Source organism: Chelmon rostratus, chromosome 10 (assembly GCF_017976325.1).
Source record: "Chelmon rostratus isolate fCheRos1 chromosome 10, fCheRos1.pri, whole genome shotgun sequence".
NCBI lineage: Eukaryota > Metazoa > Chordata > Actinopteri > Chaetodontiformes > Chaetodontidae > Chelmon > Chelmon rostratus.
The window spans coordinates 24,495,516-24,639,694 of NC_055667.1; the positions used below are offsets into that span (position 1 = coordinate 24,495,516).

Consider the following 144,179-nt stretch of genomic DNA (forward strand, 5'->3'; position numbering starts at 1 on the left):
AACAACACAAACTACAATCAGCAAACACATGATGGTGTTTTATTCTAGGTGAGAGCAGTGGTTGTCAAACTGAGGGGCGGGCCCCCTGCAGGGACATGAAGCCATTTCAGGGGGTCATGGACGACCAGGGGAGTCTGTGGATGCTGTCGTTCTGACCTTCATTTCACTAAAACTCTTTTTTTTTTATTAGCTCGTTCCTCACTTATTGTTAATGACAGATATAATTTTGGGTTTAGGAGACGTTAGCATCTGACGGAAACATTTGAGAACTGCTGGGTCAGAATAAGACAAGTATTTATCGATGGTCACAAGCTACAGCAGAAAATAAAGTCAATTAAACTAACATGAAAATGAGCACATGAATGCACCAATAAAAAATGTTATATTAACAATTCTGAAACGGGCCATTCTGCGTAACGAGTACTTCTACTTATGGTACTTTAAGTATGTCTTGATGCTGATGCTTTTGTACTTTTACTGAAAAGACTTTTTGAATGCAGTATTTCTACACGAGATCTGAGTTCTTCTTCCACTGCTGCTTATTAGTGAAAGAGTTGAACAAATTCGCAGAATTCACAATACATGCACCGTTCTTCAGATCTTTCAAGCAAAAAAATGAACAAAAATACAATAAATCTTTGGTGTCGAAGCTGTTAATTAATGTTGCCTAATGGATAAAGGCTCATACGAATATTGCTATTTTTTTAACATGTATTTATATAAATATATACTATATATTGCCTGACAGTATTTTTACTTTTAAACACGAAACATAATGAACATAATGAACATTTTATAGTTGAGAGAAACAGCTCATCAGCGCTCTCTGGTGGACAAACTACATAACGAACACCATTACCTGTTGATCTCAACTGATCTGACACTGATGAACGTGATGTAACCGAACGCATCAGCCAGGTGATCTGTCAGTGTTAATGAACTTACTGAAATTTATTTACTGAAGTTTATTGCATCAACTAACTACTAACTAATTTAATTTACTCAGGTACTATAATTAAGTTTCATTCATATACATCTAATTTATTAGAGTATTTAGTAACAGTTCATGCTACTTTACACTGCGACTCCACTACATCTCTGAGAGAACTATTGTACTTTGTACAGAACAACATTTATCTGCCAGGTGTAATGACCAGTTTCAGGTTCAGATTTTGAGTAAAACTAAAAACAGGACAAACTTATGAAACACATTGTTCAGACCCTTCACAAAAAAGCGGCTTCGTCATGTTTCAGATGTCTCGAGGTTTAAATATATGTAAATTATACATGACCGGACAGTAATGTTGAGGTCCACCACAGAGTGATTTACCCTCTAAACTTCTCACATGGTTTCATTTTATTAACTGAAGCCCAAAGAGGGAAAATTATGCAATGATTCAAAAAATAAATAAATAAATAAAAAATAGAAACACACAATAAAGAGTTTTTCTTCATTCCTGCCTCGTTTATCATCTCACGTCCCCTCATGTTTGTCTTGTGACACTTTGGAGGGGCCCGACCCTGAGGTTGGCAACCACTGGATTTACTATGGTGCATAGTTATACTATTGATGTTGTTGATTCAAAAAAATAGAAACACACAAAAAATTAATCCAAATTAGAATTTTTCCTCGTTCCTGCTTCGTTTATCATCTCATGTCCCCTCATGTTTATCTTGTGACACCTTGGAGGGGCCCGACCCCGAGGTTGGCAACCACTGGATTTACTATGGTGCATATATATATATACTATTATTATTATGATTTTTATTATTATTATTATTTTTATTGTTGTTATTGTTGTTGTTGTTGTTGTTATTGTTGTTTTTGTTGTTACTGTTGTTATTGATGTTGTTATTGTTGTTGTTGATTCAAAAAAATAGAAACACACAAAAAATTAATCCAAATTAGAGTTTTTCCTCGTTCCTGCTTCGTTTATCATCTCATGTCCCCTCATGTTTATCTTGTGACACCTTGGAGGGGCCCGACCCCGAGGTTGGCAACCACTGGATTTACTATGGTGCATATATATATATATATATATATATATATATATATATATATATATATATATATATATATGTATATGCTATTATTATTGTTGTTGTTGTTGTTATTGTTGTTTTTGTTCTTGTTGTTCTTGTTGTTGTTTTTGTTATTGTTATTATTGTTGTTATGTTATTGTTGTTGTCGTTATTGTTGTCGTTGTTGTTATTGTTGTCGTCGTTGTTGTTATTGTTGTTGTTATTTTTGTTTTTATTGTTGTTGTTATTGTTGTTGTTGTTGTTATTGTTGTTGATTCAAAAAAATAGAAACACACAAAAAAATTTATCCAAATGAGAGTTTTTCTTCGTTCCTGCCTCGTTTATCATCTCATGTCCCCTCATGGGCCCAACCCCGAGGTTGGCAACCACTGGATTTACTATGGTGCATATATATACTATTATTATTATTATTTTTGTTGTTGTTGTTATTGTTGTTATGTTATTATTGTTGTTGTTATGTTATTATTGTTATTGTTGTTGTTATTGTTATGTTATTGTTGTTGTTGTTATTGTTGTTGTCATCGTAGTTATTGTTGTTGTTTTTGTTGTTGTTGTTGTTGTTATTTTTGTTGTTGTTATTTTTGTTGTTAATGTTAGCAGTGTGTTCTAGTATTCTATTATTCTTGTTACTTACGTCGAACGTTGCACAACATATTTCTATATAGACAGTTGTTATTTATTGTAGCATAATACACAGTTTACATATTGACATTAACATATTTCATATTTCGCGTGGACATATTTTTCCATATTTCTAATATATTTCTAAATATTTCTTATTTCCTTTTCTATTCTCTCACTGTTTCCCCTCAGAAATCAATTAAGTATTCTGATCCTGAAACTTCTGATACGTATAACAGATAAACTGGCTCCAGCTGGAGTAACTACAATATTAAAATGTTTCTGATCGATCAGCATCAACAAGCTAATAATGTTAATGATGTATCATTCACAGCTTCTGCAGAATGACTTTTACGGCTTCAGGTAAATTTAGCTGAAAATACTTTAAGAAGGATTTTTACAAGCTCACGTTGGTACTTTTACTCCCTCGCCAGAGGTCTGTTTGGACGCCTCCACAGACTGAATCATGATCTCCACTCACAACACCGTCCGTGGTGGAAAGGTGATAATGTATTGCCAGCTGCTGCCTGGCATAAATTCATTCCACAAAGACGTGGCATATGCTGGCGGATCAAATTTCTTTATCCTCATAAAAGTTGTCTTGTTTTCTAAATTGAAAGAGCATAAGGTCCCACTTTCACGCGACAATACCATAAACTCCCCACCTCAATAATTGTATCAGCTTATAAGAAGCTTACTGTAATTACAATATTGTCTTCTTAGAGCAGCCGCCGAAAACACGAAACACAAATCACCCATTTCTAAATTAAATGGAAACTCGTTCAAAGAGGAGCTGTGCAAGAGGAGGACAGAGGGATTAACACGGAAGGCCCACACATTTAATATTTACAGCACAATCGCACAATTAATCTGACAATGTGTCTAAGACCTGACTGGGCCTCCGCCGCCATCAGTGGTGTCAGGAGGGGTGGAGGAGCAGGAGGGGTGGCTGTTTACAAATGCAAGCCAGCATGCAAAGTCCAGTATGAGCACTTCACCCCAGGTTTGAGCTGCAGTGGCTTTGCCGTGTCACTGTGGTTTATGGATCAAAACGTGGATTATAACACATCAGATCAGGGGCACTGGCTCCTACAACTACAAAAAAAAAAAAGAAAGAAAAACACCTAAAAACTGGGTCACTCTGCTAAATGTTAGCAAACTAGCCAACTGGACAAGACAGGAAGAACTTATGAGGACTTTCTGTCCTCCGTAGCGTCGTCTTCTCGTGGTGGGACAAATAACAGATGTGAAAAAGTGCTGTTAAAGTCACATTTTTCACACACTGTAAAAAGTTCTCACGATAACGATGCTGTTATCCTGTTTAATGATCGCGAGCTACACAGCAGACTTGCACCAGGGCTGCAACTAACGATTATTTCCATTATAAGTGAATCTGCTTATCCTGCCACAGGCTGCATGGGAACAAATGTCCTGTTTCATCCGACCAACAGCCCAAAACCCAAAGATATTCAGCTGATTATAACAAAAGCATAAACTAAAAAGAAAATATTCACATTTGAGATGATGGAACCATTTAGAATTTGCTTCAAAATGACTTGAATGGTTAATTGGATATTAAAATGTGTGAAAATAAGGTTAAACTTTGTTTATCATTAAAATCTGCTACGATCTACAACATTAAAGTAATGCTTTACTTGAATGCATCATTAATTATAATCCAGTGATACAGTTTAATATTCATTGTTCTCAAATAGGTCATTGTGCACAATGACTACTTTCACTTTTTCACTTTCAGTATATTTTGATGTTAATACTTTTACTTGTAGCTAGTTCTGCTACTGAAGACTTTTTGAGAAGAAAATTACATAAAAAGGTGGAAAATATGTGAATATGAGATGTTCATGATCACTTTCAGTAACGAGTATAATAGTGGTGGATGCAGTACATTTACTCATGGACTGTACTTCAGTACAAATTTGCGGTACTTGTACTATACTTAAGTATTTCCATTTAATGCAACTTTATACTTCTACTCAACTACATCTCAGAGGCAAGTATTGTACTTTTTACTCCACTACATTATATGACAGCTTTAGTTACTAGTTACTTTTCAGATTACAGTGCTTCATCCCCCTCCTGTCCAATGAAAGCCACGTATCTCCGGATGTGTTGATGATGAATGCTGGTGTTTTTACTTTATGGCTTGAGGAAATTCTCTTCCTTCTTCAGCTGAACAAAGTCTTTAAAAAGCCTCTTGAATCAGCTGAAAACAGGCTGTTTCTCTGAGCTCATCAAACTTTTTAGAGATACGTGGTTCTCACAGGACAGCCATGCTACAACATATGATTGTCTTATAGGAAATGACGCTGAAATTGCTGTGGATTAAAGCAGTATATAAAGTAGTTCAAATGAGCTTAAACATCTACAGCAGTAACGTGCAACATACACATGAATGCAGCAGTAATATTCATGCACAAACAGGTTGAATGTAGGTGTGTGTGTGTGTGTGTGTGGACGTGTAATACTCGTTTACACAGTCACATAGTGGAGACTCGCCCTCCTTATGGGGACAAAAAGCCAAGTCCCAATAATGTAAATCATTATTTCATTAATTTTAGGGTGAAGACTTGAGTTAAGGTTAGTTTTAGGTAAGTACTGGTTAGGGTTATGGTAGGTCTCCAGGAAATGAATGTAAGTCCATGTAATGTCCCCAAAAATGATGGAAACCCAACTCTGTGTGTGTGTGTGTGTGTGCACATATATGAAAGGTGCTATACAAGTGTGAATGACTGACTGACTGATACTGATAAGTGTTTGCATACTAATATAAGAAATATATCATAAATATCATACAGCATATATATAGTTTATGACATTAACATAAAGTGAAATGTAGTACTATAGTATAACATAATATATGGTATGGCAAAGCACGTTACATAGATTATCTAATCGTGTATAGTATATTATAGTATAGGAAAAATAACAAATACAGCATAATGGAGAGGAAGAGTTGTTTGTGTGTGTGTGTTTGCTATGAATATGATTCTAAGCTCCATCCTGATGGAGGCTGTGTGAGCAGTAAGATGCTGAGCTGTGGTGCGTTTAAAGGGTTAACAGGAGGAGGCGCAGCAGTGGTCAGCTCGTCTGGGTGGAGTGAAGTTTAGACATGTACTATACAACAAATTAGCCCAGAGGAATGCATAATGGCTGAGTGAGAAACATCAACAGAAAAGAAAACCCCATTTATTTTTTATTTTTGTTAGCTGAGTTTAGTCTTGATCCAGGTGGATCCGGAGACGCGGAGATGAGTGATGTGAGTGAGGAGTCGCTGCTGGATTATTTCTGCTCCACCGGAGGCAGCTCAGGCAGAGTCAGAAACGCAGACTTACTGAGGACATTTAAGCCTTTTATTGGCCATAGTGACTTGCAGCTCCGCGGTAAGTAGCGAGTCGTTGTACCGAGGATGAAAATGTTCCGCAGACACGGAGGGAACGCGGTGTGTCGGCGCGGCGCGGCGCCGCTCGCCGCGCGGTAACGCGGGATGCCGTTAATACCCGCTGACCGCGTGTTGAATGACAGCTCTCCGACGGGGTTTAATATGAGTTTATCTGTTAAAACGCAACATCCCGCGGTCCGCCTGAACGCGCGGCCTCACCTCCTCTCATTGTTCTCCGCTGTTAAGCAGACATCTGGTTCACATTATAAGCCCCTCCACAGATCCGCAGCTCCGGCAGGGGTTGTGTCATTTCCTCCTCAGACCAGTTGTAGCTGCCTGGTTTCTGCTCTGAGGACCTGAAGCAGCCATCTCTGAAACATATCACCGTGCGGGGTCACATGAAGGCCCCGCGGCCCCCGCAGAGGAGGAGTTATAATGTCACCGCTTTAGAGATGAGCTCAGTAAAAACTCCAGTATTGGCTGTGAAGATGTTTCACTGTGTGGCTCTCTGCTCTTCCTCTTGTGCAATCCTCCTCTGAATCATAACACCAACATTCCTCATCTTTAGACCCATATTTTTATGGGTGTAGCATTAGTGCTCTTTTGCTAGTAGGTACAGCTAGCTAACGCAGCCAAACAGCCCCCCTTGTTTTTTATTTAACACAAGGTGGTTATACAGAGTGTCAACTGAGAGTGAACCCTGTGATAGATTCTGTCCACCAACTTTAGCTCAACTGTTGCTTTTAGATAAAGAAATAACACAAAGCTCCTGTGAGAGCCTTTTGTACTTCTTGTAGCTAACGTTAACGTTAGCTAATGTTAGCAGGAGCTACGACGAATCAGTTAGCTTGTCAGTCAACATCAAATCAACTGGCAGGTATTGTGATTATTAATAGTTTGATTTTTCAAGCATAAATGTCAACATTTACATGGTTGCATGCTCTCAAATATAAGCATTTGCTGCTTTTCTTGGTCTTGAATTAGCCAAATTGAATATTTTTGGGTTTTGGACTGTTGGTCAAACCAAACTTTTGAAGAGACATCTTTGGAGTGAGAGAAACTTGGATGTGCTATAGACCAAACTATAAATCAGTTAATTGAAAGAATAATCTGCAGATTAATGAAAAAATAGGAATAACTGTTAGGCTAGCTGCAGCGCTAGTGTTAGCAAACTTTAGATATATACTGTTGTGACATTACATTGTCACATTACATTGTCATCTAAAGTTTGCTAACATTAGCTACCAGACGCAATTGAGTGAGTGCTGCGTATATTAGTCAAGCAATGCTGCATTTTATTACTTCTAAATTCAACTTTTTTTTAATTTGTAACAGGAATGTTGTGTAATTTATTCCTCCAAAAGTTTCAGTGGATTTAGATTTAGTGTAGGGCCGTTGTATTAGCCTGTTGTATTAGCCTGCATTAGCTTCAGTTGATACCTAAAACAGATAAATATCCTATTGAAAAACTCTTTAAAAAGATAAAGCACACATCACTGACGAATGACAGAACATCTGCAGTTTAATATTGTGATATATTTGCCCCAGTAGACAAATAATGAGTGTGTAATGATTCATTAACTGTCCAATGAGCAGTGTCTTTACCTTTGGCACTGCCTGAAACACAAACATATTTTAACCTCCCTGAATGATTATCTAAAGTGACCTTGTGTTGCAGTCGCCAGCATGGACTGTCCAGATGCTATGTCAGCACTGCAGGTGTTGACAGAGGTTTAGAGAGCTGCCTTGATACTCTGCCATCTGACACGGCCGTCCAATTAGAGGAGTGCTTCCCACACATTTAAAGTCTGTCGTAGCATGTGGTTGCAGATTTTCATGTCGTAATTGTGATGATAGTGTTTTAATCATAATTAAGTCCACATGCATGACTGGATGTAGACCTCTAATGCTTTTCATCAGATCAGAAAACTGGGGCATGGTGTGTGTGTGTGTGTGTGCATGTGTGTGGGGGGGGTGTGTGCACATGTGTACGTGCGCTGTTTGTGGAGACGTTTGGCTAATAAATAACGAGCAGGTAAACGATGTAACTCGCTGTGGAGGGCGAGGAATTCTTTTGTTGAGACAGATGTAAGTGGCTGCTTCCTTTGGGTTTCCTGTTGTTGTGAGCTCTGCAACTGTCTGTTCTTTCCCTGCACATCAGGAAAAGGAAACAGTTCAATTGTCCTGAGCTGCATACCAGCGTGCACCTAGGCATGAATGGAATACCTACGCCTGGAAAATGTCTTGCTTGTGATAAACAGCTCTTAATAACACAGCCTGCACACGTCTGAATATCTGCCCCCTGGTGTAAACAAAGGCAGAGAGCTTTATCTGATGAGGCCTATCAGCTCGTCAGCTGTAGTTTGTTTGCTTCCCACAGGAAAGATTTACCGTAGGTCTTTAGTGACTCAGGTTTCTGCCTGCAGGGATGCATTGTGATCTGTTTGTATCTGGGGTTTTTTTTTTTCCCCTATTGAAGCAGCTGTGTCTTTGCAATGTGAGCTGCATCAGGCTCGGCCAGTCAGGCTCATACCGCCTTATCTCGCTTCAGATAAAGAAACTGAATCCAGCAGCTCATCCAGCAGGCTGTAGTCCACAAACCACACATCTGTTGGAAACAGACTATTTCGTTCTAGCTGCATCTAGATTTGCAAATTATGTGTTTAATAGTAAATCAAACTTAATTCAAGCTTCTTTATTCCAGTCTGTGTCTGAGCCAAGTTTGTTCAGTTTCTTTTTGCTCTCATTTGACATTTCTGGCGTATTACTGAATGTGAGGCATTCAAAGCTAAATTTAGTTCTCAGTTTTTCTCATAGAATATTTTTCCCCCGCAGCTAAATACAGAGAGGAATTCAAGCTCATCATTGACCGAATTGCTGTGGTGAAGTCAGAGAATGTAAGTAAACTGGGAAAATAGTTTTACCTTTTGTGGAAGAAGCTCTGCTCCACATGTTCTGTTGTCATATTTCAGCTCTGAGGCTTAACGGATCGCTGCCGTTGTTCCAGTCAAACGATCGCGACTTAACGGGGAAATCTGTTTACTTTGTTATTTTACAGAACTGTTTGTACCAGCCAGTTTCCCCCAAAGGGCCAGAAGCTGCGGTTTCACATGTTGACAAAATGCAAGAAGATTTACTCCAAACTGAATCGAGTTGTTATGTAAACACTGGATTTTTTTTTTTAAAGGAGCAGTCTGACATTTTGGGAAATGTACTTTGTCATTCAGAGTTAGATGAGAAGGTCGACACCACTGTCACATCTGTGTGTTAACGGCGCTCTGCAGAGTTTTCCACTAAACAAACGAGTTGTTTACACTCAGCGTTTCTCACTAAAACACATCGTGTGTATCACTGACGTCTGACAGCTGCATTGAATACTTTTTCTTCCTCACAAAAAAGGAAAAGCAGATTTTTTTACATGTTTTAAATTTGCATTCTTTGCATCTTTGTTTACGAGCAGCAGTGTTCTTCACTGCCTGCTATCCGCCTGTAGATCGGTGGAATAGTGTGAAACTATTGGCAGAAAAGTGCATCGCATCACCACATAAATGATACACGTCCGTGAACATTGTAGAGAGTCAGGCTATTTCCTCCTGCTCATACTCCTCATGCTAAGCTAAGCTAATCATTTCCAGGCTGTAGCTGCACTCATAAGTTACAGATATGAGAGTGATCGAACTTCTCATTTGACTCAAGAGAACAAAGCAAGAAAAGACAAAAGAAAGAGGAAAAAACAAGCATTTTTCTAAGAGACTTTACTGAAGTCGAGATCATTTTTCGAGCGACTCTCCAAACTTAATGCCGACAGTTGACTAAATCATATGTAAAAGCTGTCAACCACTAAAAAAACCCTGCAAATTTTACATTTTTAGACACTAACTTATTATTATTACTATTGTTTGAAAATGTAAATGGAGGCAAGAAGGTCAGATCTTTACAGTTTGTTATTCAAACCTGAAACTGGTCCTTCCACAGTTAATGTGCCAAGTAACCTGATCCCTGAATAACTGGATTCAAAGGCTGTTACAGATGTGAGGTTCAACAGCATCTTTATATTTAAAAAAATAAGTTGAGTCTGGTATGTTTTTTTCACAAAAACAAAGTACAATTTCTGAATACGCAAATATTTTTCATTTCAACTGATGTATTTTTACTTCCCTGAAGAGTCCACTCTGAGTGTTTGTGCTCTGGAGGCTTCAGATTTCCACATCAGTTTTACATTTGATTTGACTGTTTTCAAAAAAAAGTCAGAATGCCACAAAATCCTGCTCGTACAAACTCGTCTTGAACTCATCTACACTCACCGGCCACTTTATTAGGTTCACTAGTACAATCTAATGTGATCCAATACAATGGCTCTGACATGAATTCAACCTTTAAAAAGACAATAACGTTCAGTTTTGAGAGGCTTTAATTTGACAACATGTTTATTATCGAGGCTTGAACTTGAACTGCATTGTATTGAAAGGTGCACTCCTTTTACATGCATGAGAAGGACGGAATATTAGGAACACCTTTCAATATAATGCACTCCAGTACAACAACACCACCCACTACGACCTCAGTAATAAACATAAAGAAGATTCGTTGCCTTTCTGAGATTATAAGCTTTCACTGCATGTTGCATGTGCATGTGTGGGTTTCAAGTACAGTGATGGGTGAAATGCAGAGAATAATTTCCCAGTTTGGGATCCCAGTTTGGAATTTGTAAAAGTAGAATTCGTGGCGGAGCTGTTGTGTTGGATCACATTAGACTGTACAAACGTACCTTCAGAAGATGAATGTGAAAACAAGCTGCACATGCAAAATGCTGCACTGTGACGCTCAAACATCCGAGTGACATAACAACAAGCCAAATACATTTTTGTGTGGAGCCGAACTGAAAAATAAGCCTCATAAATAAACAAAATTCCCGTTATTTGATATACTGTGTATTTTACTGTGGAGCCACAGTGTGCTAAATGACTGTGTTTGTCGCAGGGCGAGAAGTATCTCGTCCTAAAGAAGAAATACAGGCAAATGCTGCACGAGCGAGACACCAAGCAGCCCAGGACGGACGGGGACGGACAGAGGCGTTCGAGTCCGGCCAGAGCTCCGGCCGCCACGCAGTGGGACGCGACGGACGCCTCGACTTCTTCTCGCCACCAGGCGGAACAACAGGATGAGCCAATGTCATGCGGAGAACCCGACAGTGCTGCAGAGGTGAGTTTAAATTCTGTTCCACTTGCAAAAACAAACCAAACCGTGGGACAAACTGCGGCGACGCAGCAACAACACTGCAGCTGAAATGCTGAATCTGCTATCGCACCAGCTCACCATGTTTACTCTTCATGTGAATGACGCATTTATTTCTAAACAAGGCCGTCTTTGTTAGTGTACTCTGCCTTTTCTTTTCTCTGCCACCATGTGTCAGCATTTAATGACAGTCGTGTGGTGCACACAGTTACAGAGAGATACTGTGGCGCTGGAAAATGCTTGTTTTACTCATCTTAGTTAGCAGCAATGGGAGGAAAGGGAAGGTCAAAGGGCTTATATCTTCACATAAAGGGTGGAGCTGTTTAAACTAATGTATAGAAGCACTTTACTGTTGTGAAAATAAACACTCTGTGCTGGTTTAATGCACAATAATCCTCTGGAAGTACTTTTACATATTGTTCCTGCAATAAACTTGAGCATTTAATCATAGATTAGAAAGATTAATATATTTTGTGCTGCTGCTTGAATATTCGCAGGCACGATTTGTTGAAAGAGGCACTAAAGCAAACATCACTCGTCCGCACCCAGATGGTGAAGGGAAGTGGAAGCAAAGTGCTCGTGCTGTCTGTTGACCTCAGTCGGCATTTGACACAGCTAAATGTTTGGCCTGTGAACACTCAGATCAGCTCATTTGGTTCAGTTTAAAGCACCTTATGTCTGTACTCCTGCAGGACCTGCAGACTGGAGACGCCCTCATGCAGCGCAGTCTACCACAATGTCCCGCCATCCCAGTCCAGGAACCCATGACGCAAAGCAACGGGGAGGATGAGCTGGACAAAGATTCAGGGTCAAAGGTGACAGATTTGGCTGATTGAATATTGCAGCTCCTACTTAAGTTACAGAGTAACTGCAGTGTTTAAGTAGGAGTTCAATCCACTGTTAGTTTTCTAAGCTAAAATATCAAAAAATTAACTCATTTCACCCTCAAATGTGAATATTTTCTTTTTTTTTTATTTCTTTCTGATAGTAAAGGGAATATGTTTCAGTTTGGGACTAAAACTCAGTTTGAGACATCAGCCTGGGCTCTAGAAAATAGCATTTGAAAGGTTTTATTTTATATTTTCTGACATTTTACAGATTTGCAGCTCAAGTTCAGTTTAGCTGAACAGCTGACAGATTTGAGGTTTTGCTCTTGTTCTAAAAAGTCACACATGACTGGTGGTCTGCCGTCATATTACAGTACAGACATGAAGCCAGTAGGTAGGCTGGCTGCTGCATTAACATGGTTTTCATGGATGTGGCTCATTCAGGGATGAAGTGGAAGGTAACCCGAACTCATCTTATTTGAAAAAAGTAAAAAACAAACAAATAGAGATACAACTGGATTCATCCTGAGGGAAACTGAAGCAGCAGAGTGCAAATATATAGATGCAAATCCAAAATATCAGTTAAAGGGTTATTTCGGATCATAACTAACCGTCTAAAACCTTCAAGTCACAAAATAACACAAACTAACTGATCGAGGCAGCAGCAGTTTGACCACTCCGGCATTCTGTGAGGTAAAATTACTGGTTTTGTCAATGGAGTCTGGTGGATATAGATGTATGTAACAGCTTCAGCTTGCTTCAACTTCAACTAAAAACAACCATTAAAAAATATATTCCAAGTATAGCGTACACTTAAACTGATTTTATTTTGACAAACCCACTTCAAATCCAAAATGTGCATAATGCAAAGCTATAGACATGTTAACTGTAAGGGTGCTGGAGAAATACATACACACAAATAGGATTACAAATAGACTGATCTTTAGAATATATACTGTATACTGTCACAACAACCAATAAACTGCTGTGGATGTGTATGGTTTAAATGTCCAGTCAGTCTCAGTGGAGGCGACATTAATAGAAATTTGATCAAAGCTGTTGAAAAAACAACCCTACACATAGAAACACGGTCAGTTCTAGGATGTTTATGTCTTGGAATGTCTTATATTGAAAGAAATATAGTAGTTTTCTATAATAGTGTTAAATAACGTCCACTTCACATCGCGGGTTGTGACGAGTGGCACTGATGAACGGGTACATTTGACTGCACACTCAGGAAGGACTTTCTTAATTTTTTTAAATTTCATGCAGCATCTGACAGCTTCAGAGAGGGAAAACCACTGACTTCCACTCTAGAGGTTCCTTCTTTACCCACCAGGTGGTGCTAAGTAAATTACCTGGATTTGTAACCTACAGTATGTTGAATTTGAGTGGGAGGAGGACCCAGTGGGGGAGAAGGCGGAGAATCTGCATTTAAATTGAGCTCTCTGTTATTATGTTAAGCAGCAACATGTTGGACCTCATTAGAAAGATAATAATCATTTGTGTCCATTAAAGAGATTGAGATTGAGCCCAGAGAAAGATACGTGGCTGACCTGGCTGACCTGCACGATAGGCAGATGAAATATGTTGAAGTGTGTTAATATGGCTCGGCAATCAGATTAAGTGTGTTTGCTTTAAGTATTAGTCACACCATTGAACTCTGTATTCAGGACGCCCTGTGTCGACAGTTGATTCACTTTACAGAAGATACCTGGCTGGTTCGCTGTCATACGCGGTTCTTAATCACCTGAGGCTGTTGGTTTTGCGGTTATTCTCCAAGCGCTTCATAGGGAATGTAATCATGATATAATAGTGATGTGAGGAACAGATAAATTCAGGCTCCTTAAGGTTAAGATAAGTTTAAAGGTTAAATTTGAATCAGGAAGAGAGCATCCATCGTTTTACCTTGGATCTTTGTAGTCCGTCATGGAGCTGCAGCTGTGATCCTCTTGAATTCCTGTTGATTACAGATTCCAGTTAGACCTCCACCCATAGGCCCATATATCAGTATCAACATAGATGTCGGCACAAGTACAGGAAAATTGCAGTAAATAAATGCCAAAGATAATTTTAGTGAATTTTGAAAAGGTTCTCTCCAGAAATTAAACACTATCTTATTTTTGCTTTTTTTAAAATCGAGGTCTTTCTTTCATTCATCCTGAGGGAAACTGCAGCAGCAGAGTGCAAATATATAGATGCAAATCTGAAATATAAAATATCAGTTAAAGGGTTATTTCGGATCCTAACTAACCCTCTAAAACATCAAAGTCACAAAAACTAACTGATCGAGGCAGCAGCAGTTAAGCCACTCCTGCATTCTGTGAGGTAAAATTACTGGTTTTGTCAATGGAGTCTGGTTGATATAGATGTCTGTAACAGCTTCAACTTCAACAAACATAGAGCAAATACAAAGAGCAATAATAGCAAGAACAAAGACCAAAGAGGGAGAGGTAGAAAAAGAACAAATGGACAATATATATATATATATATATATATATATGTACATTACACACAAAAAGTGTATGAAAATAGAGTTGCCTTTAGATGAATGGCTCAGTTTCTCAATGGAAAATATTTGAATTACACATGGTAGCATATGGATAATAAAATACAGTATCTGTGATGTAGCTCTGCAGGAAATACACAACACAGTAGAAATAATATACAAGCACAGTAAAAACAATATATGTTATATTGCACAGGATATTTGCACGGATGTAATGGATATTAGCTAAATGTGGAAGTCGAGGTGAGCAGAAGGTACAGATGGTAGCTGCAGGAGCCGTCTGACAAGTTTTTATGGATGTTTGGACATTTTATTGCAGCTGTCAAACCTGTTGCCATAGAGATCCAATGAAACTAACATGACTTCAAGCTACAGCTGCAGTTCTCTGTGATCTTTCAGCCTATGACTGATTAGCCTCTGAGATTAATTAATTTTTCCTCTAGCGCCACCATGAGGTTGACATTTATGAGCAAAAAGATATTGGATGGATTACCATGAACACTGATACACACACTCATGTCTCCGTCAAGAGTACCTGTAATAACTGTTATATATTATTTTCTTATGCTGATCTGATGAGTCTGATGAGTCTGGAATAAAGTTGAATTATATTATGGCACTCCCAGATTTTGAGCAAATAGCCGCATGTTAACATGAGCTAATTAGCAAATATTAGCATGGCAAAATGCTAAAACTAAGATTGCGAACATTGCCTATTAAACATCAGCCTGTTAGCATTGTTAGCATACTGGTGTTGAGCATGAGCTGCAAGAGTGGCTGCAGACTTGTGTTTAATTATTCAGCAGTATTGACATCAGTGGTCAGCTGATGGCCTGTTTCACCTTGACGATGCTGTTCAAATTAGTTTTGGTTGTTTAAGGCTCCAATACGGCTCTAATACGAGACAAAGCAACCAGAGGGAAGACCAGACGAATTATTGAAAAATAATCGATAATAAAAATAAAATCTGCAGCCCTAAAAGCAACCAAAATAACAAATTATGAAGAAATAGAAAGAGCTGGAGGAGTATTTGAATTCTCTCAGTCTTTCCCTTCATGCCTGACAATGTTTTTCTCTGCTTGTTATTATTGGTCCCCACTAAGAGTGAGAAAAAGTGCTGGAGTGGACGGGGCTGGGTAAACACCGTCCCTCCACTTTTCATGTTCAGCACGCTGACGTGTGGCAGCTTGTGCGAGAGACATGAAAGGCCCGAGTGTTTTAACATCACGTCTCTGTATGATCTGAGAACAATTTGCAATCGAGTCATCCTGAACCCCCCCCCCCCCCCCATCACATAAATCAGCCTCGGTGACACTTTTATACACCACCAGAAGAGTCGTTCCTCTTCCCCCCTTTACGTTGAAATGGTGCCGGAAACACATGGTCTCACTGCAGGCGTGTTGTTTTTTTGGTTAATTGTTAATTGGATTGTTATTCATTACCTCTTACGTGTGAAAGCAGCACCTCTGTCCCACTCTCTCGTTACCCCTCTATCTGTCTGACACCCTTTGGTCACGTCTCGTCAACTGGAAAACATCACAGCAGTGTGACCAGTGTGTGAAACTGGATGTATGCGTGTGTGTGTGTGTGTGTACCCTGTGATGCTGGATCACGCTGTGCGACTAAAATGACCAATACAGCAGAGATCGGTTGTGTCACAGTTGGGCTTTTTGTCACCGCTGACTAACAGTCGTCTGTTTCTGTCTTTCAGTCCGAGTCGGAGCAAGACGAGGAGTGTTCGGGCAGTATGGGCTCCGCTGCTGTCGCTGTAAGTCCCTCTCATGTCTGCTGTTGTTTTCTTACGGCTTTCTTATTCACAAAAAGCTTAGCGGCGTTTAAGTAAATCATGTCAAGTGTGCAGAGTTTTTTCCCCGAATGATAGATGGCCGTTAGGGTTTGGTCCTGGAAATACACGTCCAGCCACCACTGTCCCTTTAAACCAATAACAGAAGTGAGAGCATGAACTGTGATCATGGGTGTCTCCCATAATGCGTCCGTTGGTCGTGACTCAGTCATTTGTAGGAAATGGATTAGAGGTTTGTGGCTTCAGTATTATCAAAAGAGTCCAGAACAGGATGTGGACAGTCATGTGTGTATGTGTGTGTGTACATCTGAGCTCCACCTCTCCCGCCCTCTGAAATAGCTGGATCCAATAGAGAAGGAGTGGATCTACTCTGCTGCCGGTGCTCGAGTCCCTGACCTCTCTCAGCTGCTCAGACAGGACCCCTCGCTGGCAAACAAGAAGGTAGCACCGCCCTCTGCTCTGCTTCGTAAAGGGTTATTCCACTTTATTGCAAATTTAGTCTGATTTTAATATTTTTTGGACATCTGCCTGTAACAATAACATCTGGGGACGCGGCGATATCACTACTGCAAAGTCTGATGGGGCGAGAAACATGATCGGACAGTTTTAGACAAACACTAAAGCTCAACAGGCGTGTTTAGAAGAAAAGACGAGGACAAACAGTACAATTATACGTATAGTTCAACCACACCGCTATGACCTGCAAGGTGATCGTCATGTGACAGAAACAGCCCGAGTCCTCTGGAGGCTAACTCTCAGAAGTCAGTTGCAGTCTCCTTGAAACTCCCCACAGCATAGAGGAAAGACCTGCTGGTCCAGACCTCTTTGCCCTTTTTGACAAAAAATTACACGATTTAGTTGTGATAAAGCATCAAGCTGTTGCCCTCTTGAGACAGAAGGCAACTTGGATGAATAAAAACTGTGCATCCATTAAAGCATTTTTTAAATAAAAGGTCATAAAGGCAGTGAGGTCTTTAAAATAACATTGGAGTAACAGCTTGCACAGCCAACACTTGTCAGCAGTAAACACACTGGCAGGTTAGCTTGCTAGCAGTAGTGCTAGCTCATCAGTCATGTGACTCGCCTCGTAGCTGGTCCTAAACCTCTGGCTCATCTTTAACCCTCCTGCACTGTCCAGCGTCCGGGTTGCACTCAGATAAACTGTTTTAGATTATCTGGATAAAGCGGTGACTTGTTCACAAGTTGAGAGCGTTTCCACCGCAGGGCCGAGGGACAAAGACTCTTTTGAGCACCTCAGGAACTGCGTGTCGACTGAAGGAACCAGGATTTAAATTTAGTTCCTCGACTATAGCTCCAAGCGCCAAAAAAGCCCCTACTCCAGGGTGGTACTTTCCAACAGTTCATACAAAGAACTGGTGCATGCAGCGTTTTTAAAACTGATAGAATTAATAAGCAAAACCATGCAAATATGACCGAATGATAATAAGGCAGAATTATCCTGTGATGTAACACAAAGTGAACAGACAGACAGTTGGCTGGATGCACGCTTTCTAACGCTTTTGTGTTTTGTGTCTTTTCTGGGGCCGTGAAACCAGGACTTCACCTCAGTGAGTACTTGATGAGACGCTGCAGACTGTGTGCAACGTGTGTTGGATGAATCTTGTCACATGACTTTGGTCTGACTTAAAGCCTCTTATTTTCTCATTTTGGCACACCGCGGCTCCCGGCTGTGACCGTGACCGTCCTTCTCAGGGGGTAAGTTCAATCACTCGTGCTCCCGTCTGCACCCCATGTGTAAAAACTCACTGCTGCAGCCTGTTGCAGTGGAAGTTCATGGACGTGTTTCAGCTCTGTGTTTCTTGATCTTTCATCTGTGATGCCAAACTCCTCGCTCTTACGTTTTGCTTGTATAACTTTCACAAGCTCAGTCTGCCGAGATTTTCCCCTTAATAGTATTCTGAGAACCCCGTGTTAAAACATCCAGATCTTGCATTTCAAAGGTCCACTATCAAAAGGATTATGAAAGATAGCTTTTTAGCTCCTGCGCCCCCCCTGACAACCCAAATCCTTTTATTTGTCTCCCTGTGCGCTTAAGAGATTTGAGCTCATGTTTGTTGTCCCTCCCCTGTGTCACAGTTCTCACACTGTCCTGTGGCCATGGTGGACCACCTTCTAAGAGTGGCCCTAAGCCTCTGCCATCCCCACCCGGACAAGATAGCACGGTCGCCATTGAAGTGTAGGGAGATGGAGGGGGGAGATTAAGGAGAGTCTTAATGCCCCACAAAGACTTCACCCACTTAAAGATAATCTGAAAGTAATAGAGCAGGCTGGGATTAATTGTAGAACAATGCTGGTTGTGTCTCTGGGAAGGTGCTAAGTCCCCCTCAGGCCTCTTTGATGTTCCCTTTAGCCTTCGGCCTGTCCCTGTTCAGCAGAGGTGGATGCCTTTCCAGAGGCGACGCTCAGAGATAGCCAGAATAACAAAAGTCACAAGACTCATGAGTCTTTCAAAGCAGGACCTCTTATATTTAATCTGTGTGTGTCATGTCCTGACTTTGCTCAACAGAAGTTATGTTCGGTGTGCCAAATACCAGGCTGGAAATCACATGTTTGACCAGGACTGAAGGGATTACTCTTCATCCTGGGAGGACTTAAGTGTTTCCTGTTCTGGCCATGTTTGTTGGGATCAGGTGGTTTTATAGATATGCACTTAAAGCAGCAGTTTAAAAGTGAAGATGCAACAGGGGTCATCGCACCCAGATCTCACCTGAGCCAAACCCTTCTCCCTCCTCACGGTCTGTTTCTCTTCCTTCTTCCTCTTCCCTGCTCGTGACGTGGACCTCCGGTCCTGCTGTGACGGACTTCCTCTGCCACACAGTTTGTAAGTACATCATTCGCCCATCACTCCTCTCTGTCTTCCTGCACACCATGCGTCAGGCATTGTGTCCCATGTTGATGCGAGCCCTCTTTAGCCATCACCTCGCCTCACAAGGGAGCGCGTGGCGGCGACAGAGCCGTCCCTGAGTGATTGGACGGGTCGGGGGAGGGGTGGAGGGGCACCCCGTTGGGCAGGAACAGAAACGGGAGGCGCAGGAAGGGAAGACGCTGCATCCTGTTCAGCCTCGTCCATCACCCGTGCCCACCGGGAGAGCCGCCGAGCCGCCTGTCAAACAGCCCTCTGGCCAATCTGTCTTAAGGTGTGACAGGGGACAGACAAAGAGATGGGGACACTTGAGCCGGACAGCATCTATCACAATCTGTCTCCCAGACGCCGGGGTAGAGAGGTGTAGCTACCCATCGTTGCTTATTCCCTCCAGTGGCTACAAACTTCATTTTTCCCCAACCAGCTGCTGGACAGGCTTGTCGAGCTACGATTAGCACAATTAGCGTCACGGCCTCCGAACACAAAAGGACCGCTGTGTCCTGCTGGACGCAGTTTTGTGTATTTTCATGACAGTCGCTTCACACAGCCAAACATCTGTTTAGTGCTCGGCGACGTCGTTTAACTGTTGCACAAGGTGCGACCTCCTCACCCAGGCAGCCAGAAATTAAAATATAAACTCCACTATTTTGATTTAAAATACGTCAAAAGTGACAAGCTGATGGGAAAATGATTAAATTGTGGGTCACTGAAGAAACTAAGCTGCGGGAGGAATGTTGTTTCATCCTTCCTCGTCTTTGAGGAATCTGGAAACACCTTCAGAACATCTGTAAGTTGTATTTAATGACTTTCTGGGCTTTTCAAAGATGAGCCACGCTGGTCGTCACAGGGCTTCTGTCAAAGCTATGATTTCATGCACATTTCACGTTGCGTCTGTGATTCAAAGGAGTTGAAGACATCCACAACAAGGCTGTTTGAGGAAGGTGTGACTCTTTACAAATGTCAAAAGACGTCAGTTGTTATGGATACTAACTGGTTCCATGATGGGTTTTCATGCATCACTTGAGAAATTCCCGGTGCTGCCGATGCACTCGTCCATTTTTTTTCCTTTATTTTTTTAAGCTCCACGTTGTTGCTGTTGGATGCAAACCTCTTAGGGAGCAAACAGTCAAGTCGACTGAAGTGAAGACATAAAATAACAAAAACCGAGGTCACAAGGTTTTCATCCATCCACAGTTATTAGGTAATTCTGAAATGGTTGCCGTTTGATTTGCTGTGTTAAGGGTCAGACTCAGAAGAGGTGCATGTGGTCACTTAGCCGACATCTGCACCAACGCTCTGCTCTCACCTGTTGATGGTCCATAATTACGCAGCTTAAAGCGTGGGGGGAACCGCGGGGATCGCAGTCCTGGTCCGACAGGTGGATGTGGTTTGTGTTTCGAGCGTGTGTTGCTCATGCACACGTCTGTTAATTTCACAGCTACACACAGGTTGGAGTATCTTTGCATGTGGACATGTGTGGGTGTATCTCTTGGAGTTGTGTCGCGGGGGCCCGTGTTTCCCTCCTTGACGTGTGCTGACAGTAGTGCGGTGATGTCTGGGCGGGTCTCCACTCTGCAGGTCACACCAACATCATCAATCTTCCCTCTGGTGACAGGCGGCCGGGCCCCCCGACTGTGGGCACAGGCCTGTGTTGTTTTGTAATTAGGCTCTGTTAGATGGCAGGAAACCATCTCTCCATCCCTCCCTCTCACCATCCCTCCATCCGTCCACTCCCCTCTGAGCGCAGCTGGCCTGCTGCCCTCGCACAGCCAATGAGAAGCTGCCCAGCTCTGCTCAGACAAGTTGTAATGATGCTGCCGCAATTATCCTGCCTGACAATAATCCACAACACTGTGCAACCCAGAAAAGTTGGGACGCTGTTCAAAACATGAATAAAACAGAATGTGATCAGTTTCTAATCTAAAAACAGTACAAAGACAATATATTTAATGTTTTAGCCCATCAGCTTCATTGATTTTTGTAAATATCTGCTTATTCTGAATTTGATGCAGCAACATGTTTAGAACAAGTTGAGCAACTAAAGACTGAGAAAGTTGTGGAACGCTGCAAAAACACCTGTTTGGATCATTCCACAGGTAAACAGGTTGCTTGGTAACAGGTGATAGTATCATGATTGGGTGTGAAAGGAGCGTCCTGGAAAGGCTCAGTGGTTCACAGCGAGGATGGAGCGAGGTTCACCACTTTGTGAACACATGATTGCATAAAGGAGATTAATACATGAGGTCAGGAACACTTCGTCAAACTACTGGTCGTAAACAGTTTGTTCTGTTATCGTATTTACGTTTTACGCAGCGTCCCAACTGCAGGGTTGTAGAAGACAAGTTTTCTGAATAACTCTTCTGTCTTTATTGCACGCAGACGGCTCTGCACTGGGCTGCCAAACATGGCAGCGAGGACATGGCCACTCTGGTGGCTAACGCCGGTGCTGACGTCAACACGAAATCAGTGAGTGTTTTCATTTGTAGACACTGATTTTAAAGGGGCGCCACAGCCGTTTAGTTCTTCACCTCTTAACGCTCCGAGGACTCCGCCCATCTGTGCGCACAATGGCTACGTCCGTACTGAAGCGATACATAGCTGGAAAGCTACAAATCTTATGATTAGACTGATGCAAACCATTTCAAGATGCAATCGCTACACCAGGTACAATCAAAGCCAACAACAAGCAAACAAGCAATTATAGAATTGAGGTAATTAACTATGAAGATTCATAGTACTACAACAATCGATAACACTACAACGGAAACAGTCTTATTACACTGACAAAGGTCCAGGCGATCCAATCCAGTAAAATATTTAGTCCAAAACACTATAATCATCCACAGAAAGCTGTTTGATCATTATAAATTAAAAATAAAATACAAATGTTAGTGGGATTTTGAATGAGATTTTCTTACTTTTGGAACAGAACCTAAATTTCTAGTTTCACTTTGGCTCTTTCCCACCTGATAAACGCCCTCATGTTTTGGTTCATGCCCCCCTGTGAAATACCTGAAGCCTCATCCTAACTCGAGCTCACCCTGATGACATCACCGGGGTTATTTTTTCTCTTACTCTCCCTGATGAGTGAACTGAAGTTTATGTGTGAAACCAGTGAAGTGGCCCTTTAACTGTGCGGTGCAGCTTTTCTGTGTCGTGCACTGGTTTATTCATGGCTTTTCCTCTCTCTTGCAGCATGTGAGTATCCAGCTTTTAACCAGGAAGTGACGGGTATGTGAGCGAGTTGTTTGATGTGAATGGCTGCCGGCTCCTCCTCTCGTGCCCCTCCGTGATGTAATGTTTCTAACCGATCTCTATGAGAATCCAGCTGTGCAAATGTTTCACAGCAGCACGTGTTGTGGGGCTGCAGGAGTACTCCGCTAATAAATCATGTCATGTCATGTTAATTGTTTCCCAAAACAGTGCGTCTATGTGCCAGCATGCACAACTCTACAACTATGCAATTTTCAGCGAATTACCAAGCAATTATGTTTTTGTCATTATCTCGTGTTTCCATAACCTTTGCTAATTTGTATATTTTTTTTCATGCTGTTTTCATTGGCTGCGTTTGGGCCTGGGAAACTCTAGGGGGTAGGTACTGAAGCCTTCACGCTCTTTGCCACAGTTATTACCACAAAGTGAAAAATGCCAGTTTTAAACTCCTTCATGTGTGATTGAAGTGGGGGCTGATGTTGCATCACCTCTGTCACTAAAGCCTTCTGAACTTTTTGCATGTTTTTGGTTTTCTTTATGCACGTTTTCCTTTCGGTTGACTCTTGTTTTTGTTCTGCAGGGATACACGCCTTTACACATTGCAGCGTTACATGGTCATCGGCACATTCTAGACCTGCTCATAGGGACATACGGTAAAAACTCATTTCGTTTCACCTGTTGGCTGCAGGGATAGCGCTGCCTTAAATGATCAAATGCATAATTAAAACATCTTTGTGTGAATATGATTTAGAATATGAGCCTTTTTCTCACTATTGTTTACAGTCAGTACAAGTAAATCAGTCTTTTACCAAATTATAACCCTGATTTAATGTGAGTCAGTCAGTTTGAGAGTGACTGCAGGTTCCACTCTCAGGTGGGTGGATTTGTTCAGCTGTGGATCATGGCTTCAGGTGTAAGGTGTCAGTGAGGTAGCTTCATCTGCTGCCCCCTGACTCGTCTCAGTTTCCACAGATTTCATTTTTCTCTTATCAGGAGCTAAAGAAAACTTAAGGGACTACAGCGGCCATCTTGCCTTCCATTATCTGAACATCAAGGATGCAGAGGGACCGGAGGAAGACTGCGAGCTGCGTGAGTGCCTTGGAGCTGTGCAGCTGAATCAGATTATCTGATGGTTAATAACACAGAGTTTTATTAATGCTACGAGCAAAGTTTGGATTAATTTGTTATAATTTATTGGTCCAGTGGGTTTATGTTGTTCTTTTGTTAATTCCCTGAAATTATTTATTCTCTACTATTGAAACTCACTCTGGAAATAAAGCTTATTACTATAACTTATTATAATGATGCTAGCTTTGTGTTTGGAATATGAGTCATGGGCTCACTTTGATGGTAAAGGCTGGCTATTAAAACTTTGATTTTTTTCTTTTATGTTTTCTTTTATTTCAACACATTTGTAAATAAATTAATTTGCTTTCTTGGCTGAAGTTAGATAAGAAGATCAGTACCACTCACATGTCTGTAAGGCCAAATATGAAGCCACCACCAGCAGCCAGCTAGCTTAGCTTAGCATAAAGACTGGAGGCTGGTGGAAACGGCTAGCCAGGCTCGGTCCAAAGCTAACAAAACGCGTCTACTGGCACCTCTAAAACTCACTAATTAACACATTATATTTAGTTTGATGCATTTTATGTGCCTAATCACTGCAATCAGCCCGTTGTTATGCTAAGCTAACGCTTTTTCTGTCTTTGGCTTCATATTAATCATCAGATATGTGGCTTTTTATTAGTTAACCTCAACTATAGCTGGAAGCGTGAAAAATAACCTCCAGCATTTCAGTGTTGCTATCAGGCCCAAATCAGTAAACGTTTGTTTCTTGTGATCGCAGAGTTTCAAGTCACTCAGGCCAGAGAGCGGAACAGGAACAGGAAGCTGGTCTCGCTGTTTCACTCCAAGAAGAAGTGGGGCTCAGCGGAGGACCTGGCTCCGATCGAGGAGGAGAGGACGGCGTCTCATCAGCTCGTCCTTCCTGCGTTCAGACCCCGAAAATTCTCCCGCTGAGCAAAAACAGGCACTGGGGACGATTCCCTGCACTCATATTTACACACATGCTGAGAACCTGCATGTATATACATATCGGGAGTATTAATACGTGTAAATTTGTTACGCACACACACAGACACTAACGCTTACAGACACGTTCGCTGATGCACCTGAATGCCTCATCAAAGCAGCGAACACAGATGCTTTAACAGCGACGGATGTGCTGCTTTTGTGTTCACGCTTACCAACTAAATGTTTCTACAAGCCTGTAAACCTGAATGAATGTTGCTGAATGTTACTCATGCCTTACAGTTTTCAGATGAGCTCAGGCCACATCGCCAGGACCGAAGACGTGTCCAGATGATCCACATCCGGTGTGAAAACACCAAAAGCAACAACGTGTGAAAACTTTCTCGCCCGTCTGCGGCTCTCAGCCTCGAGGCCCATTCACCCCCACTGAAAACAAGTCACAAATATACACTTTCATCCTTTAAAAGGCTAAATTATTTACTTTTTAGCAAGCATCATGTGTTGCTGTATCTTTAAAATGTCGTTCAGGGGACGAGTGGAGCTCGAGGCTTCAGATCCAAACAGTTCATGTTAGTTGGAGGCAAACATTGTCGGTTTAGCTCTTTGATTTGTTGACAGAAGGAAAACAACCAGATTTGTCGTTGAAAGGGTCCGACAGGTAGTTCTGGCCCAGTTAAAATCTTTCATATCTGTCTGAACATTTTCCAAAACACAAGCTGTTTGGCTGATGTCCTGCCTTTGACGTAGCCATTGATTTACATTCATGCCAGTTTGGCCTTATAAGCAGTGTGCAGAGACTCTGAAGGTGATCCGTTATGGTGAAAATGTTAACTTTGTATTGAACGCATTATTTTTTAATTTACGATGACACTGTCAGCTAAGGGACTGTATGGAAAATATCAGTGTAGGGAGGAGGGTTTAAATTTATTCTTCACTTTAAAAAAAAATCAAGACCCTCCACAGTGATTTCACACTTAATTTGGAAATAACTCCTGCATCCACCCCCCAGAATCTTAAGATAATATTACTTATAATAATATAATATACTTATAACTCGCACAACTCAATTCACTATTAATAAAGAGCTTTGAGGTGGTGCACCCTAAACTTTACATTTAACCATAATATATGAATGGAAAAGTAATTTTCATTATTTTTGCATTTGATCCTTTTTTGAAATCTTTGGTGAGGAAAAATGAAAAGACTCTCTCCCCCAGAAGTAAGAAAAGGATAAATAACACTCCCCCGTCTCTCTAATTAAAGTCCTGCAGTCCTTCATGTTGATGAAAATCTTGATCGTTCAGAGAAACTGAAACGCTTTTATTGAAGTTTTCGCTCACATTTTGTTTTTTGTTTTTTTCTGGGTCTTGGACAGAGTGGCACCCAACACTAACATATCAGTGAGTCTTTAACTTCCTGGTCATAGTGATTAATTGGCTGTTTCGAGGAGGATTCGGTCTCCTGCAAGTTAACTTTCACACTGTTCTGAAGACATTTCGGAAGGAAACGAATGAGACGCTTTGCAGAATGGTGCCGGTAGTGTAAAAAACCATCAGTGTGCCACTTTAAACCTGAGCCACTGCTGAAACTTCGTTCATGCCAGCTGATGTGTTTCCTCCACCACTCTCAGTTTGGACTCTGCACGTCTGTCACGTCCCCGCTGGTCAGTGTCAGCCTGTCATTTGTTATTTTTTTATTGACGTCCCTGCAGATAATCTGACCTCTTTGCAGCTCTGTTACTTGTTTAAACTCTGGTGTCAAAGTGGTGACTGTACTTTAATTTGTCCACCTCCTGTGTATGAAAGTGCTGTGTTAACGTTTGCAAAACGCACGTGCGCGGTCACATTGTGAAGTTTGGTTTAAAGGTTTTGCTTCATTGTAACTATTCGCTTATAATCAGCTGCCATTGTAAAAGCTGCAGTTACGCTTTTAGTTAATTGTGTAATTGAAACTAAAAAACTTGCCTGCATTGAATCTTTTGCACAGTATTTATACAATGAAGATATTTTGGTATTAAACATTATTTTATATCAAACTGAAACCAGCTGTTTTATGCCACAGTCAGTCATTGTGTGTTTACTTCACTGGTACATGGAAATAATCTACATCAAACACCAATCTGTGGACTTGGCAGCACACACACACACATGCACGGCTTCTCTGCATAAAGCAGAGAAGAAGAACAACTTGTGATAATGCTTTTTCTTCCTTTCATTCATTCATTCGCTGCGACAACCCTTCAGTTTCTAAGCCGCCTTTGATCTCACTTTAACTACCTGACTTTGTGGGCTACAGATGGAGTAAATATGGGCCCTGCTAACTCGCCATACGGCTTTAGACCTTAATTCCTGATTAGCTGAAAAGGGCAGCACTTGCTTTTGGGTCCTGGATATCAGACGACACGGAGGGGGACAGAGGCAAGTGTTTTTGTGCTTCATTTTTGAAGCGAGGATGTTGGGGGGGGATAAGAGGGAGTTTCTGTAATAGATACTTATCTTACTGCCCTCAAGCCCCTCAAACAAAGTCCCCCTCTGAAGAGATTATAACCCAGGGAGGGCACATTAACTCTAATCCGATGCTTTGAGGCCTCGCACCCCCATACCACCCTCTGCCCCACTTATTTCAGCCCTTCTGTTGTTGGGGGGCTACCTTGTATCTAGTGCATGTATGAGCAGGGCCTGTGGCTACACACGAGGGTTGTGTGCGTGTGCATGTAGCTGTGTGTTTGTGTGCGAGTCGGGGGGGCGGGGGGGTGGAGTGACTGTTTCAATAGCACGCTGACTCTAATGAAAAGCATTGAGGGGTGCATACTGCTGTGTAACTGATTCCTCTCTCTGAAGAGATTAGGCGCTACATTGTTGGTTCAGTTGCTCATTTCCATGAGAGCACAGCCTCCCACCAGCGGCCGCTCGGCTTTGTTATTTTGAGTTGGAAAACACAGAGCCCAATGTCCCCGGCTTCCTTGTTACCATTGTTTCACAAATAGGCCAAAATGTAGATGTCACGTCACAGATGCCCAATAACCTCATTAGCTGCTCGCTGTGAGGCTAAAGAGAGAAAATGATGAATGCATGAACTTCACTTCGTAAAACTGCGGAGTTCCTGCATAAAATTCAGTTAACACCATTCTTAAAACCTTGTTTCACTGAAATCTAACCACGCTTAGAAGGTGAAGGCTTCACATAAAGACTAGATGCAAGAATTTTTCATTTGACTGTTGATGAAAGAAGCTCCTCCACTCCAGTTTGCTTAAAGGCGTTCATAAGCAGTGTTCAAACATCCACTAAAGGGTTTATAACATGTTGTAATGTAGCTGTTAGCAGATGTAACTGCTCCTGTGGGCCCTCATGGATGGAGGCTGGTGTATAAACAGCAACAACTTCTTATGGCTACTTTTTAGTGTTAGAAACCATTTATTAATTGTTTGCATAGTTCTTCTAAATTGTAATTATGGAGACTTTGTGGCCTCTTTCACGCTCTGCACACGTGCAGGGAAACCTGCAGCTGATGTGTGGAAAGCAGGGTGCAGCGAGCTAACAAGCTGATCTGCAACAACGAGCACACCGGGGAGGCCGCTCCGACCGGGCTCCAGCAAACTGGGCCGGGGATCTCTAGCTGAGGGATCCTGTGGGCCCAGCACCCACCCGCCGGGGCCCAGACACAGGGCGGCAGCAGCTGTCACACCGGCCATCACGGCCTACCCAACGCCGCCTGTCACTCACCCAGCGGAGGGCCGTCAATCAGGCTGCACCCAGGAGGGAGCTGGGAGGCGGGCCACCGGCCGGCCCTGAACAAAGACATACTTACATTTGCAAGCGGTTTCAGCGCCACGACTATTTTGAAAGAATGATAGAGTGGTCCTGATAAGAGTAATGACAAAGGACAAAGAGTGGAAGGGGGTCTGGGAAGAGGGGGTCAGATAGTAAAGGGGTGGGAGAGCTTGATAACATTCACACTTTGCTTACATCTCTCCATTTGTGTTGATGCCTCAGGAAAATCTCATTAGGGGAGAAAATTACAGTTCTGGTTGGAGACCATTATATGTTTGTTGTCAGTTGACTCTGAGCTTTTTACTATGGAAATTCTCCTCCTTAAAATGTGGCTTTTCTTTGTTGGGGTTTTGATCAGTGGCTCTCTTGAAAAGCTCTGTCAAAACCCATCATATATACACAATTTCCATCTATCCAATGAGCTTTTTTTTAATGTCTAAACACATTCCAGATTTTCACATGATGGACTTAAAACAAATATACAACTTTCCCTCCTCTGGCTCAGCTTCAGAGTGAACTTTTTCCCCTTTCAGCGTCTGGTGCAGGAAAAATAAACTAACAAGCAATAGGTGTTGAAGACTCTGTGGATTCTCTTTAGGCTTTTGTTGTCTTGTTCACACCTACCTATGAGCTATTCTAATTGCATGTTTAGTCCCTTTGTTAGCTTGCAGGTAGGGGATTGCCTATAATTGAGGTCACACCTAAACCTTTTGTCCTGACCTGCTCGTTGGCCCCTCATTCTGCATTTTTACCCGAACCTTACTTAAATTAACTGTCTGTTTAGTGAGTCATAATGTGGAATATACAGAGGATTTGCCAATAAAGGTGATAGCAGGCATACAGCAGTGTTTCAATGCAGAGGAATGGCTCAGGTGTTATCAGAGATAAAGATAATTTCATCCTCTTTGCTATCTTGTGCTGAATCTCTTCGGGCACTGAGGACAATCATCTTCCATTTGGTCACTTTTCTCTCCTGTAAACGACCGACATCCTAACGGCAAACAGCACAAACTCGACCTGTCAGAGCAAGACCAACACCTGCATTGTGACGGAGCTGCCAAAAGAGGAAGAGAGTGAAAAGAAGTCCTGTGAGAGGGACAAAGGCCGCTGCCCTGAGCTGTTTGTGTTGTGAGATGTAGACTACTGATGCCATAAGCCTCCTTCTCTTTGCACTCCGCTCGGCCCATTGTTGCTCCTGTTCAAATTTGCTTTAGGTTCTGTGGACCCCACCCAAATAAATTCCTTCTTTCCCTCCACCTCTTCCACGTTTTATCCGAGGCCATCCCCGGTATCTCTCTCTCTCTCTGCACATCTGGGCCCATGATTACATTCAGCTGTACGACATAATATTAGAAACACCTCTGAGGATAACAAAATACCACGAGGGTGAAGTTGGAGAAATAAACCAGGAGAGGTTATTGTCTTGAATCTGCTGAATATTTGTTTCATCAATTTTTCTACAAAAGATGTATTTTTTTTATGATCATGAGTATAACCTGAAGTTATTCAGTTTATTCTGCCATTTGAGAAGCTGCAGCCTGACTATAGGTTGAACTGTTTATGCTTTTAAAGTTATTTTAATTCAAAACAGCTGCAGATTAGTTTTCTCTCGATCGACTAATCAATTAATCGACCGATCGATTCAGCTCTGATCAGCAACATTTCCTCCAGAATCGCTCAGTCAGTGTCTGATGTTGCATTTAAGACACTCAACAGGTACAGATAAAAGAACATCACACTCATTCAGCAGACACTCAAAGTGACGGTAATTCAAAACACCTCAAAGGGACAAATTCCCCTCGTGCACTTTGTGCTGGAAGAAGTATTCAGATCTGTTACTTGAGTCAAAGTATCAGTACCACAAAGTAAAATTACTCCATTGCAATCAAAGCTCCTGCCTTCTAAATCTGACCGGAGAATCAGCAGCAAAATGTAATTAGAGTACAAAATTAAAAGAAGTCATGTTGCTGCACAGTGACCGCTGTTAGCGTTATATTATTATGCCTTACAGTAATGGAGTACCATCACTAATGTGTTAACATGTATTACATTTATTATTCATGTTTGTAGATTATATATATATGCTACCACTTAATTTACAGGTGTGTGCATAAGACTGACAGCACACCTGCCGTGAAGGAATCTTAATGAATGTTTCTGACTGTTGTCAATAATGACATTATAATGGGGTGAGGGTTAATTGGCCCAATGACACTTAATGACAACAGTCAGAAACATTCATTAAGATTCCTTCATGTTGGTGACAGTGTCTCACACAAATCAAATAAAGTGCTGCCAGATTTGGACTACTTTGTAAACTGCTGAGTATTTTAATCTTGAATTTTAAATGAAAATACAGTTTGAGTAAATGCACTTATTTACAGTCCACCACTGCGCATTCATTTCCTCATGCTGGTGAATGATGAACTCATGTTTACTTGTAGAAACTGTTGTAATCAGCACGACTCGTTTGTGTGTAAACATCACAGATAAGATTGAGGATTTCTCCACAGACCAAAATGCTGTTTTCCATTACAGGAGGTGCTGCACAGATTTTTCTGTTTGTTTCTGGGGGTATCACTCACTGCAGCTTCCACACGGACGCGTTAAAGCACATTCATGCAACTTGTGTCTTTTTGTTTCAAACAGCAGCAGCACAACAAACTACAGAGTTGAAAAAAAAAAGCTCTTCAATGCAGTTTCAACACAAACTGAACGCTACGGCCTTCACGACGGTTGGATTTATTACAGTTTTGTTGAATTAGCTTGCATTAGTTTTAGCAGGGTGAGCTAATAAACTAACAACTTCCTGCAAATTCTGAACAACAATAAATTTGCTGCAAGAAGGCAATCAACACATGCACTGAACTGTTTTCCTGTTGCAAGTTCTCAGCTGCTTCAAATAATTATTAGAGTCAGATTTATGCACAGGGTCAGACCCCTGAATCAATGTTACAGAACTCACAATTTGGTTTGTGGCAGCTTTAAAAATGGTCACAATTTCATTTGCTTTTGATGAAGCTCATTTAAGAAAAAAAAAAAACTAGCTGAAGCTGAGTGAATGAGAGTTAGAGAGTGGATAAAAGATATTATGATGCATATGGAACGAATTAAAACGAAGACATGTGGGGTCTACATGTTGGGCTTTTACATAAAATACAACCAAACTGAAACATAAGTTCAGATCATCAGTTAAAAACGAGTACATTTTAAATGGAACATCTGAATAAGCATTACAAGTCATCACCCTTGCGCGTTTCGACTCTTCTCCAATACTAATCACCATTACCAATTAATTAATTAATAAAAGCGCCGCGACCATCGCCACCAGCTGCAGACCTCCATACTGTTAATATAATAATCAAAATGATGCAAGATAAGCGAGGTGTGCTGCTCCTTTGAACCCAAACACTGAGCTCGACTGTGGCGCTTTTGAAGGGCATGAGGGGGGACAATAAGAAGTGTAATCTTCTCCTCTTATCTCTGACAACCCCCCGACACACACACACACACACACACACACACACACACACACACACACACACACACACACACACACACACACACACACACATTAGCATCTGTTATCTCACAATTATCATATACATTAGTCAACACCTGTTTCACTTAACCTCGTTTAATTAGGGCCATTGAAACGCTGCGCTTCACCCAGAACAACGAGATCCGACGTTTGCGCGGACAGTTTGTTATGATTCAGTCATTAAATTAACAAATAAAATGGGCACGTGAGGCTGAATGACAACTGTGACAGACTTCAGTCTTTTTTATTCCAAAAACTCCAACAAGTTCATTTCGGGGAATGGCACAAGTCTTTCTTAGCGGCACTTTTACGCGTGCGTAAAGCGTATTTTGTTTGTTTATTAGCGTGATTTAATGCTATTGAGATGGTTAATTCAATTCACAAAACTACAGATCTGTAGGTGATGAAGTGTCAGAAGCGACGGCGGGGGCTGGCGGGACGCTGTTAACTAAATTCAGGTCAGTTTTGAGGCTCTCCGCCGACACGAGGTGTTAAATTCGTCATAAAAACGACATGGAGGTGGTGTGAGCTTCCTTGTCGTGAAAATAAATGTGTAAATAAGAGGCAAAATAAAAACATAATAAACAGGATTAAAAACAGAAAGAAATTAACAGTCTTCTCTTTGTGGCCTGTGCATGTAAAAAGTTATATTTTGCGCTGTTTATCAGAATGACACACACCTAAAGACTGAGTTTTATGATAAAAACAGATGATGTTTGGTTGTTACGCGGCGCTGATGGTTAATTCTGAATCCTAATTCACGTCTTTAAAGAAAAAGTTGCATTTGAATTGAAACTTCTCTCGAGAAATCACTGTGTCGCGATAAGTAGCGCATATTTAGCCTCTCCGCGAAAACGCTAAAAGGAACAGCGGAGGGCTTCTTTGATGGGATTTATCGCCAGTGAAAGCTGTGGGTCTTTTGAACGTAGCTGTCAGTCAATACCAGAGGGACCTCCCCCACCCTCCCCCCGCACACACACGCTGGCAGCTGGGTGTGTATAAATAGATCCAGGAGCTTGGGCTGCCACTCAAACCCGAATAGCTGGGACGCAGGAAAGATGCCCGCATCGCAAACTGGATTTGGCAGCTTCTTCTTGGAGCGGAACATCAGCATGCCGGCTGGATATCAGATTCCGGTGCTGGGATGCCCACCGGGCGTGCAGCAGCAGCAGCAGCAGGCTCAGCATCTGGCAGCAATGGCAGCTGGAGTCCCCATAACATACTCAGGACTACAAGGATACAACTTTATCCCCTATCCGCACCACAGGCACATCACGCACATGGTGAGTTGATGATCAGTCATCGCATGGAAAGCTTCAAACTTAACGAAAGTGTGTCTGAAATCTGATGTTGAGAAGTTTTAGAAGTTATGTCCGCCCTCAAAGCCAACAATATTAATTCAGGAGGATTTCCACCTTAACTGCACTTCTGTCTGCTTGTGCGCTCTGGGTCAACTCCGTGCGTAATTGCTCGCTCTTAAACGTTCCATCTTTCTGTTTTGCAGAACAACGGTTTCGACTTGAAGGCTGCCTCTCCCTACCATCACGCGCTCCTGGCTCGCGGGGGAGCTTTCTACCCGCCCTACCGTCCTGGAGCAGCCGAGGATCCCGGTCGGGTCGCCAAGGTGGCCACCCGAGAGAGCACCGGAGCGCTGAAGGCCTGGCTGAACGAGCACTTGAAGAACCCGTATCCGACCAAGGGCGAGAAAATCATGCTCGCCATCATCACCAAAATGAGCCTCACGCAGGTCTCCACGTGGTTCGCCAACGCAAGGCGACGCCTGAAGAAGGAGAACAGGGTCAGCTGGGCGTCGAAGGGGAAATCTGACGAGGAGGACGAGGAGCAGGAGGGTGAGAGCGACGATGACGACGGCTCCCTGCAGAAATGTCACTTGGATGAGCGGGAGGAAGAAGAGCCTCAAACAGAGCGCGCAGACACGGACGCGCAGGTGGAGAGCGCGTTGGGCGGCTCGGCACCTGTGGATGCGCGCCTGGAGATGCAGCCAATCAGCGAGCGCGAAGATGGGGAGCTCGCGCTTGTCAAGAAAGTTGAGAAGAGCGAGTCCGACACGCCAGCCGCTTTGGAGAGTAAAGAAAACATGTCGAGCCAGAAGCCCAAAATCTGGTCTTTGGCAGAAACGGCCACCTCGGAGACTGTGAAGAAACCTGTGGAGCATATTTACCACCCGGCCGGCAAACTGTGGGCCGAATGGGCCTCCAGAAACGGACTGTTTGTCCCGTCATGTTACACCACCCATGAAATTGTCTAAGCGGGTATTTAGACACAAAAGAGAGACATTGCCCACATCTTTTGCACTTTAAACTTCCAAACCTCAGGGATCTGATCGTTAATTCCTGACGTTTGCAGTGAAATGGAAATGTTTTGAGACCAAAGACTAAACGTGTAAATAAATGTAGATGTATTTTTCCATCAGCGACCTGTAAATTATGCTTCCTTTGTCTAATCATGAAGAAATATTTTTGCTTAAATAAAGTTCAGCTTAGAGCGAAATCCCACTGTGCTTTCCTGCTCTGTATTTGACACATATCATATATTTATGGCTCTTTTAATTTGTTTATAATGGGAAATTAGCCATCCAGCTGCTTTGTTTCCTGCTCACAGTCATGTTACAAAGCTCCTGTTAATAAGGGCCTTGCACAGTAGCATTTTCCTTCATAGTGAAAACTCATATGTGAGATAAAACTTCTTATTTAAGGGAAATCATGTGAATGATCACAAACACTATTGACTACTTTGCATATCAAACCTAAATGTAGCCTCTTAAGTCTTCTAAAGCAAGTTTCTGGTCAGTTTCTTGCAGTAATCCCTGCCTTTAATGTTAGACCTCACATTTCTTAAATTCCTGCGTGGATGCAAATTGATGCTTCTTATTTTCCCTTCAGGTAAAAAGGTTTAAAATTCACTTCAGATTAGTCAGCAGCAGCAGGCCCGCAGGTCTTTTAAGATGTTAGTCGTGTTTAGGGGAAGGCTGAGGGATGCTTCACTATCTATCACCCAGGTTCCCATGTAAATTCAAAGGGCTGTACCTCCATTAATCCGGGGATAATGAGAAACCCCTGGGAGCATGCAGCTGTCTTCTTCTGGCCTCACCTCTTCATGCAAATCCCTACAAACAGAACACAGAGCAGGCAGCTTAGCTCTTATCTGCCCCTTTTCTCACACACAGATAAATACAGTACAACACAACATCGTAACAAAGTTCATATTTACTGATAAAACGTTGTCTCCTTATGATTTTGACTCCTGTAGTGCTGATAAATAACACATTTCTACTCCTTAGAAGAATATCAAGAACATCATTCAGCAGTATGTTCACTATAGAGACACGATGTGATAATCCACGAACCTCTAGCGCCCCTCTGAGGAAATCAAAAGTAACTACAGCACGACTTTACTCCACGAGAGCAGCGTTTTCACCACAGGTGAAAGCAACAGGTAAGTTAATTATTGCAGTTTAACCCAGTTATCAAAACGCATCCTGGAGGCAATTAAGTCATTTTAAACCCCTCAGCGCCCGAAGGCCGTATTGTGCATCAAAAATCAGACTCATTCTTGGAGTGATAACTAAGCAGAACACACATACGTGATACACATATTTTTATATAGGCGTGCCTTACGTTTTCAGAGGATGTCATTATCTCCGATATATCGCGAATAAACATCCTTAAGAAACCACAGACGCTCCGCGTAACTCCAGAACTCGCCTGAGAATTTTCATGTTTTTAAGTTTTCTTCCGTGTCACAGTAATGCAGTGATAGGGTGCATCTCATTTCTCAAAATGTTCGTTTCCTCGCTCCTCGCTCGAACCGGAAGTACTTCTGGTCCAACGTATCCTGCAATAAATGGCTGTAATTCAGATGAGCCCAATTTAACGTTTCATTCTCCAAAGAGCAATAATACTAGAACACGAGGATCCGTCATGTTTCAATCAAGTAAAAGATGATGTATAGTGAGCAGGGACGATAGGAACCTGCTCACTGTTATCCCGCTTAGAGCTCTGCTCACGACTAAAGCATTCTGTTGACATAATGAGTATGACTGATTGTAATCTGCATGATATGCCTATTCCACTCCCCCAGGGGATGTTATCAATAGTTTTATGCTGTTAAATGTAGTTTTATGCTGTTAAATGCTGTGGATGAATATTTAACAGTATTTTACAATTATTATAAAAAACAGTCAGATACTGTTGTAAATTCACTGTAAATTTACAGAAATTTGTTACAGTGTGGCTCTATCATATAAAAAACAGAAACAAAACCTTTTACTATACTGACTTGGACAGGTAAAGAAGCACAAGAAACGTCCCTACATGTCAAAGATTCTATAATGGTGCACTGTAACGGCAAATTATTCTTTTAAACACAACAGACACCTCTGCTGGACACTGAAGAGGCCCAGTGGGGAGCCAAAACTACAGGACAAACAACTTCAGAATCTTCAATATCAGTTACATTCAGAACATTAAAATTACCATATACTCATGGATCACATGTCCATCGTCCTCACCAAGGTAGAGGCAAAGTGCTCTGAGGACTGCTGCCCTTTTTGAATGAACATCACTTGTAGCCTGTGTGAAGAGATTACACTGGTTAAAAAAATATTTTCAACCCCATGGTTATAGTATCAAAAACCTTATTTCTTTGATTACAAAATAATTAATAATATGTGACATGCAAAATTGAACTTCAGTAAAAATACAAAAGTATTGGCATCAAAATATACTCTAAGCAATCAAAGCAAAAGTGCTTGTTTTAACATCCTTTTACCGTGTGTGATAGCAATTTTTTGTACTTTTACTTATGTAGCAAGTAACTAAATGCATCAAATAAATGTAGAGTAGAGTAGGAAGTAACACAAAATGGAACTGCTCAAGTACAAGTACCTCAAAATTGGACTTAATTAGGCCATAGTAGTTAAATGGAATTAAATAAATTCTGCTTGATCATTGTTTATAATGGAAGGCAGGACCGTGTTGTAAACACAAAGCAAGGGTTGTGGAGAGCATTTCAAAATGTGTATTTCATAAGCTTATAGGCATGTATGACACACAATCATCATCAGCCTTCCCCTTGTTAAGGATAAGGCTGATGTTGGCCTCTGTTAGTGATCTGGGAAGGAAGCCATTCCTCAACGAGTCATGAAACAAGGGTTGTATTAGGAAACAACCCAACAGCTGCATTGTTCTCCAGCAGAGCAAAACAGACCTCTCCCTTCACCTGGATCCTGAGCTGGTCTGAAGAAGACCCCTTTGCCTGACCATGACCCTGAGGCCCCCACTAGGTGGAGTCAAGTGACAGAAAATTCCATCACAACACTGAGCATCAGAAAAAAGAAGAAATAAAAAGATGGACAGATGGTAGAAAAACAAAGTTCATTTCTTCTTACTTTTTTAATCAAACTTAGTTACACTGATGATAATTCACACGATTGTAGACTCCAGTAGCCTTTCCTATCCTCAGTATAACTGTTGAATCAATTTACGTAAACCATAAAGCTGAGAACAGCATGGACATCTGCAAAACATGAAACTGAAAGGGCATGAAGCAAGTATGATGTCCACGGATGAGAGTATATTGTTTTTTTTTTCACATATTGTTACAAAAAAAAAAAACAAGAAGAAGCAGCTCAGATGACAAAAGTGTTCATATGTTGTAGTGTGTTCTGTAATCTGCTGACAGGTTGTAGTTTTTGTAGACACAAGTCTGTTGCCTCATATGGGTCTAATTGAAGAACCAGGTGTGATTCTGCCATGATGACGTTGCATATGTCGTACACCTCTTGGTTGCATGGAACACTTGCACATTTGCAGATTCCCATCAGCAGGTGAAACGTAGTCCCTGGTCACTTTCATAGAGCTCTGACAATGCTTGCCATTTGGCACATTGATGTTTTTTGATGGTCTGATCATGCAACACACCTGTGCTGTCTCATCCAAGTCATCCAAGAATGTACATGGATACATGATCATACATTAGTTTTTTTTTTTTGTTGTTGTTTTTTTACAAAGCCTTCCTTCAGTGAGGAAACTGCCTCAAAATTTCAGTCATTTTAGAAAATGCATAATTAGCTAATTAACAACATCCCACAACTGCATGTTCCTCACAAAAGTGACTGTATATAAAAGGGAAATAAACAGTATATGTCATAAATTTATGGAGCAATGTGTTTTGATAGAGCCTTTGAGAAATGTGACCATTTCAAGGTAAAAATGTTTTACTTTTACTTTGGAATATCTCTAAACTGATACAGTGAAAAAGTGTCATTTTCCTCCTGACTCAAATCAGTCACTGTCATACATTATGGAGCAATGTAATTTTCATGCCAGGAGGCCTGCCATGACTGCCCTTCACTGTCAGGCCCATCAGGCGCTAGCGTCTGCAACACATGCACTGGAACCTGAACACGAGAAGGGACGTAATGTTCAGCAATGCACCAATAGCAAAACAAGACACGTCCATGGTGATAAAATGATTAAATGTTATTGTCAATCATTCCTGAACTCTGACCTTGAATAAAAATCAGATCAGACCTTTAAGAAGCAAGTTTGAGAGCTCCAGGTGTAGTAACGGAGTAGATTTGTACCCGTTAAATTATGGCAAAAAAAAAGGCGCAACACTGCCATCAATTGGCGCAGTAATCGCTATTGGCTCCTTTCAAAGAGCCGTTCAAAAAACTGGCTCATTTTTATATTTATGAAGTTTTAAGAAGCCAGTCTGGCCTTAACGTTTTATCCTGGAAGTAATCACTGGGAGGAATGAATATGAGTTTGAATTCTTCTGAAATATTGATTATAACCTTATTTAACATCTGTGGATTAGATTTTAAAGTCTGATCTGGATTAATTGTAAATATTCCACAGGGTGGCGCCATATCACTCTGCTTTGACAGTGACGTGAATTACCCTTTGTACAATTCTATGTATGTGCGTAAACCACGACTTGAACACGTATGAACATGAAACAAAGCAGGCTACAATGGATTTCTGTGCAAAACAGCTTTTAGTGCAAAGATTTCCACACAAGAACATTGTTAATAATACAGAACAACCAAACACACAAACAAACTGTTCAATAGACTGGTGGCATTTTCAGAGACTTCATTGTCACTATTATCTGAGTCATCTGGCTCTCTTCTCACCTCTGCCACTTTTACTGTTGGATGTTGAGTTTTCAGGTGTCTGTGCAAATTATTTGTGGAGCCTGACTGAAAAGATTTTTTTTTTTTTTTTTGATAAATACTGCATTTAGCCCTCCTGTTTGCCACTAGAGAAAAGTGCATCCAAATGCTGCTTCGTTTCCTTAATTGGCTCATTTTGTCGACGACGTCGGACTGACTCTCCTCCTCCTCATTTAGACCACTTGCTGGTGTGGCTCTCCAAGGGAGGAGGCATTCACATGTTTCTGTGTTTTTCTTTTTTTTTTTTTGTTACTGGCACACTCGCGTGAAGGCAGCGTGCACAAAGTGGCGTGATGCTATTTGCATATCTAATAAGCAGCTCCTCCCCATGTAACTGGGGGGAAAAAAAGAACGGTTCCCAGCTGCGACTCAGTTCCCATCGTTCATGTTAAGCTGTTCAAAAGAACCAGTTCGTTCGTGAACGTCACAACACTAGTCTTGTGTCTTTTAAGGCTCTGAGTTAAACAGACACACTGACTGACCAACAGCGGGAAAAACAAACACTCCTCTGGTGTAAATTTAAAGTGGCACACATTTTAATGAAAAATAAAAAGCTTGTTAATGACATGCTAATTCCATGCACAATTATTGTCGTACCTTTGTATCTGGTGCAAATATGCACGGAAGTATTTTGCAAAGAATTCAAATAAAAGTTGATGACTACATCAAAATACAATATATACACACACTGTGAAATGTGAGACTGCAACCTTAGAAATGCTACCAACTGTCAGAGGGTTACCATTTTCTAATATTGTTACAATCGAGCTTTACATGTGTTGTCAACACTTAAGTAAACTACATACGTCTTTAGGTGGAGAATTATGTACAAGTGACATGTGAGGCAACAATACGCAACAGGTTACATTCATAATTACACACTATCAACAAGCAACGTCCGTCTTTCAGCCTGTAATTGTCTGTGTTTGTGATTCCTGTCGGGAGAGGACTTCTGCTTTCCCGTTCTCCTGTGTCACAATTTTTCCATTTTCAGTTAGAAGCACGTCATGCGACATCTCCTGGCTCGGCTCATCCTCGTTTTCCTCCGGTGTCCTCTGAAAACCCTCGTCTTGCGAGGACTCAGGCATGCTGCCTGAGGTGCAGTACTCTTCATCCACAGGTTCAGTGGGGGTTGTTATGAGTCCTGTAGCTTCCTTCAGAGGCTCGTGGGTTTCTCCCAGACAGGATTCAACACAGCCCTTCAAGATAAAAATGGCGTTAAAATGTTGTGGGAATGGGAGAAAAAGTTGAGTAAAATTCTATGAATTCAAGGCCACAGTTTTAGTTTCTTATGGTGTTTAAATGCTCTGTATTAATGAGATCAAGTACTCTAAGTGGGAAACCATTTAAACACAGCTAGATCAATGCTGGAAAACATATAGACCCTACATTAAATGTCATTTAAAGTAACAGTTTTATCTTAGCATAATAGCTGTAAACAGAAGGAAACAGCTAGCCTGTCAAACTTCACGCTTCAGTTTTTGTACAGATTAAATAAATGTTAATTAGTGGGCTTCACAGCCAGATTTCGTGACTTCTGGATAGAGCCAGGCTTGCTGGTTGCCCCTGTTTCCAGTCTACGATAAACTGATTGCCAAGTGTAGCTTCCTGTGCATGCAAGTGTCAAGCTCTTCATCTAACTCAAGAGGGCAAGTAAGCATATTTCCCCACATGGCAAACTATTCCTTAAAGTGAGCACCATCAAACATGATCATTCATAGTAAATTTTGCCTTTGAGAGAAAGTGAACATTAAAGGTTCAGTAGGGAACTTTTATAAAAATAACTTTTTGCCAATTTTGCTGAAACTGTCACCACATCCCGACAGTCATACATGAGACAGATAATCTGGTTTCTCCGGCTCCTCCCTGTACTCCTATTGGCTTTTACAAGAATCAACCACGTCTGAATGAAAACAACCAATCAGCTCGAGAATCGCCTGCTGCACCTTTTACAGAATATTCCTGCTTACTTAAATACAACCCTGATTCCAAAAAAGTTGGCACTCTGTGCAAAACCTATATAAAAACAGAATGTAATCATCTGCAAACAAACTGTGTTCACCAACAACGTAGTGTTCCTGAGTCCATGTATTAATCTCCTTTATACAATCATGTGTTCACAAACTGGTGAACCTCGCTCCATCCTCGCTTGTGAGCGACTGAGCCTTTCCAGGATGATTCATACCCAATCATGATACTATCACCTGTTACCAATCAGCCTGTTTACCTGTGGAATGATCCAAACAGGTGTTTTTGGAGCATTCCACAGCTTTCCCAGTCTTTTGTTGCTCCTGTCCCAACTTGTTTGAAACATGTTACTACATCAGATCAGAATAAGCAGAAATTTACAAAAATCTATGAAGTTGATGAGGTCTTTGGACTATTTTCAGTTGAGCACATGTCAAAAAGAATTAGAAACTGATCACTTTCTGTTTTATTCATGTTTTAAACAGCGTCCTAACGTTTTTTGGAATCGGGGTTGTGTATGAGCTGCATGAAAGACTTATGTAGCAATCAGCAAAGCGAGATAAAAATCACATTTACCTTTACCTTTCCTTTTGCATTGTCTTGTTTATCTAAAAGAAAAGGAAGAAAAGACAGAGAACATGAGAGTATTCACTACATTACTGAATGTGTAACTCATTAGAGACAGCATTGAGAGCACAGCCTACCTTTGCATCGCCAAAACATGAATCCAGCTGTAAATACAACAAAAACTGCAAAAAGCACAGCCAAGATCACAGTTAGGTGTGTCCGAGAGGTTTCTGCAAGACAAGAAGACGAGAGAAAACCATTAACCACAGCATCACAACGACACATTCGCAATCAATCATCTCCCCGTACGGGATAATTCAATCATCTGAGGAGAATACAGGTTTTTATCGAGAATACAGATCTCTTGATAAACACCCTCCAGAACAGGAAGTGGGTTTACAGCGCCTCACTGAAAAAGGTAACTTTCATATCTGCTACACATTTGCATTTCAGCAGAGGAAACATCATTTTCATGGAGTCCATGCTTCATGTTATATTTAAAAAAAAACAGACTGAGCTATTGAAACATGGTGGAGTGTAAACATTGTGTAGGCAAAAGCTGTTAATCCCACACTCAAAACCACAGAAGACAGATTTACACGGCGTACCGTCTCCTGGCCTGCAGTTTCGTTCTGAGTAAGACACCGCTAACCACACAGCTGCACATGTCAGTGAGACACTTTACAGTTTATCCTCCTACACAGAACTTACCGCAGATGGCGTCGGATACGTCCGTTCCAATATGTTGGATGTGCTGTCCTTTCTCGCACCTGCGAAGAATTTCACAGTGTTACAGGATAATGCCTGGTCTCTTATTGTGATCGACAAATTCAGCTGATAATTTGTCCTGAAACGTCCAAAAAGAAGGCAGCTGTTTGCTAATGTTGCTGTCCGACAGAAGGCTGTAAGGCTTTGGGCCACGACGAGCCTCCAGAACAGCTTCAGAGCTCCGTGGTGCAGATTCTCAGAGTCTTTGAAACTCTAATGGAGGGATCAAACTTATTTGGGGTTGTGTCACTCCCAAATGTCCAATAAATGTTCAATTTGGATGCAATCTGTGACTGTGAAAACCATAACATATGATTCATATCATTTTCACACCATTTATTGACATCTTGTGCCCTGTATGGAGGTATTTGTTTTGTCTCTCCTGTCAATGATTCAGGTTTTTCATCCAGTTTTTCAGCAGTTTTTATGTCCAATAAGGATTTGGCTCTCAGATGTTTACATGAAAAGATGAAGAAGTTTCCCGACAAACTTTCAGATGAGGAAGGATGAGCTAAGTGTCAAGCTAGCCACGGCAGACCCGCTATCTCTGACCACCAACCGCTGGACGAAAAACTACGTCACGACTCCCTGTCACTTCCTCTGTGCTGACGGGGAGATTCAGTCAGCTCAAGATAAACTGGTTCGTTAATGGTTGATGGCTGTCGGGTTATGGAAAGAAGAATCAACCAAAACTGGCATCCCTAGTTCCGACATGAAAGTTGGACCACAGTCCGGTTCATCAGCTGATCGTCCTGAGAGTTCTAGCGACGTCAACATATGACGCTACCACGAATGGGCTGATTCAGCTATTCTGCTTAATTTTACGTTCACCTAAAAAAAAGAGCGACCTCCCACCTGTCGCTCTTTATGCTACGTCACATGACTTTCTGACAGCAAGCCCTGAAGGCAAACTTCTCCCATGTGCGATCAAAGACAGCTCAGATTAAGACTGTTGGCTCTTACAAACACCACAGGATTAAAACAATGACACAGGAATATAATTTACAGCTCAATGTACATGAATGCCATAAACGCATCGAGTAATTCTGGACGTCACACATGGAGTGAACGCCACAGCGCCGACGTCTGATCGCAACCAAATAAATCTGCAATCAAATGTTGTCACATCAAAAATAACAAAGGCACATGCATTTCCTTTTCCATAGCAATTAAATGATAAATAGCTCCCGGTTTCCTGAACCATCACTGGTGAAAAAAAGGTCACCGTCTGTCCGTCTGCCTCATGACCACGATGCAGTTTTCGGCGTCCGACCGGGACACGACGCCACCGTCCGAACAGTGTTTGCTGGGTAGCTACCATTTCTTCATACATGACACTGAATGTAAGCCTGTTCAGCCCAGGATCCAGCATCAACATGCTTGACGGATCATCAACAGCACCTGGAATCTCTTCAGCGGTGGAATTCATGGAGCCGCATCCAACAATTTCTGGAACAATCCGACGAGCACGGCGCACTAACCCAAACCCTGAACCTAACCCGGCTTCACACAGTGATCATCCAGGTGTGCAGAGCTAAGCTCAACACAGCTACTTCGATCCCTTTTGGTTTGTCCCGTCGAGTGGAAGATGGTCCAGAAGCCTGCACAGTTGTCCTCACTGGAATCATCATTGTGTCTCGCTCCTCCATGACGGGAAGCTTTTTGCTCCCCTTTTATAAACACTCGTGCTTTCACGTGTGGTTTAACGAGCCGTCGCATCGCAACCTTCGCAAAGTTGGAGGCCCAACTTATAAGAGCAGTTCGACATGATGGAAAATGCGCTTTCTTGCTTGGTGCTCGCTAAGACGGACGACGACACATCAAACGTAAACGTGTTGTCGTTTCCATACTCACTCTGTCCATTTCTTACAGATGCCGTCCAGTGAGTCCTCATCAGAATATGTGCCATCGGGGCAATTCTGACACACCGTGTCATGCGTATGATTGCCTGAAAGACAAGTGCGATACTGCATGTTAGCTGTAGGTCGGCCGTACGTGGACATGCGTGCTGCTACATCGACTGTGTACCTCGAATGCCCAGAACAGATTAAATGCTAATCTAATCTAGATTCAGCACATTCAGTGGATCGGAAAGATGTGTCGCACCTTTGGAGTGAACCCCGTGTCCTGGTCCACAGGTACTGTGCGGCACACAGATCATACATTCCTCACCGGAGCAGTGAAATCCCACTTTACATATGCATGTGGTTCTTTTCTTGGTGTCGTGGTCGGCAGCCTGGAAGTTTGTATCTGGAAGAAGAACGGTCACAAGTTGTACCCTGTGCTGAAACCCCAAACAGACGTCTATCACTCTACATGAGAATAACAGTTTAGCTGAATTTGTCTTACTTCGGTCACAGTATGGCTGAAGCTGACACTTGGATTCTCTGGTGTATTTATCCTGATATTCATTCTCCCTGCATTCTTGGCACTGAGGTTCCAGACAAGTGCCGAGGGACGACATGCTGGTTCCTGAAATGAAAAACACGCCGTTGCTTCGTAAATGCAGTACTGTGCAGTGCTACAGTGTTTGTCTCAGGTGTTTGTCGTAAATGAGGACCTGTAGTCACTTTCTTGCCAAGAGTCAGAGGAAAAGATCGACGCCACTCTCATGTCTGTCTGTTAAATACAAAACTACAGCCAGGACAGTTAGCTTAGCTTAGCATAAAGACTGGAAACAGGGGTAAAGAGCTAGCCTGGCTCTGTCTGAAGGTAACAAACTGTCCACCAGCAGCTCTAAAGCTCCCTGATTAATATTTGCTATTTGTTTATTCCCCCACAGACGGCAAAATGTAAACACAAAAAGTTGCTATTTCCTGTGGGATTATGTGCTGGACTATTTCTTGGGCGGGAGCAGCGATTCAGCCTTTTTGAATAGTTCAGTCAATGAGATGTCAAAAAGAAAAAAAAAAGCCCAAGAGTCCAAGGAGACATCTTAAAATGTAAAAAGAGAGTATTTGTGATGGTCTTCACTCTTTTTGCTTGACTAATGACAGAAATGACTAATCGAGTTGTGTAAAACATGAATAAAAACAGAATGCAGGGCTATCAGGGCGGAAGCTGACAGTTATTTCTCTGATGACTGATAATCAATGAGGAATTAATGTGCACAGCTCCACACTGAGGTAGCTTCACATATAACAGATGTAAGGGTGGTGTCGACCTCCGCCTCTAAGTCTTGGCAGGAAAGCCAATGAGTGAAGTTTTCCTTTGGAGTGCTGTGGATGTTGGGGTGGGGAAGGGTGAAAGGGAAGTGAAAGCAAAAGCAAAAGATTTTAGCCAGTCAGTGTTTGAGTGTTGAGCTTTCTGTTTGCCATCTTTGTCATCATGTTCAATCAATGAAGTGAAGGAATTCGGTGTACATCTAGATTTAAGAGGTTTGCAATTGTTAATGTTTTGTTTTTCAGGGGCCCAGTTCCTACATGTTACATGGTCTGGGGTCTCATTCACGGCGCCTGGACAAAGAGTGCGCATCCCAGCAGCCGTTTTAGAGATAACCTGATAGCTTTAATCATGGAAGTGAGCAGAGGAGCGTCCACGTACCTGGACCACACATTTTGCAGCACTCGCCACCGCGCGCGTACTGAGTCTGGGGGTCACACTGAGCGGCGGCCAGCGACTGCAAAACACAAAGGACACGAATAATGATGTTATACCATGGTTTCTCTGCCGAGCCTTGTGGCTCACTTCCTCACACCGCACTGCAAAGGGCGGGACGGAAAGTCCCAAACATTCAGCAAGCTGTTCACTCCGAAACTCAGAGCCACGCAGGTGCACTTCTCTGGACCTTTTACATGCTTCACTGTTAATAACGTTAGTTTGCGCGTCAGGATCGAGACAAAGTCGCGTGTTCGCACCGCAACCGCCCGTCCCCGTCCAGCTGAAAACGAAAGTGAAAGTACGCGTAAATGGCGCAACATTTCTGCAACGACCACTCTGACCTAAAAACATCATTTAATGACACTTCTGAGTGGAAGATGAATAAAGTAAGTTGAATTTACAGCCGACAACAACGCGACTAGATGGAAGAGTTCAACCTGAGCCAATCAGAATCGATCCTTTTATTATATTATAAGAAACCTGAATAATCTAACTCACCGTAAAAGCCCACATCATCATCATCATCATCACCATCATGGTAATGGTCATCCTCAGCCGCAGTGGACGCATCTTGGTGGAGAGTGAACAGCTTCTCCGCTGACGGGTGTCTCTTTCTGCGATCCGTCTCTGCTTTAACTGCGGGAGGCGCTTCCTCCGTCAGCTGGAGCGGAGGGGATTTCCTGTGGGCGGGTGTGTTTTTTTGCTCTTGACCGTTTCCTGTAAGCTGCTGACTGCACCGGCGTGAACAGCTCGGTCCCTAAAACTGCCCACAAGTCACGCGATTCCCACCCTCAGGCCGGCTTTGAACGCAACAGCCGCGACGTGAAAACCTGGGTGTTTCTTTAGTAGATGTGTGATAATTCAAGTTGAGCTACCAGTGGGAGGAGAAGTACTCAGACAGTAAAAGTAACGTAAAGTATCAGAAGTAGTGCTTATGGGGAGGCGCCTGTCAGGGTGCAGATGGATTATTATTACTGATGCGTGAATATAAGCTGCTGCAGCAGGCTGAGGTGGAGCTAATTTAAATTATTTTAATTTGTTTAACGACAGCAAAGCCCCCCTTTTTAAATAAACTCAGTGCAGATTCTGTAAAGTCTGCAAAGGAACCAGTAACAATTGATCACTGGTTGTGTTGTTCTCGAGCTGCGTGGCTTCTGGGGAAACGTGAGAGAAAAGCTGCGATTGTCCGCATCGCCCTGGACACACCTTTCTGCGGTGGAGGCTGAAATCCCACCAGATGGAGGGATTCCCCAAAAACTTTTCACGATGGGGAGTTTCCACCTGCAGCCCTGTCGTCTCCTCCGCCATTACGCGCGCACTGATCGCTGCGCACGTGCGCTCAGCGTTGAACGCGTCTGAGAGGCGATCAGGTGAGCGCGTTACCTGTCCTGTGTCACTGAAATGGAGTCACAACACCTGCAGTTTTTTTTTTTGTTGCCTGTGTATTCCTGCAGTTACGGCGCTGGTGCCAGGTGCAGCCAAAAAGCACGATTTCTCGTATTCTCTTGGCGGGGAAGTCCAGTTCCTTATAGGAGAATTTTTAGTGGAATATTAACATAATGACACTTCTGAACTGTGTACTTTTCCCTCGCGTTCATGAAAGGTACATTAGAAATAAAGTTATTCTTATCATTCATTTTACTGTATGTTTAATGCAATCTTATAAAAGTTAGGGTACCTTATAATAAAATATCGCTTCAGTGGAATCACTGATTTCACCTTCGTGTTATTTCTGGTTGTCGGATCTCTTGTCATTCCTGAAACCTGAAAAATGTAAATTTAGACTCAGTTAGACACATGATCTGCTTCTTATTGGCCTGCAGATGTAGCTGTGAGATGCTGAATTATAAACTGTGGAAATGTGACCGGACTTGTAGGATTTTTTTTTTTTTTACCTCTAAATTTAGTGTTTTATTTTCTTCCTTTGAGCTGACACTATTTTGTGTGCTTTTTTGTGCCCAACTCATTTTGTCCTGTATTCTTGAAAAACGTCCCTGTATTAAATATGAACTTGTTTAACTTCATTTGACCATTTTTGAGAACTAGATTTTAGGTTAAAATTTAATTTCTCTCACTTCACCAGTTTGGCTGAAATTTCAGTTGGATTAGTCATCATTAATGACAGCGTTAAACTATGATACTGTTGCTCATAATTCACCTTTTATGGCTGGACTCCCTCAGTGTGTCTGCGCTGAATGTGAGGATATTTTATTTTTTCTTACCATTTAAATAAGTTGATACAAACTCAAGTAACTGTGGTGCTCACCAAGCCACACGTAGCAGTCTGCTGTCACTGACAATTAATTCTAATTAATAAATCAGTTTGTAGACACGTTCCAAACTCTATACCAGAACAAAGTTGTTCTCCTTCTTTGCCTCATTTTCACTGTCTTGGGCTGTAAAACAAATCCTTCTTTTTCTTACTAGTTTGTTTGTTTTATTAGTTTATCTGACAAGTGACGCTGTTCATTGATTAACAGGAAACAGGAAAAACTATAATAACCCAGAGTTACCCTAAAAGGCTCATTTTCATCTGTTGTCCTGGCCAGATGTGGAAAAGCCCTAAAAACATAGATTGAAATGACATATTTTGATAAATATGCACAGTAGTGCAGCACTCATCCACCAATAAATCATCACAGTATAGCACATAAGATACAAACTCAACCAAACAGAAAGGACAGACCACAAGAACAAGCAGAAAAGATGCTTAAAATTCAAATATTGTTGATATGTTTCATTATTAATCTATAACTGGAGGGTTTCAGTGCCCTAATTAACCACAGACATAATACCATCAGTACAATCTAATTCATATAATGGGCTCATGTTGTTTATATTGATGTCATTATTATGCTGAGGAATTATAACACCCGGCACACATGAAATGCGTCAGATTTAGCCACATTTCTAATAAAAACATCAAAAAAAGACTTATAATACAAGAAAAAATGGTCAAAAGCAACATATGTTGTTTTTTTAACTGACACATACAAAATAAAACCAGAAACTAATAAGAAAATGAACTGAAAACAAAATAATTAAAATGTGCTAGAAACATGTAACATGCACAAACTATAAAATATTTTTTGTTGCCTCAGTGAAACCTGCCTCACTCTGTAAATGTATAATACTGATTTTAATATAATTAAAAGATTATTAGTATGAACAGACTTAGCAAATCAGACACATTTAAATCCTGTACAGACTGTAAATAGTAGAAATAAAGTTTATTTTCTAAATCCACTTAAAGCACACATTTTATCCTCGGATACTGTTTTTCTCTGTAGAATCAGCATTTTCACGTTTGTGGGTAATAATTTTACCATCACAGCCTTTATATCTGTTACTGAGGCAGTTTGCTGTGAAAACTAATTTAAAATTATTATAGTTAGAAAGTTATTGAGGGAAAACCTGTTATAAGAATATGAGGTGGTGCTTTTCAAGTTTCCAGGTGAGTTTACCTGGATGTTCCTTTTAAATCGTACAGTAAACTTGTGCCATGGCAGATATAAACTGTATTGTAGTGTATTTTTATTTGTACTGGGGGAAAGCCTCTGGTTTCTCAGTGCTCTCTCCTGGATAAAACAAGGTGTGCAGCAGGTAAAGCACATTGTCCTGCAAGTGGAGACATGTAAACTGACTGGAAATGCAGAGAAAGCCTCTGCGTTGCTGTGGGTGTGGCTGACCTGCCTGCCTTACCTGGAAGAGGTGTAACCTGAGCTGAGAGAGGGTGGTGGCACAAACATGACCCAAATCACTGCATTTTTCCCAGCCAGAGAGGCAGATCTCTGCTGGAGTCTTGCATGATATATATTTAAAAAAGAAATCCCCTTTCGTGTCTTTGCCATAAAAGAGGAATAGGTCCGTGGCTGCATGGATTTTTGTGTGCAGTCTAAAAAAACCATCATGCCAAGTTTAGGATCGAAGAAGAAGGAGAGTCAAGCTGAGGACTTCCCGCAGGTAATGATTTCACTTTACATTCAGTGAGAAGTAGGGAAGCATCACGCAGTCAGGTGAAATTCTAAGTTACTGTGTGTGTGAAAGTTTAACGTCAACGCTTCTGCAGGTGTCACTACACCAAAACAGCAGCTTGTTTTCCTGGGAAAACAGCCCTCTCACTTTCATTAACGTCAGGCCTGTGCAGCAAACTCAAAGTTTTGGTTCAGTATGTGGGAGACTCTCGAGAGCTTTTACTTCCTCAAATCGACCCGACTTCCCTGCTGCTTGTAGTTTCCCTGACGGGAACACTTGTTTACTCAGAAATCTGACAGATAATGACTGATTTACTGCATGTGTTCAACAGATGCAGGTGCTGATTGTCCTTTGCAGCGCGATGGTTCCTCTTTATAATTCCACTGAGCTGAGACTGACTCATCTTGTCTCCCTTATCAGCAATCAGGCATATCTGAAAGAACAAAACAAGTATTGTACATGACGACAAAATGGGAGAACATGAGGGTTTCAAATAGTTTTGTACTAATAATATATGAGCTACTTGTCAGTTTGCCACTTTAAAGGGCGTGATTTTGTCACTTTAACATGTATATTTTGGGGAACATGAACCATAATTGTTCAGGTACAGTGCATTCGGTTCACAATAGAAACATTTAACCAAACGACTCCCGTCTATTAACACAGTTTCTGTTTATTTTCTGGGCCGCTGTGCTTTCAGCTGAGCAATGAGATGCAGCTGAGCATCATGAACAGGGTGAAGAGCGGAGAGTTGTCCATCGAGGATGCTCTGAACCAGGCCAGGAAGGACAGGAAGCAGCTGCTCAAAGAGGGGAGCCTGGCTGAAGAGGTACGCTGCAGTTGTCTACGTTCGGGGCCGGGTCATCATCCGCAAAACAGGGCGCAAACTGTAAAAGTGCCCTCAGAGAAGTTACTGCTCCGAGATTTTCCTTTTGCACTGATAAACAAAGTGGAAAGTGATATTTAAAGAGCTTCAGACGTGTAGGTTTTAAGTTTAGCGTGACCAGGGCTAGCTGCTCCCCCAGCCTCTGGTCTCAATGCTAACCTGACCCCATCTCCACACAACACACAGACATGTGGCATGTAATCCCTTTAAAGACATCATTTCCATCCTATCGTGCTTCTTGAGTGAGATTCTGAAATCTGACATGTATGTTTATCGTCTGCTCATCAGACACTGCTGTGTCAATAAGCCGCTCAGCCTGCTGGATCGTTTTTCAAAGAAAACTCCGGCCAGTTTGAGGCTGAGAGGTGTTTTCACTGTGAAATTTTGTGGTTTGTGTTCTACGCCTTAGTAGGAAACAAACAAAGGAGAAGACGTCCTGGTAATGACTAAAAGGTGTTTCCCCATTAGGCATTAATGTCTGACATATTTGTTGCTCGGCTGTGGTTGCAGGCACAGCAGCCCTCGCAGTACAACTTCAGCGTTCACAAGCACAGCCACTACAGGTGGCAGAAACGGGTTCTTCAGGTGAGTTTAAAAAAAACAATGGTCCGCAGTCACGCCTGCGGCTCTGTGAAGCGGCGCTTTGGCGGTCAGCACGGGAGCGCGCCCACAATGCTGGCATGATGAAAAGCGGGTATATTGTTTGCGAGGCCCGCCATCTTAGTTGACGGTGTTAGCATGCAAACATTTGCTAATTAGCACTAAACAAAAAGCACATCGGAGGCTGACTGGAGTGCCATCATGTCATTATGCCAAGTAGTGTTAATTGCTACAGTGTATACAAAACTAATTGGTCGCCAAAGTGATTATAATTCGTCCTGAGGGGGACATGAACGTCCGTCCCAAATTTCTAGCAGTAAAGTGAAGAGTGTCGACAAAATCAGAGGGATTCTTCCTCTGGGAACCATGATTGTCTGTAAATAAGTTCATGGCAATCCATCCAATAGTTGCTGAGGTATTTCCGTCTGGACCAGACGTCCCGATATGATCATTGTCACAGTGTTGTGCTAATTGATTAATTTAAAACCTCTCATTGTGACGACTCAGATCGATTTCAAGACCAAAATGCTGTGCAGCATCGAGAAAGGCATCATCAAGCGCCAGCTAGCTTTCTCCATGGTGAAGAGTTGTGATGATGGAGCGGCCTCCAGGTTCTCCATTTCCTTCAGAGGACATCATGATTATGAACTGGAGGCCACTTCGCTGGAGGACAAGCACAAGGTGAATGTGAACTATAAAAATAAACCTTTGTATTTATAGTCAATACAACTGTACTGGACCTGTCATCTCCAGTCAAATCATTTGTGCTGAGAGAAGGAAAGATGTAATCGTTGCTTTCCTTTGAGGCCACTTGTCACTGATGCCCTCTCTGTTTGAACAGATGATTCAGCTCGTGAATCAGATCATTTATGGGAACATATACAGCGATGCTGAGGAGGGCAGCGCAGAAGCACGTGAGCAGCCTCAAGCATCACAGAGCCTCCGGGAAGGCGTCCTGTTGCTGCACCGAGGCGGCCTGGCATCATTCAAATGGGTGAAGTACGGATGCGTCCTTATTACCGTGACGACACAACAAATGTGCAGCACAGTTAGTGATGAGAAATGATTTGTGGCTGCATGTCCAGACCCACATCCTCAGTTACAAATGTGTGTTTTGTTTTTTTAAATCAGGAATAGATCGAGTTCGTTACTGTGCTCACGCTAGAGAAGTGACACAATTAAAGCTGCCCTGCAGACATAAAGATACTCCGCTTTGAGTAATAACTTGTGTGTTACGTCGACTCCTTCCCCTGTGTTGAAAAATCCCAAATCTCTGAACATCAGCAGCAAATCATTTAAAAGGGGAAAAACTAGAAACAGCTGGAAGACTCAGTTTTCAGTGGATGTGAACTGGAGGCTTCCAGCTTCGTCCACATCGACAGAATCATGCTTGTACGCACCCGTCTTCCAAACAGATCTGAGCTGACCTCAGAGAAACTTTCCCCCCTTCTGAAGAAGAATGTGAAAACTGTCTTCTAGCGTCAAACTCTGCACGAACTGGACATCATTCTGCACAGTGAATCTCAAACCTCCAAGGAAAACACGTTTTTGAGTGGAGGGAGAACTAAATGCTTGCGCACACTATTATGTCACTATTATGAAGCTTAGACCCGGCAGGCAGTTAGCTTAGCTTAGCATAAAGACTGGAAACAGGCAGAAACAGCACGTAGCTTCCCGCAGAGCAAATTCGAGCCAGCCAAACTCACGCTTTTACACATTTTGCAGGATTAAACAAAGACATAACCGTCATCTGATTCTCACATCCTCTTGCTCACCTGTTCCTCGGTTCACCCCTCAGTATTTACACCAGCCCACCTCCCCCCCATGCCGATTGTCTATGTTGCCTTGTGCCTCCCAGCCGCTACCGGTAGCTGTACCTGCTAGTACTGATCCTGTGATTCTTTCGCTCCCTGCTATCTGCTGCTTTGACCTGCTATCCTATACCTGTAAGCCTGTTATCACTCAGCTCCATCAGCTGGAGCCTCTGGAGCCTCTTCCCAGTTTCATCACACATTACCTTTGACAATAACATGTTAATTAATGAGCAATGTGCAAAGAGGCCGGTATTTCTCCTTTAAAACAGAGCAATACTAGCTGCTTCCCTGTTTCTCTCTGTGTTAAGTTGATGGCCATCGGTGCTCTTGTTGCACCACATCAGAGCTAAATCAGATGCAAATATGTCTATGTATTGCAGTACAAGGATGCCAAACTATGTCTGAGGTAACTAACTGAGGAAACCTGTCTCCTTTGCCTAGTTAGTCCTCTAGTAAATGTAAAAACGCTGTACAGACGCAGGTCCTGTTGTCGTGGCCTACACATGACTCTGTTTTGTCCCAGATACGAGGTCCAGCTCCATCCAGGCCAGCTAACACTGGTCCCCGTCAGGCGACGAGGCCCCGCCGACGGCACGGTGACGTCCTCGGTGCCCGCCTCCATCGTGGTTCACCTGTCCGACGGCGACACCAGCGTGCAGAAACCCAACGGCTCCGACACGTTCACTCTGATCACCCACAGAAATGAGTACCAGTGAGTGAGCGTCATTAAGACGTGGAAAGCGGTTAATGGATCCGGTCTATCACACCAGCTGCTTCTTTACGGGTTCATTTACAGCCTTGTTATAGCGTGTAATTTCAGTCAATTCATTTATTTTTACCGTTGCAGTTACGACGCAGCCTCGTTTGAGTGATAATGTCAAACAGATACAGGCCTGGAGTGTTAATTACCACACTCATCTCTGCTGACGAGGGGAGTTGAGTGAATCGTGGATTTGTTGCAGGTTCCGGGTGCCTGTGTCAGACCAGACAGCTGCCCCTGGATCTGTCCAGCAGGACCGAGATGCTTGGGTCCAGGCCATCGACAAACTGTGTTCAGACTGGAAGAGGAAGTCCAGGGGCGAACACGCGTTTGTGGAAACGCAGAGTCTACGAAAGCTCCGCATAGCCGAAGACACAGAGGATGCCGACGCAGACCTTGAGTCAAGTAGTGAATTTGGTGGCGGGAATGTGAGCCTCATTTATCCTCCAGTTGATTATGAAGACCCCACTTCAGGCGGTGGAGATCATTTATCAGCAGGTGACACAGGTCAAAGTTGTCCCTCAGCTGATCAAAGAAAACCCACTCCTAAACCTCGCAGCACCAGGAAGGCCGCTGTTCAGGTTATGGGGCCTGATATTTTGCCTCCAGTCCCATCGCCAACCTCTCCCGGTGTCGAAGCCCTGAATTCACCCGCCTCCCCTCAACCCTCACCCACTCTCACTGCCCTCACATCCTCTTCCACAGTCCCAGAGTCTCTTCCCCAAGAATCAGGCTCATCAGATGTGAAAGAGCCCTCGCCCCCGAGCATCCCAGCGCCTCCACCTTTACTCTTCAACCTGCGGAATTTAAGGAAACCGTGCACCAAGGCTTTCCACTGGGACGTAGTCGGCTCAGAGAAGGTAACGCTACCGTTTGTCAGTTAAAGCGTCAGCCATTCAAGACACTGAATCACCATTTGTTCACAGTTAAGCCTAAAGCTTACAGAGGTACCTATCAGTGTGAATTAGTCATATTTAAATGCAGCCTTTTTATTACTTTGGCAAACACAGAAAGATCAGTTTCACTTCATTATTTCTCATTGCATCATTGTGGGGAATTATTCTTTGTTTAGTCTGTCAGTTTTTGCTTCTGTGTTGCTCTTTTGTAACGTTAACATTGATTTCCTCATAAAATGGGGTTGCCTCAGCACTGAATTAATTTGTTTCATGGCAGATTGCAAAATCATTCTGGATACAGGCGAGCACCGCGAGGATCGAAATCGACACATCACGCCTATATGAGCAATTTGCTGTTAAAGATCTGGGGACGTCTGCCGCGCCTGAGCCGAGTAATACCCATCATATTATGCTCAACCAGAAGATTGCACACAACTTCAGTAAGTAGCTCAACAATGAATATGTTTCTGAGTGTTGAGCTGCTCATGACTATCGTCCACTGCAGTAGATAATTTGCGGCAGTTTAAGACGGAGATTGGATGTTCGCAGCAAAATAAGTATAATTTCCATGTTGTATTGAAAAGGCGTTCTTTTAGATTAAGTCTTATTCCTTCTGTGAATTGGAAGTGGTGCTGTGAATAAATCCACTTTTTCCACAACCACCAGAGGGAGGCACCGCATAGAAAGAGCCTTCAGGATCTCTGCAGAAGCAGCGTTAATGTCAGGCTCTTTAATTTTCATAAATTAGACTTTAAATGGCCAATTAAGAGGGAGCTGACCTGAGAACTCTTTTAGGGAGGGCCTATAAATGCTGCCACTTTGCTCTTTAAACGGCGGCTGAAGCTATAATGATGCCACAGTGGCTGTAAAACAGATGGATGTTCCTCCTATTTGTCTGCAGGGGGCAGTGTGTCACCAGTGCTGCAGTGCCATAACTGCCCATGTAATCTGCAGAGCCACTGTGAAGTGGAACATATTCTATATCTCATCTAATGGCTTTTCACTTTTGATTAACTGAGCGTACGTGGTTTGTGCATCTCGAGACCTGAGCCGGGGGAGGACATTTCAGAAGCTTCCCCCTCGCAGTTCCTCCGAAAGGCACAGACACTGGCAGAGGATACAGATGTGGTGGTGGGCTGCTAAGTGGAATCAGTGCGAGTGTGTGGACTGGCAACATAATTAGAGTTCACATGTTCATGAAAAATGGATAGGGGATCTGAGCGATGGCGACATCCTGTCCTGGTGCAGAATACCTCAGCGATCGGAGTTTGCGCTCATGCCTGACCTGGAAACTTTGCGTCAGGAGCTGAATGATGACAGGCAGCGGGCAGCCTGCAGCCGAGCATCTCTCTGCTGCAAGCTTTAGAAACATGTAGACATTTGAAGAAGAAGGGACTCTTTCTGTTGTGTCAGTGTGCAAAACGGCACAATTAAAAGTACAGTACAAGTATTTACATGTTGGACTTCAGTGCATTACTTGAGTAAATGAAGTAGTTATACTACATCAGTGCATTGAAGCTATTGACCTACAACTATGACCTATAAACAGCTTGTTTGTAGTTAAAACAGAATCAGAGCAAAGGTGATTTCTGCCTGTTTATCCTGAAAAAACACAGGAACTCCTTCAGGATTTAGTTCTCATTAAAGCCATGAAAGAAAGAAAAATAAAGGACCTCTCTCTCTTTCTCCCCCTCTCCCTCTTCTTTGGCATCCCCCACACAGTCACACTTGCGCTCGCCCTCCCTGCTCTTGTTTGCGTGTTTATCCCCACAAACCTGCCTAAATTTGCGCTGTTTATTCAGCTCATATCTCGGCCTTTGCCACACTATTTATTCATCTGATCCCAGTACAGTGGGAGCCAGCGTGCATGAGAAATCTGGCATTGTTTCCCCAAAGATAGCAGCAGCTCGGCAGACAGCCGGACTGCACCTCGATCAGATAATACGTGGTAAAAGTATGACCAATAATTGACGGCTGAGCTGTTAACGAGCGTCCGGTCCAAAGCTGCATTCAGTTCTTCTTTCTGTATCAACTGCGACTTTAAAAACATTATGTTGTTTGCAGCTACACACTGAGGCAGATGGAGTTAGACAGCTTGAGCAGGTGGTTGTATTACTGTTGTTCTGCGGTTCTGAGTGGTTTCCTCTGGTAATCAACATGATCCTTGAGGGCGAGAAGCTGCATCAACAGTCCGTAGGACAACGCTGTAATGATCCATGTGCGTATTTATAGTATTCCAAGTGTTCTACATTAATCCAAAAGACCTCTGACAGCAAGATTGTAGCTCGTATTGATTCCTCTGATTGCATTCTTTGGAGAGAAATACCCACAGAGCAGATGAAAGACGAGGCTACAAGGTTTGTGTGTGGATGTGTGTGTGGTGGGATCATGTAATAGCCAGAACTGGCTCTTCTCTGCAGGGCGTTTAAATCAGCTCCAGTTTTAATAAGTTCTGATCAAGTTAAATGTCTTCATGACCTGCCACTACTCAGAGGCAGAGTAGGGCAGGTCACACTCTCTCTCTCTAGATATGAAGAGTTCATTCTGAGGTAACACAAACACAACGCTTATTATTTTCAGGTGATTATACACTAATGATCATAATTAGGAATATTATATTCCATTTCTGTCAATTTAACAAGCTCAATCCCACATCCTGGTCCTTTAATTGGGAAGTTAAGAGGGGAGGTGACTTTTTAGCTGAACTCATAGACATCTGAGACGTGACCAGAGGTGCCAACAAGCTTTTTATCAGGGGCCATGAGCTAGTGTAGATTAATTTATAAGATCAGCATGTTTTTTTAATGTAAAATCTTAATCTGAAAATAAACATAGTGGTGTAATAAATGTAAACTGAAACTCAAATGTTGTGGAGTGGAAGTATAAAGCAGCGTGTAATGTCAATGTTGAATTCTGAAGTACAGAACTTCTCTCGAGCGCAGGGTCAGATCTGTGGTTTTGTATGATCATGATGCTTTTCTGATTAGAATGTGTGTCCGACTGATGTGGTGATGGTGGAAAATGTTGGACTCCTAATTAAAAGTACACCTGTGGCTTCCTGCGCCCGGTGAGATACGCTCTCCATCGCTATACCCCAATTTACGGAGCGATGCCCAGTTTGTCTGAGTGCCAGTCAACAAAGGCCTTGATTTGCACTCCCGGCTGTTTCTGCCAGAGGCCTCGGCCTCACTCTGGAGAACGCTGGCGGGGCTCAGCATTATTTGGATGTTTGATGTCGTGATTTCTCATTTTGAAAACGTGACACGACAGCCTCCGTCGGTCCCGGTGAGGGAATTACTGTCATTCACGTCAAGGATTTAGAGACACGTTGATCAGCTTTGTACCTTGACAATGCTTCTCATTTAACATGATTATTTTATTTGCTTTGTTGTGAGTAGATTTTCAGTTAGTTTGATGATATGGATTCAGTGACAGAACAAGTTGACTTGTAGTTTGTCTGTGCAGTATGAAATTGGAGTCAGTTTCTGGTTAGTTTAGCTTAGCATGAATACCGCTAGCCTGGCTCTGCCCAAAGGTAGCAACACCTGCTTACTAGCGCCTCGAAAGCTCACGAATGAATACATGATATCTCATTTGTTTTAATTTGTGCAAAAACCAACATGTAAAAACGACACATTTTGATTTTTGAACAGATTAAACAAATGCGTGTTTGTCTTGAAGTTTATCAGCCAGGTCCTGCCAAGCAGTGGTATGATGATGATGTAGGAAGAACTCCGCTGATACAAGCTTGAGTTGAAGAGACCTTTATTAACAGGCAGTATCAGATCAGATGCCGGCCATCCGAGAGAGCTTCAGGGTCAGATCAGAAGACTCTGCCCTTAACATAAAGACAACACAATATATAGCATGGCGCTTTGTACTCCACCCATACCTTTCCTAACTCAACAGCCAGATCATGTTCTGGGCATATGTGCCACTGAGGAATGTTTTCCTTTGCGACAAGCTATATCTATCTCTTTGAGAAGTTTACGTCCTAATAGCCCCTCTATAAATTTTACCACCTCTGGTGTCCCTTTCCCTGCTCTGACCCTATGTGGCCTCACATACTACAACTAAAAGTGGTCTACATTTAAACAAATCAGTTTACCCCGATTATGCTTAATCTAACATATATTTGATATTTGATTGATCTGATCACATACCTCAGTCTCCCACAGCACGATGACGAAATGTGGTGTGAAGAGAGAAGTTCAGGACTTTCACACTGGAGACCAGGTTTTGATTCCCGTGTGAAACCATCTGTGATTGTTTTAAGGAAGGCGTTCGACCGTCATCTGTCCTAAATTTAACCAAGTAGCTTTGGTGCCTAAACCTGCAGCATGAAATCTTTCTCAGCAAGCTTTATTTTGAAAGTCTAACAAAATAAAGCTTCTCACGTATTTGTTGTTGCTATGCAGAGAGAACAACCTGCTGAAACCAGATGAAAAGCATTAGTGGAAAATTCTTTTCCGTGTACTTTAAATCTATAGATTAAATGTCGTGATTATTTCATGATAACATGTTTTTAATTGCCGTTGTACAGAGGCAGCTGTTTTTCCATTTCCAGCCATTATACTGTGCTAAGCTAACGTGGCTGTAGCCTCATTTTAAATATGCACTGGTATTGATCTTCTCATCTGTCGCTCATCAAAACAAATTATCTCAAAAAAGTATTTCTTTAACATGTCCAACACCGCTTTTTCCAGCTCGCAATTAAGGGGAATGAAGTGCTCGCCGTGCCATAACTTGCAGTGCAGAATATAAAACTCCACTTCAGGAAAAGTTTTGCCCACAAGTTGGCTGACAAGCTCGAGAGCTGGATGTGACGCCTCTAAATCAATGCCCGAGCTCGAGCATCTCAACTGCGTTTTGTGAAATTCACTATGTATTTTACATGCATGTCTAAAGTTCCTGGAGCAGGCTCTTAATGAATGCTTCTCACAGCTCCTGAATTATGCAGAGGCATTTTCTGTAAAACCAAAAAGAAATCACATCAGCTTTGACTTGATAGAATGTAAATTTGTGCATTTCCCTTAGGCATTTGGAGGAAAGTAATTAAGCAAAGGACCCTTTGTCTTCAGAATGCTTTTTGAGTCATTTCATCGCAGGATAAGAAGACTATCTGTCAAGAGGAAAGCTTTCATGTACTATTGAGTGTGTTGACTTTTTCTAATCTATTGTTCCTCCAGACATTTTCCTCAAAAGTTTTCCAGTGCAACCGGGAGAGCTGAAGGACAAACTGTTCATCGTTAATGAGGAAGATGGAGGCCTGTCTGATGAGCACATCGCCTCTCTGAGGAGGTATGAATTTGTGCCAGAAACCTCTGATTTGCATTCATTCCTTATAGTGTCGCAACTGAAGCTCAGAGGTGAATGACTTTTCGAGTCCATGGGCGGCTGATGTGTGTTTTCGTTGGCAGAGACAAACCCTTTGGAAACTAGCAGCTTAGCAAGCCATCAGTGGGAGATGTGAGCGTATGGTACCGTCAGACAGCGAGGAACGGGGGGAACCGCGTCCGCTACATGTGACGAGGACACACAGTTCGCAACGCAGTCCTTCACTGCGTTCTAACACTAAAGAGCAGATGCCAGAACCTTTTACCAGAGCAGCTTACTATTAAAGTTTTATCTCTGGTTATTTGTGGAGATGGAAACTATTGACGTGCCCGCAGGAATATAAGACTGAAAGCGGGTAAAATGCTTCCTGATTCCTACCTGCAATTTACTCAGTGGCCTTGGATGCTGACCTCCTGGAAGGCAAGAGTGATGAGAGCACTGTGTGGAGGATTTTATTTATTCTATGAAAACATAATATATATTTTAATGCGTCGCGATGTAGGCCCGAGGAATACAATCTTGAAAGAACCATTCCCAACAGGTGCTGCAATATTAATGCCCGGTGCTACTCCAGTGGCACGTAGCCTGGCTCATGAAAAAGTGAATGCCGTCGGTTTGAGGTCAGAACGCGTGGAATGACAGAAGGAGGAAGTCCAATTTAAGACGAGCGGGGGTCAAATTCAGTGCAAGGGAGAAAATGGCTGTTCCCATCAGCGTCTGTATTTTATAGACGCTGACGAGGACCATCAGGCCATTTGGCTTTTAATCACTCGCCTTTCTGCAGTCCACGGGAGACCCGTGTAATAGCATCAGTTTGAGGGAGAGAGTTAAGCAACATGTGATGGCATGAAGAGGCAAAGGTCAACATAGGAAACATCCACACACATACATTTTTTAAAATGACTGTAAATATGTGCGGGTGTTTTTTCTGTTGGATATATGAGGACTGATGTTTTTCTCATCGACTCATTTATGCTTATTTTTGGACGAGGAACAGAAGCAAAAGTTTATTTCAGCTTATTTGTGGAGATGGAAACTACCGACGTGCCGTCAGGAATATAAAAATGTAAAATGCTTCCTGATTCTTACCTGCAGCTCACTCAGTGGCCTTGGATGCTGACCTCCTGGAAGGCGAGCGTGATGAGAGTACTGTGTGGAGGATTTCATTTACTCTGTGAAAACATAGCAGATTTTTTTAATGCGATGTGATGTCGACTTGAGAAAAAGGAACAGAACCCCGCAGTTTCAATATATTAATTCTTCCGTATTTATAATGTGACGAGTGTGTCCTTGTTTCTGATGCTGACCCTTAAAGCAGCTATAATTAAAATTTTTAGAAATGCAATGGATCAAATGACTGTGAGTAATGTGAAAGGGCTCATTTGTGGTGATGAACTCTGCATGTCCCCCTGTGAGCTCTACAAGTTGACGGTATTTTTAAAACTCACTGCTGCGGTTTGATGGCACACAATGTTTTTGTGCTGGTTCACTCATCGCTCTCGTCAGCGTCGTTTTCAGTGGCAGCAGGCAGTGCACAATGAGTTTATCAAACAGCAGACAGACACAGTTAGCGATTAGCTGGTGAACATAGTGGAACATTTAGCAGCGAAAGAGGCAGATATTTCCCTCAGGAGTTGGTAGAGGCCAAAAACACAGCAAAGAGTGTGAATATTGGACTTCCAGTTATCAGGTGGACACAAACACAACTTGAAATGGATGCTGGTGCTGTGACTGCTGGATGCATAAAAAGCAACTATTTGCTAACAGACTAGCTATATCAACATTAAAGGTGGTAATATGTCAGTGTTGTGATCACAGCTTGTCTTTGCTGCCCCCAAGTGGCCAAAATATGTCACTGCAGGCTTAAAGAGTAAGTAATCATCATGGTTGGAAAGCTGTGTTTTGGTGCCCTATCTAGTGTGTTGCACCTCTAAAACAGGTGACTGACAGAAATGTGCTCTGTTGAACTTGTAACCACACCCACCAGTGATGTCACAGGGTCCTGGAGAGCACCTGTACATCACTGCAGCAAGGTGACAAGTTAAACCACTGGAGGTCAGCAAAGACAAGTCAGGTGGTGTTAAGTTAATCTTTCAAGACCTCTGACACTGTTTTAATGATTAAGTACCGTGCGATAGGGATGCACGATAATTATTGGGCCGATAGTTATCGGGCCGATAACAGGAAATTATGACGTCATTCCGATAAGTCCGATATCATGACGAACAGCCCCGATAACATATGGTGCCTCGCTCCCACTATGAGACCCGAATGGCCTGCAGTGAATGCTGCGTTCAGGTGACGTTGGCATAATCTGAAAAACTCTTTCTCACTGGGAAAAATCAAGATTACCCCCTCATGCCAGAAAACAACTCGTTAACTCGGTCATAATTTTGCTAGTTGCTGACTTGAATTAACATTCAATTTTTCACATGTTACACACACAAAAAAAGAAACATGAACTTAAATAGGCCGAAAGAACGACTGGCAAACGAGGGAACGGGGGAATGTACGTTACACTTTGAATGCAGCATGCGGCACAGCGTGCTTATGAAAACAGAGTTCAGACTTCTTCAAAGTTTCCGAAGGAGACAGTTCGCTAATTATTCGTAACAAATGTTCCAAGCGAGTTCCACGAGGAGCGAGAAATGGCACGAGCTTCTTCAAACCTGGTCAGTCACCTGAAACATAACCACCGCTTTGACAGAGTTTGGAAAGCGTATGAGGACGGCCGGCCTGCTAAAGACGCTCACGTTAGCAAGCCAGCCGCAAAGAAGCCACCGGGACTTACGCGTCGGCGAGGCTTTCGAAAAGTCCAAGAAATTTGCCAAAGATGACCCACGGGCTCAGGTTATTGAAGATTTAATCATGGACGTGATGGTGCTTGACTTACTATGGACTGCCCTTCTTCAGTTTGTTTACATAGATAAGTCTAAGTAAGGGATCATGTATCTTCCTTCAGGATGACACAGAAGCCTGACGCGACGCTTCTCCATAGGAAACTGCTCACTATACGTTATCCCGCTTAGAACACGGCTTACTACTAAAGCATTCAATAGTGTGACACAAAATAGTGATTAAAACATATTTTATTGATTTAATGAGTCTATTCTTGCCTGTCACCGCTCTCACTGCGCAGCGGCTCTGAAAGTAAACACGTAACTCTGCGGCGGTCGGCTAGTTTAGCTGTAGTTTGCGACTGTTATTTTTCACAAAATGGATGAATATTTTTCGGACTTTGAGGTGGTGGACGATGACTTTGTTTACGATGGACGTCCTTACCGTTTTGAGCCAGAGTACACGGACGAGGAGCTCGCTGAAAGGAGGACGCGGAGGCAGAGAGAGGAACAGCTGGCCAAACAACAACAAACGCGTATCTCCTGGCCGCAAGTCCCACTCTGAGCAACACAAGAACACCACCAGTTGCCGTTTACTCGTGGACGCGCAGCCGTTTGTTGTTGTTTTGGCCAGCTGTCACAGTGTGATGTCAGTGTGTGATGTCACCATGTGATGTCAGTTTGTGACGTCACCGTGTGATGTGACGTCACATTGTGACGTCAGCGTGTGATGTGACGTCACAGTGTGACGTCAGCGTGTCATGTCACAGCGCGTCATTTCACAGCGTGATGTCACTGACATGGTGATGTCAGTGTGATGTCACTGTGTGATGTCACTGTGTTATCTCTGATGTCACTGTGATGTCAGTGTGTGATGTCAGTGTGTGATGTCACAGTGTGTGATGTCACAGTGTGTGATGTCACAGTGTGTGATGTCACAGTTTGATGTAAACACGTACGTTGCGTAGCAACCGCCTCTCACTGTGCGCAGGACGGCAGGCAGGAAAACTTATTTCTTTACAGATATTCAGCAAAATCATGTCAAATGTGGAGAAGTGATGGGATATCCCAGACCTGAGAGAGACGGAGCTGGAGTTTGATTGATGGATAAAAGTCATCAGCTGATTTCTGCTTTCAGCGTCAGACATTAAAAAAATCTGTCTCCAGTTTTGTCTCCACTCAGCAGTCTTTTCGCAGACCGATCGTCCATGCTGTGTTTCTCTTGGTGTTTTTTTCGTGTCTGTCGGCTTCAATCTGGTCAATCTCTGCGTCCTCAAGTCTTTTGTGTCTTAATATCGCTCCTCCTGTCGGTCCAGCATTGTTCTTTACTTTTCTCGTCTTTTTTGCTGGGGACATCATTCTCCAGCCAAGTGTTTGGTCCTCTCCAAACAAATTAAAAATAATGTACGGAAAATGCTCCATATTTTGCCTCTCAAATCAGCTGGCGATTTGTTATTGAGCTTGGTACATTAAGGGATTGCCCCTTAAGTCTGACTGTTAGGAACACCGCTGAATTTTCGCGATTGACCAATCAGAATTGAGTATTTAAGAGTGCGTCTTCTAACTTGTGTCAGTACGATATGCACTGTGTATTATTTTGTTGTCATTGAGGAATGCACTTTTTCAGTTTGTTTAAATAGAAATGTTTCAATCTAACTTGTGCCAGTGCATTAATTTTCCATGTAAATGTATTTTTTGTAAACATCTGGAATGCACTTTTTCAGTTTGTAATCCTGATGCTTGTATTTGCATCATTTCAAGGGGCCTTTATTTTTTATATCAGTCAATAATGCACCTTATTTAAATTGATGTGAGATATCAAATAGGTTTGTTTGATAGCTTTAAGAACATGTTTGAGAGGCTTACCAATAGTTTTTCATTGGAAAAATAAACATCTCTTCATCTAAAGAGTCAAAACTGTTTTTGGTTCTGTTCGTGGTATTGATGTCATGATGTTAGGTATATGTGTGTGTTATCCGTTATCGGTATCGGCCTTTAGGAGCTGAAAGTTATCGGTTATCGGTATCGGTTTTAAAAAACAGTTATCGTGCATCCCTACCGTGCGAATTAACTTCTTTACTGTAAGGAAAGTAAGAAAAATGAGAAAAGGCTCATTGGCTACTGACATTTCCTTACTGGTATGATGTGCTCACCTTTATTGACAGATCTAGCTGCTACCTGCTTGTAGTTTTATTTACAAATTTAGATTTCACAAATTTCATGTAGGATCCCAGTAAGAAGGTGATTTAGAAAATGCATTTTCAGACTATTGAAAAAGTTAGTAAGACTTCTAACAGTCATATTATTATACATTATTATGTTTGTTTTTATGTTCAAGGTATGTCCCCACCATGGATGATGTGGAAATGTACAAATCCCACAAAGGACCTGTGACAGAACTGCATATTGTGGACCAATACATGATGGAGGTACAGTTTTTAGTTCTCCATATTAGCTACAATAACTATGACCAGATTTAGGATTGCACTCCCATGCAGGATCTAATGCAGCTCTTGCTCATGTACGGTCTTTAGAAGGGCCTTCATTCGCCTTCCTCCTCATTCAGACACTGTGGGTGTCATGACACGCTCTTAGCATTCAGCTGGTTATCACCTTCCAGCATGCCTGGCAGTCATCTGACCTATGCATGGTTGGCTAAATGCTGCAGGAGGGGTAACGCCGGGATCAGCCTACGATGCCTTTCAGGAGTCTTTGACACCAGATGTAAGGGATTCATGTCAAAGAAATGATTAAACTGCAAACAACCTGAATGCTACTAAATTCACAACATAATCAGTCCTCTTTATTGCTGCCAGCTAAAGCAGGTATTCAAATACTACACTTAATAGAGATTGAAATGGCATCATATGAAACTCCTACGATTAGAGGTGATTGCTCACTCTTCTGAGGGTTTTTTCCAAATCTAATGTGCTGCAATTTTCAGTCATTCCACACATTTCCCCCCTAAAACCCATTAAATTATTAAAGAAAATGAAAGGGCTGACACATTCTTTATGAATCATCACAGTTTCTAGCGTCCTTATTACTTGGAGTCAATCATGTCCTCCACAGGCTGCTGGTCGACCTCAGCTGCTCTCTGTACCACACTGTTTATTCCCTCATATTACCGACATGTGTGGTCTGCCAATGGTTGCTGTAGTGCCTCTGAGTCATGCTAGCAGTGTGGCTCAAGGGATGGCCTGATAGCCAGTCTGATGGTTGGTCAACCACTTAAGATAGATTGCTATGAAAATTTCTACCGATGTCCAAGCTCCAAAGATGATGAATCGTGCTGTTAGTGATCTGCGTCACTTTTTGTGTAGCGCCCCCGTGAGGTTGACATTTTTATTTTGTAGTGAAATGTCTTAACAACCAGGTTGGATGGATTCAACTCTTCATCTGGTGCCATCATCCAATTTTTAGGACTAAATAAATGCTGCTGTGCTTTGTTTTTATTGATAATTAGCAAACGTTAGCATGCAAACACACAAAACTGAGATGATGAACATGGCAAACATTAAACCTGCTTAACATCGGCATGTTAGAACTGTCATTGCGAGCAAGTTAGCATTTAGCTCAAATCAGCGCTGTGCTTAAGAGCAGCCTCACAGAGCTGCTATGCTAGCGTAGCTGTAGACTCTTGAGTCTTGATTTCCTTTCAACAGTTGAAAAATTATCACTTTCCTCTCAGGATGTCTGTGGACGACACAAGCGAAGCATCTGGGAACAGATTTTCTGCCATTAAAGAGAACGGCCGATATATTAGTGTTGAAGCAGTGACCTTTTCCTTCAGATGAAACAAATCTTAATCATGCTTTGCAGGCTATCATTCTGATGCACTACACTGCATATGAGGTCTTTGTGTGTTCGTAAATCAGGCCTGTCATGCTTTCACTGAGAACTTTAATCCTGCGCTGGACCAAAGCAGGAATTGTACGAGAGTATTCCCTCTTTATATCTCAAATTTGATGAACATGAGAGTTTCAGGTTATGCATCTCGGAAAACTCGGCAAAAATACCCCCCCAGTGACTAATGTGTGAGCACAATTTTAGCCCAAGACGGATAAGATTATAACAGTGTTACCTTGGCAATGGAATTAGTGTGATCTGTTAACCTCCCATTAGAAATGTAAAATGTGTCAGCAAATGTGACAAGATGAGAAGAGTGGAGCTCCAGAGCGCGGCAGCTGACAAATCCTGAGACATTTATTTCATAAATAGCTAAATGATTACACGGCCTTGATTCCTAACACTGATCCTAATATCTCTCCTTAACCATCCGTCAGGCCAGGTGCCCTTTGGCTTTTGGGAGATGGTACCTGAGCACGAACAGGACAGTCTGACAATGTGGAGTGATTTATTAGAGGTTAGCACTGACTCAAAGGTCGACTAGGCAGCTCAGCCAATCGTTTCAAGGTGTCAAGCCTTCAGTTTCTCTATTAAATCAGCCTGTCGGCCGGCCCGCGGTGCTCTGCTTTCGCCTGAGGTGATCTCGCCAAAGAGCCTGTGAGAACACGCTGCACGCTGGATCTCATTGCAGCATCTTCCTGCAGCGCTGCTTTTTAAATAATTCTGAATAATCACATTGAAATGGCCTGTGTGATGATGTGATGATTGCACTCTCCTCTGCTCACGCTCACTTCTTACACTCACACTCTGTTTCCCTGCTGCAGATGTGCAACATCCCCCAACTGAGCACACAACTCGACCTGCTGCTGACTCTGAGAGAGCTCCCGATCAGCATCGACGACCTGCAGCCGGTGAGCTTACTCCATCGCCCACGGAGTCAAATCAAAGGCCGAGTCACAGGTTTCAAAGTCCTACAGGCTGAAGCAGGGCAAAACCGCAGCCTCCACAGCGCGTGGTGAAACATGCAGATTTATTCCATAATGCAAATGCTAATGTTCAGATACATCGCTGGCTTTAGACATAAATGAAAAGACCATCTGGGGACAAACCGACATTAATACATGAAAGCTTTTTTCCCTCCAGTTTGAGCTTTACGTTTGAAGTGGTGGGTGAAGTTGTTTCTGTTCTATTTGCAGGATGGTTAAGAGAGGCACTTTAAGACACCTCTCTTCATTTGACGGAGACAAAAAGATGGATCTTAATCAAATCAAGTCCCATTTTTCTGTTGGTGGTGGAAAACACGCAAAGTTTTTTATCTTCATCAGAAACCCAATGAAAGCCCACTTTGACAGCTGCAGCTGTGGAAAAAAGAATGAATCTAACTCCATTCAACAAACCTCTGGACTCTCTTCAAAGACCAACGCTCTTTAATTGATATGGATGAATTAAGGAGGAAAATACACAGTCACAATTTAAATATGGATAATTTATGAGCTGATTTTAGAATTTGCTTAACCCTTACACACACAGCCAAATGTTTTAGGCTTCGTTCGTTAACGCGCCTGTCGAGAATTGCAGTTTATTGGCATTAGGGACTGCAGGATGTGAAGATATTGCAGTCAGACAAGAATACCTCCGGCTCCTCTGTCGTTTTTTCTTTTGTTTTTTATGCGATTCCCTCAAGCTTCTGTTCCTTTCAGCATCAGTGCTTCAGTCCTAATCTCTTGTCTGCTGACTGTCTGAGAACGAAGAGAAACAATGGATAAGAATGATGGCACTGTAATCCATTGACTGTGACAGCAATTTCTCTTTGTCTAAAACGCAGAGACAAACATATCGTGTGCCGGCGAGATGACTCAACAAGGAAGATTAGCGATTTCATTAACTTTCAATTTACTCTCGGCTTTTTTCTTTCTCGTGCTTCTCTTTCTGCTGTGTTGTAGCTTAGATTTTATTTTTAAAAAAAGGTCATTTTTGGATCAAACTTTGGTATTTGCGTGCAGGTGCTCTGTGATGAAAAGCGAGCTGCTTTCTAATCTGCTGCCCACAGCCTTGTGTGTCTCTGTCTCACAATACAATGTGTTCAAACATGGAGAGGTTAGGGTCCTCTCTGTTGCAGAACGCTCTAAATCCTTCGATTCTCTGACATGACAGACTTCTTAAAGCCCGAACATTAAGGAGGATTTGCCCACCACCTGACAGACGGGGCTTGAGGGGAGAAAATTGAGAAGTCATCACCTAAGGGATGTTTCGCACTTACAGTGTGCTTGTTGGTGCTAAGTTTCATTGCCGCTGACAATGACAGGTTTTACTCTGCATTTGAACCCAGCTCTTTTAAACTGTTTGATGTGTTCAGTGTGAAGCCATTTCCCAATATAAATAAGAGAGGCAAAGACTCAGAACCAAAGGCAGTGATGCAGCAGACGGGAGGAAGAGCTCTGGACAGGGAGGCTTCCCCGGAAGCTTTGATGCACTGAGTGGTAAAACCAAGTGTAGGGTTTTCAGCAATTTCGTTAATCGCGCCTGCTTTTTCCAATTATTGTCGCAAAGAAACGGAAGTTAGAGCACCCTCAGCTTCTGTAACGTGGCATATTTCTGAGTGAAACTAAAAAATGTAGCCGGGCTGTAGTCACAAGAGGGATTTTAAATCAAATCCTTCAGATTGGACTGGGTGGTTGATGCAAATCCACATGGAGCTGTGGAGAGAAGCGGTACTGTAGACCTGCTGACCTCCATCTAGTCCCATTTGGGAGTTTCTCATCTACTGCATGGGAAATGGCCCCTGAAGGTCCCGTAGGAAACCTTAGGGCAGCGGCTGTGTGCTGCTCTCTACTGGAAGACATGCATTTGTAAAACCGACCAATCAATCCTCATCCTTTAGTCTCTTATAAAACTGAAAACCACTGTTTAAAAACACCCCTGATAAATCTCATCTTTATGTCCTTGCGTGGATGTTTGAGTGTTGAATGAGCTCAGTGTTGCACCTTGTGACCGGTGGTGGAATAAAAACACCCACTAACTGCAGTTCGCACCAACCGTCAAGTACCAGTGGGTGTGTTCCAGCCTCAGCCATCAGGGGGCGGTAATGAGGCACAGAGAAAACTTACCTGGACAAGCCACACAAATTGACGTGTGACTGACGTATTCAGTATTTTTGGATTGAACTAACTAGCTAACTAACTGCTTAGTTTGGCAAATATAGTTCTGGGGAACTTCCTCACCTCCAGTAAAGAGCAGCACGTAGCTGCTGCCCCGAGCTTCTCAATGGAAATCATCCAGGACCGTCTCCCAACCCCCGAATTGGCTTAGCCTCCACCCGCACCTCCATGACCCACATTGTAAATGATGTATGATATAGCTCCGCTCTCTAAGACCATGCATGGCTCTGACCCATTCAAGTCTTACATGATGGGAGGGGCTAGCTAGTTGCTCCAGATCACATTTGATTGGATAAATTCATGTAATTCAAGATGAGTTGTCCGAAAATATTTTGATATTTTAAAGGAAAAGGGACAATTTTAATATAAAACACTCAAAAATTATCCAACATTTTTATTATATAGCAAGAGATAACAGGAACAATTGACACATGAACATAGAGAACTTGGAAAATGTATTTTTCATGTCTTTAAAGGAATGAACAACACCCAACATTATGCTCACAATTTATTCTGTAATGATGGCACATTTGGTGGTGATATGAAAAGATGGGCTCGAAATAATAGCAGGAAATCTGCTTTCTCTTCTGTGTAACTGAGCCTGTCCCACTCGTAGGTTTTGGGAAGTTATTCTTTAAACAGGAGCATATGGTGGGAGTGTTGCTGCTGGCTGGCACGAACCCTGTTTGGAAAAGCTACCTCTTTGTCAAGGACTACGATTCCCATAGCATCAAATTGTTTTTCCTCCAACACACCATTGGCAAAACCTAAAATCCCACTTTCAGTCCTTTTCAGTATGATTTCTATCCATATTCAACAGGGTCTGTTCAGATCTGAACAGGGAAACTGTGTGATATTCTAGAGGGATATTTGTACTTGACACAATTGCATACCAAATAATAATCTCGCCAAACAGCCAGGCCCTGATTATTCATTTTATGAGGTCAAATGAGGTGTTGTGAGATGGCTGTTTATGTTTATAATGTAAAATACTGGGGCCTTGAGTTATTTTTGTCTACACTTGTCAGCACAGAGAGCCCCAAAACAAGCTTCAGCCTCATTCCGCTTCGATTTCACAGTCGTTGTGTGGAGAAATGAATGCGAGAGCCTGTATGTGGTTGGATTACAGAACGAAATGACTTTGCTCTGTGCCCCTGTGTTTGTCTTCCAGCTGATTAACCAGAAGATCAGAATGTGCACACAGCTGAACAACTGCAGGTCATTTGTTTCCGTGCTGGAGTACCTCCTCGCCATTGGCAATTACCTCAACGAGAACGCCAGGAAGGAAAAGGCCAAGGGATTCCGCCTCTCCTCCTTAACCAAAGTGCGCCTCCGCTGCCGTTGCCTGACCTTTGATTGAGCTGCAGCACAGGGCTAATAAGACTACTCATTGATATACACAGCAGGGCGTCTCTTCCTTCAACACTCTCTCTTGTCATTTCTGTGGCGGTCTGGCAGGTTCACTCGGGTCTTTGGTACAGTCCTTCTGACAGGTGTGACTGTGTCACTACCTGCCGTCGCAGGAGAAATTAAACTTGTGTGGCCACTCGTGGGTGAATCTCTTAGAAGTGAGCCATCCTTAAGTGCAGTCAGTCGGTGGAGCTTTTCAATAAAGATAAATGTATGAGCCTGTTCGCTGGTTTAATGCAAAGCAGTGGTTCTCAAACTTTTTCAGAAGCTGAAAATAGTTCACGGCCCCCAACCCACAATTTTTTACCCACAATCATTAATAACAACTGGGGAAGCAACTAATAAAAAAAGTTGAACTGAAGTTAAATAAAGGCCAGAACAGCATCAGCAAACTCTTGTTTGTTTGTTATCTCAACATAAATCATGTTGATTCAACTTTGTTTCACTCCATATTTTTCCCCCGGTCATCCACAGCCCCCCTGCAGTGGCTCTGTGTCCACCCAGAGGGGCCCGCCCCCCAGTTTGAGAACCACTGATTGAAAGGAATACTTTGACCTTTTGGGAAATTTGCCTTCTTGCTGAGAGGTTGATGCGAGGATGGATACCTTGTTCGGGTTCCGCAATCAAGAAATTGAAGCCAGGAGACAGTTAGCTTATCTTAGCTTAGCATAAAGGCTAGAAAGGGGGGGCTAGCCTGGCTCTGTCTAGGTAGCAAAATCCACTAGTCAGCATTTCTTAAGCTCAGCAGTTAAAAAGTTCTATCTCATTTGTTTAATTTGCACCGAAAACCAAAGTATAACACCAACAACTACTTCCTGCCTGGTAGCGGTGACTTCCTGGAGTCTACATACGTGATGCCCAGCCAAGACACAGTCCAGCACATAATCCAAATAAAAGCATAGCATGTTGTTTTCACATCTCGGAGTAAAAAGTCCTAACATTGCTGATTTTGTTTCTTTTAGGCAGAGCTAGGCTAGCTGTTACACCCTGTTTCCAGTGTTTGTGCTAAGCTAATCTTAGCTCCATATTTATTGTACGAATGTGAGAACGGTCTCAATCTTCTTGTCAAACTCTCAGCAACAAAGCGAATAAGCGCCTTTCCCAAAATGTTGAACTCTTCCTTTTAAAGTTCAGCGGTTGTTGGACGTGTAGTTTTAAGTGTTGTCTGGGGTTTGTGAGAGTCTTTTCTCTGAATTTAGTTTGAACCACTCTTTTGTGTGCGAGTCTCTCTTCTGGGAAGGTTTAAGGGGCAGCGCTTTTGGCACAGAAGTGAAACGTCCTCTGCTCCTTTTAATGAAGCCGAGGCCTCGTCTTGCCTCCGAGGTGTTTCCAGGCCTAATTGAGAATAGTAAACTGTTGCTGCTTGAGACAGACTCTCATCAAACTAATGGCCGACCGCCTGCAAGAAAAATGGATTGAGTTTTTTTCAGACCTTTTTTGATTCTTGCTTCTTACTTGTGAGCATCAATACTTGCATGTCTTGTATATATAGTCCTCAGAGGCTGGCCTCGGCCTTAAATTGGTAAACAACATAACTTAGAAAAAGACTAAGAGTGTCTATCATAGGATTAGAGCGGCCGCTCTTGCATTTCAATTATACAGCAGCATGACGTGCAACATGGCTTGAATGTAGAGTCATAATTAGCATTTTACACAAACACATGAAAGCACAGTTACTGCTGCTGCTGTGACTACTGGTAATTATAAGCAATAATGAAAAATAAATTACAGAAACACAGTTTTGGAAGAAGTACTCAGATGTAAGTGAAAGTACATAAGTATTAGCATCAAAATATACTTTATGTACCGAAAGTAACAGTACTAATTTTGCAGAATGTCAAGTTCTTTATTTATTGCTCGGTATTTTAATCAATAATAATGCATCATTTATTAGTTGATTAATATTTTATATTAATGATCTTAGTATGCAAATGAGTATAGTTACTATAGCAACTTAAGTTATTAAATAAATGTGGTGGCGATAAAAAGTCCAATACTTGCTTCGGAAAGTATAAAGTAATATAAAGTGCCATAAATTGGAAATACTCGCGTAAAGTACTAATTGTTCTTGAGTAAAAGCACGTAATCACACATAATTTACTAACTGTTTTATGATTTAGGAGTTTACATTCATATTAGAACTCACAGCAAGGTGTGAGTGAAGTTATCTCCAATAGAAATTTCAAGATTTAACGCCAGGACTCTACGTCCTTTGTCATCCTGTTCTGTCTCTGGCCTTCAGTGAGGAAGGTGCACACACAGGTGTAGCCATCACAACACACGTCCGTCTCCTTCCTTTATGCTTTAAGTCCTTGACCACCGGTTACTGCACTTTCTTCACTCTGTGTTTTCTCCATCTGCAGCTCTCCCAGCTCCGTGGGAGAGACAGGAAGTTCACCTTGCTCCATGCCCTTGTGGAGCAGATCATGTTGCATGAACCGTGCTTGGCCACTTTTACCCAGGAGTTGGCAGAATTTGAAACTGTCCCGGGAGGTATTTGCTAATCAAGATTTGATCAAAGCTGAAAAAAAAAAAATCTGTGTGGTGCTTTCCAGTTGAGGTCTGTGGAGTAAAATGTGTATTTTCTGTGCGTGTGTTGCTGTTTTTGTCCTCTCTTTTGGACAGCGTCCATCAAAGGCCTGACCGCAGAGGTAGACGGTGAGTAGATCACATTTTACTACTGTGTCCAATGACTGTTCTTCTCCAATTTGCTGAGATCGCTGCAACAGTGACCCTACTTTTTGTGCTAATGTAAGGTATTTGTGAGGAAGTGTGATAGCAACATTTACTAGAGCCTTATGTAGTAGTAGTTTCAGTATACTGTGAAACACCATGCTCTCATTGTCTGGGGAATATATGGGCTCAATCCAATATATTGCCTGTATGACGACTTACAAACAGTCGCCACAAGCACAAATACAGCACATCACCGGATCACACAGGAGACAGCATCTGATTTAAAGCAGCTATTTGCTTCAGTGGTCAAATATGATGGATGATAACCGAGGTGTGTGTGTGTGTGTGTTGCTTCAGTGCTGAAGAATGAACTGCAGAAAGTCATTCAGTACAGCAAAACTTCCAAGAAGAGAAAGGCTGGAACTCAACACCCAAACTTCTCCAAAGACCTGAAGGTGAAGTAGTAAATCTTGTGTTCATTATTTATTTACGCATTCATTTACAGGTACAGAGTGTCTTCTTGTAAAAAGAAAAAAAAACAGTATTGATTGTATTCATTGTTTCTCACACAAATTAATTGTTTGTTTCCATCAGCTAGTGCTCTTCTTCTCTTCTTCTCTTGGCACGTTGCTGCCTCTTGCACAGCATTTCTGCCACGAGGGATGTGAATGAATACGAATGCAATGATTTGGATATGCACAGATGATGCGCTCTCAGCAGAAATGGGCAGCATCCAAATTTTTGCAGTCTTATTTTCACCCCCTCCCTCCACTGACCTGTCAGCTGATTGACATCATTTTCCACAAAGCACTTCCTCTCACACAGACAGACTCACGTCCACTGAGGATAAATATCCATAAATCAGTTTAATTACAGAATAAAGCTGCTTCTTGTGACTTCAGGTATCGGCTCATATTCATCACATTCAGTCTTTTTCTTCAGTATGAAAAGTAATCCAGGTGATTGTACTGCAGAAAAGAGCAGTTAGTAGCTAAAGCAGCCAGACTTTCCATGCAGAATTGCCAAGCTTAAAACAGAGAGCTGTTTGATATTCAGACATTCATCCTGAGCAACGTTTCATCAGTTTTCACCTGATCTGCTGGGCAGAGGCAGGATGTTGCACAGCTGTTATTTTCACCTTATGAGCCCTGAACTGAGGTCTGGTACTTTGGATCATAGATGAAAAACCGAGGAGCTGAAGTTAGGGACCGTCTCTAAAGTGCATGAAAAAATTGCATCTTCCTGCTATTATAAACCTCCAGTTTGCCTCTAGCCCAGTGCAATTCTGATCTGTTTTTTCCACAATATTAAAACCTCCTTTGCATTACACCCCTAATTGTTATTGGTGGAATTGCATGAATTTAAAGGATGCAGCCATTTTTGTGTGCATTTGGTTCACATGGTTAGCTAAGCTAACCTAGCTCTGATTACTGATAACTGATGAATATTTTATATATCGTACGATACTTATTTTATCAAAGTGGAGACAGTGTGGACACAGAAATTAGCAGGCTGCTAAAACTATAGCTATAGCCGAGTGAATGAATGAGATTTACACAACTATACTTAACAAAATATAGAGTAATTATTTTCTTCGTTCAGATGCCATCTACATCCCACCACTCATCAAATTATCATCCTGACTCATCAAACCAGTGCTCTACAGTGCCACTAGTGGTCAAAAACTCCAAAATGTAGCTTAAATGATATAAATGTGGTGCATTGCTACATCAGTTTGTTGGATTTTAAAGGCATAGTTTGACATTTTGGGAAATATTCTTGCACAGTTAGATGAGAAGATCGACACCACTCTCATCTCTGTATGCTATGAAGCCAGAGCCACAAGTTGATTAGCTTAGTTTAGCATAAATACTTGACACAAGGGAAAATAGCCATCTTGGTTCTGCCCAAAGTTCCAGAAGCTGCATTTAAAACTAATATATTAGCACACTGTATCTTATGTTTAATCTGTACACACATGGAAATGTAAAAATGACAGTTTGTGGTTTTACGGGTAGCCAGGCTAGCTGCACCCCCCTGCTTCCAGTCTTTATGCTAAGCTAAGATAATCAACTCCTGGCTCTAGAGTCATTTTTAATGCTCAGTGATGTCGACCTCTTCAGTTAACTCTTAGCAGGGAAGCAAATAAGCATATTTCCCCAAATGTCAAACTATTGCTATAAATTACTGCTAGACTTCACAAAGCAGCTTAAACAGACAAATCACACATGTTAAAACTTTTCATTAAACCATTTCCAGACATCAGCTCTTCAGTTTTTCTAACAAAACATTACTCTTTAATGGTAAATAAATAAAATGTACAGTACCTATGAGCGTGCAAACATTTTGAAATGTGGTTAAGGTTCAGGTTCGGTCGTGTTGGCTGGGCTGAATCGTCAGTGGCAAGCCTCAAATTTTATTATAACTGCTGATGACATTGCATGATGTGAATCTCTGTGTCAATAATCCACCTATATAAAATAATTCACATGGTGCCCACACATCAGGGTACGCAGGCAAGCTGTAACCATAGTAACAGCAGTTGTGTGACAGGGAAACACACACTCAGTTCTTTATTTTATTCTAGTATCTTTATTTTATTTTATTTATTTATTATTATTATTATTATTATTTATTTCTTATCTTTCTTATTGTTTCTAGCATGGGGATTGCAATGCAAATTTCATTGACATGTTATGCTCATTGACAATAAAGACAATCTTGAATCTTGAACGAACTCACCCGCAGTTCCTTGTGCTTTTCTCTGTAATCCAGACGGCGATTGAGAAATACAGCACGGATCTCTCGGCATTGACGAAGACGTGTGAGGAGATGAAGGAACTCTACTCTGTCATACTGGTAATCCTTGAGTTATTATTTCAATATCTCTTTTGTGCAGCCTCAGAGATGGATTGACTCCCATTCCAGCAGCGTGTAGACGGCCCTCTTCAATTATTTGTCATCGTATCTGCCCACCCTGCGCTGGGAGAGTACACACAGTATATATTCAGAGGAAGAAGTCCCCGAGGTTACTCCCTCTTCACTTGGTGTCCTTTATGGCCTAAACAAGGTATATCTGATGCATAGTGTGCAGCCTCTGCCTCCGCATCGTTTAACAGCAAGCATCACTGATTTGCAGTTTTGAAAAATGGCGTCCGTTGGATAATTTTTGAAGGATTATCGAACAATTGCCGCTGTCTCCTGCAGAGAGACGAGTTCATCCTGACCCTTAATGTTTGATTGCACATCGATGGATCGTCGACACGCAATTACAAATGAGAAGCTGTACGAGCGGCGGTGTTTCTGATGTGGGACCACTTGCATTCAGTGGCATCTCTAGCTGAACATACTGGCACCATGCTGCAAAGCATTCAATCATACTCACACTGTTAATGATTGAAGTTCGGCCCCATGTTTGCTGGACTCTCTGAGACCAAAACCGTTGATATTCTTTAAAGAGTTCATCTCTCACACCCGGCTTCAGATCCCTCTGTATTCTTTTATCACATTGTCTATAAAGGAGGACATTTTCTTTGCTCACTAACCTGGTTAGATTAGTTTTATAGAGCTCAGGCCTTCTTCTGACATCTTAACAGGTGTTATGCCTTTTTTTTATAGAGTCCCCACCTAAAACAATCAATACAGAAGTAGGGCCTATTTTCTCACCTTCCCCATATCTCTGTGGACAATCCATCATCGTAGAGAGTCCACTCACCCGTCCTGCTGTGTTTGAGCACTGAGATATTATAGTGTGAGCTGTGAGCTTTAGGCCTGCTCTGGAATTGTGTTATATTAGACCCACAATTAGATTCCTGTCCACTGCAAACGTTTTCCACAGCGGGGGGTGACGAGGGGCTGCTGAGCACAGCCAATGTGCTTTAAAGTGAGTGCACAAAAAATGATAAGTATATCTTTTCACAAGCTACAGCGTCTGTCTGAGGCCAGTTTCACAAGGGAAAGGAATAGTCCGAAAATTAGAAACTACTCTGAAACTAAACTGACTCTCACGTCCGTACGGTAAATATGGAGCTACAGCCATTAGCTGGTTATTTTAGCTTAGCATAAAGACTGGAAACGGGGGGAAACGGTTAGCATGGGCGGAAATCAATGCCCCTGACAAAGCCATAGTTTGGCACATAATCCTGGTTTTAGAAGCTTTAGAAGCCGTGCTAGCTGCTTTCCTCCTCTCTGAATTCTTGATATTCAGCTAAGCTAACTGGCTGTAGCTTTGCATTGCAGCGTGTGAACATGTGAGTGGTCAAAGAAAACAAATGGGGCTGAGATGGGAGGAAAATGTCCAGACTGTCAGACTGCGTCCGAGATCTGTGTGTTACACTGGATAAGAAAAACAAGATTAGTGTAGAATAAACTTTTAAATTCACCTTTTTCAGGCTCTCTTTAAAATGTAAAAACAGTGTCAGAATAATAAAAGTATAAACCTCATTAAAGCAGCCTGTTTAAATTAACTTTAGTCAGTGTAAATGAAAAATCAATAACAAACAAATGCTCTTGATGAGATAGTATTTGTTATGTGAATTACATAATTTGCAGATATGGAAAACCAAAATGACTCCAGGGGGCATCTTTTCCCACACAGGGATTTTTTTGGTATAGCTTAATTCTGGCATAATAACTACATTTAACACTTAAGCCTCAAACTGGGTTTGTTTATGCATACAGCACATATGAAACCACGTATAAACACGTGTCCTCAGGGAGGGCATCGTCTGCCATTGGAGCGAATTTCTGAAAACGTCTAAAGTGAAACATCCGAAGATTTCAGTCTTATTTCTTATTCTAAACATAAATCACTTCTCCAAGTGTTATTGAAAATGTTCCGGCTGTGGCCTTTTAAAATTTAACAAGTTGACCTTTAACTTTAGTGTCCCCTTCAGGCCAGGAGTTGTTTTTAATCACCGGGAATCACCGCTGCATGGCCGCCCCGTTCTAATACTGTGTGAAACCTCCTGCATAGACAATAAAGCCTTTCTGCAGGCAGTGGAGAAAATGATTGAGACTGACTGGGCTGTGGCGTTGTGCAGGGGAGCAGTAGGCTGGGGAAAAGGCGTCATATTTAGTCACATCTTGTCATGGGGGTGGAGAATTCATAATGATGCCCTTGAATAGCCAACATGCAAACATAGAAGGAGCTCATGAAATTTGTTTTGGGTGGTTTTATTGTGGCGAGGTCTTTTTCTGCAGATACTCTGGAGGCATGATTGTTTTTTAAAAGTATCAAATAGAATGAGACATTTTACGTAACACGCTTTGCTGTAACATATCCTCTCTAATGCAGCCTGATACGTCGCATGCCTTGTCATAACTCTGAAAGCTGACAGCTACGTCACATTACCAGTTTCTCTTCACACAATGCACATCTTTAATACACCACGTCGCTACGACACCATAAAACAAAATCGATTTCACCTCGCCGCCTGCAGATAAGGTGCTTTTAATCTTGTGTCTTCAAGCAAAGAGCTCAAACCTGCAGATTAAAGATGATGCAGGATGCTGCTGGGTGTAATGAACATTTCAGTATTCAGTCTAACTTTATTTGTATCTTTAAAGTTTAGTTTGTTAATGCTTTATTTTAACCCTCCCTTTAACGCAAGTGTGTAAGTGTGTTTTTATGGGCACTCGCCGGAGGAGTTAGAGATGTTATACCTGCTTTCTGCTACATAATAGTGTGTTATAAACCATTTATTAAACATTTACATTGTTTAGTGCTTAGAAAAATGCTTAAAACGGGGGGTTAAAGTGTGGTGTTACCTTTGCTTTTTGCACATATGGTTCATTCTAGTGGTGTAATTATAATTAAAACGAACTTCTACTGCTGAAAGAGCTGGACTCAGTGAACCATTTATGCATTTCTGATGGCAGCATGGAGATAAAGACGCTCTCAGTGTTGCTTTTTTTTAAAATTTTGCAGTTTAGCATTTACCACCACGGTACGATACACATGCAACCGAAGCAGCCAGCAGCCAATCTCATTATCCTTCTTATCCTCACTCGTTATAGTGGAAACACATCGATTCATAGAACAGGCACTTCCTTTATTCTCCCAAGGGCCAAAGCACAACACGGGTCTGTAAGAACGCAGGCGAATATTTAACATGCACAGAAAACAACAAGGCTGATCAACTGAAGCAAAGAATGACGTCCACAGATTGAGTAAAGAAAACGTGGCAACACTTTACATTAAAGTGCACATATTCACCATTAAGAGCCAATATGCTACTAATATGCATGTTTATAAGCAGCTAGTTAAATGTGTTCCTGAATATAAAGTGTTACCAAAAACCCTTTTGCCTCAGATGCTGAGAAGAAGTACAAATTATTGGGGGGAAAGTATGCAAACAGGCGTATCTGCACATCTGATGTGAGAGTGTTACATAGAGAGGAGGCGATAATCAGCTCACATCCTCCTCTTGCTCTCAGGGACTTTCTGAGAGCAGGTGTCTTACACCTGCATGAACCTTTTAGGAAGACACATTAATATAAACATGCTCACTGTCAGCAATTACATTTTGGAAGCACTAAGAGACCCAATGTAGACATTTCCCTGCCGGTGTTACAGTTTATAGACTGGTTTGATGATTAATCACTAATGCTGCTTATTTTACGTGACTAATTGCGTTCAGTTTTGAGTAACATCTAAAACCTGTAAGTAATTATGCCAGTTTAATTTTATCATTTTGCCTTTAAGCTTTAAATACTGTTATATTATCATTTCACGAGTCTTTTTTCATATGAACAGAGGCAAAATGAAGTTTTTTCTTTTAATAAAATGATTCTTGGTTGCATTTGTTGATCCAGCAGGAGTGAGGATGCTGCTGGGAGAACTAATCCTCCCTGAATAAATGCACACATGGACATAAACAACAGCAATAACACAAAGCACATCAGGGGGGCGCTGGGGTGTGCCTGTAAAACATGGATGGATCAGATAATATGAGCTCGGCCTCAGTGCCCTGCCTGATGCAATGCTTCAGTCCCAGTGTTAAAAATGGCCGCCTTGCTTTCACCAAGCTAACTGCGGCGGCGTTAAATAAAGCTGTCTTTCTGCTGAATTCCTCCATGCAGGGATGTGTGGCTTTGATTCAGCATCTTGAAACTTGAAACCTTGAAACTGTGACATTATTTCGTACTCCAGAAAACCTCAATCTGCCCAAACCAACCAAAACTAGCTGCTGTGGCCATGAATATTTCATCAAAAAGAAATAATTTGATATTTGGGAACACAGCTTATTCACTTTCTTGCCGTGAGTCAGGTTAAAAGATTTATGCCACTCTTGCATCTGTCTGGTAAATATGAAGCTACAGCCAGGAGCTAGTTAGCTTAGCTTACCATAATGGCTGGAAATGGGGGAAACGGCTAGCCTGGTTCTTTCCAAAGGTAACAAAATCCTCCTACCAGTAGCTTTAAAGCTCAATAATTAACATTTTATATCTGGTTTGTTTAATGTGTACAAAAAACAGACATGGTCATGTGCTGGACTGTTTCTTGGCTGGGGGAAGTGACTTCCTGGGGTCGCTAACGGCTAACAGGCTGCTGGCTCTGTACATACTGAGCAGATGTGAGAGCAGCATCGAGCTTCTCATTTAAATAGCAAAAAGGGCTGAAACGTAAGAAGATGCACACCCACATGTAGCTCAAACTGAGCCCAACAAAATGCAAGTAAAGCTAACATCTACATGCTGCCAACAGAGACACCATTGGTTACTTGGTTCTGTTTTGGAAGTAAATAAGCACATATTCCCAAAATGTGAAACTCGTCCTTTAAAAAGTCTGTAATGACTCTTTTTATGATAAAAGGAAATTCATACCACGTAAAATAAGGTCCAGGTGTGCAGAGGGCTGTTTAATATGGTGAGCACATCCTGTGTATGTTCAAGTAAGCAGCGTGGTAGTTTTAGTTTCTGCAGTAGCACTTCTGCAACACATCAACAGAATAAGGAAATTTAATGGCTAATGGTATTTTTAAATGTCTTAAACATAATAAGAAGTGAAGAAAATGAGGAGTGACAGTGTGAACCTGCACAGTGAACAGCATGCAATAAGCCGGTTAGAACACTTAACCGCTGTGACCCTTTCTGATAAAGTTTGACTTTAAAATTATTAACATTTTTATGCCAGTGACCCTTAACCCCCGAGGTATATGCGCTAATTCGACGGTGCATGTCTGCCTCAGTGTCTAAGTACACTCAAGGAATGGGTTGCATGCGAAGAAAGTATATGAGATGATTATATGAGAGGACCATTGTTGAGCAGAATATGCACGACCCAGACATCAGCTCTCTAATGAGCGAAAGCGGTTGTTAATTGTGAAGCATGTTTTATAAGCTGTAAGGTTGAGGTCAGGCTAAAGTTTTTAATTTCTAAGTCACTCATCATGTTTTTCTCCTGTCAAGGTTAAATTCGGAGAACCGGCGAATCAAGACTCTCAGGAGTTCTTTGGGCTGATCTGTCAGTTCGTCCACGACTTCAAGAGGGCCCATGCTGAAAGTCTATGAGCTCTACTGTACAGAGCACATACCGGCATCCACTGAGGCTGCAGCGCTCAACAAACCAGAACGGGTCTCATGTTTGATGCAGTACTTGAAGATCAGAAGCTGTTTGTGTTTTTCTCTTGTGTTCTTGTACAGATGTCTTATTCTATATTGGAGACCAGATTGATTGAACAGTCCGACAGCATAAAGTGAACAGTGATGCTAATGCACCTGGACGGCGGGATGACAGTGTCGGTGGAAATCGATTTTGTGAATATAAAACTGATCTGGTGTCACATTATTTCATGTCAGAGGGAGTTTTGATTTGGGTCGACTTCAAGTTTACTGAACATTTGTTTTGAGGTGAATCGGTAATGAAGGATTTCAAAGCAGCAGTGTGCTGCTGATACCCGCAGCTCGCTGCTGGCAGAGGAACAGAACAGGCAGCACTTCAGAGGCCAGCTGAGGACGGCGGGTGATTATTTTGAACATGCAATCGTGCTGCGGTCAGGGACGTCTCCTGTCCCAGCTCTCCAGGACGAGCTCCAAGGCCGCCTCTGATTAAGGACCACATCTGCACTGTGGTAATGACATGACGAGAAGCACAAAATTACCCATTGAAAAGGTTGAAAAGTAGTCTTCGCTCTGGTTAGAACTGATTCATGAGTTTCGCAGGTTTTTGTGCGTCTGACATTTTAATCAGTTGACAACAAAAGCGCTATTTGTAGCTGTGGCTGTGGACCACGGTGCTATAATGAAGCAGACCGCACACTGAGCAGGAAAAGTTGCACATTTCCTTGTAAAACCACCGATTTTAATTAAAACCCTACATCTGCAGGAACTTGTGTTTCATTAACAGGAATCATGCAGAACTACTTCATTAAATGTTCCCTTCACAGAGTTTCATCTTATTATTCTTTTTTTACATTTCCAGTTTGTCAAAATTGTAGCTGGATGGATCATTAAGGCTTTTTCAACCCACTTATGTCATATCTTTGTACTGCTTTTGAAATTAAAAAGAGACAAGTAGCCCAACACAAAGCATGTACACAAAATCAACCCGAGAAGTCACTTCAATTATCTGAATTATCATTTCCTGTCTTACTTTGGAATTAGTTTAACTTTTATCGAGATGCAGACAAATATTATAGTTTTGCATTTAATGTCCCCTCGTTTAACGCCACAATCTGAATTGCAACACTTATTTTTATTTATTTCATTTTTCAAACATTATTATTATGAGGATTAACCTTGAGTTTGCACCGGCTCGGCTGTGCACTCCTTTCACTTTTGGCTCTCAGGGTCATCTCTGGGTCTGTGTTAAAAATGTCAGACATTCAATTTCACATTCTCCCAATTTAAAAAAACTCTTCTAACCCATTTTATACTGATGCTTTTGCGTGTATTTACAGCATCAGTGGTGTGAATTCCTGGCCTTTGAGGAAGGCAGTATGTGCAGCTGAAGCAGGAAGCTGCTGGTGTGGATGTGTTGCTATTATTATTATTTCCCCTGTGAAAACCAAATTTGAACAAATGTTTGCAGCAGGAAGCAAAGTGTCATATTATTATGAACTGATGGAATTCATTATACACTAACGTTTAAACCGGTCTAAGATGCTGCTCGCCTGCTCGTTGTTTCTGTGTTTCCTCTTCTTTGTTTATTTAATTTTCATGCTTTTATTTCATGCCAACTCCTGCAGCCTGCCTCCTGGTTTCATGTAGTGAATAAACATCATCATCATCAACGCCACAGTTTTTCATCCCCCTGAGGACTGATACCAATAAAGGCTTTTCTTATCTTATCTTATCTTCAAACCTGGTTTCCCAAAAAGTTAGGACGCTGTGTAAAACTGTGTAAATAAAAACTGAATGTGATCATTTGCAGATCAACTGTGTTTACTGGCTTTGATTAAGTGTTCCTGAGTCCATGTATTAATCTCACTTTTCCAATCATGTGTTCACAAAGTGTTGAACCTCGCTCCATCCTCGCTTGTGAACCACTGAGTCTTTCCAGGATGCTCCTTTAATACCCAATCATGATACTATCACCTGTTACCAATCAGCCTGTTTACCTGTGGAATGTTCCAAACAGGTGTTTTTGGAGCATTCCACATCTTTCCCAGTCTTTAGTTGCTCCTGTCACAACTTGTTAGAAACATGTTGCTGCATTAAATTCAGAATAAGCAGATATTTACAAAAACCAATGAAGCTGATGAGGTCAAACATTAAATATATTGTCATCTGTTGTTTTCAATTGAGGAGATGTCAAAAAGGATCAGCAAATGATCACATTTTGTTATACACTGTGTCCCAACTTCTTTGGAATGAGCGTCGTAGAAGCAGCACAGGTGTTACTAACAACATTAACAATGGCTCCATTCTGTTCAAGTCTCCCAGTAAACTAAGACAGCGTGACAGCGAGCCAGCCCGAACAAAGCAGGACCCTGCAACACCTGTGCTTTTCTTTCTGTGACACGTCAAAAAGTCTGCAGTAAAAAAAAGAGGATTACAGTTACCTCCTTAATTTTTGTGATTGCTGAGCGACGTTGCATTAATGAATTTCAAAAGAAGGCACAGTCACATGCTCTATGCAGATTTGTATGTGGTGCCATGTTGGACGGCATTAGTGGTTTGCTCTGAGTATACTGCCTGCCTAATTGGCAGCAGAGGGAATAAAACAAATTTGCATTTGACCAAAAGTGGTGGCATTACAATGGCGTCAATGTACCTGCCTGCTCATTTAAAGCTGCTCCAATCAGAGGTGCTGACAGTGGGTCCAATGACCACTGTGACGTGAAACGTGCTGCTCAAAGTGAAGAACTGGTCCAAGATCAGGGTAGTTTGTGAAATAGCCATGAGATCAAAAGATTTGTGTACATGGACATGAAGGTCTCCTTTCATGATGCTCAGCATGACTTTAAGACTAACAAGGACGAGTTTAGCACAAGAGCGACAAAGCTGACGTAGCAAGGTGGCTGTTGTGGACGGATGGATCAAACACAGTACACCTTTAACACAGTATGAGAAACCAACAGTCAACTCTGATATAAGTTATTTTAACTCAACTATAACCTTTTCCGAAACCAAATCAAGTTCTGGCGCCTCTCATCTAAACAAAACGTTCCAATAACAAGTAACTTTCTCACAATGTTCTAAGAATGTTATGCACATATTTTTGGTCAAAAATTGGTCCCAAAATGTTCTAATTTTAACAACATTCAGGAATTGTAACAGTAACGCCAGTTTTACCTGAGAAAAACTTGCCAAAAACGTTCAATAAACATTCTCACAACCAAAAAAATAATGTTCCCAGAATGTTTTGGGTGCTAGATGGGCTAAACCTAACCAAACTGCGACTGTCACCTGACATGTTTTTCAGAAAGCTTTATTTTGAAAGTCTAACCAGACGTTTGCATATTTATTATTGCTAACTTGACTGTGGAATAACATGGTGTAGGCATTAAAGATCCTTCCAACTGAAATATATTAGTTTGAAAGTCATGCTGATTGTTATGGAAAAATGCAAAATCTGGTCCATGAACTCAAATCCTATAGATTTTTATAGAGAATTTTGTGACTGCTTGACCAGCAGCCATGAGACTGTGTTGGATGAACCCACAGAGAACGATCTCCCACAGTTCACCTCAGGTCTGCAGAGGACTTCAGCGTTGTTCAGCTCATTGTGTTTGTTGCATGATTCACAATCTTCTCTCATTGCTCTCATTTCATTAAAGAAATAATAAAAAAAAAGGTCAGTTAACCCCTGTACGCTACCTGCTTAGCAGCAAACAACACAATCAGCAGCTAGCAGCTGAACATAGTGGAGCATTTAGTGTCCAGATCTTTTCCCAGGAGTTAGAGGAGACTGAATCGAGCTAAAAGGAGAGCGAATATTAGACTCCAAATCAATGCATCCCAACCATTTGACATATTTTTTAAATACGGATCAACTTTAAGTGCTGCTAATGTGTCAATGTTTTGTTTACAGCTCATTTCTTAGCCACCATGAGGCTTAAAAATCAAGAGAAATATACTAAAATGCTGATTCAGACCCAGAAAATCTCTCCTCAGACATAATGTTAAATATGAAGGATAGCGGCTGCCGCTGCCAGTGACTGACAGCTGGTATCTCTGATTGCCTCTGGCCTATTGCCTGTATTACTGCGTAGAGAAGTGGTACATGCACTAATTTGGATTTATGTTTAATTAGCGTAAAAGTATATACAATGAGCCTGTGTCTTTTTGAAGATTACCAAAGCAGCTCATTACAGTATGTGCGACAGGGCTGTGTGACATGATCAGTGTGTTATATGCAGAGTACATAGCCTCCTTTAGACTACTAATTAAATTCCTGAGAGACTTTTTTCTTTTTATCAAGACCCAGTGATGGGTCTAAATTTTCCTCTTTCTTTTTATTTGTCCTTTTCAGATGATAAAACGACCCGAGTCCCCTATAGACTGCATTTGTTTAAAAGGAAGTAATTGCTGGAGGGAGCAGGTAAAACATTAACGTGATTTGTTTGCTGATAAGCGGTTTGAATATTTTCGTAGACGTCGTCTTACCTGGATGGTGGGTATGGCGGCGGTGCAGATTGCCGCACACACACACACACACACACACACACAAGCTGATGAAAGGATTTTTGCTTTAACCGGTTTTCTGGTCATTGAATTACTGAACCTCAGCACTGTGACACATGAGTGCTTGGGATAATGTTATGCATGTTCCAAGTAGTTTTCAGTACGTGCATCCCAAGGAGCACGGCTGTGATCAGCACTGAGGACAACAAGGTCCTCCTGAAAGACACAGTGCTGCAATATTAAACTACCTGAAATCTCATTTCTCATTTCAATTTGCGCTGCATTTACATCCTGAAATAATTCTTCAGTAGAAATAATAAGTTATAGTGAATGCAAAAAGGCCACGTGTCTCTTGACCTTGGAGGTCCTAGTTTCGCTGCTGCTGCTATTGGCCCTTGAGGTTTTTTCAGTGTGTCCTCTGCAAAAATGAGCAAACATTTATATTCTAACATTTCTTACAAATTTAGGAACCATCCCAGTGAGAAAGGAAACGGATGTAGACAGGTAGAGCGCATACTGTGATGGTTTAACAGCTTGTAAACAGGCAGTAAAATAAGTGAGCCAATGAATGAATAAATACATAAATGCAGTCATGTTTGCATGTATAAACAGGTCGCTGCTTGACAGTTCTGGAGGGCGCTAACCTAGCTTATTAGCCATGTTATATCCACTTCTATATTGTCAGAGTTGCGCTAGCATCAAGGGAGAATAGGTTTGAGCAGTTAGCCAGCTAGCTTGGATGACTTTTTCCCCCTGTTCAATAAAACTCTTTATTAAATTAAATGATGCACGATCCTGTGAAAAAAAAATGCCAGGGGGAGTAAATGACGCAGCACAGAGAAAATAGATAAAGGTTTGGACAGGTGTTGTCGCTGCTATGTGTCCTGATTGGCTAGCATGCGGTTAGCTCGTCTGCTACATGGTTAAGCAGCTAGCCCTGCAAGTAGCTTGCTGCTTAGTTCACTTAGCTTAGGCCGACTTAGTTACTGTCCACTGCTAGCTTATTGAAGCTAATGGCCTTTTAGCCTGCTAGCACATTACTATCTTTAAGCTGAACCTTTGTTTGTATCTGTGACAACAAAACTACATTTTTAAAGTAAAGTTATTTATGTGTCACATACAAAGGTTGAGCAATTCTTCCTTCACATGTTGGCTCACTTCAGGATCATTTTTTGTTTGTAATACTTAGATAATCAGATAACCTGAGCTATCGATGTCTGAGGTTTTGTGTAAAGGGGCCTCGGGTCAGCTAACAGGCAGCCATCATAAAGGTCAGGAAACGATCCCTCCCTGCAACATGGAAGACTTTCTCGGCACGTTAAAAGCCGGCGCCTCTCTGCCCTGATAACTCTATTACTATGGAAACATATCGACATGCATGACATTAGACGCTGAAGCGTTCGTCAGAGCTGGATGATGACACAGATCTCACAAAGTGGCAGCTCTGCCGGTTGTGGTTGTGATAACCTCCGATTGTCTTCCATTTCCAGAGAGACTGAAGCCCAGAACACAGTCTCTGCAGAAGATTAGTACATTTGCATTCAATGATCTAAAAACAGCAACTAAAAATAGCAAATATAAAACACCCTAGTCTTTTTTTTTAGATTTGAAAGGATGTATTGAATATATGCTACAGTTGATAGACAGATCGCCCATGTGATGACTTTATTTTGTGTTTTAAAATCCTGTAGAACTGAACAGGCCGTAACAGGCTGTAAGACCGCTGCCTGAAACTTGACCATACGCTCTCAGTGCGTTCTGCTTTTAATCATTTAGATGTGAAACACTTTTCACCACATATGTGTTGGCACAGGCTGATTTGTGTCAGGGTCACATCCATTTGGTCGCTGGCTGTTTAAAACTCCACCATTTTCTCACTTTCGGCAGTGTAACCTAATGATTTGTTGTTGCCCTGCCGCACGGATCAAAAGGCTCCATTCAAAAGCTCCGATTTAATGAGAAAGCAAATGAATCCCCAATATCGAATGTGGTTTTCAGGATTCAGGCTTATTTTAGTTTAATAGCACAAAGCGCACTTTACAAAGCCAATAATTAAAACGAGGTTTCTGAGGTCTGTTTGTCTATTGATTGATTTCATTTTAAGCCCCTGTTCAGCATTTATTAGCAGTATGTAAACACCTTTGCACTGCCCTGCATGTGTGAACTTGAATCTACAAACTATCATTGTGTATTTGTTTTTTAAATAGCAACATTAAGAATTTTACACGTATTTAAATTTTTTGCTTGAGTTTTTATCCTTTATTTCTTGCATTGACTCTTATTTTTCTAGTCTCTTCGTGCAGCCACGTTGCTTTTCGCTGCTTGTTTATGTGACAAATAAACCTTTGGGTCCTTTAATAAATAGCTTACAACACGCTGTAACTCTTCCTATAATTTATTAATGAAGCGTCTATTAATAAATACTTTACTCTCCACCACAGCTGAGCAAATCTATCCATCTATCCATCTATCTATCATTTGAAGGTGCAGTGTTTGTGTGTGTCCTCATGTTTGGAAGTCAGAGGAAGGACGTTAAAATTGATCTGCTGCTTTGTGGGGAGCCTGTCGTGACACGAGGACGGTCTCTAATCTCTTGTCAATACTCTCACAGGACACTTCGGATTACTTGTTGATTCAGCAGCAGAAGGTGACAGACGGCTGCATCTTACAGGGGTTGAGTGACACATGCATTAAAGCCAAAATCCCATTCCCGACAACATTAAAGGTCAAAACACATTAGATTCTTATTTTTTCCAGATTATGAGGGAAATGTTGATGGATTTGAAGGGAAACTTTTTAACAGAGGTGAGAAAAGTTTTTTTTTGCCACCCAGTGTCAGTGAGGCAAGTGTTGCTGCAGGTGAGACAGCACTGAATCCATGATGTCACCAAGACAACCACATAAAGACTAAAGGTCCCATCGCTGACCTCTGTGGAAGAGAAGCCTGGGAGATTTTCAGCCCACCTGTGCAATGAGATTATGATGAGTCACTACAGAATGGACATGGAGCTCTGGCAGTGCAAGAACAACAGTAAATCTCTTCTTCGAGAGCATTTTCACTTCTATACTTCCCACATTTCAGTCCTCACAGACTGAGAAATCATCAGAAAAGTGTTTGGCGATCATTATTTTATTTGTTCCTAGATCCGCAAAAAGGCCAGAACTTAATATTCATTCATCTTTTCATTGTCATTAACTCAGCCAATTAATTAATGTATATTTAAATTGGAAGCTAATTTATAGAGAATCAGAGAAATATAAGCTTTGGGCAAATTACGCAGGGACAGTTAATTATAAGTTCTACCACATGTGCGTGCGTAAAGTGGATGGCTGGGCGCGCACACAAGCAGCGCATCATTGCGGGGTAGAGCTGCTGTCAGACGCGTTGGTCGGAGTGGGAGTGAGGGCTATGGACGATTTATCGACTGATTGGCCTCTCAGACCGGATCACTCTTCTCTGAAACATTCCACATGGTCTGTTTCTGTCTCATCCGCGAGCTTTTAATGAAGTCTGAAAATGAGACGCATAGACCACGATCGGTGATCTCTGCGTCTCCCGGTTGTTTGCGAAAGGTTCAGCCTTCCTACGGATTCTGTTTTAGTTGATGTCTCACTCGGATATGGCACATTTGTGGATCCAATAAGAGAATATCAGAGCGTCAGACGCGTCTGCGGCGGGGGAGAGCAGTGGAGGGACTCGGAAACTTGTGAGGTGCAGGAGACGGTCTCTCGTTTTCGAATCGGCGCTGCCACAGCTGTCTCAGAGAGAGAGAGAGAGAGAGCCATGGTGAACCCCCTCGTACTGATGCTCAGCTGGACTGTGCTCTCTGAGGTGGCCCGAGCTCAGAATGACACGGAGCCGATTGTCCTGGAGGGAAAATGCCTCGTGGTCTGCGACTCTAACCCGACCACGGACTGGAAGGCTTCGTCCTCTCCGCTCGGCATCTCAGTGCGCGCCGCCAACTCCAAGGTGGCTTTCTCTGCAGTCCGGAGCAACAACCATGAGCCGTCGGAGATGAGCAACAAAACGAGAATAATCTACTTCGACCAGGTTAAGATGATTTTTATCAACTATACTCATGTCAAAAAGTGGCTAAATTCGCGTTATATGGCACTTTGCACATCACCTTTCCCCTGATATTCCTATCTGTCACACCTGAGAGTCTCCTATTCAGTTTGATCCCTTCTCTTTTGTGACAAACCGTCGTCCCTCCGCTCAGTTATGACTTGTGGTGCAGAACATGAGAGTCATTGCAGTGAAGACTTTGCTTTGACTTGCAGCTGCCGCGTGGATTTCACACGCAGGCAGGTCTGAAAGTGCCTGGATCATGTCCGGGAGCGGGCGTCCTGCAGAGCCCGCACACGCACCCCGCACGCACTCCTCACTCCGCCTCGTGCCACCCCACCACGCGCCGGCGCGCGCGCGCACACCCTCACCTGCGCGCAGCCCGCACGCGCAAACGCATCAGACGAACACAAACAAGCGTTGGATTAGTCACGCGGCGGCGGGCAGTGGAAGGTGTTTGCAACAAAAGCGCACAGCTGATCCTCTGCCTGCTCGTTTGAATGACATAACACGATGCTGTGCTGTCATAGCGCGCTGTCACTGATCTGATTGGTGTGGGGCGCGTGCACGCTGTTGCTATGAAAGCCACGTTTGTCAAAGGTCCCGGTTGAGGCTGCGGCGGTCCTTTAACAGGTGGGATCGAAGTGTTTGAGGCTCCGCGTGCTGAGAGGAGCTTCTGCTGCCTCCATCAGTCATGACCCGCAGAGCTCCCCCCTCTCTGTGCGGATGTAAATACTGTGCGTCTGATGTGACACCGACCCTTTTAGTGGCACTCATGAGGCAGTGTTAAGTGCTGTGCTGACTGACCCATTCAAGGCGGATCACTTTTAGCAAGCAGAAGGGAGAAAAATCATCTGAATCCAGCCTTTGACCTGAATGGAATCTGTCTCTAAAAGCTGCCGATGAGATTTAATTGTCGTCAAGCATCATTTTGGTTTAAATGCTGGGTTCAGGTCCACTGAGAAGAAGTGAATTATGGTAAATATTGTGTGAAGTGTGTCGCAGTGAGTTTGTGTCTGAGCGGGGGCAGCCTGGTGGCCAAGGCGCTGATTTAATATTTATGCTTTTAATCCTAAAGCCCCATTGAAATGAAGGCCTTCGCTGAAGTGCTGGCTGCACAAACACAGTTGTCATTGTGTGTTTTTGTCCTCCTCTCTCGCAGGTTCTGGTGAATATAGGAAACTACTTCACATTTGAATCAGTTTTCTTGTCCCCAAGAAAAGGAATCTACAGTTTTAACTTCCATGTCATTAAAGTGTACCAGAGCCAAACCATACAGGTACCGTTCTCGTTTATTCCACAGAGCTGTGCAGCTGATTCGGTTGTTAACCTGTTTTATTGGATTGATGCGGTCTTATTTAGGGACTGTCTGGAAATGCCTGGTGTGGGGAGGGGGTTGAAATCTGTTTCAATTTTTAAAAAAGGGAAATCCTCCACAGGATTATTAATATTTTATTCAGACCCTCCCCTGAATATCTCAAATGTGATAAAACAGTACTGGTGCAACTCAACTAACCCTATTAATAACTAAAAGAGGCGAAGCACATTCAGTTTAAGACGATATACCCGAACATTTAATCATAATATGTTAATGAAATAACAATTTTCATCCTTTTTTATGTTTTATTATTTTTTATTAGGAAACCAACAGGGGAAATTAAAACAGAGACATCTTTTAAATCACTTCTGAAAAAAACCTTTAACAAGTTTTATTTTTCATGATCATCCAATATATTTAAATGTCCTATTTGCTGGTTTTACAGTTTTACAGTTTAAGTCTTATATTATTGTTTTTTGGGTTTCTCGCTGTATCCGGTTCTCTGTACCGTCATTTTCAGATTAGATTAGATTAGATTAGAGTAGATTAGCCTTTATTTTGTCCCTTTTGGAGAAATTTGTCTTGGGCAGCACACACGTACGATCAAACTAACATCTTTCTCAGATCCACAAACACCAAAATGTTGCACAGGTGCCACACTCAGATGTTCTGACATTGATTCATACCTGCTCAGGTGACCTGTAGGCGTCAGCTCGTGCTCTTTGTGGAGGATGTGCTCTGAGTCACGGGTGATTTTGAGGCCTTGATTCATCGCTGTCTCCTCGAATATCTCCTGGAGGGACGATGAGGGCAACATGCCAATTATCTCTCCAGCCCCTCAGATCAGGTTTTGCAGTTGTGATTTAAGTTTCCTGGACAGGTTACTAAACCACGTTATGATGTCACAACGGATGAGATTCACTGGCTGTCCTGTAGGACAGTAACATAATGCTTTTATCCTCCACGTCAAAAAGTCTTCACACAGATGCCGACTGATTCATGAACAAACACACTCCAGCTGACGAGCTCGTTGTAAATGAATACCTGAGGAGGTTTTACCTGCTCAACTCTCTCCCCTTAATTAAAACCACCAGATTTACTGGATTTTATTTAACAACAGCACTGAACTGATTGAATTTAGTTATAGTGCTTTAATTTTGGTTATTTGCACAAATAACAAGACACACACACACAAACACACACACACACACACAAATAATGCATTGAAACAGTCCATTTTAAAAACTAGGAAGTGTAAAATTATAAAGATATCTCCATATCACCAAAAAGAACCAAATAACACCCCAAATCAGTTTATCAGTTTATCAGTGAAGAAGAAAATACAGCTGCTGAAGATATGAGGGGAAAGTAGCTAAAAGCATAATGCTGTTTTTAAAAGTGCTATAAAAATAAATCTTATTATTATTATTTTAATGGTGGAGTGGCCTCATTTCAGCACAGAGAAAAAAACACACAACAACTCCCCCCCTAATAATTTACATACAGTCCCTTAATAAGGACTTACTGTGTTAGTGATGCTGGGAATAAATGCTTCATTATAAGACTTGATCCCCTTCCTTTCTATCTGATATACCATCAGCTCTCTCTCTTAGTATTTATACGTTAGTTTAACACTATTTTATCGAGGTCAGGTTAGGATGTTTCGAATAAGAAATAAACAACTCTAAAACATGTCTTTAAAGCTAATTATTATTTTTCCTTTACCGTTTCTAATTGTCATTTCTGTTGTCCAGGTGAACTTGATGTTGAATGGGAAACCGGTCATCTCCGCCTTCGCGGGCGACAAAGATGTAACTCGCGAGGCGGCAACCAATGGAGTTCTGCTCTATCTAGAAAAAGAGGACAAAGTCTACCTGAAGCTGGAGAAGGGAAACCTAGTCGGTGGATGGCAATACTCAACGTTCTCTGGCTTTCTTGTGTTCCCTCTGTAAAAAAAAAAAGAAAAAGAAAAGAAAAAAAAGAAGATTGTAAGCAGAATGACTTCTTCATAATGTGTGTGTCACTGTGTAATCAAAACATTGCCGCCGCGTCTGTTGGATATCGCCGAATGGTTGAACAAGTGATCGGAGGAGACAGGAAATGAGAAAATCGTTCACATTCTCTGGAAGTGCCCCCCGTCCAGATGAGAGACACTTGAAATGTTCCCTATCGCTACTGTATGTTCCCGTCACTCAAGCAGCCTCGCAGAGGAACACCAGAACATCCCAGAAGCGCTTCTCAAACTCTGACTCGTCGGGATATATTTAGCATACTGATTTTTTTTTTTTTTTTTTCATGGCGAGTGTTGCATTCAAGTACATCTGCCTTTTGGGTGTAAACTGTATATGCTTGTTTTTCTTGTGTGACTCTTCATCACTGAAGTATTTGCATCTTCTCTGGGTGGAGTTGGCAGAATGAGGCGGGTGATGGTGATGTAGGTCACTGGTGACCAAACAAATTAATTTGAATTTAGTTGAAAAAATGGGGATGTTTAGTGATCAGAGGCGTGGATGAATTACTGAATAGGCCTTCTGGGCACAGGAGCACCTTGACTCCTGGGCTTTTCCTGCAAAGTGTCGCCAAAAAAGATGCATAAAGAGACATGAAAAGACTACAAAGAGATATAAGAAAGGTGGCTACAATAGAGATTAACAAAGAACTGAATGTAAAGGTAACAAAATGGCCTGAAATTCATGCAAAGTACCCACAAAGAGATGCAAAATATCCAGAAATAGAGACAAAATGACTACAAGGAGACGCAGAACGACCACAAACGAGTGATCGTTGTCTTTCAGTCTGAGGGTCTTGCTCACATGCAGGAGGGACGTCTGTGCCCAGGGGCCTGTTGTGTCTTCATCTGTCCCTGATCAGAGGTCAGATTTGATCATGTTTCTGATTATTATTTTGTTATTGATGAATTATAGTGGTCAGCTGTCAACCTTGTCTCCTAAGAATTACATTTATATTCCACCAATTTGTTCTGTCAAATACGCTTTGAGGGAAACTAACTCTAACTCTGGCCTGAATGATGCTGTTTTGTTCTCTGGTGCAAAAGTGCTTTTCTGTGGACTGAGCTGTGACTCTGAGGACTGGGGTCTGCATCCTATGTCCCAAGTTAGGTAGGGTTTAAGCAACAGAAGTGGCGAATTGATCACATGACTACTTGTATCACCACCTCTGCAGTTCCCTTTAAATCTACGACGTGCTTTACTTTCTTCTTCTCGCTGTTTTTGTGTTGCAGCCCGCGACTGTCGAGTTTCAGTTCATCGATAAACTCACTTGTCCACTTTTGGTCACCACCAAGCGGCAGGCAGACGATGTTAGCAACTAGCTGGTGAACGTAGTGGAGCATTTAGCAGCAAATGCTTCCTTCAGGAGTTGGTGGAGACCAAAACAGAGCTTAAAGAAGACTTACAGAAAGTATTTGAGTTACACTCATCAGGTGGACACAAACATGGCTCCAGACAAATGCTAATGCTGCCTTCCTTTGCAAAATTAGACATATCAACATAAAGTGTGATAATATGTAAGTGTTACAGCTTGTTTCTGCAAACCCTCCGAGTGGCTAAAAATAGATAACGAGCTGTCTCAGGTTTTAGATCAGGGAAATATAGTTTTTGGTTAAATGTCAAAAAGTAAATTGTGCCTCAAATCACTTGCCGTTTTCAGTATTTAACCAAGACCTCGATCTTTCCCTGACCTTAACCACATGCTGCGCGTGCCTGATCATAACCACAAAATGTGCTAATAATACTTCGGTCGCTGCAGTGCAAAGTGGGTAATGTTGTGACCTGTAAGCTACGATCATTAAAAACCCTTTCGCTCATTATGTTTTAAAAGGAATAAATTCAGGCGGCGTCACGTTTCTCCCAGAATGTATTGGCTGAGGAAAATTAGTAGAATATAACTGTAATGTGTTTCTTGTGTATTTAGACTCACTCGAGTCAACTTGTGGTTTATGGAACTTAATAAAGTTTAATGGGCACCTGAGAACTATAATTGGTTTACATGCTAATAATAGATGGATTTCTGTCACAGCTGGTGAGCGTAAACAGCTTCCACTGGGCAGCCGGGGATAACTGATGAATTAATAAACTCCTTAATTGTTGCTCTTGAGCTCAGTGTGTGCTTACAGTGTGTGATGGCGCTCTTCTTCATGTCTCCAGCAGAGTTACTGTGTGCCTCACTGCAGAGTGTGCTGCTGCTGCTGCTGCAGTCTGCAGCTGCATTGTCAAAATCAACCGAAAAGCTCACAGAGGCTTTTGTGGAGAGCTTATGTAAATCATTATTTCACCCTGAAATAATAATCTGCACCCTCATCAGGTTGAACCTCTGAAGCGTTTTGAGCGTTCACTTTGCTTCGTGTTGTTTGCTGACATATTTTTGCCAGTGACTGATAAGTTGCCCTTGGCATCATTGGCATTTTTTTTTTTTTTTCGATGGAAGCGATTTTTCTCTTTTCCGGTGTGAATAAAGAAGCAAAGGTTGGAATGAAAGCAGAGTGCAGCTCAAAAAGCCTCCAAACATGACATGCAAACACATTCGCTGGCTGACCTCGTGGCATTTATTGAATCACCTGCTTGATTTATATTTTGCTAAACTGAAACATCTATATGTTGTGGGTTTACATTAATTTATGTTTTGCTCACACTGTTTGACTCTGTGGACGCTGGACTGTGCCACGCTTTATAGTCTCATTATATTATTCTGTAAATTTGTAATTAAATGATGTTGAATGAATGGGTTAAAAGGTTTTCACATGATCATTAAATGTCCCAATTAATTAATGAATTCAAGAAGTCTGGCTATAAATGATGAATAAAAATTATGGCTTTTTAAAAATGCATTCAAAAAGTGATTTTCCAAACAGTGAAATTTCTTTTTAATAAGTTAAAGGACACAAGTGAGTTAATCAAACTACTAAAATTAAACATTTTATGAGTCATTTCCAAGATGAATTAATGTATGAATGACTCATTAACCGCCAGTGTATTAATGACAATTTAAAATCTTTCTTAATTAGTTAATTGCAGAATTTAAATGTAAAAATTAATGTTATGAATGGTTATTCAAATACAATGAATGAATAAGAATTGAAATAATCCTCTCTTATTGTACACTCCAGCCTCTGTACAGTGTGTAATGCATAAACACGACACACACATTTTAATTTTCATGTTGCATAATTAGATTAATTCTGGATGATTGATTTCACACCCTCAGTTTCAATGCTCTGCAGTATGTATGTATGTAGATGCATAATTTAGTCGACAACAGACAGCGAGTTCTGCCGTTTTCATTAATATCTGTGACTGTCAAACTCATATTTTCCAGCATCAAAGAGTTGAAACAGAGTCAGTGTTACTCCACGTTTACTGCAGAGATGGCAGATTCTTTCTTTTCCGTCTTCTTCTTCTTCTTTGTTTGATGTTCACACAATGTAGCTTCGTGGTTCGGCCAGGTTCATCTCACATGATTTATGTTGTCTCATCATCTATAATGCATTGCAGTTCACCACAAAGAGCCGAGCATCTTTCCTCGTCTTTCGGTGGAAATATATCAGCACAGGAAACAAAGTGCCGCTCGCTGATGGAAAGTCTTTTACTGAAACTATCAAAACTGCAGAAATCAAGATAAAAAAAGGAAAATATGACTGCGTGTACCGCGGATATTTTCAATCTGGGATGTTGTGGGAGGTAACTGAGAGACTAATGGGAAATGATTTGAGGTAGTCAGCGAGTGCGGCTGAATCTTCCTGCTACGATTTGATTTGTAGGATCCGGGAAATATCTTGAAACAAGGTGTCGGATGCTGAAGTTGGTTTGCACTCAGACATTTTAACGCCAGAACGTTTCTCGTCTCATTATACATTAAAAAAAATCTATTGAAGTTCCACTTTTCAGCCTTTTGCATTCATGCCAACATGTTTTATAATCTTGTCTGTGTCTGTGTTTTCAGTTCAGGTGTCAGCACTTTAACTCGAGAAAGCTAAATTAATTTCTGTTCTGTTCTGGCTCTTTGATTTCTGTCTCTCTCCAAATCAGCCAGCGACGAGTAGAAGTGGGCTCAAATGTCCTCGAGGATTTCAGACTTGACCGTGCGAGCTCTCATCCTTTGCGGACACTTATGTCCACACCAGAGATTCCTGATTTCCTGATCACATGCGAGACCTTCAAGCAGGAGCCCAAGGTTGTTCATTGAGTTTCCTCGTTGTCCTGGGAGCTAAACTTCATACAGTATTTGAAATGCATTGAACTGTGTATATATGCAGTGAAGGTGAAATGTTTACAGTTGTACATGTTGTGATTCCCAAATGATGTGGACATCGACTCGCTGAAAGCATGATGATCGTTTTCAATGAAAATCCATTCAGAATCCAACCATTCAGAGTCAGATGGCAAATTCAGAGCAAACAGGCTGAACGGATGGTGTTTAACACAGCTGATGGCTGGTTGTGCATGAAATTGTATCACCACTATAAATATTATATTTCTGGTCATTGAAATTGTTCTGAGATAATAACTACATGCAAAAATTTCTCTATAATGACATCGTAACATGGTCCTAACTCAATAAGCGAGCCAGTCATGTGGGCGGGTGCAGGATACACTGTGGTGCTACACTTCCATGAATAACAAACGTGTGGAACATTTTGCATAAAGCAGACATCCAGTCCGTGTCATTAGTAACTGTTACATGGTGCCATTAATGGAGCGACAGGTTGCTAATGGCCTTTTATCTGACATGTTGTATTTCTTTGGAATTAAAGTGGCGGTAAATGTGTGAAAGCCTCCTCTCTGATCTTTGTGTTGTATCTTGCAAAAGCAATAATGCCCTCTATTAATGATTCTGATCCTAAAATCATTTGCTGGGAGATTATCCGGCAGCGCAGCTTGATTTGTTCCCGCGTGCCTTCACGCCGTCAGACTCACTGTTTACGAGATAAGAAAGATCCAATGAGAAAGCCGTTTTAAGTAAACTTCATATCTCTCGACTTCACATGAATTTCATTAGACAGCGAACAGAAGGTCATCCTGAGAACTTCCCGCTCGGCGGTTTTACGGTCACGTTGCTGTGGAACAAACTCTGCTGCGTAAAGCGATGTGTGGCAGATGTGCAGCGTGGAATCCCAAACTCAATTCTGACCTTTTCTATTGGCATTTCAGAGGAGAATATCGAGGTGTGATTGAATATTTTGTCTCTAAACAGCGTAGCACTTTACACAGATTGTTTCCAGCACTTGCTCTGAGATATGCAGAGCACCGCTCACTTTGATTGCATCCGCTGGGACACATAACCCCTGAACTGAATTATAACTCAGCATTAAGCCAAGTGAAACAAAACATGAGTCTCCTCGAAAACAGAAAAGGTGTGGTGAAAGGTGTCCTCAAGACCTGCTTTTTTAAACAACACATGCATGAGCATGTGTCACATTACACTGAGGATGCTGCATACCGTGTTAGAACTGTGCATCTGAAAAAGTCACTTTCTGTGCATCTTAAACCTCGATGCAGGCTGCAAGATATCCTATTTTTATTTACAGAGCACAAAAGTGTGTCATTGCAAAGGCCTGTTTGCGCTTTACGTTGGCACAGACGTTTGTTTTTACATCTAAATGAATACGAGCTGATCATTCACTAAACGCATTGTCCAATCACAGTGCAGCGACTGTAACCAGGCACGGCAGCCCTGTCAAGTTTTAGATGTCTGTACATGCTGCATGCATTCTGCAGGGGGGCTCTGGCAAGAGCTGTACTCAGTATTTTAAGAGCATGACAGGTTTTTATTCTAGTCTTTCTTAAACCAAAAACACAAAAGAAGAAGTGCAAAGAAAAGCTGCAAACGTTAGCATGTCGGGCTACTGTAGAAAAATACAGTGTCACCTTGCCAAATGATAAACTGCAAAAATTTCTCCTTGTTAATTTATTATATAGTTTATTATATATTTAATTGAGGTAATTTTCCAAAGTAGAATGGGAGCCAGAGCCTTCAGCTATCAGGCTCCTCTCCTGTGGAACCAGGAGTGGTTTGGGTTCAGGGGGCAGACACCCTCTCCACATTAAGGAGCAGGCTTAGAACTTTCCTGTTTCATAAAGCTCATTAAAGCCGGCTCAGGTGAGCCATGAACCGTCCCTCAGTTATGCCGCTATAGGTCCAGACTGCCGGCGGATTTGCCATGATGCCCTGAGCTCCTGTCCCTCCCCCTCTGTGAGCACTCTTATCCATTAATGCATGTTACTAACTCGACACCTTCTCTCCTGCTGTCACTTGCTGCAGGTATCTCTGCCTCCGGAGCCAGACTCCAGCTGTAGAGTCTGGATCTGTGAATGCAAACCACCTACTGCGCCCAGGTTCCTGCTCAGCACCGGCTGCTACGATCATTATTGTTCATTTCCAGACAACAGTTTTACAAAGTGTTCCTGAGCCCATGTAGTAACATCCTTTATCCAATCATGTGTTCACAAAGTGGTGAACCTTGCTCCTTCACCTGTCACCAATCAACCTGTTTACCTGTGGAATGTTCCAAACAGGTGTTTTTTTGGAGAGTGACCATTAATGATGATATAGCACATCACTAGACTTCAGGATGGTCATTGCAGAGATAAGAGAAGCATTCAAGGACAGACTTCCTGAGGAGGTCATGATATTGTAGAAACATTGGAAATATTCATTAATTTATTGGTACTGAATTGTTCCTGAAATTTGTTTTTCAGTATTGATCTTTTGACTTGGAATCAAACCGGTTTCGCCAAACTTACCTCAGGGGCCAGAGGTGAATATTCGGTCAAAGGTGGTGTTCATTCAGGCCATCAAGTGTTCTCGCAGTCCGATAAGATTTCAGGGTTTATCAATGGGTTTAACGGCGTCCTTTATAGATCTAGAGATATAATCACTCTCTTCTTGTTTTTTTGTTTTCTTTTAGACCAGTAACTGCAGGCCTACAGGTGATGGTGGAAACCAAACCACACTAGTTATCCTTTTGTAAGAGGGGCTGGAGCAAAGCAGCCCAGATCAGACCAAGCACCCAGACTTGATGGTGCTCCCACAGTTACAGCCTCCACTGAGGACCGTGCTGCTGCCTTCTCAGACCACTCGCCGAATGATCTCAAATGGTCAACTGACTGTATTTATGTGGCGCTTTTCGAGCTTTAATGACCGCTCAAAGAGCTTTTACAACACGAGTCAGCATTCACCCATTCGCACACACATTCGTGCAGCGGTGGCTCGGCGCCACCTGCTCATAACGATCGTTCACACACTCACACACCGATGACGATCACTGCTAACTCACATTTCTCCACAGGTGAAGCTGTGGATCAATTTTCATGGCTTTCACATCAAATGCATTCACTTAATGCATTCATTCAATTTCCCCGACGTGGGATTAATAAAGTTTTATCTTTTATCTTATCACATTCAAAATGCATTACTCGCTCAAGCTTCACACCACCAAAACTGTACGTATTCACACTGCATTCGCACATGTGCACATACTACTATAAAACTTACTCAACATAACATTAGATTATTGTAAATAAAACAAGAAATAAAAAAATAAAATGAAACGTTGCCTGATGACCTCTATGAAAGACTCGTGCCGGGTCAAAATTTAGGGCAAATGAGGCAAAATCCAGACTTTCACTTCCACTAACTCTCCATTCCTCAAACCCACGGAGGAATTAGTTTCCTCTTGGCCTCGTGATCAGATGTCCCTGTCGGAGGCGGTGAACGCTGGATTTCTTGACATGTCTGCAGGAGATTGTGGGGGACGGATGGGGCATCAGAAACATTATTTCCCAGGTGTGTCATAGAACAGGGCAGCAGGCGTGATGTGGATGAGAACTTGTGGCTGAATGCAGAAGACAGGGTTGACTAGAACTGTGGTTCTTCTGTATCTGTTCATCTCTTCTACATGTATTTATAGAGAATACGTCTAGTTTTATATTGCATTACTTTAGTTACATTTCGTGCATAGAATTACTTATTCTATTGGGGGCTATTGAAGCATAATTCAGCATTTCTGATTCATTTCTGTGATGTAGCACAATCCATGACCTTGTTTTGTTGTAATGGAAACTTGCTTTATGCTGAATAAAACTTTAAAAGATATTCAAAGACAGTGTCAGAGCTGCCGAAGACAAATATCATCAGCGCTCTGTTGTGGAAAAATTTCCCGTTCTGCCTATAGAGAGCCAAACAAACCACTCTGGAAAGCAAGTAACGTGCACGAAGTGTTTAATCTCTATAGAGAGGAGACACAGCTACAGAACCACACGGCAGTAAGCAGTTCAGAGTTGTGCTCCCTGATCAGATGTTTTCACCCCATTCTTATAGTCTGACATGCCTTTGGTCTTAACAGAACTGGTTTAACAGATGGCAACAGAAAAACTGTCGTCTGCAATAAAACTTGATGATGTCCTGTTCTCAGGACTTTACAGTTAGGTGTGATAACATCAGGTCATTCACTTTGGCACCCCTGGGAGTTAATTGCAGTAGGTTACAACAACAAATCCACCAGAACATCCTCTAGTCAATATAACAGTAAAACAGCTACGACTACAGATCAACTATATAAACTAGGAAAACAAAATAGAAAAGTATAGAAACATGTAAAAATTCCATCACAGCTCTGTTAGAAGACCTGATTGTGAGATGGAGGGTTTTGGCTGTATTGGAGCATTTTGGATGTGAGATCAGCTGTTGTGTCGAGCTGTTCGGAGAGTCTAAACAGCTTTGGCAAAGGGAACTCGTGTGTAATGAAACGTTAAAAAAAAAAACTGAACTGAGAGCAGTAGCTGCAGATGTAACAGGAACAGGGTGCAGGTGTCACACACACACACCTCGTGACTGAAAGATCTGACAAGGGAACAAAGCACCGGGGCCGGTATATGAAGCGAGTGGCTGACGAGGGAATGAGGTGCAGGTGTGCAGATGGGTGCAGAAGCTCAGGTGAGGGGAGTGAGGTGTTCATGTATTAATCTCCTTTATCCAATCCATCCATCCATCCATTATCTATACACCGCTGAATCCTTTGCAGGGTCACGGGGGGAGGGGCTGGAGCCTATCCCAGCCGTCCTTTATCCAATCATGTGTTCACAAAGTGGTGAACCTTGCTCCATCCTCACTTGTGAGCGACTGAGCCTTTCCAGGATGCTGATTTCATACCCAATCATGACACTATCACCTGTTACCAATCAACCTGTTTACCTGTGGAACGCTCCAAACAGGTGTTTTTGGAGCGTTCCACAGCTTTCCCAGTTTTTTGTTGCTCCTGTCTTGACTTGTTTGAAACGTGTTGCTGCATCAAATTCAGAATAAGCAGATATTTACAATGAAGAATGATCAATGAAGCTGATGAGCTCAAACATTAAATATATTGACTTTGTGCTGTTTTCAGTTGAGTTTATGGAAAAAGATTAGTAAGTTATCACATTCTGTTTTACACAGCGTCCCACCGCTTTTGCAATCAGGGATGTACGTTTAATTTAGGGTCTCCGGCATAGATCTACTTGTCCTGAAAAAGGAAATTAAGTTTTGTGTTTTTGTGAACGTTCACCAAGTGGAGTGATTCGATTAACACGGAGCATTTAAACCCACTGAGAGGAACTAAAACTTTTGCCTTGAATTCACAGAAATCTACTCAACTCTTTGATCCACCGCTGAATTTCTGACATTTAACATTTATAATGTTTCTACGTTTCATTTTGCTCTTGTATGGCTGTGTTGAATCATGTCTGGGAGAAGAAAAGGAGCCACTGAAGCCAACAGATATTGTAATGATGAATTGTTAACAATGAATTTAAATCTTGTGCTGAAGTGAAGTAATAGTGCGACAATAGAAGATAGCGAGACACGCTACACTGTGACTGTTGCATTAATTTTTAAGCTGTGGGCTCATTTTTCACTGTTTATATTATATTTTCATGCCGTCTTCAGTTTTTATGTATGAATGTGTCCTTTTCTTTTGTAACAGTGAAATATACCTAATGTTTGAAATATGAATATTAAAGCATAAAGCTAACCAGTGCGCTTCTTTATCCAAGTTAGAAGGAAGAACATTTGATTTATAACGCCATACCTGGGTGAATTAGATAACCCTGCAATACAACAACAATACTAACTCCTAAACTCAGAGTTTCAGTGTTAGCATTAGCTTAGCTCCGGCTAGCCAGCACTGACAGATCCGCTAGGGACAGCTGTCGTTTCAGGCAACATAATCTGTGGTTGTCGGCTAGAAACGGCTGCTTTTCTTTACTTCTTTGTGAAACTTCAGACCTGCGGTGTTAGAACTCAAGCAGGTAAATGTGCCTCCATTATCACACTGCTGGGATGGAGCTCGCCAGGCGCAGCAGCGGTAACTAAGGGCGACGAAGCGTAGGCAAACCGTCAGTTAGCATGTCATTGACGCCGCAGACACCCACGTGCAGGCCCTTTACGACAAATTACCCTCTGTCTGTCCTTCATCCCTCTTCCACCTCGATAAGACAAAGCATGTTATGGCTTTATAGCGGATGAGAAATTAGCTTTGAAGTTCTTTTAGCATCTCATGCACTTGTACACACTTTACTTACTTGCTAAGTCACCGGCCTCTTTGCTGGTTTCTTATCCTTTAAGAGCTCCTTTGGATCCAGTGTTGCTGGATCTGGTAGGTGGTCACTGGTCATACTGGGGCATGCTTGTGTGAAAGCTTTTCCAGTGTAATGGGGACGCTTGGTAAAGACCACCATCGTCTTTTGTCTGCTTTGCTTTGTGCTTTCAGACGTCACCTCCCGTTGTCTTGGACGCCGTCCCGACCAACCTCATCAACTACTGGTTGACGTGGGAGGGTTTTAACCCGGGTGAGCTCACCTGGGCCCTTCGGCCTGTAAAAGCTGTGGGCCAGGTGTTCAGGTGTCTCTGCCTTCCAGAGCTGCCATTCACTCTGCATCATCTTTCGGTTTGTGCCGACTTTAGTTGAAATAATTACTTCTGTTTTCTGTGAATCTGATGAGCCTTCATCCCTCCCCAGCTTGGATCAGACTACGCACATCACCTTCATAGCAGATCAGATATAAGTCTTGCTTTTTATTGATCATTATGTTGACATAGTTGTGGTTTCTTTCTGTCTGGGTTTCATCTGCAAGCGCAGCGTCTCACACCAGCAAGGACAATGCCCACAGTGTGTGTTTGTGTTTTTTTTTAAAGTGTTAATTCCTCATAATCTTCTCCTTTGTATGACTGGAGGCATCAGTCGGAACGTGAATAAGTAAACAACTTTGCAGATAAGACAGCGACATGCCTCGGGAAGCGAAAGATGAAGATGAGACTTGCATGACTCATGAATGGGATCAGAGTCTTTCCTTTCACTCTGACTCTGTTTCATAGCCACATGAAGGGAGACGGACACAATAGCAACCTTTTCTGTGATGTGGGACAATAGCAACCGTACCTGTGCAGTTTCATGCATTGCAAACACAACAGCTCTGGAATAAACAGCTGCCTTTGTGAAGCTCGCAATGGCCAGTTTCGGTTGATGCTGCGCGAGACAGCGTTGTCACAGCACAGGCCTGCAGTCCGAATCCACTCACCTATCTGTCCGTCTCACTGCCTGTCTTGAAATATGATCTAAAATTGACCTGTTTTCAGGTAAATAAGTGCAGGAGTTTTCCTTGCGTTGCAGGTTGTTGGAGAGGGTGCCAGGGTTTTTGTGAAGCCTTTGATTTCCTCCTTAGTGGAGTGAAGATGCGACGCCATACTGCTGCTGTTATAGCATCAGTTTATAGCACACCTGAGTGAAGTGAAGACGCTTCATTACACATGAGACACCATGCAAGGAGGGGACAGTAGAGGATAATTGCTGTTTTACCCTCACTGCCTCCTGACCTTTAATACTACACTGAAACGCTCTGGAGAACATTTGTCAGATTGCTGTAGTGATAGTAATGCACTCAACTCTCACAGGCTGTTCAGGTCAAATTTGACTCCTTTTGGCATTTGACAGCAGTAAAAACATCTTAAATGTGTTTTCTTTTCGCCTGAAATTTGAAGACTTTTCCTAATGTGACACAAAATTCACAAAAATCTAAATATTTAAAAATATTGGGCTTTTGGACTTTAGCTCTACCAGCAGGGACGGGCTATTTATTCATTCTGAGTAGATCTGTGGGTATTCAGTACAGACACTTGCTATGATAGGATTCTTGAGCTGTGTGAAAACTGACCCAAACCATGCTCTGAAGGCAGCAGCTATAATCAGTATTTTTATATTATCAATGGATCACACGTGCAAAGTGTCGCTCATGGTGATGAAACCACAGATAATTATACCCTGCAGTTCCCCTCAGCTCCACGGAGCTCAGTGGTGTCTTTCAACCCATTGTTTGGGTTTTGTGGCTCACTGAAGCTGTTTTCAGTCAAAAAGCTCTGCAAACTCACTGTTGTCAGGTGACAGGCAAAGTTAGCAACTAGCTAACTAGCATAGTCGAGCATTTAGAGTCTAAACAGCCAGATATTTCCCTCAGGAGAGAAGCCCAAAAAGTGAATATTCATTCATCAAGCAGCCAGAAATGCAGCTGCAAATGAATGCTGATTCATCTGCCAACAAATTCTCATCTTGTCTTAAAGCGTGATGATATGTCCATATCAAAATGTATTGCAGATAATAACATTTTATTACAGGTTTATAAAATTCTGTTTTGCAAGATTTCCTGGAGGCATCGGGCAAAACAAAAGTTTTAGACATAATCCGAGTCAGAGTGTTCCGGATTTCAGACCCACAGCGTCGAACAAAACATCACATGATGTCCATCAGGCTCCCTCCTCTGTTGGTTGTGTTAGACATTAAGTAGCTGGAGGCTCAGTGGTTGTTCAGAATACAGCAGAGATTAAAATATTCAGTGTATCCGTATGTCCGCCCTTAATTCACTTGCATTTTGACTTGTGTTGAGTAGGTTCGAGTCATTTTAAAGGATAACTTTCGTTTTTTACAACCTGGACCTTATTTGTAGGATTAAATACGCCCATTTACTCACCCAGACAATTTTGGTGGCATTTGGAGTCGTTTTGAAGAAATTAGCCCCAGACGAGCGGTGCGTATATCCGTATAATGCAAGTACTCGGGGCATCCATGCGCAGCCTCTATATAACGCATAATCTGCGGCGAAATTTTGTTATGATATGCTGGTGCTATTCCCCTCTGAGCCGGCGGTCGGCTAGTTTAGCTGTAGTTTGGCACAGCTATGGTTCATTATTGCGTATTCATAGCCGACCGCCGCAGAGTCAGCCGTGTTGTGGCTGGCTGCTCGCAGCGCGCGGCGTTCGGTAATGACATCATCCACGTCAGAGGTAGTTGTCTAGAGACGCCGGATGTTGATAACATGCCACCACGGGCTCAGAGGGGAATAGCACCAGCATATCATAACAAAATATTGGAATATGAACGAGTTTCGCCACAGATTATGCGCTATATAGAGGCTGCACATGGATGCCCCGAGTCCTCGCATTATACGGATATACGCGCCGCTCCTCTGGGGCTAATTTCTTCAAAACGACTCCAAATGCCACCAAAGTTGTCTGGGTGAGTAAATGGTCGTATTTAATGCTACAAATAAGGTCCAGGTTGTAAAAAACGAAAGTTATCCTTTAAAGTCTTCTCGTCGCAGGTTTCCTCCTCACACAAACTGCAAACATCATATTTCATGCTGATGACCATTCTCTTCTAAAATGTGGCGTTTTCAATCAAAGCCAGAATTTGATTGCGTTCCATTTTCCAGACGACTCCAGTCGCCTCTGCTAAGCTTGGTCTTTAATGTCTGTGCATTATACATCAGCCACATCAAAGCCTTGGCCATTAAAAAATAACATGTTTTCCTCACGAAAATCCAGAAAAGATATGCAGCACGTGTCCAACTTCACTTTAAACTGAGTTCCAAACAATTTCATGAGCATCAAATAGGGCTGCTGTGAAATTTGTGCTTTTCAGGCTGTGCACATAGGCAGAATACGTGAGTACTGTATGCAAATAAGCTTGGAACAGAATTGCTGATTTCTTGGGCTTAAGGAGTGCAAAACCACGTTTGCATGCACTGCAATTCTTCAGAGCACCTCTATGCCTGCAACATGCCTCATTCTGATTTCTGAATAGCAAATGAACACCTCATTTGGCGAGGCTCAGAGGCCGAGGTTGGGGTCAGAGGGGCTGCTTGGGGTAACTCAGAGTTGCTCCATATGATGAGATTTCAGTTGGTTCATTACTCACATTGCTGCCTTTGTAATTCAGGCAGCTGTCGGTATCCAGAGGGACTGAGCCGGGCAGAAGTGTTTCTCAGGAAGAGGAAAGCAAGAACAGAGAGAGTTAAATCACAATATGTCCATCAATTCCAGGTGGAGGCAGATATTTGTGTGTGCAGGAACGGAGTCCGTATGATAATCGTGTCATTTACGTGGTCCACGAGCACAGCAGGCTGCAGAATCGATGTCGTAAAGGTGATCAAATACATACATGACAAATGCTGCATCTGTCTGTCAGATCCACTGCATCAAAAATGCCAAACAAACAGAATCACTAGATCTATTGATCAAAAATCACATCTTTAAAATAGGTTTAATTCCCAGGTTGTGTGTTGTGCTGCTGCACTGAAGGCTTTCCCCATAGAATAAATCAATATTCTATGTTGTATCATTACATTTTACACCTCTACCTGCACAGATGATCGTATATGCACACTTCACTGCTCCATATAAATTGTTTTGAAATCAGATTTCCATTTTTTTGTAACATGATTTAGAAGCTACAGCAGCTAATTTCATATGAAACGCACACGTGAAAACCAGGCCGGCCGTCCTCCACCCTCCCTCCTTGATGTCTTGATGATATTAACCACAGACGACGTGCCCAGCTCTCGGAACATTGTGCTTTTCCTTTCAGTGCATTCGTGAGTGAGATGACTCACATTATGTAAGGAGGAAAGCTGCATGTTAATGGTAATGCGGACGGCATGATGAAGATGAATTGCCATTGTCTCGTCATCTGTCTCCTATGAAACCAAGAGGGAAGGAGGGAGGAGGGGGGGGGGGCTACTTACTGGCATGACAACTCAAGAATGACTCGAATCAAAAGTGCATTAGTGGCTTTGATGGACAATAAGCATGTAAGTTGAACAGGGAGGGGGGGTGAATATATAAAGCATATCTCAGCCCGAAAACACCAATAAATAAACAGTCTGACGGTGGATATGTGAGAAAAGAGCTCCAACGACCTCTAAGGCTTTCTGAAGCTGCTGCAAACAGGACGCAGCTAAGTCGAGTTTGATGGTCTTAAATAGCTGATTCAAGCCGTACGGAGGTTTGGAGGTGAAGGCTTACTGATTCCTGCGGTTCTTCCTCCATGTACGCTGCTAGCGAGAGGAACGCGAGTGCGTTTTAAAGATCGCTATTCTAAAATGTGAATATTTGCCCGTTAGTGTGTTTCAGCATGGTGTCACAGGCCTAAACGTAATGTGTTGACTCGTGCGTGCAGGAGGTCCTCGACTTGACGAGCTCGACGAGTGCACAGACACGTTCGGCTCGTCGACAACACTTGTTCAACTTCAGCTGATTGCAGCGATCAGATCTTAACTGTATAATTTCAAACACATCTCGCGCTTTAACGGCTTCAGATGCGACCGTGTTCGCCTGCAATGGCCTTATTTTAAGGAACACAGAATTATAGGGAGCACTACTTCTGAATTAATGCTCACAGCACTTGCTTCAGGTTTGAAAAAGATCAAGGTCTTGGTTAAATACTGAAAAATTCAATAGTGAGTTGAGACATGAGCTAAATTTCTGATTGCACTTCATATTCTGTGAACCGCGGCCGAACCGCAGAGCTTTTGTTGCTTGCCTCAGGATGGGAGCACCTGCGTTGAAGTCTCGCACTTTGTACAACCACCATCACCTTCCTACACCCTCTATCTGGCAGAGCAATGGAGCTCTTCCTCCACTTAACGAAACATTGTCGCAGAACATAATCCAGGTGGCAATTATGTGTCCTGAAACCGGCGGCACAAACACGTAATTCAGAGGAGGCACGGCGGTTGTGCGGCAGTTTCTCAAAGTGAAATCAGTCTTTCCCATAAGCCCTCTGGTTTTGTGGTGTGAAGAAACCTGCAGGTAAACTCTCACCCAGCTGGAGATACTGCAGCAGCTGCAGAGGTTGTGATGATATTTTCTCTCATTTAGGATAACTGCACTTTCTTTTAAACATTAATTTGCTGGTGTTAACATGCTTAAACGTCACACTTCAGTATTATATGACCAAAAAGCGTATCACCTAGACTTCTAGCTGTGACTCACTGATTTGATCAAAGTCGTCCGTATCAAATTCACAGATTCCTTCAGAGGCTGAATGAACGTTTTCGCCTTCGTGAAAAGAGATCACTCCAAACTGAGAGCGCACCCCTGCTGTATTTGCATGTTAGTGCAGCAAAATGGATTAACCTTATTTTTGTTGCATCGGTGTGAGGATCAGATCAGGTCTGAATGGTTTGCAGTCTTTTAGCTTCACTTTGGAACATTATAGCATAGCTCTGTTATAAACACATCCAGGTGAGTGTGTGTGACCCCCTGTGGTGATGCTGTTATTGTTAAATGTCTGTCTTTAGTTGTAGCGTCGTTCATTCTGCGGCTGTCTTTGTCTGACAGTTGCCAGATTTTCTCAAAGGGCAATAAACTAACTGACTACACAGTGGAAGGAAACATCTGAATCCTTTGCTTTAATGTGCAAAAGACGGCCTTATCTAAAGGAAAGTATTCTTTGGATTTGAATACCAGATTAAGCAGCCTCATGTGCTTTGCAATTACCCACACTTGTGTTTGAGAGCTCAAAGAGCCTCTTAATCGCTCTGGAAATCAATCGAAAAAAAAAAGTTCAAAAGCAGTCATACGTGGATCGCTGTTACATTTCTCAAATCTAGCAATTAATCATTTCTCGCCAAGAAGGAATTCAGTAAAGGAAGCGAACCGAAGCGGAGCTGCAGTCGTTTGATCTGTTTCGGAGTTTAGCACCAGAACAGGGCTTTTGTTGTCAAACCTTCTCATCTGATTCATGATGTGAATTCGTGTCTGCTTTGAAATGAAGACACCATTTTGGTAAACAGCTTTTTTTAAATTTTTTTTGTCAGCCTCTCAAGCTCGACGCCTCATTAAGAAGAATCCTGTTCAGGCTGAAAGACACCGACCGAACGTCCCACCAGAACAGCTCTGCTTCTCTGTGCTGTACGTGAAAGGTCCAGTGTTGACGCTCTCACAGATTTTCTCTCGCCTCATCAGAGTCTGTTCTCTGACCTCAGCGCCCTGACCCCTTTCTTACATCCAAACCTACTTACTAATATTACAGCTGAACTTAAATTTCTGCTTTTTGTGCGAGGAAATACAAAGATGCTGCAGCTAATGCACTTTATTTTAGAAATTTCAAAGGAAGATAAGGTATTTTTGAGCCTGTCCTCATCAGAAAAACAGCCATCTGTGCAAGCAGGTTAGCGTGACTCACATTAACAATCAATTGCTGGGTTTGGACCCCGAGTGGCTGTAGTAATTATGACGGGAGCGAAGGAGGAAGTCAGGTGATGTAGCAGAAAGAAAGCGTGCTACTTAAATTACACAACAGCAACGTTTTTAACCCAAACCATGATCTTTAATCTCCTAGACCAAACCAAGTAGTTTTGTTGCTTAAACCTAAGCAAACTGTGACCATTTCACAACGTTAACCATGTGACTATGAAGGTCTGGTACGACAAAGGTAGGGTACACCGTTCTGGGGACAGTAAGATAGTTGTTTTGCGAGTCGAGTCACTGGCGGTCAACCTATTCAGTCGTTTCGGTATGAGGACGTGTTGTTTTGAATTGTCTTGTGTAGTGAAAAAAGGCGCTTGTCTTCTGTTATGTCGTCCCACTTGACAACAACAACTTCAGCATCCCTCTACCTCCTCTTCGCCATGTTTAGTTGACTGCACTCTGGAGAGAGTCCTGATTGGTCAACCCTCAGGACCACGCCGTGGGAGATGTCACACTAGGCCTGTTGAGACAAAAAGCATCTGGGATGCCCGACGACAGGTTGTTTAACATTTCAAACCACACGGGTATAGACACCTGATTGTTGTTCATAATCACCCATGACACTGGTAATTCGTCAGTCACAACAAAAAATTGTCAATTGTCAATCAAAATCGGGCGACATTTGTGTTCCAGCATAAAACTGAAACTAACACAAAATCACCTGTAAAGTGTTTTTTAAAACTTATTTTTAATGCGTTGCTGCAGGATCAGTCTGTACTCACACACTTCCTGTTGCATCTCTTATAACAATCTCCCTCATATATAAGGAACTTCTTCAGAGTGGCTCTGCATGGAACAGTGAGGTGCAATTTTTCGAGACATGTAATTCTAAAGAGTGCTTCAGATTTAATTGTGCCTCAGATTTAAATGGGCTATTATTCAAATAATAATAATTTTTAAAAAAACTGGCATATTTAAATGATTATGATTATGAACAGAATGGTCTCCAGTGTAGTTGAATAAATTGGAGTTCAATCAGCTTTTGAACTGGGGGGGGGGGGCATTCATTTTGATGGTAAGTAAAGAAACACTTCACCACCACACACACGTTCCCATCAGAGTTCATTGACAATCAGCCACTAACATTTGCTTCCTGTGGTGTTCACCTCTCATGTAATTGGGGCTAAAATCAGCCTCTAACAAGGGATCATTCAGACCGGTTCCACTTTCGCTTCTGTACGGAAATGTCGCAGTGCAAAAAACAAATGTCCAAGGGCGGCACGAGGCTGTAGCGGGTAGCGCCAAATTAGTGGCAAGTGGCAACGTAGTCATGCAAAGTGAAAGTGAAATCATCAGTCACACTGAGAGCAGCTGCTCCAGACGTTCATTGACCTTATTGTTAACCCGGGGCGATACTGGGTGCTTTTTTCCTGCCCAAATAAGGGATTCAGTTGGAAGACCTGCACTCCAGAACATTCACCCTTTTAAGTATTTTTTTATGATATCCACCATATTCCAACATAAAACACAATAGTCTCTGATAATTTAATAAAATGACAGGCTTATGTTGTGGCCATCAGTTTGAATAATTTCAACTTTGTATCTGAGAAATCGTGTTTTTGAGGTTACCTTAAATCTACTTTTCCTCTTTTAAGTCGTAAGTGTTAATGGCAATGTGAATTTTTATCTGAACCGACATCCCATTTCAGGGAAGATATCAATAAAGATGCTCTGACCCAATGCTTCATTCCTACAGCTTCATTGATACTGGATTATTTCCAGAATTTCTCTCGGTATACAATATTTCAACACAAACATGCATTTTCTTTCCATTTCAAGGTTAACTTAAACCCACTTTTCCTCTTAACAGGTAAGTAGCATCATTATTCACTTTTCCTTTAACAGGTTAGTCAAATGTGAAGGTAGTGTTTATGAAAATGATCCATTAACCAATTAACAAACTTGTAAAACATTAATAGCCTGGACTCTCTCCCTGCCCTCCCCCTCCTCCACACAAACACTCAACCTGGACTATAACTTCCCCCCCAACACACACACACACACACACACACACACACACACACACACACACACACACAGACACACACACTCCCTGGCTGGACACTGAAATACATTCATTCATTGTTTAGTTTGTACAATTTTTACTTAGTTTGTACAGTTTTTATTTAGATTGTACAGTTTTTATTTATCTCTTTTCTAATATATGTCCTGTCACAAAGGGTTGAAGAGTAAAGCAATTTCGATTCTCTGTTTGTCCTGTACATACTGCAGAATTGACAATAAAGCTGACTTTGACTTTGACTTTGACTTTGAATCCATTTGTTGTATTTCTTTTTTTACACAATTATTTTGGAAATGAAACACAAATGTATTATTAATTATTAATCACAAACATAGCAGAAAATTTAATCAGACATGTACATTAGTAACCTCATACTCTGCAGGTGTCTACTGAGCTAAACATTAAAATACACAGTGTGTATTACGTCTATGCTAGCCGTGCTGCTCCATGTCGGCCACCAGGGGGCGGAGTTTAGCTAGCTGCTTAACAGTGAAACAATTAAGAAGCTAAACATTGAAATAACGCTTCCAAAACACTCAACACATTTGGTCAGCACCTTAACAAAACACGCCTGAACCAGCTTAGCAAACATAATCCAAAGTTTGACAGCACAAATACTAATTTCCTGAGAAAGAGTATGTCCACTCTTCCTCTCTGCACACTTCATTCAGAGTGACGCCTCATGCCCGAGAGCTCCCCCCTCCGGCCTCTGCAGGCATAGCCAATCAGTCATAAGCGTCATCTCTCAACAAGGCTCAACATCAACTCCTCCGGCAGGTAAGTGTCTTTATACTTTTTACAAAGTTTTTAACCTTTTTAAACATTTTAACCCTTTTTTTCCCACAGGAATTAAATGTTTGAACTTTCTTCACAGGACTTTTTACACAGAACATTTACATTTAAAAATGATAACCTCTTTATGCATGAATTCCCTTGTTTTAAAGTGTATTTAACTTATATCAAGAATCAGTTTTCTGATAAAATCAACCTATTAAATTTTTCATTAGCTGTTCCTGCACCCCCTTACTGAAATGTTCAGCGGGCTTGTCACAACAATTAAATCCCTTGACTGGGAGGGTTTATTCATCACGCCAACAGCACTCCCACCTGAATACCACCCTCCATTCATGACAGCAGCTCAGTCTAAAACACCCTTGGGATGGCTATGTAAGGCATCGTGACTCTTAAAATAGGTTAATATCCATTTGTAATTTGGTAAAGACGTTCGCTGTGTGCTCAGGTCGACAGTAACCTTCAAGTTACCGAATTAAAGGTGAGTAAACAAATTCTGTGTTTGATCCAGAAATAAACTTAATGGGCTGCCTCACCTTATCTCTCAAAGTGCAGAAAACAGCATCCTCTATCTACACACCACATCAAGATCAGCAGTTTATAGTGAGAAGGAAGCCCTATCATCGTCAGGATCTGGGTTCAGACTCCATTATAAGCAATCATCTGGCCTGCTGAAGTGTCCTTCAGCAACACACTGCATCCTAAACTAGTACTTCCCTACTGGGACCAATAATACATTGTCAGATCATTATTATTATAATCAGCAACCCAAGTGGGATTTGACTCATACAATACAAAACATTATGTCAGTTACACTTGGACTGCTTCATTGTGAAGGTTAGTGGCTCGGCCTTCACTGACAGAGCTGCGGTATTCTGTTGTGACATTACAACAGATAAGAAAAGAAGCATTCAGGTCTGTATGTGTGGGACTGTGATCTTATTTTGCAGCATTAACACATGAGTCTCTGCAGCTGACTTTCAGTAATCATGTTTATTCATCATTTAATTAAAGCATCAAAGAACTTTCATATGGCGCCCCATGTGGACAAAAGTGGTACTGTTTCACAGAACAAAGGCACATTTCCCAAAAACACCACCGCCTCATAGAGTCCTAAAGATCCCGATCCGGCTAGCTTGTACATCTCTTTTGGAACTGAGTGAATGAAAGACTTTTTTTCTAATATTTATCTTTTTTAAACAGCTGTTTATTTGCAGCTATGTAACATGACAAATGACAATGGTGGAACAAAGTAAACTTTGTTTCAGTGCTGTTCATACACTTCCCCTTCCAGTCTGCGTATGATTTTGCACAGGATCGGACCTGAATAACCAATAACTCTAGAGAAATAGCCAATCTTGGGTTAGCTCACCTGGTTGAGTCCTACCGCAGTGGCCTGAGCTCGAATCTGGCCCGACCCTTTGCTGCACATCATCCACCCTGTCTTCCCTGCCTTCTCTGTCTCCATCCACTATCACTATCAAATAAAGCAGAAATGCCCAAATATAACCTGAAGCAGCCTGCTTTGAAAACAAGAACTGTGTGAGGGCAACAAAACAACAACCATCAGGCGAACTTTGCATTTTCTATAATCAGGCTGGAGGTTGATGCTGTAGATCAGGAAGCGTGAGAGCAAGAATCTGATTTCCCACCAACATACTTACCATATTGACTTCTGATATTTTCCTTCTGGCTTCCCACGCCTCGCAGCTGCTGAATGGTGCCTGCTTAGTCTCCTGTTTTCCAGCACCATCTTTCATTGTATTATTTCATATGCACTGATCCTCAGTCAGTCATTTACCATCATAACTGCATTGGTTGCTTTTATTCATCCGTTGTTAGTAGTGTAGTAATAAACGTTTGTCAGTTGCCTCGCCTTCTCGACCTATTCCGATTCCTTTGTCTTTGTTCTGCCTCAACTCAAGTTGATTTGTCCCAAAAGTTCATTTCATCATCAGACACACATTAAACTGGCTCTGCTCAATAATTCTGATTAACGGAAATATAAACGATTAATAAATCTTATTTCCTCAAAATGAATTAAATTTTCCAAACGCATCAGCACTAAATTGAGACTCTTTCAGAACCAGTTAAAAACTCCTCATAGCTGCTGTAGCATAATAGAAGAACAATAGTATGAAATTATAGTGAAATATTACAATATAAATAGGCTAGAAGTTGACATTAGAGACTCCTCAAGGTCTGGCTGGCAGCGTGCATGCAGCGCTGGTTTGACACTGAACACTGTTATTTACTGTACTGTTGACAGTTCATTTCCCTGTGTCTCTCCACAGAGATATTTACGAGGTTAGATAAAAGTGTGTGTCGGTTTCACTCTGTCCCACAATGATTCTTCATGTATTCCCATTCTCGTTTAATAACTGCAACGCTGATCGAGATCAATTCAAGCAGCTCAGATGCTTTCAGGAGCTTTGCTTTAGTTCCTTTATCCCACCGAATGAGTTAGTAATGGCCGGACGTGCGAGCGGGGCCACGTTTCACATCCTTGAGGTAAGAAATTTGTCCGTGAAGGAGAATTTTCACATGATTTGAAAGTGAGATATGACGATGGCGAATCGTGGTCGTGTTTGTTTCTCTCTTTGTGTTTGTGTCAGTCTGCAGAAGACCCCTGCACCTTTCCTCAGGTGAGAGCACTCTTCGCTCCTGTTGTGATTCTCTGTACATCTATGAATGTGTGATGTGTCTCATGGTGTGTTATTACACCTTTCACATCACATATCCTAAGTGCCTTGCGACACTCCCCTCTGCGCTGCAGACAGAAGTCCTCTCGGATGCCATCCACGCCCGGGACATGACTCCTTCATATGAACGAGCTATGGCGAAGTGGGATAAGATCATCACTGACTGGAGTTCCACAATACCTTTTTCTCATTTCCAGTAACAAAACTGTGTATCAGCTGATCCGAGAACCAATCCAATGGCCTTTAATCAATAGGCAGGGCACTTGATGTGCACCATAAGTATACGTATTATATATAGTATAATTTCACCTTTACCACCAGCCTCTGAATATGGCTGAGTTGCTGGCCAGCCATCCATCAACACTACTGCTTAGCACAGCCTCATTTAGACAACGTCCACACAAATGATCAGAAATAATCTCCGTCCAGACTGAAAAATCACATGACCATTCACGTACACTGGGCATGCTCATGCCAGAGTTTGGTGTTTGCCTCCTGTGCATGCAGGCAGACTGAATGCAGAATGTAGCTGCGCAACAGCCACTGGCATAGACAACAAGATCAGCGACGGCTGTAAGTCGTTATCCATGTTGGATTAAAGGTCATATGTGTAGGATTTAGGAGGATCTATTGGCACAAATGGAACATAATCATAATATGTATGTACATATAATACGTACGTATGTTTTCATTAGTGTATAATTACCTTTAAATAAGAACTGTTATATTTTTGTCACCTTAGAATGAGCTCTTTTTATCTCCAGAAGGAGTCTGACATGTTGTTTCTAGCCCAGTCAGGACAAACCAAGCACTGACTCTAGTGAGCGCCCTTTGTTTTGCCAGAGGCCACTAAATCCAACACACTGGACCTTTAACTGCTGGTGGTCAAGCCTCAGGGATGTATTCAGACTGACGACTGTCACTTTTTCTTACAGAAAAGTGTCACATGATGGGGATGCGATGAATCAGCGAAAGGTATTTCACCCAATCAGGAAGTGACGGCGAGTGTCTCTGTCATTGTTTGCAAAAGTCTCAGTTTCCTCCCGTCCGGACTAAATAAAGTTCTGTGTTTTAAAATGAAAACATCTTCGTGTGGATGAGTTGTTAGCGTGGCTGTGGACTCTTAGTCTTGGTGTGAATCTTAAATCTTTGTTTACCTCGTGGATATTTGAGGCTTTTTCACAGAAATGCTTTAGTAACACAGTGAACCTTTGAGATTATATCTGAAATACATGTATTATATTGTTCTTACTAAATCATTAAAGGCTTTACTTTTTTTTATCCGAAAATAATATAGGAGATATTTTTTCATCTTAGCAAAAAAGCCTGATTAATTTCTAATCCTCAATAAAACCCTGAAGAACAGCAAGATATGAAATGTAATACATTTCATTACATAGTTCAGCAAAGTTTTGCCAGTGTGGGAACTGCATAAAACATCAGATATGCAGAAAGTGTGACCAGATTTAAGATGCAAGCCTGGTCAGAACGTTGTGGTTTGTATGTTTGATCCTGAGTAGGCAAAGTGACTGATGACGCCCCTCAGATGGTGGCTATTTTGGTCTCATCAGCTTTTTCCATAGTCATGAATCTGACGATGGGATGAGAATAGCAGCGCGGGGACCCTGCTGGGTTGCAAAAAGCTGCAAGAGAGGGGAATTTTCCAGCAACTTGGCAGGTATCGCAAACAATGTCCAGCAACAATTAAGCCTCCTGAGGAGGGAGCGGGAGGATGTGCTTATTCAGAGGGTCTCGGCTCGGACTCTGCTGCCAAACCTGGAGATGGTGCACATCAGAAAATCCATCACAGACTGCCCAGTGTCTCTGCAGCACACAGAATGAGTAAATATCCCAGCTGTCTGTCTTCTGTAGCTAGTGTCCAGGCTGCAGGGATACAGTACGTTTGCCTTTGGGTAATAATCATGTGTTTCCACCTCAAGGCACCAGTGGAGGCAGCCTTGAGGTGTAGCCCTGTCAAATTTAGCGATATTGGTGTGGTGGCTCAGCTGTACAGTGGGACACAGACAGCGATGGTGGCAGCAAATGAAGGATGAAGGTTGTGTCCAGAAGCCTGTGTGTTTGTGTGTGTGTGTGTGTGTGTGTTTGTGTGTGTGTGTGAGTGACAGTGAGTTTGTGTGTGTGTGTGGGTGGACGGATGGGTGGGCTTTCACCCAGTTGGAGAGGAAGACTTATTGCTGTGATTTGAAGACAATGTCTCCAGCATCCAGGATTGCTTCACTTGCACTGGAGTGTTGCAGTTCCGAAGATCATCATATTAACTTTGCCGTATCGTGTCAGCACATTGTGTTCTCTGATTTTCATTAACCAATTAGAGCACAGCAGGAAACACACAGCTGAGTGCTTCAAAATGTAAAAATATTCTAACTGTAAAGAGGGTATCAGAGAGATGTGAACCTCGTGCTATGAAGGATAATGATGAAGAACTCAATGTGACTGTGTCATTTAATTGTTACAAGCGTTTCTGTTTGCTTGTAGCCCTCTAAGTGGGGGTGGTAATCTCTGACGGCCTGAATAGAGAACAATCTGTCTCCTCACAAGCATATTCGAGTCTCCCAAGATCCATCACTGTCTTTTGTTATTATTAGTTTTGGCATAAAAAACTCATTTAGAAATCAGAGTCGGATAATTAAAAATCCAACTAAATCCATTCCCACAGGACAGGGTGCATCCTGCGGCGGAGACTGCTGCCAGCCCGGCCAGAGAGAGTCGAGTCTGCAGGCGGGAAGCATTTCATTTTCTGCGGCGTTAACCTTGTAAAGCCTCGTTAATCTCCGTCTATCATGGGGACGGTCAGAAGCCATGCTCTCGCTCACTATCTATCTGTCTATCTATTTCAATAAGTAATTAGTTACATTACACGTTGCATGCTTCCGTTACTCATCCCAGGTCTGTCAAATATGCCTTTAAACAACCCCAAAGCCCCCAGACCCACATGTCACATATTCACATACGTATACATACATAGAAAACGAGACGTGTTTTAACGAGCAGCCAGCCGATTAGTGATTATCAACAGCTAGCGCTACGTTAGCCGCACTGACCACTTGCGGCGGCGCTCCTGGAGCCGGTGGCTAACGTTACCAAGCTAGCTACAAAGACACAACTGGTAATTAACACAAAAATCTGGTCTCCTAGAGGCTAAGTTAATATAGCGCAAATTATACTTAGGCAATCATTTTTTTGCACAAAAATTTACCGCTGTGTTCAGATCAAACAAAAACATTTTTACTTCATGTTAGTTACACGAGTTTGACCGCAGGATAATTTGTGTGTATTAGCATGACTAACACTAGTCATGCTAATAAATGTAAACGATTGAACCACGTGTTTATTCGGCCAAAACAGCCATAATACCTGCACATTAGCCGTAAGATAGCAAGTAGCAGGGTTGTGTTGAAGGGTGTGTGTGTGTGTGTGTATGTAAGTTTGGGTTCTGGTTAAGGTTGGGGTAAGTCTCCAGGAAATGAATGGAAGTCTGTGTGTGTGTGTTTTTGTGTGTGCGTGTGTGTGTGTGCATGTGTTTGCAGCCTCTGAACGAACTCAGCATTCAGCAGAGACACTAGTTTGGTGTGCTTCCCTTCAGTCCATCTTCTTTTCCCTTCTCCTCCCTGTGCGTTCAGGAAGTCAAGTACATTTCCCCTCCAGTCAGCAGTCAACACGGACAGAAAGGCTAATTGCAAACAGCCAACAGTGGGGGTCGGCACCTCCGTGGCTCGCTGCTGCAGACAGGTTGAGAAGTGAGAGTGGAGATGAGTTCACTTTTTTAATCCCAAAAGTTAAAGAAAAACCCTGTGAGCTCTCCTCCTGCTGGTAATCGGCTCCAGATCGGTTCAGAATCTGGTGTTTACTCCTCCAGAAGCTCCGGCTCGACCCCCGGCTCTCTCCTCCAGAGCTCCCAGGCGCAGCAGCTGTTTGTCAGGGAACAGCAGCTCCATCTCTGCGCTCCAACTGGTCCTCTCCAAACAACACTCATTCACTCAGTCAAGTTGAATATTTTTATCTTGCGCAATAATGTGAATTTTGCATATTCACATCATGTAATTTACGTAATTTGCATCACCCGGTGGAAATAGATGTGAATGCATTGACTTTGTATGTAATCTAACCACACATGGCACTCTCCAGTGTGCCGTGTGTGTTAGATTTAGCCAAAAAAAAAGCACTTTAGGACCCTGAAAACTGGGTTTCAGAGTACCTTAAGTTTAAAGGTTGCTGAAGCCTGATTCGTGCTGTGAAGAATGTGACATCCTCTTTTGCAGATGAGCCCCGCCTACTTTAAACTGGTGAGAAAGGCGTAGAGAAAAAAACCCAACACAGACATCTCATCAACATCGCTCATAGACATAGGCTGGTCGAGATAATACTTTACAGTTAAAGAAAGCTTGTGATTTTGGTTAAATGTTAATAAAGCAAATCTGTTTTATCCTCCAAGTCACCTTTGTCTTTTTTAGTATTTAACCAAGACCAGAGAGACTAAAGTGATATCAACCCTCCATCACACAGCAAACCGCAGGAGACCAGGTTCAGCCGAGGCTACAGTACTACGAAATAACTGTAATATGTAACGCTCGCCGTACATCTGCAGTTACTTTGGTGAAAGTAAATGTGAAGTGAAAATAAATAGTAGTGTAGTGTAATCAGTAAAGAATTACTAAACACATGCAGTAATAATGTAAAGTAACATTACTTTCAAACAAATTTAAAGCAGCTAGTAATATGTAATATATTACATTTTGAAAAGTCTTAATAGCTTACTTGTACTTGTACTGTATTTTATAATTAAACCTGCACAGCTGACTGTAACTGCTGCACATGTTTATACGGCTCTTTCTGTTTATTCATTTATTACCAACCAAGTTTTTACCATCACATTCACACAAGCATACACAGTAAAACGTGTAGGGAAATCCAATCTCTCCCAGTGTTAGGAGGCAGGATGCGCCTTGATCCAGGACACCGACAGGAGAATTAACCCAACATGTATGTTCCTCATGGTGGGAGGGAACTCGTGCAAACTCCACACACTTTACTGCCTTTTACACTGCTGGTTAGATGGTAAGTTGCATTTGGTTGTTACTCGGTACTTGTACTTGTACTGCAGTGACAATAAGGTTGAATCTATTCCATTCTCCACAGACTCTGCCATTAATTGCGTGTTACCTGAATTTTAGTGATCCTGCTCTATGATAAACTGTTCAAGAGGCGTTTATCCATGGAGCTGCACTGCGAAGGAACTGCACTGCTTTCTCCAAGCAGGTACGTCTGTTTTATTTTGAGAGAAATCTATTTTGGCCCTCTGCTCCAGAGTAAAAACCCGACCCAAAATGACCCTCAGAGACACTTCGTTGCGAAGTCGAATCGTTGCGACCACAACACGCCGCTTATAAATATCATGTGGGTTTGTCAGCTTGTCCAAACATTAATACCCCTGAGAAATGGCCTCATGAAAAATGTAAGTTGTTTCTCTGTCTGGGTCCATTAAATCTCCTATTAAGCTTCCAGAGGCAGTCAATACCCAGCATCTGAACCATTTGATTCACTTTAGAGATCACATCTCACCTTGCGCGTTCTCCAGTCACACTGCGTTTTGTCTCGTTGCTCAGAGTCGACTGTGACGCCCGGCTGAGAAGAACACAAAGCTCTCCGACAGGCAGCTTTTAAGATTTATCAACAAGCCGCCGCGCTCTCGTCTAGCTCATAATTTACAAAATGCCAACACCCCCGACAGTAATAGCTTTAATTTGACGCCTTAATCGTCTTTTTGAAATATCCACCGAGTGCGAGAATTGTTCGTACGTGTAAATTGGCTAAAATGAGACGAAGAGGTTCGGCTGCAGCCTGGAAGGCGCGGGAAGGTTGTCCCGGTGTTAAAGTGGCAAACACAAACAGCGGCACAGCTAACGAACACATCATCTATCTTGATGTGACAGCTGGCGTGTATGGAGTTACGCAGCAGATGGCGACGAGCGCCCGAGAACCGGGAGGCGCCCGTTGCATCCGCGCAGTCGTTTCCTGCAGCAGAAATCAAATAACAGGTCTATTTCTCTCGCTCCGAGCGCAGATCTCATCACCCCGACACATCATCCTCCCCTCGCTTCTGTGCTGTGACGCGGGCCAGATATCCTTAATCCACCATTCATTGAATGTGTGCGATAAAGACCGTCTTCCAACTTCCTTCACAAATAACTTCAGCAGGTCTTTAGTTAATATCGAGATCAATCCAAGCTGGATCTCTGATGGCGTCTGCTGGCCGATTGTGCTGGGGATTATTTTCCTCACAGTACCTCCGGGAACTCAGAGATATGATGAAATTATGCTGTGTATCATTAGAAATTAATGATATCCTCAATATATTGGATCATGACTTATGGCTGTCAGATCTTGTTAGTCAGGGAGAGTTTGATAATGATTAGGGGGTGGATGTGGGGGAGGGGATTTGTATTTTTACCTCAGCCTTTCTCTGAGTTTCCTTCTGTTTAAAAATGGCTCCTCTGTGCCATGTGATAAAGGTGTGTTTGGCCAAAGAGAATTAATCTCTAAATGTCCGATGACTTTCCATCACTTTCAGAGTACCTCAATACCATCCATTATCTATACACCGCTGAATCCTTTGCAGGGTCACGGGGGGCTGGAGCCTATCCCAGCCGTCTCTCACCCTGGGCAGGTCGCCAGCCTACCACAGGGATACACATATAGACAGACAACCACGCACACCACTCATTCACACCTACGGACAATTTAGAGTTATCAATTAACCGCAGCATGTTTTTGGACTGTGGGAGGAAGCCCGGAGAAAACCCACGCTACACAGGGAGAACATGCAAACTCCACACAGAAAGATCCCAGGCGGGATCGAACCGGGGGGGCGAGGCGACGCTGCTAACCTCCGAGCCACCGTGCAGCCCTACCTCAATACCAAATATGCAAATAAAGGCAAGAAATATTATCTTGTTATATGTATTATGTTTTGCACAGATACATGTTTAAATTAATTGCACTTATTAAATGCATTTAAATGTATTCTGTTGACCCCTTAATGCAGCGAATTTGCATCATACCGCTTTAATCCACATTGCAGCTGAATCGTGCATGCATTCCTCTAATGCCGGTTTGTGCATATTCAGCACACACCTGAAACCTTTTGCAAGCACTGGTTTCTCATCGGACCGGTCAAAGTGAAAAGTGAAAACTACATCCGCGAATAACAGCCTTTATTTGCACATTTGGTATCGAGGTACTCTGAAAGGATGTAGCTAGATCTATAGCTAATCACTAATTCACTTTAGCTAATAGGATTTCTGTGTAGCTAACGTTAGCACCTGGTTTTACCAAGCTTAAATGTCGAGTCCTTGGATGATGATGTGATGCTGTTCCCTTTTTCTGCTTTAAAGACAAAATAATGGCAAACTTTCCACCACTGAGAGCATTTTTTTTCACTTGAGGCCAATAATGAGGCCAATAATTCCCAATTTTCCCTGGCTGGGGATAAATAAAGTTTTATCTTATCTTATCTTATCTTAATGATAATGAAATGGCAAATGTAAGAACAGCTACGGTTTCACTGGAGACCAGAGAGGTGAAGTGAAGCGTTGTAATGTGTGCACATGTGCATGCTGGTACATCGTTTAGACTGCGCTCCTGCCAATCATCCCCATTTTTACTTCATGTATCAGTAATCTGATCTTTGTATTGTGATTACATAACGCCGTCACATGTATTCCATTACTCCCCAAACCTGAGTACAGTTACGTAAAATGTTTTTAGCATCACATGAACTTTTTCTACGTGTGGTTGAATTTTAAGTTTAAAATCTGGAACATCAATATGATCGGTTCACTGATGCAGCTCTTCAGCCTCTAATCATCCCTGATATTTTAATGCTGCGCTCTTTGGCTCAGCTGTGTGGAGGAAATGCCTCCAACACGCCTGGACATGCGACTCTGTGTCATGTCAGTGGATTGATGACGACGATGAACATCCAGACATCTGATTTCAAACATATCGATCTCACTCATATTTATTTTCATTATCTGGAATCCGTCCTGGGGTGAGTTTCATCATTAATTGTTACTGTATCTTCAGTGTGTTACAGTTTTCAGGGGAAATATTGAAAGAAAATATTAATAACGCTGGGAAATATAAGATTCAGCCCGCCTTCCCACTCCAATTACTTTAACGCAGTCCCTTAATTATGTTCTATTTAAACCTGTATTTCAGCTGTACAATCATTCTTATTCTATAATATGCAAAACTCTTGGTGTGATAGAGATTGAGTCTCTCGCTTCATTATCCTGAAATACTGCAGAATCATCCTACGCACGGTGTACCTGAAGAGGATCGCACTATAATTATCACATTTTACTATCTTGTGTATTGGACTGCAGTTATTGCGAGCAACTCGGCATCGAGCCTGAAACATGAAAAAAATTGATTGTCCCATATTTCTCCTAATTGCAACAGCTGTGATCAATTTTTCGGTTGTTGTTGTGTCCAATTACTTCCTTGACCAAATCCCCGCAGTCCTCTGGAGCTGGAGCTGGAGCTCAGCAAACGAGCCGCTGCCTGATGTCGTCTGGAACATTTGTCCACGACGCAGAGGTTCGCTGCGGCGTGAATATATTTAATGCTCATTAGCAACATCTAATCCCACGTTTATCCCCTTAATCTCACGTCCAATCTCTAATGATGGCGACACACTAACTGCGCTTTCATACGTGTTCCAGCTAGGACAATGTTCAGGAAGTAATTTCCAGGATCCAGTCAACACATCTCCCCTGTTCCTCATGCTTCACCAGTTAGTATCTCACTGTGGTCCCACACTCTGCCTTTATAGAAAAACATATTTATCTTTCTCGAACCATGCAGCGAATAATTGACCAATTATTCAGTAAAAGTAAAGTGCAGATTCTGCATAATGTCAGGCCCCGAAAAAGCAGCGAATTGACGGCGCAGGATGAACCACCTCCGTGTGTAAGTGCATGACGCGCCTTTGTTACCTGTGATTTAATATCTGAATTAAATTAACTGCCCAGGTCTTGTTTTTTTTTTTTTTTTTTGCACTTAAGTTCAGCAGCACGGCCAAAAAAGTTGCTTCCCGTGGCGCAGCACAGACGATGAGAAGCGATTACGCGAGGCAGTGGTGACTAGCGTATGATGATGTATGATCCAAACAAATCTACCTCCGGCCCTCGACAGCAGCACATAGGCGACTGGTATCCTGATGCAATTAATCTCCATAATCTTCACCACTTCAGTAAGAGCGCTAACACAGGAGAAGAGACAGACCTGTGCACACAGGTGCTTTTTGTAATGCTGATCACTTCTTTTCTCATTACTTTGAAAGTGTCATCAAAGTTTGCCTTAAAGATATATTAACCCTTCTCTCACAACGAGCCACATGATTCCATTGTGATCCGAGGCAGATTAGCAAAAACACAAGAAGTAAGGTGTGAACGCAGGAGTGCTGAGGATAATCCCCGCCCACACACAAACACACACACACACACACACACACACACACACTAAAAGTCGTAGACAAAGAGATGTTTTCCAGTTGAATTTCTCGAGCTCATCCTTTGAAAGCAGTCTTGCCTATTTCATTGATCTCATATGTTATCTCTGTGAAGACCTCTGGTCCAATAACGAGAGACGGATGAGAAGTCCGACCTACATTTACCCTCCCTCCCTAAAAAAGAGGAAAGAAAGACACAAACAACCAAAGCAGAAATATTTCTTTGTTAAACAGGTCTGCAAACCTACTGATACTCATTACGCCTGTCATTATGCTAATAAGTCCAATTATCCCTCAGCTGTTGCATGCATGCATCCATGAAAAAATGGAAATTTCACACTATTGTTTACTCCGCTTCAAAGTTTTCACGTTTTCACGTTTTGCAACTTTGGATGGAAGCTGATTTAACGGGACTGTTTTGAGACGGATCAACAGAAAAAGACGCTTTAATGTCAAAGTGATGAAAGATCTGAACGAGTTACAAAAAATAGTCGTTTACAGGCATGCACCAGCGCTCGCCCTCTTTAATAAGACACGCCTGAAGCATCGCTGGTGCAGACAATCGGTTTTTATCACATCATGTTTACTCACAAGCTCCGTGCAGTCTGATGCAGCTTGAGCGCTTTTGTAGAGAAGAATGGAGGAAAACTGCAGTTGTCCAGAGATGCATCGGTTAATACTGACTTTTTTTTTTTTTTTTGGGGGGGGGGTACCTATGCATTTTGAATTTGTAATTAATTTAGATCACTTTGTAGAGACTCTACCACCACATTCAATCCACTGTGAACGAGCGTGAAAACTACCTTTTCTGCCTCTTCACAGGCACTGCAGCTACAGCAAACCTGACTTTTCTGAGAGTTTTGGAAACCTTTTTTAACCGACACCCCTCCCCCCCTAAAATGGCAAGTGACTCATCCGAGAAGCATGTGTATGAGAGGAATTACAATCAAGCTGTCATTACCTTGAGGCCAATTGTGCCGGTAATTGTGAGAGGATGACAACAGGTTGGCCGGCATTAAGCTCATCTTCCTCTGGCTAGTTCAGCACCTGCCTGCTGGCCACCAGCCTAATTTTTTTTCTGACAGCCTCAGCAGGTATGATTGATGCCTGAAGGCCTCTGACGGTGAGCGCGTCCCGGTGCCAAGCTGCTCCATCCATACAGCGCTCCCTCTTGAAACTCGTTTAGGCCACGCCCGCCACTGCGCACGCCGGCTGTTTGAGGTCCCCTATAGGCTTTCTGTGGACACCCACTGTTTTAGATAAGCAGATACTGCGCGGTGCTGATAATGTTTTGGAAGTTGCCATCGCCTTTGGGGCATTTCTGAGGCAGTGCACGTAAAAAAAAAAAAAAAACCTGATTAGCTGATGCTGCACAGTACTGGTGGCTGACAATAGGTTTATTAAGAAAATATCGTCCTGGCGTATAATTGACAGGACGCTGCTTGTTCACATGGCTTCGGGAACAGTGGCCGGCCTTGATTCGCCCTCAGCCCTTTCACCTCTATTGAGTCCAATCCCTCCTCACACGCAACACCACAAATATGGAAACACTTAAGCTTTTTCTCTATTGTTTGGCATCAATAATCTCGCTCTTTGCCTTGTGTACGGTGACCTGAATGCGTTGCGGTATACTGAACTCTTTATCCTCTTCTTATGACACACACACACACACACACACACACACACACACACACACACACACACACAGCTCTTTTAGCTCCAAAGAATTTTAAACCTCCCAGTGTCCTGATACTACTGCATTTTTCATTGGTATTTTAAGCAAAGAGTTGTGAGGTCTTAGAAGTCAGCTGGCATTAATTCCTCTGAGGCAGAGGGATTCAACTTCTCCCTGGAAAGAGGCTTAAAAGAAAGTTCTCCTGCTTCCAGATGACTAAATTTCTCCTTTCTCACATATATTTTCATTTTCCTCAGTGGACAGACGAACTGTACATAATTAAATGTGGACATGGTTTGTTCTGTTTAACGTGCGTTAATGTTAATTGAATAAAATATGTTACTGAGATTTATATGAACATTATATAAATTAAGTTTGTCTAAGCAGAGAATCATTTTTTCCATGGTTATGGGCAGCGGACTGTCAGCAGTGCAGGTGTATACATAATACATCAAGGCAAGAAGAAATACAAGGAAACTGAGATTATTAATGCTGCTTTGTGGAAAAAACATGAGATTTAATGTTTTTTTTTCAAGCTACTGTAACAGCGAGGTGGAGACATGAATGGCCGAATATCCCACAAGAAGAAAGATTTTTGCCTTAAATGAGACCAGAAGCATAAGTTAAGTGAAGTATTCTGTACAGCTGAGGTTGTATCAGGCGCAGACGTCTAAAGTCCATCAGATGAGCTTCTCCATTCGCATCACATTTACTCTGGCCAGCTTGGAGAGCCAGCGGTTAGCGTGCGTGTTACTGTGCGACGCGGTTTGAACAAAACCGAATTTTTGGCAAAGGGAAACGGCCGCCGTCTGCGGCGAGCTGACGTCCAGGACGCTGTGGGTGTAGCCTCGCTCTTTGCAGAAATCGAGGGCCTTCCTCGTCAGCTGCGCGCCCACGGCTCTGCGGCGCCACGGAAACGCCACGACCACGTGGGACACCTCGCCGTAGCTCCCGTCTCCGGCGTCCTGGGCGATCTCTGAGCCTCCTCCCATCAGTCCCCCGTTGCAGTCGTCAAACCTCTCGCCTTCCTCTCCTTCCCGCCTCCCCATCACTGCCACCATCCCCACCACCTTGGACTGGCCGTTGACGTCCGCCTCTGCCACCCAGAAGCCGTTATCTGGGTTTTCCAGGTAGGTGGCTCGAATGTCAGCCATGTCCGTGCTCAGCCTCCTCAGCATGTAGCCTTCGTAGATCTCGCGACAGCAGTAATAAATGAGGCCGGCCCATGCGCTGCCAAACAGCAAGGCCTGGAAGTAGGAGCTGCCCCCCAGCACATAACCGGCCATTGAAACGCTCAGAGCGACGCCGACGTGGTCCGGATGGCCCATGGCCTTGAAGAAAGCCGGGTACACGTGTTCGAGCAACCCGCTGCGAAAGAGCGACGTGACCACATGTTCATCCGAGGGCCTGTACTCCCTGATGGAGACCTGACCTGCATGTTAGAGAGGGGGTGGGAGGGAAAGAAAGAGAGCTCAGTGAGGCTAATCTGATTGTTGCAACAAGAAATTCCTGCTGGATTTCACAATGGGCTCAAGACGCTCACGTAACTTGTTGTTGGAAAAAAAAAAACAAGAAAAAATCAATACAGCTCTGACAGAGTCTCACCCTTTTCATTTCTAATTCAACTCTATTCCACTCGAATATAAAAGCTGGCGCTCAACACGACAACGACGAGGTGAAAACCACAATTAAAATGATTATCGCATTGTTTCTCTCGACGAGTTCAGGAGTCGCTCCGAGACGAAACACAATTAGCTCTCAGAATGATGGAAATCAAAGCAAGGTGAGACTCCTCAGGCAACGAACAAAAGGCATTTAGTTTCACCGGAATGTGTCATGTGTCATCTAGGCGCGCCGGTGCTGCCACTCATTTGCGCCCCAGCTGTCTTTGCGGCGCTCCAATCGCTGGAATAAAAGGTAGAATAGTGGAACGTAATCAGAGCATCAACTTACAGTCGTGTTTCTGGGCCATGCCGACTCTCTCCTCTCGTCTCGCGCACGCTCTGAAGGACTTAACGCCGCTGCTCCGCCTGAACTTAAGCTACAGATTGTGATAACCAGCCATTCACAAAAGGGATTGGAATGAGTCTGAGCATGCTCACCTATGAGTGCAGGCCACACACACACACACACACACACACACACACACACACACTGAAAAACTTGCAGACCTTACATGACTTTGAACTAAAACGACTGCTTGTGTAAAACACTGGCGATATGAGAGATTTTACAGTTAGACTGAGATGGCGGCGATTTGACGAGGCGCGCTTTGCAGCTTAATTGAAATTAATCACAGTGTTGCTTTGATTATGAAACGAGGAGTATTTATTTAAACGTAATTAGCTCAGTCAACAGAGGAAAGCACTCTATCATTGGATTTCACAAGGCGGACGGGCGCAGATCCTGAACATATTGAGTCAGAATACTGAGCAGGATGTGGATTCACTGCTTGTTCGAGCACTTCATAGATATTTTTCCAGAATAAAATGTTCTTATTAACCTCCTTTTGGGTGCTTCAGTTTTAGTTCTGTTCTCTCGGGAAGCTGCTGTGGATCTCCACAACGCTTCTTCCCCACAATATAAGGTGAAAGTAAATTAATATCGTCTGGCCCCTTGACGTGAAAGCGCCCTATGGCGTCAGTGACGGCGTCCTGTGCAATAACCCGGCGGCCCTCTGACATGATTAAATTTCCTCGGCAGGTGAAGGGCCTTTACACCTGTTTAAATCAATAGCGAAGCCTCATGAATCCGTGAGCGCTCAAAGGTCAAGCAACCCCGCAACTTTCTCATCGCACCACCACCATGCGAATTCTGAGTCGTGCACCCTGCAAGTGAAACCCATTTCAAAACCACTGCAATCACCTTTGGTGTGTATGTAATATTTCTTCTGTTTACCGGCTGTTTGATCAAAAATCCCCTTTCAGAAGAGCATCAGAGTTACACGAACACGATGGCGTCTCATTTCTGAATGTGATGCTGGTACTTTAAAGTCAAGTTCACAACAGGACTCAAACCTGAGCTGAATCCGTCGGACTAACATGAAGGCTTCAGCAGTGCAAGTTAAATACAGCACACAGAGAAATATAAAAACACATGTTGTTCCCCGATTAAACTCGCTGTAATTAGTCTCTCATGTATGCTCACAGAAAATAAATCAGTTTTAACTATGAGACACTGAATGAGCTGATTTTATATGATTTGGATTTAAATTTTGAAATTATAAATCAGTACAACAAACAATAGATGATAAATGTGTGCAAATAATGAGGCAATACAACCCCAGTGCCTACCAAAATAAAACAGGATGTGATAATTTGATAATCATTTCTGACACAAACTCAACTGAAAACAGCACAAAGACAATATATTCAATGTTTGACCTCATCAGCCTCATAGATTTTAATAAATATCTGCTTATTCTGAATCTGATGCAGCAACACGCAAGTTTCATAGCGTTAAAAACCCACACAAGCATGACTTCCTGTTGCTTTAATCGAGTCATGTTTGGACGCTGTAACCGATTCAGTGCATAAAACTTCGCAGGCAACATTAATTTCAGCTGATAAAATCAAGTAAGAGTGCTTCAGAGTTGATTGCACATTGTCATGAAACAAAAAGTGAAAGTTGCCGTGGAAACAAACCCCCTTGGACAAACTTCACGCTCCGCTTCTAAAGGGAACGAGAGCGGCCGATGAATTGCGTTTTTATTCACGGACGTGCACTCGGACAGGAGGTGTGAGACAAAGAGCCTGTTCGGTATGCTTGTCAGACACGAAGGGATTAAACCATTACATTACTGAGGTTTGCAGCCAAATCCAGTGGCTAGTCATCATTCGAACACGTCTCATACAACTTTATTTCCAACTGACTGCCTCTCCAGACACTCTGAATTGAGTCGGACTCTCCTCGTGGCTTCCTGTGCCTCAGAAGTGCGTGTACACACAGCGAAAACACTCCCCGGAGATTTCCATTTAGTTCCAGCCATTTTTCATTATTACAGCATTTGCTCTCACACCGAATATATTTTGGGAAACACTTCAGCCTTTATGTCATGTCTGAAAGCGCCCCTGTCAGAGTAAAACATGGATATTGAGCTGGACCTGCGCTTTTCACCTGAGCAGCACATGAGAGTGGAAGCTCATCCAGCTTAGCAGCGCTGCCCCCTCCTCTCTGTGCAGGATGTACCGCATCACGCAGAACAAACACCACTTCCATAACTTTCTCATGCGATCCACTTCTATCAGAACCAAACTGCAGCACGACTGTTTTCAAAGGAACGTAATGCTGCCATGCTTGACATTTAATGCATCTTGCAAGTAAGGAACGCATTAGCGAATGTTCGCCGACTACGTGATCAAACTCTTCTGGTTACGTTTACGCGAGGAAGAAGTTGACGTCCTGAGGAATGCGTTTGTTTGCTTTCTTGCCGAGAGTTAGACGAGAAGATCGATGACACTCTTATGTGCGTGTAAGTGTGAAGCCAGCAGCTGGCTAACTTAGCTTAGCATGAAGACCAAACACAGGGGAAACAGCTGCAACTGTCGCAGGCTGCAACATTTCTGTAAAACAGTGAGCACAGAGAAGTTTCCATCTTAGTTTACAACCCTGAACACAAATCCTTCCTGTATGTGTTTCATTGTTTTAATTACAGATTGCAAAGTAATTGCATCGAGAATCCGGGGAGCACATCATGCTTTAGAGATCTGCTGACACAGTTTTAGATAATGAGAGTTTAGAAATCACAATAAAACCGAGGAGCAGTGGAAGGTTGCCTTCTTTCACATCTTATTTTATGACAATCTCACTTCGTCACAATCCGAGTCGTGCCTCCGTCTTTGGAGCGGCTCAGACACGTTCACCCACTGTACGCAGATAAAAGCGATTGTCTCACCTCGGAGTGAGAATCTCAGGTAATTTTCAGACTGGAATAACAAGATTTCACACAGACACAAACCCCCTTAAAATGCTGCAGTGTTTTAAACTCGACTGAATAATAACAGAAAGCAGTCCGGGCTTCTTGTTGTCAGAGTTTGCAAGAACTACAAATCCCCCGTGAAGCAGAAGCCTTCACGGAAAGACCTGAACCCCGAGAACCTGAGACCCGACCCGGGACCCGGACAGGTCTGGATTATATAGTCAATTACCAGCGCTAATGTTAGCAGCTGTTCCAACCACGTTAGATTTGTCTGTAAACAAGTTGTTTTTTGGGATTTGTGAGACCTCACCTTTTCTTCTTCTGTGGGAAACGTGGGTCGGTGGTGTGACCTTTCTCATTGTTTCTTGATGGTGTGCGTTTATTCAAATGAAGTGATTCTGCTGATTTATGTGGGATTATACATCTCCTGATTTACAGTATGTGACAGAAATAAAGCATTAATACTTTTCTAGTTTGCATTTCTGGGTGTGTCTGTGATACAAACGGCTGTTTGTTTGTTGAATCGCATGTCAAACCTTTTCTAATTATTTTCCACCTGGTCTGAAAGGGGATTTATAATTGAAGCCAGTGGGAGCTCGCAGCAAAATAACCTTATCACTGAAATTATTTTACTTTGCAAGAGCAGCACAGAAAAGATGCACATTTTAGGCACATATGAGATAAATCATTGATACTGCATTTGAGCCCAGAATCATTGTTGATTGAATCTAAATAAACTCCACAAAACCAGCAATTAAAATAAAAATCACTGAGCAAAGGTGGTCCGTTTGCTCTGCTGCTGAATACAGATTGAACGACAACAAAAGGCTTTTCAGCAGAACTACACCGAGGCTCAGGCTCATCCCAGCTCTCTGGGGACGGCTGGGCCAGAGAAGGAAGCTGCAGCAGCAGCAGCAGCCTGAAACTAAACTCCATCTATCACACTTATAAAGCTGCCCACCTCCACCTAGCCACCAATATGCCAGGAGATGTTGGCGGATTATAGAAGGATTTTGCAGCAAGATAAAGCTGTGAATAAACACTGTTTGTTTTACATTAGGAGAGGCTGCTATTGTTTAAGCTTAATTACTGACTTGGGGACATGGCTCTGATGAATATAAGTCCCTGCGTGACTCTGGGCTTTTATTAAAAAACCGATTTGTCTCAGACAAGGCGCATTTTGCAATGCAACATCTGAAAGAAGTGCTGATAAAACAAAGGGTGCAGCACTCAGGAAAAATCTGTGGCAATAAGCAGAGAAGCACACGACATTTCATTCACTTAGTCGCAGTGATGTGGTAGAATGAAAACAGAAATGGGCACTACTGCAAGGCTATTACCATATGACCTTGCCTAACACTCACACTCAGAATACAGAAATTACTTGAAAATCCTCACAATGAGAAACTGGTGAAGGTAAAAGCAGAATGATTTGAATTCTTTTCAGCGTTTAATCCTTTCTTCCTTTCTTTTCTTTTTTTTTGGTGAGAGTGTCAGAGGAATTAACAAAGATACGCGTCTGCATGCAAGAATTAACGATGCATTTATATATGTAGATGAGTTACAGCGAGCTTATCACAGAAATCAGAAGTGGGACAAAAGGCTGCAGCTGTGATTATCTCACATTTTAGAAAAACGTTGTGAGTTTCAGCCGTTTTTGTTGAGACATATTTTAACCGCGCTGCATCGATTTGAGCGTCTTGCCTCCATCTAACGGCCAGTTGACCTTTCTGACTGCAGCTCTGCTCTCAGCTGCTGACTGATCCTGCTGCATGAAGGTTTCAAGTATTCACCCGTTTCAGCGTCAGTGTTAATGTGTTCTTTCCACAAATAAAGTTAAATATTGTCATTTTCATTTCTCCTCCATTTCTGATGTTAATGCACGACAATCTGATGGAATGCCCTGTTTAACGTAGGCTGGGTCTTCATTTACACAGCCGTGCCGGCGGGAAAGCAGAGTCTGTTATTGGCACTTTCAGCTATTTATTTTTCCATGACCTGGCAGTGCTCAGAGTTCATTTAAAAGCAAACAGCCTCCTGTTTGACTGGGAGGATTTATTAATGGACTACACCAAACTGTATCCTTAAATTGGATTAGATAGAGAGTAGAGAGGATTAAAGCGTAAAATGTTTCCTATGCATCAAATCATTTTCTCTGATAAAACGTATTACAAACGCGGATCCCGTAATGCACTCTGCTTAAAAGCGCGACTCTTTTGTCTTTTGACAAGGTGAAAGCACTATTTGAGAATGCAAATTAAACGATGGGATTGAAAGGATGAATAAAAAAAAGCTATTTACTTCACCGGTTTGCTGTATTTTTGAGAATATTGTTAATCATCGCTGTTTGAGTGACGCTCGAGTGGCAGGCGGAGGTTTTAAAAGTAAACAAAACCTAAATGAGCAGTCATCACTCATCAGGGCTGAACAGTAAAGATTCTCCAGGTGACCTCTGCTGCAGCCAATGCACATCCACCTCTGAGTGCAGAGTGAGACAGGTGCACCCTGCCGTCAGACGGGTGGGATCATCGGGGTCATGTGGTCATTTACCTTCATATTGAGAAATTAAATTAGCATGGTACCTGAAAATACCTGTGTTTTTAACAACACATCTGCTTTTAGAGAACATCCTGTTAGCTGTTAGCTGTTAGCCTTCATGGTTGAAGCAGAGGCTGTTAGTGTTCAGCCATCAGCGGTGGAAAAAAAATCATATCCTTTAATACGACAATGGAAAAAATACTTCAGAAGAGGTGAAAGTCCTCCAAGGAAAATAAAAATAAAACAGTAAAAGTACTCTCTATGCAGAGTGCACCCTTTCATTATACCTATAAGATGTATGTTAGTGCATTTTATGTATTTATTTACTTGGATCCTCTTTAGCCGCTAACAAAGTAGCACCTACCCTTCCTGGTAAGTAAACGTCACAATTTAATATAATTATGTGCTTAAAAATCTAAAAGGAAACAAAAGAAAAAGCAACAAACCCAAAACAGGAGCAAACTATGAAAAACAACAAATCCACAACAGTACTACTACTACTAAACTACTAATGACAGCAAGCACCCAGGCTGGATCTGAACAGACCGGTGAGTCGGCTCAAAAGTGAGAGGAGTACCTTTAAAAACAGCACAGAGAGCGACCGAGAGGAAACGTTTAACCCTGGAGTTGGTCAGGAAGGAGTTCACTTCCATGTGATTTACTGTTGGTTTGTTCAATCTGGAAAAAGGCACAACGCTTCTCTAAGATGAGCGTGTTTTTCACACCAAATCTCGATCAGCAAAATAGCTGCAGGATGAAAGGAGTGGAAGGAAATGACAATATTTCCCCAGAGTGGAGTGGAGCAGATATATAAAGCAGCAGAAAATGGAAACAGCCGAGTAAACGTCCGCAAAGTGAGCACAGGGTGTACAAACATGAGATGCTGACGTTAGATTTGGACTCTGGGCCCCTCTATAGGACAGGGATTGAATGATGTGCCATTTTTCTTATTAATTTTATTGCTCAGAGTTAGATGAGAAGATGAAAACTGTGCTTTAACTAAAGCAAGAGCCAGAAGTTGCTTATCTTATCTTATCTTATCTTAGCATAGATATTTGAAGCAGGGGGAAATGGCTGCTCTGGTTTCCACTCTGGAAAAAGCCTAAAGTTGGTGCAGCTTTTGTTTTTGACTGCACTCACAGCGCCTTCAAACCGAGAGAGAGAAAAAAAATAATCCAGGTTGTCTTTCTTCAAAGACTTTGAAAACATCACACTTACAAATACGCAGACAGAGACAGGCTCAGCGAACGCAAACGAGGTTAACGGCCACTCCCAGCTCAGCGCTGAGAGCTTGTTTTGATCCACAGATACGTTGCAGCATCGCGTACACAGTAATGTGTCTTTTAGCATAGAGTCGCTCCTGTTCTGTCATAACACACAATTAAACAGCTGGAATGTGTTTTGACGTCCATAAGCAGCGTGAATGAACACCTGTGGCTCAGCATTCATCACACGTATACTTCCTCGACCGCCTCGTTCGACAAGCCGCACTCCAGAAGAGTTTGGACTTTACTGGGTGTAAAATCTACAGCACGTGTAGTGAAACCATTTCCACAATCGTGTGTTTCCCTGCTGCTGTAAACGCACCACATGCGACAGGAAGATCTGAGAGGGGAACAAAGCACCTGGAGGGGTATGTGAAGGAAGTGGCTGACGAGGGAATGAGGTGCAGGTGGAGATGGGCGGGGAAGCTCAGGTGAGGGGAATGAGGTGTTCATGTATTAACATCCTTTATAGCAGGCATCTCAAACCGGTTCCATAAAGGGCCGCGTGGCTGCAGGTTTTCATTCCAACCCAGGAGGAGCACATCAGGCCAACCAATCAACATCAAGGGATCACTTAGTTATCAGCTGAAGACTGAGATCATCTGATTAATTGATTCCAGCCTGGTGTGCTCCTCCTTGGTTGGAATGAAAACTTGCAGCCACGCGACCCTTTATGGAACCGGTTTGAGATGCCTGCTTTATAGAATCATGTGTTCACAAAGGGATGAACCTCGCTTTATCCTCGCTGTGAACCACTGAGCCTTTCAATCATGATACTCTCACCTGTCACCAATCAGCCTGTTTACCTGTGGAATGATCCAAACAGGTGTTCCACATCGTTCCCAGTCTTTAGTTGCTCCTGTCACAACTTGTTTAAAACATCCATTGCTGCATCAGATTCAGAATGAGCAGAAATTTACAAAAATCAATGAAGCTGACGAGTTCAAACATTAAATACATTGTTTTTGTTGTTATCACTTCCTGTTTAATGTTTGACAGATCAGCAACTTGTTTGGAACTGGTGTCGTATTGCCTCCTTATTTCCACACATTTATCGTGCTTTGTTTGTTTTACTGATTTATAATTTCAAAGTTAAACACCAAATCATGTAAAATCAGCTCCTTCAGTGGCTCAAAGTTCGAACAGTGCGCGTATTTTCCATTTCTCTGTCTTTAACCTTGTCCTGCTGAAGCGTTCATGTTAAGCACCTTCTTTGGAATCGAGGTTGCACACTGAGATTTGTTTCTTTCCTCATTCACAAGTCTTATTCAAAATCTCATAAAATCATTGAGGGCATGCCCTCATTTCCAACGGTGTCGAGAGAACAATTAAAAGAGAATAAATACACACAAAAATAAAAACTTATTCAAATATTAATTGATTTACATCGCACAACAATTCTTTTCATGCAGCGTCCAATTTGGCCCGCAGAGACTGAGCCACAGTGGCAGTTCAAAGAGATTCGGAACAGATCACACAGCGTGGTTTACAAATGCTCGATTGAAAGATAAAGATATATGTCACGATGAAGGAGGCTGGAACTCCCGGGATGAGATGATTTAGTTCTTTTGTACTGGCCTCTGTAGGCAGCAAACGCTCTAACCCACATGCTCAATGAGGTCAGACTGTTACACTGTTTTGTAGTTGGTACACAGTCAACACACAGGCCAGCGTGTAATAAACCCACCGATCCACCAGAGGGTGCTATATCAGTGTCGCGTTTTGCCTCAGTCGGTGTGAAAAGTACACACGTATGAAGGTGCAGTACCAGCAGGGGGCGATAGTGATGGGAGCAAAGAAGGAACGTAGTATAAAAAGTTGTTTTGTAGGGAGGAGGTCGGGGTGGATGGATGCATCAAACATTGGATCTTTACCCAGGAGACCAGGATCTGAGTCCCGTGTGAAGGGTTAGTTAATCCTAGTCCAAATCCTAAACCAAAAGCGGTCACCTTAAGTTTTAGGGCATTCAATCGTTCGCAACTGGACCTCGTCAGTTTGTCTTAGAAGACGTTTCGCCTCTCATCCGAGCAGGGTTCATCAGTTCGTACGCAACCAGACTAGATAGGACAGCTCTAGTCCAATGCAATGGTGTTAGGTTCAAGTATTTATCCCCTGAGTGAGGCCAACCCCCAAAATCAAGAATGGTATCACTCTATTGTGAGGCAAACGATCCCCCCATTAATGTCAACGACAGTCGTTTGCCTCGTTAGTGTCCCATTGTTGTCATTGGGAGGCTCCTGGAGCCATGTGTGAATGGCTTTGTTGTTTATCCTTAGAGGCTAAATCTTTGAATCTTTTTGGGAGAGATGAAAGGACAGCATTGTATGTGGGAGAAAGGTGGTGTCTCAGACCTCCCCCTCTGTTCAGAGATGGTTTTTCAACCTTGACATAGATGGCTTCTCGTACTCCTCTTTCAAACCATCTGTCTTCTCTGTCCAGAATATGCACATTTTTATCCTCAAAGGAGTGTGCTTTCTCCTTGAGACGCAGGTAAACAGCTGAGTCACCTTAATTTCGTACGTACATACGTGAATTTAACTAACGTGCTTAATTTACGTCATGTACATCATGTCACCTACGCTACGGCACTAAAGTACTTATTTTAACCCAAATCGTGATCTTTTCCTTTGCTGCCTAAACCAAAGTATGACGATCACCTGAAACCAGGTGTTAAATATTTATTCTTGCTAACTTGACGGCGCAACGAGAACGTGTTCACATCACGTCTTGGCGAAGCAGGCGTGACTCAGACATGGTGGCCCGGCGGGTCTATTAGACGCTTTGGTGCGATCCTGGGCTGCTTGCTTTGTACATGATTAAATACGATTGTAAAAACAATAGAACAACACTAAATTTCTGAACATTAGACTGCATTTTGCTTCATTCCGCTACGTCTACATCTAAAATGATTTTAAGCTCAGGTGATCATGCTTTTCATTTTCATGCCATGTCTGTAGCGGAAAAGGACAAACCTCTGGATTGAGTTTTTCCCAGTAAACATGGAGCCAGGCACACACAGAGAGACTCCACAGGGGATCCTCAGCTCCCACACGAGGATTCTCCTCCTCGCCGAGGTGGAAGTGTCCACATGATCAGATGTGCCTCTCGGCTGCAGGTATGCAAAAAGATTCTTTCCCTGGTGTGTTGAGAGCTTTCTGAGACAAATACTATGAGGTGATATAGAGGTGCCGTTCTCCTTGATCTGATGAAATTTTGGTTTTTGCAAAAATAAAATTACAGCTACTTCAAAGAAAACACTGGTGCAGATTGTTAATGTTTCCGCTTGTTAGTGTTTGGGAGACAGATGACGGCCGTGTTCTGCAGGAGCTGATGCTGAGACGTCTGAAGTGTTTTGTTGCATTAGTGCATTTTGGATGTGAGATAAACTCTTGTCCCGAGCTTCATGCTGGTAAAGAGAACAAGTAACACACGAGGTGTAAAAACAGCTAAGCACGAGAAGCATCTTCAGGTTCTAAACAAGGTTTAAAGTGCTCAGCTGCAACAAAAGCAAATCTAATCAGATGACACAAAGTCAACTAATTCCACGGATTTCCTGATCAGATGAAGTAATGATACTCTCTAAATTAATCAGGATTAAGACTTGTCATTATCATGTTTTCTTAAGATGCACAAACAGACTCCTGCACTCCTCCTGAGATGGAATATCTTGAAAGTTTCCTGTAACACGTGCAGCCTTCAGTGGATTAACCAGTGCATCAATTATGCTGTTGCCCACATTATCCAGGCTACACATGCGGTTCTGCTCGCTGTGTTACCTGTGGGCCCGTTTATGTTGATAAATGAGTTGCATTATAAATCCTGCCATACGGAACAACATCCACGTCTGCACGCCGCTCCGTCTACAGCAGAGCTGAGCCTGTTGTGAGCTGCAGGATTTTCTGACATTGTTGGACATATCTCTGCCATTCATGACCGATGTTCTGGACCTCACTGCTCACTTCGGAAGGGTTTCCATTAACATGGAGCTTTGGATCATTTTCACATCTAACTGCTCATTCGCTGAACCCCTCATCCAGACAGCGATGCTTCAATCAGAGTTTAACTGCCATAAATACCATTTATGTTGTGATTTTATTTTCATATAATATTTTCTTTAAAGTCTTAATTTTTTTTTATACATATTTAAGTTCTTTGTAATACATCAGCCTAAAGGAACTATTTATTTTGTTTGTTTAATAATGGACTTGGTTGATGTGGCACTTAAGTCCACGGAAGTATTTTGTTGTTACACTAAACAAGACGAAGAAGAAAAAGAAGCTTGGCCTCATGGTGGACTAAAGTCATTCCCTCAGGGGTGCAGCCAGCGAGGTATTTAGTTTACTTATTGTGTTATGCATCCGTGTATGTGAAATATTTTATGTTAATTATGTGTTGTATGTATTTTAGTTCGACGATGCGAACGATGTGATGATGATGACGGTGGTGGTCGTGGTTGAATAAAGCATCTGTAAAAACCCAAGAGCTGTGTGGTCCGTGCCCTCCTGACGGGAGTGATAGTCGAACTCGAGTCTGCTTCGATGGACCTGCTCGTGCCCAACAAGGAGGCGCAGACGGCTCGTCACGATCGGAAAAGCAGATAAGCCGCTGTTTAAAGTTGAAGACACGTTCAACAGTTTTTCATGAACATCCACAAGTCAAACACGGAAGTTTGTGTTCTGAAAAGGGATCTGGAAAACTACAAGGAACTGTGTTGCCTAGTTAATAACAGTGGTCACAAGATTAACGAGCAATTGATGTCACTCACCTTTGATGTGTGCGCTCGTCATTCTCTAAAGGGACAATTCGTCTATTTGAAAAGTTTGAAATAAGTTTTGTGTCCATTTAACCAAGCTGAAAATAAGCTATAAGCTGAAGTGATATTTTTTGTTTGAGGTTTAATATTTTCTATGCAAGTCCACTCAAGTTATGTCATGAGGACATTTGTTTTCTGTAACCAGTGATAATATTTCAAGCCTTTTTTATGCTTGCTTTTCTTAAGGGTTAATTTTGAAGTTAAGTAACCTAAGTTTATTAACCTGAGTGTTTCAAGAAGATGTTTGATGCTAAACTACTTGTGTCACACAAGCTAATGACATTAGTTAATTTCTGAATAATTCATAAAGTAAAAACAAAGAACTGTCACTCTGTAGCAGCATTCAAAATGGCAGAGCCAGAGCAGAAAGATGAGCTTGATAGTGCACAACAAGTCCAGTCTGAAGAACCTCGTAGAAGTGAAAGAGCCCGCACTTTAACAGAAAAAGGAAAGGAATTTCAAAAGGAAAAGACTAAAGGGCTAATACAACGTTTCGACAGCATTTATGACCGCTGGAAGGCTCTCACCAAGGTTGCTAAAAAATCTGTAATAAAACAGGATCCCAGCAACATTCTAGAAGAACACATCAGCACTATTGAAAGAGAGTTGTCTGAGCTGAATATTGTTTATGATGAATATCGCAGGATTGACAGCCCAGATCATGAGATGCGCTGCAAGATGGATAAGTGTACATCTGTCACAGAGATTGTGGTTAAAAATGCTCAATCTCAAATTCAAGGAACAGAGGAGGAGACTGTTTGGCCTGATGCTGGTTCTGTATTTGCATCCTCTGCTTCCAGTGTCTCACTAGCAGCTTCCAAATACTCTAAGGCTAATTCTATTCTCTCTCATGCATCCTCAGTTAAAAGACAAGAAGCTGCAGCAGAATATGCTGCTACACAAGCTGTATTGAAGATAATGGCTGAGCAAGAGCTTCACCAAGAGAAACTGCAAAGACTTGAGACCGAGGGCAAGGCGATAGCTGCAGACCAAGAAGCAGCTGCAGTATCTCGTCGTCTACAAGCAGAAAAGGAAGAGACAGAACGCAAGATTGAAAGAGAGAAAAAAGAGGCTGCACTTTTAAAGCAACAGCAAGAAGAAAGTGTAGCAAGAGAAAGGTCAGTACAAGACTTAAAAAGAGAACTTGAGCGTTTGGAAGAACTGAAAAGACTGAACTCAGCCAGAGCAAAGCTCAAGGTCTATGATGAAGGTGAGTTCCCACTGAACACAGAACTGATTACAGTCATGCAAGCAACCAAACAGATAAATCCAGTGTATCAAAAAACACTGAAGGATGAACCTCCAAGACATGTTGTTCAAGATGATTCAGGAGAGCTTGTCAAAGTTCTAGCTGAAGCTATATCAGCAAATAGGCTACCTATTCCAGAGCCTAACATCTTTAGTGGGGATCCACTCAAGTTTAACCACTGGAAGTCATCTTTTCATACACTAATTGAGAAGAAAAACATCCCAGCAACAGAAAAAATCTTTTTCCTTCAGAAATATGTAGGAGGAGCAGCTAAAGAGGCTTTAGAAGGATATTTTCTGACTGATTCAGAAGATTCATATTATGCAGCATGGGACTTACTTAATGAACGATATGGTGAGCCCTTTGTAATTGCCAAAGCCTTCAGAGACAAACTACATTCTTGGCCAAAAATAGGTTCAAGAGAAAGTGCTGACCTGAGAAAGTTTGTAGATTTTTTACGTAGCT

At 42.3% G+C, this 144,179-nt stretch overlaps 6 protein-coding genes and 1 long non-coding RNA gene across 8 annotated transcripts; 4 read left to right on the forward strand and 3 right to left on the reverse strand.

Moving 5' to 3' along the window:
* The first annotated feature begins 5,792 nt into the window (after positions 1-5,792).
* LOC121613120 (ankyrin repeat domain-containing protein SOWAHC) lies at positions 5,793-26,602 on the forward strand. Its single transcript, XM_041946405.1, has 14 exons — positions 5,793-6,065; positions 8,900-8,961; positions 11,045-11,266; positions 11,992-12,114; positions 16,347-16,403; positions 16,779-16,880; positions 17,996-18,008; positions 20,710-20,714; positions 21,703-21,789; positions 22,519-22,521; positions 22,912-22,914; positions 23,117-23,189; positions 23,530-23,625; positions 24,383-26,602. The coding sequence occupies exons 1-14, from the start codon at positions 5,933-5,935 to the stop codon at positions 24,553-24,555; spliced, it is 1,152 nt and encodes a 383-aa protein (XP_041802339.1). The 5' UTR covers positions 5,793-5,932; the 3' UTR covers positions 24,556-26,602.
* Positions 13,979-35,631, reverse strand: LOC121613122. The gene is made up of 3 exons (XR_006007170.1): positions 35,517-35,631; positions 34,926-35,005; positions 13,979-14,086 (listed from the first exon to the last, which is right to left on the reverse strand). It is a non-coding gene; the product is annotated as an uncharacterized LOC121613122 (long non-coding RNA).
* On the forward strand, positions 32,937-34,267 carry irx7 (iroquois homeobox 7). The gene is made up of 2 exons (XM_041946406.1): positions 32,937-33,161; positions 33,383-34,267. Exons 1-2 carry the CDS (start codon positions 32,937-32,939, stop codon positions 34,145-34,147), a joined length of 990 nt encoding a protein of 329 aa, XP_041802340.1. The 3' UTR covers positions 34,148-34,267.
* A 3,418-nt stretch (positions 35,632-39,049) lies between the features above and the next one.
* cd40 (CD40 molecule, TNF receptor superfamily member 5) lies at positions 39,050-46,685 on the reverse strand. 2 transcript variants are annotated; one of them, XM_041946654.1, is made up of 9 exons: positions 46,481-46,685; positions 45,926-46,001; positions 44,732-44,854; positions 44,489-44,632; positions 44,237-44,330; positions 42,326-42,384; positions 41,752-41,844; positions 41,630-41,655; positions 39,050-40,278 (listed from the first exon to the last, which is right to left on the reverse strand). In XM_041946654.1, exons 1-9 carry the CDS (start codon positions 46,550-46,552, stop codon positions 39,985-39,987), a joined length of 981 nt encoding a protein of 326 aa, XP_041802588.1. In that variant the 5' UTR covers positions 46,553-46,685; the 3' UTR covers positions 39,050-39,984. The 2 variants fall into 2 exon arrangements, with proteins under 2 accessions (XP_041802588.1, XP_041802587.1); XM_041946653.1 differs by having other exon boundaries at positions 41,624-41,655; positions 46,481-46,673.
* Positions 46,686-49,700: 3,015 nt separating this feature from the next.
* LOC121612489 (formin-like protein 13) lies at positions 49,701-84,545 on the forward strand. The gene is made up of 17 exons (XM_041945394.1): positions 49,701-49,945; positions 50,658-50,786; positions 51,354-51,428; positions 51,951-52,124; positions 52,285-52,442; positions 53,781-53,969; positions 54,220-54,877; positions 55,191-55,353; positions 60,103-60,214; positions 65,426-65,516; positions 67,761-67,847; positions 71,266-71,418; positions 73,868-73,997; positions 74,130-74,162; positions 74,538-74,635; positions 76,956-77,039; positions 82,593-84,545. The coding sequence occupies exons 1-17, from the start codon at positions 49,859-49,861 to the stop codon at positions 82,692-82,694; spliced, it is 2,523 nt and encodes an 840-aa protein (XP_041801328.1). The 5' UTR covers positions 49,701-49,858; the 3' UTR covers positions 82,695-84,545.
* A 6,490-nt stretch (positions 84,546-91,035) lies between these two features.
* On the forward strand, positions 91,036-94,587 carry cbln4 (cerebellin 4 precursor). Its single transcript, XM_041946349.1, has 3 exons — positions 91,036-91,302; positions 92,480-92,596; positions 94,390-94,587. The coding sequence occupies exons 1-3, from the start codon at positions 91,036-91,038 to the stop codon at positions 94,585-94,587; spliced, it is 582 nt and encodes a 193-aa protein (XP_041802283.1).
* A 35,024-nt stretch (positions 94,588-129,611) lies between these two features.
* On the reverse strand, positions 129,612-130,910 carry LOC121613348 (N-acetyltransferase family 8 member 3). The gene is made up of 2 exons (XM_041946701.1): positions 130,885-130,910; positions 129,612-130,363 (listed from the first exon to the last, which is right to left on the reverse strand). Exons 1-2 carry the CDS (start codon positions 130,901-130,903, stop codon positions 129,612-129,614), a joined length of 771 nt encoding a protein of 256 aa, XP_041802635.1. The 5' UTR covers positions 130,904-130,910.
* Positions 130,911-144,179: the final 13,269 nt, after the last annotated feature.

Coding starts and splice junctions, on each gene's coding strand:
- LOC121613120 (XM_041946405.1), top strand. CDS start 5,933: ATGAGTGATGTGAGTGAGGAGTCGCTGCTGGATTATTTCTGCTCCACC. Junction 8,962..11,044: donor CTGTGGTGAAGTCAGAGAAT/GTAAGTAAACTG, acceptor TGTTTGTCGCAG/GGCGAGAAGTATCTCGTCCT. Junction 11,267..11,991: donor AACCCGACAGTGCTGCAGAG/GTGAGTTTAAAT, acceptor GTACTCCTGCAG/GACCTGCAGACTGGAGACGC.
- cbln4 (XM_041946349.1), top strand. CDS start 91,036: ATGGTGAACCCCCTCGTACTGATGCTCAGCTGGACTGTGCTCTCTGAG. Junction 91,303..92,479: donor GAATAATCTACTTCGACCAG/GTTAAGATGATT, acceptor CCTCTCTCGCAG/GTTCTGGTGAATATAGGAAA. Junction 92,597..94,389: donor ACCAGAGCCAAACCATACAG/GTACCGTTCTCG, acceptor TCTGTTGTCCAG/GTGAACTTGATGTTGAATGG.
- cd40 (XM_041946653.1), bottom strand. CDS start 46,552: ATGCGTCCACTGCGGCTGAGGATGACCATTACCATGATGGTGATGATG. Junction 44,855..45,925: donor CTGCAAAATGTGTGGTCCAG/GTACGTGGACGC, acceptor TTTTCATTTCAG/GAACCAGCATGTCGTCCCTC. Junction 40,279..41,623: donor ATGCAAAAGGAAAGGTAAAG/GTAAATGTGATT, acceptor TTTATCTTGAAG/GGCTGTGTTGAATCCTGTCT.
- LOC121612489 (XM_041945394.1), top strand. CDS start 49,859: ATGGATTTTTGTGTGCAGTCTAAAAAAACCATCATGCCAAGTTTAGGA. Junction 73,998..74,129: donor ATTTGAAACTGTCCCGGGAG/GTATTTGCTAAT, acceptor TCTTTTGGACAG/CGTCCATCAAAGGCCTGACC. Junction 74,163..74,537: donor CCTGACCGCAGAGGTAGACG/GTGAGTAGATCA, acceptor GTGTTGCTTCAG/TGCTGAAGAATGAACTGCAG.
- irx7 (XM_041946406.1), top strand. CDS start 32,937: ATGCCCGCATCGCAAACTGGATTTGGCAGCTTCTTCTTGGAGCGGAAC. Junction 33,162..33,382: donor ACAGGCACATCACGCACATG/GTGAGTTGATGA, acceptor TCTGTTTTGCAG/AACAACGGTTTCGACTTGAA.